Source organism: Pogona vitticeps, chromosome 5 (assembly GCF_051106095.1).
Source record: "Pogona vitticeps strain Pit_001003342236 chromosome 5, PviZW2.1, whole genome shotgun sequence".
NCBI classification, from domain to species: domain Eukaryota; kingdom Metazoa; phylum Chordata; class Lepidosauria; order Squamata; family Agamidae; genus Pogona; species Pogona vitticeps.
Genome location: NC_135787.1, coordinates 161,875,989 through 161,989,376, shown reverse-complemented (window position 1 = coordinate 161,989,376; position 113,388 = coordinate 161,875,989). Strand labels below are relative to the sequence as shown.

Genomic DNA, 113,388 nt, shown 5'->3' with positions numbered 1-113,388 from the left:
AAAGGGAAATTGAGATTTTGTATAACCACGCAGAGAAAACTTTGGCTCTCCCCATGATATTAGACCTCAACTCCCATCATTCTGGACTATTTGCTGTGTTATCGGGGCTGATGCAACATCTGGAGGACCACAGGTTCCTCACTCCTGGACTAAAACAACTCATGGCCTGTCTGCAGTCTGTCTTGAGGCCCTGGCCACTTTTCCTGTTTTGTGTTAATTTTTGTGTGTGTGCCAACTCTTAAATGTTCTTATCTATCTACAGTAGTTGCATATCCTAGTATTCACTAGGCCTAACTACCTGCACTTGAATAAAAAAAAGTTTTTGTGAGTGATGGTTGTTATGTTCATAATAGGGTTTTGGTCGTTTTTAGAATTTGCTGTTAATGTTGCCATGTTTGTTTGTCTTTCTGAAATACCAGCTTGCTTATGAAATCTTGAAGAATAGAATTGTCACAAAAATCTCATGTTTGAATGATATGCTTCACTGGCAACTTTTAGGCTATACTTGTAGCCCCTATGAAAAATGTTAGATCTTGTCTTGTGTAATGTACTTTACATCTTTTGATGAGGCTTCAGATCTGATTAATTCTGAAATAAATATCAATTATAAATGTTGTCAATATTTATACATTGTAAATGATAATATTCTTGACTCTAAACCTGCACTCCTAAAAGCACTTACTAGCATGCACTTCCAATTGAAAACAGTTGAAATCATTTCTAAGCAAACATGGATAAGATTTCATTGACCTTTGATATACATTCAGATTGTTTTTATGAATCAAGCAAACTGAATTGGATGTTTATTCATTTCTACATTAGTTGTAGCACTTATTGTATTATTAGCATAGGTAAAAAAGTGGGGGTAGTGTTCTTAAAGACACAGAAACTAAAAGAAACACACTCAGATTTAGAAAAAAAATGAAGTTTGGAAACTTCATGAATGGTAATGTTTTGGATTATAAGGGCTGGCTGAATGGCTTAGTGAATTAGTTATTTGGTTCAATTCTCCACTGTGCCTTGTAGCAGAAAATCCAGCCTGTGTAGCCTTGGGCAAGCTGCATAGCCCCAGGGCATCCCCAGAAGAAGGGTGTGGCACACTGCTTCAGAGTACTCTGTACCTAGAAAACCCTGGAAAGGGTCTCCATAACTCAGGACTATCTTGACAGCACACAATTATTATTATAGGGATTACGTATTCATTTTTTGTTTGATTATCTGTTTATTTACTGTTCATCTAGTGGCATGCCACTTCTTTGGGAGGTTTACACAAATGAAAACATATAATAACGCCAACCTGCCACCCCCCAAACATATGATCAAAACATGATTATTTCGGGCATCTTGCCCTAATCAATGTAAACACACACTCACTGTGACTTGATACTGCAATCTAAAAAGTTTTGGATAATCTCAATATTTGTGCTCCCAAAGGAGATAATTGCTTTGAGATACCTCCTAAGAACTCAACGTTCATGTGTGTTGGGCCAGAATACAAGTTTACTCCTGCCATACAGTCACTCTGAGAACCAACTGGAGGAGTGAAAGACAATTTCCTCTCCAGACGTCTTTGCTTTGAGGGGAATCTGTGAGCAGCACAGCCAGATTCATGCCTTCCGCAGTGCTTACAGTTCACATCATCACCATTCTGTTTTATCTCCTTCGTATATTGGCACATGTTGATAAATTTAGTAGTGATTCTGGAGTATATAAGGCTGTTAATAAGATTTTTAAAAAATGGCCCTAATCCAGAATACTGCAATAACAACAACAAACTGGAACTTCTGCCTAGGCCAAAATTTTCACAATTCTGTTGCTCCTCCATAAGAATGTGGGAATAGGGAATGTTCCATGTTTCCTGTAGGAAAAATAACTTCAGATGGACCCTCTGCCTTTAACAAGCCTACCTCTTCTGTATCATTGTCACTCACTGCCTCTACACTTGCCTGCTGCTTTGAGATTCAGTTTACACAATGGCCTGGAGGGAGATATTAGAGGATAAGTGGAATATGCTGCATTATCTGATCACCACCTGTGTGCTTGTGGAGGAACACAGAGACAGTGATGGAAAGAAGAATGGAAGGGCTAGGAAGTTCTACCAGTTAACAATGGGTGCCATCCCTACAGTGTGGGCTTGAACAACTGCCCTGTGATGCCAGTTCCTGATGCAGATCTTTGGAAAGTAAGACTGTTGTATCTTACTAGGAATGGGGCAAGCACAGAAACATATTTCTACGTAGATTGCTGGCTTGGTGTAAATGCCCACATAAAAACACCCCAAGTTAATATGGTAGGTATGCATTTGAATTTCATTTCTTTCCCTTCCCTCTTCACCATCATAGCAGATACAGTCTGTCAAGTCTATTTAGAGTGCGAAAATTAACAGTTCAGAAGCAGACTAGATGAAATATTTAGGAATATGCAATAGGGGATGCATTTACTGAGTCAGGTGTGAATAAACAGTGATCTTAGTTTCTCTTTCCCCCACATTTCCCTTAAATGGGCAATGATCCTGTACTGTGGTTTTAATTTATTCATTTCAGAAACAGAGGAAAAAATAAAGCTGCCTCATCCCTGATGAAGTTTTGCAAAGTATCATCTCACCTTGAGTTTTGTATTGTACAGTTGTGGATGCTCCTGCGTGTAGTTTGTGTTAATAATTTAGTGCTTTATAATGCACCAGATTTAGAAATGTAATAATTTATCTAGAGGTCAATCAAGTTTCCTGTTATTTTGTTATCTTTGATTTTTAAGTCAGTTTTTTTTAAAGTCAGTTTACATGGTTACAATGTGGCACAGGGTTTAACCTTAAGTATATGAATCTTTGTGTGCATGTGTACATGTTGACATATTTGTGTATGCTGTTCTTCAGGCACAGGGCTAGTTACAAAAATTGATCCTGTATCAGAAAGCACAATTGCAGCATCAGGTCTTTACTGGAGACAGCCAGAACAGTCAGAAGGGGGCGATAACCATCAGGAAACTGGTACATCCCTTGCTCCTGGTCAGGATCACACTTCAGATCAGCTCCTTCAGCTGCAGCTTCAAAATAAAAGCAAGCTAATTATTTGACCTTGCATAGGCTTTTCTTCCACAACTGGCCTATTACACTACACATAAGTGCACAACCACCAGGAAGTGGGATTTCCCAAAATACTTTTTCACCAAGATAAAGTATTTATATGTTTTATAATCTATCATATTCCAAACCCCATAAAAGAAATAAGGCATGGTTATGCTGGGTGCTGCTGACATAGAGAGTTACTGTGAATTGTCAAGAGGCTATAAATTCTCATCTTCCGAATTGCACAGAGCCATTTGTCTTATGGGGAAGGGGGGAAGGAAATGGAAAGGAAGGCAGAACCTCTACATCTTCTGCTGTGTGTCAGTATCTTTACATTGTGGTAGTGCTGCAACTTATTACATGTCCTTTCCACATTAAGTATACCCTACCCCAGTGATGGTGAACCTTTTTGAGCCCAAGTACCCAAACTGGGAAAAAAAAAACCACACACAACCCAACGGGTGGAAACGGAAGTGGCAGAAGAAGGGGGAATCCTGGGCACCGACGTGCCTCCAGACCCCACTCCGGATCTGCCTCCAGTTGTGCCCAACCCTGCCACTGCCTATAGCTTGGCCGGTCAGCCAGCACAAGTACCAGTTGCTCCAGATCCTGGCCCACTGCCTGTCGGGGCACTAGCATCATGGCTGCAGCCACCTCCTCAGATTTGGCTGCTGGGAGTAGCGATCCAGTGACTTATGGATTGCGTGACCACAAAGAGGGCTCTGCGTGCCAGCTGTGGCACTTGTGCCATAGGTTTGCCATTGCTGCCCTACCCCCTTTCCCTTGACCTTGTTGTACATTGTTGCAATGTCAACCATCACTAGGCATACTTGTGGTTGGGTGTGGAGTTTCACACAACACTCTCATGTAAGTAAAGGGAGCATCAGCAGAGGGAGCTATGCTCATGGCTGCCAGAGCTTCCTCAGCCCTTGAGCATGTCATGTGCCATGTGACATAGTGACTTTTTAATGCGAATGTTGATGTGGGGTGGATGGGTGAGAGGGGGTTGTGATCATTCATGTTAGTACCACACTCAGTTTCCACCATGACATCATGTCATCGTAGCATCAGGAAACACGCACAGAGAATCAAACATATCATGAAGCACTGGGGTCTTCACTTGCACATCATTTTACTAAAGTGTTGTTGTGGCAGCACAAAATAATCAACGCTAAGAAGAGAGAATATGAGTGCAGTACAAGGGACATACTCAGAACAGGCATGAAATTGCATGAGTTAGCTAAAGCCCAATGAAGGCAACACTTTGGTAGTGGAGTGGGGAGGGGGAACACCTGGCTAGACCAGAAGTACGAATGAGCATATGGTGAGGAAGAAGAAATACTCTTACACAAATGGCAGCATCCACTGGGGATGCACATGAAACACATCACCACAGACCAGACCAGAATGCACACAGAAGAATCCTGAGACAGATCATAATAGGAATCAAAGTGGCAAAAACCAGAAGCAGCACACACCAAGTAGTTCATCATGCTGCTTGTTAGTTTAAAAGCAGCAAGAAAAAAAACTGTAGTTCACAGGGTTTCACTGAGAAAGATAAGCATATGTTGTATGCTCGCCAAAAATGCAAATGAAATACTTCTAAAAGCCAGACAGTAAGAGTAGCAGTAACACTCGACAAAGCCTCTATATTCCAGGATTTCCCCACTGAAACTACTATTAAATGTCTTGTTCCAAGTTCCAACAAGTGAGTGTCAGCAGTCTGTGTTGTTCTGCTACTTCTTACTTACAATGAAGAACAGTCTCAGCGCAATTCAGCTTTACTATTAGTTTTTGAGAAATTGGATTGCAGGTGTTTTATGTAGGATAACTTTCCAGTAATATTTCTATGTGCATAACCAAGTGCTTCTATGCCTGCATCTCCTTCTCACAGATTTCTTCAGTTCTGGTTGGAGGATCTTCCATGGGACCCTATGGCCTTCTAGAGTGGCTTGAAGCCCTGACATGTTCGAGTGAGAAAAGGACTCCAAGTTAGAATGTATGATGATTGTTGTAGGTTTTTCGGGCTGTCTGGCAATCTCCTGAAAAGGACAAAAAGCTGATCCCACAGCTATAAATACTCAAGCATCCCACAAACTGCACCAGAGCATAGACAGAGTTCTGACTCCTTTCCTCTGAAGATGCCGGCCACAGAGACTGGTGAAACGTTAGGAAGAAAAACCTCAAGAACACGGCCAGACATCCCAAAAAACCTACAACAACCATTGGATCCCAGCTTTTAAAACCTTTGAGAATATATTTTGAATGTATGCCTCAAAGTCAGAGCAGAAGCTCTTGGGATCCTTTTTGTAAAGAGTACTAAAAATCAAGGCGAGAGAAATAATATTATGGAAGTGTTGTGTGACTGTATGCATGTGCACAGTTATGACAATGGAATCTGCATATGTGTCTTTTCTGTTGTATAACAAAAAATTAAAAAGTGTTTGTCACTAGAGAAGTGACTTGCTGATAACCTATCAGCCTATCTCCGTCCTCCTTTAATATAAATCAAGTGTGGCAACATTCCTTTGTCATTCAGCCTTCATACAGCGTTGTTGAAAATGCTTTAGGGTTGGTGTCAGCTTAGTGGGTTAGAGTGCCTGACTACAGAACCAGAGGTTAGGGATCCAAGTCCCTCCAGTAAGAAGCCAGTCAAACTTGCCTTGCACATATGTGACTGATGGTGTTATGTGCACTGCCATCTGTGTAGCCTTTGGCAAGGTCCCAGATCACCACCAGAAGGTAGGACTAGTAAACCACTTTGAAAGATGTTATACCTATAAAATTCTTGGAGGTCACCATAAGTTGGAATCCACTTGGTAGCACATAATCATTATAATTATACACCACTGATTTACACCAGAAAAGGTGAATTTGTGGGCCTCCGGTGTGGTTGAACCTCCAGTATTCTGGGTAGGCTAACAGGAACCTACACCATGACAACTGGAGGGTCTCATTCTCTCCGTCTCTGATTTATAACTCTTATATAGACCAGTCCAGTGATGAGAGGGTTAGTGTGGCAAAGAATGTGGTATGGTCAAAGGCCTGGAATGGAAGCAATGTTAGGATTCTAGGCTGCTTCAGCCTTCCACAGAGGGTGCATTGTTCCACCCCCTCCTGCTTTTGTGCCTTGTAAACAAACACTGAATGGAAATGGAAGTGGGCATGATGGTTGTGTAGATACGTTCTTTCCACCTATGGTTTTCAGCAGGTCAGAGGCTCTAGATGATTCAAGACACTTACATTATGTCACAGGAACACCGCTTGGAAATGTCACTTTTTGAAGACTATAATTCCTACAATCCTCAGCCCGCAGCTGACTGGACATTTTGGACTAGTCCAAAAGAAGTAACATTTCTAAGCTCTGGCAAGATATAGTCAGAAATCCTCTAAGACAGACACTTCAGAAGACACCACGTTAAAACAATGCACAAAGATGATATCAAGAGTTCAATTTCAAAAGGCTAGATACAACTCAGAGCTTGAAAAATCATTTCCAAAAAATAATGGCTAGAAACCTGTTGGTTATTTATTTCAGAATAAGTCCAATAGTATTAGTGTAGCAGCAAGCTGTCACTAATTAATGAGTTGCCACTTGTTTTCCCCTGTTGCACACCAAATCATGTGATTGGTGCATGATAAGGAATACAGATAGTGGTTTGTTAATAAGTGACTATTTGCTACTGGGATTTCACACTATTGCACGTATACCACCACAAATCACCAATGAAATTATGTCCAATATGTTACAGTTATAATTCTAAGACCTCAAAGTAGTTATTGTTGTCATTATAGTGCTTTAAAAACAACTTTATTTGCCTGTTCCTTGACAGAAACTAACTCCATTACATATGAATTGCTTTTTGAAAAATCCTTGAGTGGTACAAGCTGCTAGCCTTCAATACAAAGCACACACCCCTCTCAGCTACAAAGATCAGCAGCAGTCATACCTGCTGCACGGATAGAGCAGCTCAGCATGATACTGGCTAATGTTAGAGGGGTAATACAACTATGCACACATTTTCCTTAGATGAGATTTGACTATGAGTGAAAACCCTACTAAGGAGTAGCCTCTCCACGACAATCTCATCAGCAGATCACCGTTCGCCTGCACAGCTATAAAAATCAAACTCAACCTATTCTGCTGTATGGTGGCAAATATCAGTTGAGAAATGCCTATGGCTACCATGAAATACAGTACTGAGCTACACCTATCCCAGCTGACTTTTTAAAACATTAACATCTGCAAGTACCAATAACATGAATACCAATATCAGCCAGAAATCACTTCAGCAAACTCAAGTAAGAGGTCTTCTCTAGGCAACAGAGTGAGCAGTACAAAGACAGACTCCCCATCTTATCTCACATTCTCAACTTCAAGAACAGACACTCAAAATGTGGAAGTGGCACACTGGCTGTACAGACTAGTTGATTCTGGGAGCTATCATTTAAAAAAAGCACTTTTCTCACTTTTTGCCTGGAAGTAAGTGAACAAGGAGATCTGGATATCAGCATGATTCTGCCTTTCTGCTCCTTAAGTCTTTATTGCTGACCTTTGAAATCTGAAAGACACAGGCATAAGATATTAATTAACTCTTTCATCCAACCAACCAGGTTTCTCTAAAGCTGTAATTGCTTGTCTTCTGCACAATGTTTTGGAATAAAAATGTACAGTACTATGTTTATACCTTTTGATAATGTCATGTGCACTGAGACCTTTAGAAACCACTCATTCCTGTTTTGAATTTCCTAGTTGGGGCTCTTTATGAGTGCTTTCATTCAGTGCCTCTGCCCACTCCTTCTTCCCTCTGCATCCAGCTGTGTTCAGCTCCAAGTTCTCCCAGACTCTTTCTCTCTCACCCACAACATCTCTTTACAACAATGGGAAAATATCCCACAGTTATAGAGAATGGATAGAAAAAGAGAAGGGCAAACCATATGAAGATGGGGATTGACATCCTGGGGATCTGGAGATTGTAGGATTGTGGTGCTTCTTGTAAGTGTCATTGTACTGCAATATATCTATTTTTTGTTGGACTCACTGTGGTCTATGAGAGACTGGGCAGGGGCCAGCTGCCCTTTCAAGGAGCAAGGACATCAAATGCTTGTACATGGTGAATATTCAGCTTCTGCACATCTACATTCTTCCAGGTAAGGCCTCATTGTTCTCTTTTAGCATAAGAATCCCTGATGGGGTGGTAGCAGGGGAAAGGGAAGAAAAACATGGAAAATCAGAATACCCCTTGATTAACTGATTGTTTTTTGGCATTTTTTTGTTGGATATAGGCAATAGAGCCAAAGAGAATAACATATTCTGTTTTACATAAATACTTATCCAGTCTCTTTTCTAACTTTCCAAATTCTGGACAAATTCCAAAGTCTGTAGGGACACATTTTCCTTTGCTTCCTCCTAGATACTACATTAAACTACTAGCAGATCATTTCACTTGATCGAAATTGCATGCAAAGTCTTCTAATTTAGACAGATTATAATTTGGGAAGTTAAAGGTGGTTTTGTAAGAGGGAATATTATGCAGCCACCCAACTGCTCCTCTAGCAAATATGTTATTGGAAAGTCTGAAATGCCCATCAAGACTATTTGACTATTCAAGAGGATATAGCTTTTCTCTTTACTCAATGGGACAGTCGTGGCCATGGTGACTGTACAACCAAAATTCACAAGGGGACTCTATGTTTGGTACATTCAATGTACCTTATTTTCTATTAAAAAAATTAATAACTTCAGGGTCCTCCAGTGTGCACTGGGGCCATGGTGTGCATCCCTGTAAATTTGAGTGCAGACATTTCCTCCTCGCTGGCTAATTGCAACTTTGTCTGAGAGTGTGTCTCACTATGTTGACCCTTCTCAGGGCTGCAGTACAGGAGAAAGTATTAGAACTTGGTTCCAGTTCCCACCCAGGTCTCCACAACTGATTTAATAAAATATTAATTCCAGAAGATGGAGTTCAAAGTTAAGATGTAGTTTGGCTCCTATGGAATAACTAGTTGAGCACAGGCTTGAACACTGGGATGAAAACAGAATAAAGTTCAACAAGGATAAGTGCAAATTACTGTACTGCACGGGGTGGGGTGGGGAGATGCAGTTACAAGATGGGGGCTATTTGGCTTGATAATACTGTACCACCAAGGAGAAGAAAATTGGTGAATATGAGTCAACAGTGCAATATGACTACAAAAAAAAAAGGTCAATGCTTTTTTAGGTCACATACTGTAACAGAAGTACAGTATCCAAATCCCCCTCTATTCGGAACTGATTAGGCCTCATATTGAGTAAGTACTGTGTCCAGTTCTGGGCAACACAAGAAGGATGCCAACAAACTGGAACAAGTTTAAAGAAGGGCATCAAGGATGATCAAGTGAATGGAAACCAAACCTTACAAGGAAAGACTGAACAAAAATGAGCATGTTTAGCCTTGAGAAAAGAAAACTGAGAGGCGGGGAGATATGATAATTTTTTAAAAGTAAATATTAAATCTATGGGGAAAGGTTTGACCCAGAGCAAACCTTTCATGTGGAGAATAGGGACTCTTTAATTCCAGATGGGGCCTCTAAGGATTTTGGATTCCAGCTCCCATAATCCCTGACATTTGACCATGCTGGCTGTAATAATAGGAGTTGGATACTGAAACTGGCCTGAGGGCATCAGGTTGTCTAGCCCCTTGTGTACTCCTTCGCTCCCCCCTGTCTGCCTCTGCTCCTGATTCATCAACTCTGCTTCATAGAAAATTGGAAGCTGTTATTCTGAAGTAAATAGCAGGTTTGTATGGGAGGCGGGGGGAAGCTGATCCAGATCAGGATTCTAGTGAGGCACGGCAAAGGTTTAAAAACCCCTACCACCTCTATCATGGTGATCTTATACTTTTCTGCAAGTTTTTTAAAAGGGCAAATGCCCAAATACACACACACCCCATTCAGAAACAGGTGACCCTAAAAATCCCCAGATTTAAAATAGCATATATAAATTGAAAAGATCTGTTTTGTTTATCTTGAAAGATAATGGTTTTTTTTTTTGTTAATTTGGAAAAAAATCCAGACAAATGCAGGGGAGGGCGGGTGGAAGGAAAGCCAGTAGGGCCAGTTGGTGTTGCCATTTATTTTCCTAACATTAACCAGTAGATTCCCCTTTACATTTGGTACCCTTAGCCAAAGCACCAGTTGCTGCACCCTAATTATAGCTCTGCTTATGGGCCAAACTAGACAAGCTGCCATTCATGCAATTACAAATTGAATGAATGGCTTTTAGAAAGCAAAGAACAGGCACTGGGAAATAAGGTGGTGTCCTCTGCATATCTTAAATTATTGATGTTTCTTGCACCAATTTTCACTCCTCCTTCAACTGAATCTAGTCTGGCAATTTATTTAATGCTAATTGTGCTGCAGTTCCTAACTGGGAGGGAATTCTCATCAATATTGTCTAGTTGTGCCTTTGGTTCTTCGTTGCCCATTCAAGAGGAACTCCACTTTGCATTATGTTTGGTTGAAATAGGGATGCCTGAGGGAAATATGCCAGATGCTAGCTGGAGATGCTTAGAGCCTGTGTCCAACACACGTGGAAGGTGATCTTGAAGGTTGTACCAGCAGGTCACAGGGACATTTGTAATACATTGGCAATGATCTTACATTTACAATTCTTTAACAATAGCAGAAAGAAATGGTTTTCTATCCATAAATTAAATTGTCCATGTCCGTAAACTGTACTAAATCTAATAGTGGTTTGTACTTGTAAGCGTGAATCAATGGGAAAGGTTGGAAAAAATCCCCTTTGGGACTACATTTCCCAGAATCCTGTAGTTAGCAATGCTAACTGGGGGGAATCTAGAGACTGCAGTTAAAGGGAAGGGAAGGGGAAGGGAAGCAAGGCAAAGCAAAACGAAGCAAACGGCAAGTTCTGTGTTATTACCAGGACAACGTATCTGGGTTAAGAGTTTTGTTTGTATTATTCATCTACACTAACCTTTTGTTTGCTTCTGTTACTTCAGCAAAAAGATACCTGGCAAGTATTTAAGATGGAAAAGGAGCTTGTTCCTTCCCCAAACAGGACCTACAGATATAATCCAACTTTAGGAGCCTCCTCCCATTCCAGCCGCATTCCAGGCCTCTCTACATGCTCCCCTGCAGCTGGAAGACTGCAGGCACTCAGCCCGATCCTGAAAAAGGAAACCTGCCTCAGTTCTTTTATACAGGACTCCCCAAAACAGGCTCCTTTGGCAAAAGGCAGAGGAATTCCCAGACCAAATTTCAGGCTTGGGCCCCCCAAACCTCCACGTAGCCATGAGATGCTCACATCCTGCCATCTTCCCACAACATCCCAGCCTCTTCACAGCACAGCAGCCAATGGTCTGGAAGCACGAAAACTAAGCTCTCTATCATTTACCCTGCACCAGAGCAGCAGCCCGCCTCCACCTGGCCGGCAGCTCCTTTTGCACTCAATGACCAGGAAGGAATTCCAGAAGATTCCTCTGAGAAAGGATGCTCTGGGGAAAAGAGCAGGGCTGCCTTTACCAAGCCCTCTGTCACCTTCTGGATTACAAACCATGCAGCAAAGCATACTGGAGACCTCTGCTCATGCAGATGCCGCAGACCCCTGCTGCAGAGATGAAAATCATGTCGGAAGCACAGAAATACCAAGTTCCCAGAAAAATGCAGTCCCTCCTAGCTCATCATCCTCACCTTCTGAACCACAACCAGAAACCATACCAAAATCCGCTATGGATGATGCTCTGAAGGAAACTGTTCAGGGGGACCTTTTCCCTAATGACAGATTTGGTGCTCCAAAAGACATGGATACACCACAAGGCTTGGCTGGATCACAAAAGATGGTACTTTGCTGTCCTCAGGAGGTTCTGGAGGACCAAGGAAGGGTGGACAATCTTCTTCAGGCAGATTCCATCATGTCTCCTCCTGAGACAAATACCACCAACTTTGAATGTAAGTCCAAAAAGTGATCAGTAGCTACATGTTGGATGTGTGGAGGTTGGGTGGGTGGAAATTTTTTACTTCAGTAACGTGAAGCAATGCTTAGGGATTTGACCCAGCATTTCCTGTTCAAAATACAGCATTCAGATGTAATGTCACATCATTAGTGCAAGATACTGGCTGTCCTGAACCATAAACTCAGGGAGAAGTGGTTGATACATGTGAGCCACTCATGTCATCATTCACTCCCTCCCCTGCAAGCAAGATGAACATTAAAAAAACCCCAATGGACATATGAATACAGTATGCAAAACTGCTTTATCAGTCAGATAATGGTCCACCTGTTGGTCCAGTACAGTATAATCAAATGACAGTCACTCCCCAGAGACTAGTAATCTGGGAAGAAGCTGTCAGTCTAACAGGGACAGATAGTTAACAAGCATCCCAGTCCGTACCTAGATGAAAGAGCCAGTCAGAGTCAGCAGGTTTATGACACCAGGAGCGACTTTCCCCATTTGCTTGTCTGTTTTAAAATATTTGTATCTACCTGCCTTCTAAATGGCACTCAAAATGGCTAACAAAGTTATATACGAAAACCAACAGCCCAAACAATTATCAGCATTGCATATAAATTATAATAATATAATAATAATCATGTGCTCTACTCACAGGTGACACAGTGGGGAACCAAACTCCCAATCTCTGGCTCCACAGCCAGATATCTAAACCACTGAGTAATCCAGCCAGCTCACATATAAAAATCAGGAGATAAAAATTGCTATGAACAGGTGGTGCAGTTAACTCACGGATATACTGGCTAGAGGGGATGAAGGTTAGATAGAATCATTTCTGGCTATCAGAAATGCCTTTCCAGTATGTCTTGACTAATCTCAGATATATGTTGATAGAATGGTCTCATGGTGGAACTGCTTCATGGGCGAAGACTGCTGGCAAAAGAGCTGCAAAAGAGTAGCTACTACTGTAGGTTAATACTATCTACACCGGTTGGTAGCAGTTCTCCAAGATCTCAAGAAAACTTACTTTCTCACTCTGAATTGGAAATATTGAGGAATGAATGGGAGCGTCTGCACGTAAAGAGTGTATCTTTCCATGAGCGATACAGTCTTTACCTCTAAAGCCAATGTGATTCCTAATATGTCGGTCATATGAGTTCATCTAGTACCCACAATACAGTATTAAGGTAGACTGTAGCAACCCACAAACTGATTCCCCATCTGTGCACATGTTAAATCAGGAAAAAAAGTGGAACCAGGCCAAGTGGTATATTCTAAACATTGTACAGACCTTGTACACCGTTCATTACATTACTGCTTCCTGGACTCTTACTTCAGCTTTCCTTCAAATTGTGCCCCCTTTTGTGGTGTAAATATTGTATCCACACATCATCACTCACCAATACATTTTCCTGCCTTTAATTTTCTAGTCAGTGGACCAGGGCTTCCTGGTCTGATTAAATAATGACAGTTACTTGCTGTCACACTGATTCCAATTTATGCCAGCCCTTTCCAGGGTTTTCAAAATATAGAGTACTCAGAAGTATATTCTCGAAGGCTTTCACAGCCAGTAGTTGTTGTAGGTTTTTCAGGCTGTTTGGCTGTGTTCTAGAAGTTTTTCTTCCTAATGTTTTGCCAGTCTCTGTGGCCGGCATCTTCAGAGGACAGGAGTTAGAACTCTGTCTCTGTTCTGGTGTAGTGTGTGGGATAGTTGAAGTGTTTTACCGTTCCCTTCTTCTGAGATGCTCTGAGACTGTGCAGTTTGCCCAAGACCACACAGGCTGGCTTTTCTCCTAAAGGGCACAGTGGGGAACTAAACCTCTGACCCTGGATCCATACTCTGTATCACTGAGCTATCCAGCCACTTCCCAACCCTGTTACATGTGGAGAAATAAGCCTTTATATGACTGTCATGGTAGCAACCAAGGAAGAATATAAACAAGTAGCCAATATTTGTAGGGATAAGATCAGGCAGGCAAAAGCTCATAATGGTCTCATACTAGAAAGTGTTTTTTTTCGAGCTATAGTTGGAGTATGAGAAAGAAGAAGGAACTGGTAGGTATGCTGCACAGGTATTAATGGCTGACACAGAGAAGCCATGACTGCAGAATATCTGTTTTGTTTCTGTCTCCTGGTAAGAAAAAAATCTCAGACTGGTGCAAATAGACTAAAAGAGGCACTGAAGGAGCTGCTATCCATGATAAATTTAAATGCTGTAAGCCGCCCAGAGACCTTCGGGTAGTGTGGGTGGCATATAAGTTAAATAAATAAATAAATAAATAAATAAATAAATAAATAAATAAACAAACAAACAAACAAACAAACAAACAAACAAACAAACAAATAAATAAATAAATAAATAAATAAATAAATAAATAAATAAATAAATAAATAAATAAATAAAGTGGTAGTACAGGAACACCTAGCTACTTTAAATGAATTCAAGTTTTTGGGGCCATGTGAGCACCATCCAAGGGTACTAAAGGAACTTGCAGATTTGATCTCAAAGACTCTATCTATAATCTTCGAGAATTCTTGCAAAACAAGTGATGTTCCTAGTGGCTAGAGAAAGGAGGGGAAAGTGGATCCAGGAAACATCTGACTAGTCAGCTTGGCCCTGATACCAAGAAAGGTTCTTAAATAGACAATTAAATAGGCTGGGAGCATGCAGAAAAGAATATTGTGATTGCCAAGATTCCGTACGGTTTTCTCAAAAACAAGATATGCAAAACTAATCTTCTCTTTTTCTGACACAGTCATGAGCTTGGGGAATGTAGGGAATATTGTGGATGTTGTATATCTTGATTTCATCCATGCTTTTGACAAGAGCTGTTAAGATATTCTTGTGGCCAAACAAATAAAATGGGAGATAGCTGATGCTACTTTAAGTCGACTGTAGCTAGTTGATCGGCCATTCCCCCCCCAAAAAAGAGTACTCACCAAGAGTCCCTTGTCATCATAGAAAAAAGTAACAAGTGGGTTGCTACGGGGTTCTATAGTGTATCTGGTGCTGTTCAACATAATTTTTTAAATAATCCCATCCCATGGAAAGTGGAGGAAATTCCACACACACCCCCACAGCTCCAGAGGGTAGGATCTGAAGCAATGGTTTCAATTTACAAGAAATTGCATTTTAACAAACTATTAGTAAGAACGTCCTGACAATAAGAGCTAGATGACAATGGATTACCTCTGGAGGTGATGGACTTCTCTTCACTGGAGATTTTTAAGCAGAGTTTGGATGATCGCTTGTCAGGGATGCTTTAGCTGTGGATTTCTTGCTTTTTAAGGAATAGAGCTTAAAAAAGCCTTGAGGTTCCTTGCAGCTCTAGAATTCTATCTTCCTATGATCTCTGTGTTGGACATTTAATTTTATGTGGAAGCATTTCCCATTGCACAATATATTTTTTGCTATAATTAAACCAAGCACAAAAGAAGCAGAGCATTGGAGATGTCTCCTAGACCCACCTTCCAGCTTGCCACTTCTCCAAGGCATTTCTGCTTACTCTGATAAATGCACAGAGACACGCACAGATGCACATGCCTACAGGCACAGAAAGACCTCCTAAGTGCACTATGCTCACTGACAGGAAGGGAGACTTTTTCCTTGCCTGGCTTGACATGCCAGCCATCATTGGCAGACACTCCATGTCTCTCATGCAGGAAAATACCATTACTTGTTCCTTCAAAATACTCATGCTGAAGAAAGGTGTATTTAAGGGAGGTAAATTGCTATCCAAATAATGGGCATATTTTGGAGGCACCTTGATTAAGACTGCAAGGAGTTCACAAGGAGATTGCAGGCAGCCATGAAGACTAACATTTTAGGATCGGTGGAGGAGCAGACCTTCTTTTATGAATGAAGGTTGCTGTCAGAGAAAGGGGGGTTAACAGTCCTTTTGCATTAGATGTGGCTGCCTCTAGAGATGCTAGGCAGACAGTACCGTATGAAAGCTGCCTGGAAAGGAGGAGGGCGACCAGAAAGGAGGGCGGAGAGGCAAGGAAGGGAGAGAGAGGATATCTGTGGGTGATGGAGTGAGGAGGGGCTGCAACTAACCCACTTCTGGCTCCAGCTAACCCACTTAGCACAGCGCCCCCTCCTTTAGAAAACCAGCACATCATTTCGTGTCCACCAATCCTATGAAGCTCTTCCAGAATATACAGGCATCCTGACTCCTCGAGAAGGGGAGGGAAGGGAGGCAGAACATTGTGTGTGTGTGAGAGAGAGTGTGTGTGTATGTTTTTTTTGGGGGGGGGATTTTGCAGGGATATGTTAATATTCAGGTCACGTGACCATGGCGGCGGCGGCAGCATCTCTCGTTATCTGAAATAACCACTGGAGAAAGAGGAGAAAGAGGGTGAAAGAGAAAGAAAGACGGAGCCACCCTTCGAATCACCTCAGGGGCCTTGTGGGGGGGAGGGGCGGGGGCAGAGGAAAGGAAGGAGCAGCTCCGGGGGATCCCAAGCCGGAGACAAAGCAAGATTCATGTTCAAAGGTAGGTGGTCCACGCGGAGGCGTTCGCACATCCGCTCTCCCGGGTTGGGCTGAAGGATGCCGAGCCGGGGTGGGTGCGCTCTCGCGCCGCCCGGGCTCCACGACGCGCCCGCTCCGTTCCGCCGAGGCTGGCAGGGAACAGAGCCGAGGCAGTCGCGGACGGAAGCCGGGCAAGGGGACGGGGAGGCAGCGTTTCCTCCCGGTCTTTTCCTCGGGTGCCGACGAAGAAGCCTTGTGGCCGCGCCAAGGGGCGGCGGCGGCGGCGTCTCCTCGCCGGTTGAGGGGCGTGAAGGGGGCCCGTCGGGGTCGTCGGGGGCGACAGGAGCCGGGTGGGCGGCGGCGAGCACAGGGCCGCAGGGCTCGGAAGATGCCTCAGCCTGCGGGCCTCCGGAGCGGGGGGGGGGCGGGGGTCTTCCTGGGGATGGACGGGCAAAGCGGGGCGTCGGGAGGACGGCGCTTGGAACCGGCAAGGGAGAGCAAAGCCCGAACCTTGGGAAAAGGAGGCAGGAGGGAAGTGCAGGTGCGGTGCGTGCGGAGGGGGGACGACGACGACGACGACGCCTGGGTAGCAGGCAGGGAAGGGCTAGAGCTTTACTGGGGGGGGGGGCAGGCAGGGAGAGAGAGAGGTGAGGGCGGGAGGCACCGTGTGTGTGTGTGTGTGTGTGTGTGTGTGTGTGTGTGTGTACGTACGTACGTACGTACGTACGGACTGATGCAGTGCAAAGACACTGGGGTCGGGGTGGGGAGCTGTCGAACTAGAGAATATGCCCTGGAAGAACCGGTGGGTTAAGGAAAGTGGGGTGCTGCCCCCCCACTCTTTGACTGAGAGAGAAGGACTGCCTCCGTGTCATTGCTTCCCTACCTGCCCATGTGTATTTTTATCCTGTGTGTGTGTGTGTGTGAGTGTGTGTGTGTGTGTGTGTGTGTGTGTGTGTGTGTGTGTGAGAGAGAGAGAGAGAGAGAGAGAGAGAGAGAGAGAGAAGGGGGGAGGTCTCTGTCTGTGTCTCTGTCTCTCCCTCTCTCTGTGTGTCAGAGAGAGAGAGAAAGAGAAGGGATGAGCGCCTGTGTATGCGCAGGCGCATGTGCGTGCCCACTCTTGCCCCTGGCCTTGGCCACCACTGTGCCTTCCTCCCTATCCCACAACTGTCACCCCTGGAATATGTGGGGTATCAAACAGCAGAGGGGCTTTTATTCCTTTATTTAAACAACCACAGCTACCTAGTTGAAAAAGAAGGTGAGGTAGCTTTTGAACTGCACATTCCTAGGTGTTCAGAGCAAGTGCACCCTGCAGCGAAGGTTTCGGGAAGAAACACAGCAAGCTGGCTCCTGCAAGCAAATAGGCCCTTCAGCTACATTGTCTTCTGCACTGACAGGGATATAATGGTTCTCTTAGGACGTTCTGCATGCAAAGCATAGGCCTTACGCACTGACTTAGCAGTCTTTCCCCTGTATTTCAGTATAGCTCTGAGTGCAAAATGTGACATGAAGGAAGAAATGTCTAAAAAGTTTTCTGTCTGCATTTTGCACCCCACATGCTTCTGATCCAAAGAGATGGCTGCAGCATCTCTTTGAGTTTGAGAAAGTCAGGGCAGGATAAGGTGAAGGTTGCAATTCTGTTAAGTAGTAACCCACAAAAGTCAATGGGAAATTTTAGAGAAGGTATGTATAGATTACATTGTAATTTGTTTGAATTCTTTTTAAAAAGTGTTTGGGTTCAAGTTATAATGGATTAGCATTGTCCAGGAATTTTCACTGCAGAAATCCGCACTCAGTGTCTTCAGAGGAGCTCCTTTTAAGTTTTTACATGTTGTAAACTTGAGGCTTGATGAGTTTGGACTTAATCTTTATCCTTGTCTGTTTCCCCTATATTTCAATGATGAGCAAAAGCAAGGAAACAGACTCGAGACCAGTTGCCTATAAAGCAATGGTGGGTGATGACTTCAGTTTCAAAGATGATGTGAAGCTATTTTGGAGATGGGATTCATAACCTTGGACAGCTCCCACAAAGCACCAGCTAAAGGCCTGGAGTGAATGAATTTACAGCACTTGTAAAACTGGAGACAGCAGCTGCCCCTGCCATGAGGCTGTGGGACCTTTTTTTCTGAGGGGCTTGTCTTAAAGCCTACGTGTTTTTTGGCATTATATGGAAATGAAAAACCCTCTTTCTGCAGTTAGGGGTGTTTCCATATAAAACTTTTATTGTAGAACTTAGGGCAAAAACAAAATAAAAATAAAATATAAAGAAGACAAAAACATTATGGCTCCTTAAAGGCTAACTGCTATATTTTAATGGGATTTTTCATGGAAAAGTCAATTTCCTCAGACATAAGAGTGGGACTGCATGACAAATATTCATACATTTATACTGACAGGTACAAAAGAGATAGTGAGCCATGTATTGTACAAACAGGTGTCTCTACGACATTGGGGAAGTGCAGTGAAATAGGGATCAAATGTGGGCCCATTTTCATAAAACCACATTGTCTGGTAAGAGTCGTTTGGTATGTAGGGACACATTCCTATGGTGTATTGATCACAATGAATCTTCCACTACTAAAGAAACATAATAGACTGACTGACAATGGGTTTGCCAAGCCATTACACACTTTACTTTTTTGCGGGTTGACAGCCATAATCTAATTGATAGTAAATGCCTCAGTTTGCCAAATTCCCCTGAAGATAGCCTAAATGCTTCAGCAACCTCTGTGTCCACATGAAATGATGTTACACCAATCCAGAAGGAGCTACTGTGCCTGCCAGTATTGGTACTTACCTGTGAAGTCCCAAATAGTTTGCACCCACATACCTTTTCCCGTATTATCCTGTCCATAGCATAAAATAACAAAATAATCCAAAGATTCCCAGGTACATTAGAGACACCATATGCCCATAAGGGAGACCCTTCAGTTGTGGCACCCCATATTGGCTCATGTGGAATGCTGTTCCCATATAGGTCTGACTGGCACTAATACCGCAATTCATTTGGTGCCAATTCAAACTTGTTTTGTTTGCCAAAGCATTTTAAATGGCTGATTATTGTCTGTTTTATTGCATCTGCTGCTTTCCTTTGTTCTGATGATATCTTTGGGAGTTAGTGTTTTTTTTAAATTATATTTTACTTTTAAAAAGCCCCACAACTATATTTGTACACTGCCACCCTGGAATTTTTAAGGATGAAGGACATTTTTAAAATGTTATACATGCATGCATGCATGCATGCATAAATAGCAAAACAAAGCAAAACATTTTTTAGACAGTAGCAAAATGCCTTATTATAAACACCAAATCGGTTGTTGGAATTGCATCACACTTGGCAACTGAGGGACTGGTAAGCATATATCATGGAGTCAGATCTGGCCAAGGAACACCAGTTGTTGGCCCCTGCCAAATATACTCTCAACAGAAAACAGGGCAATAGAATTTGGGGGAATAAAAAGGAAATTTAAATAAGAAGAATAGAAATTCATGGCAAGAGGAGATCCTTATCCAGGCATTTCCTTGAAACAAAAGAAAAAAAGCCTAGCAAAAATAGAACAGGCTGGGATTCTAGCTGGTTGTTCAGAATAAAGGCAATTCCAGTCTAAAGGGTGGACTGCTTACCCCTGGCACAGCAGAGCTGGAGAAGGATTAGGTGCATTTCTGTGAGGCAATGGTAAAGCAAGGAGAAAGAGAATGGGCCAAAGAATGGAAAATAGGCCACTTTAAAACCGTTTTGATCTGGATGGTTTGGGGGAGAATCTAATTGCTTATGGTTTCTGTAATCCTTCAATACTAAGTAAAAGGTGATTTGCAATTACCGGTAACTGGAAATGAGAACATTCTTTTTTGTGTGATGACAGTCCACAGAATAACCCAGCCGGCATAGCTACAGGCCATGCTGACTGGGGGATTTAGTGAGTTTTAGTCTGAAAGCAAAACCTTTCTTATCTCCACAATTAATGTATATTTATATTTACTGGTGGTTTCTCCCATATAACAAACACATGAGATGAGAGTTTGCTTAGGTACAACCCTGTGGATTATGAGATTGGGCTGTGCTGCATGTGTTATCAAATAAAGGTTAAAAAAAGAAAACAAAGAGAAAGTAGGAAGAAGGCTGCAGGGTTGGATTCCCCCCCCCTTTTTCTACTTTTTCTGGCCAGCAACAGCTTCAGAAAGGCTGAAAACAACAACTGAAGCCTCAGGGGATAGATGTCTTGTGTCAGCACCAAATCACAAACAGGTCATGAAATGCTAAAGGCTAGCTTCCAAATGAGAAGAGCTTGCTTTGGTTCTCCCATCCTTTATTTCAGAGACCACTGAGTCCTCTAGGTAGCAGAAATAAAGCTGGGTTACTGCACTGAAGTTAAGTTGCAACAAGGATGGGGCAACTGGGGTTTTGAAGCAGGTTGCCGAATTTTACAGGACAGAAAAAATTCTGCTGGAAAAGTATGAACCTACCTGCCCCAAGAGTGTGTACTGGTTACCATTGCTCCTCCCTGGGTGAAAAGTAACACCATCACACACTCAGACCGGGTGCTCCTCCCTGTCCATCCAATCTCATGTGACCCAAGCGTACCCAGAGGGCAGCAAAGGGCAGCGTAGGAGCATGACTAGTGACAGGTTTCCCAAACAGCGCATGTCCATTGAAACACAGCTGTGTTATGTTCAGTAGAAATGGCCTTTGAGATTGGTGAATGTTGAGTAGTTGGAGGGGGGGAGAGGTCCTTAGGGTGCCTCTTTCTGCTACTATCAAAGATAAATTAAGCTCAAATCATGCTTTTGATCTAACAAAACAGCTGAATTGCTGCCCCCATTGTAATATCCATGATGAAGTAGAGCTGAATCCTGTTTCTGCCAAGCCTCCTCTGCTTTTCGTGCAACGATGCTATGGGGAGTGTGAGAAGGTTTGGGGCCACCCATGAGCTTCTTCATAGTTCTTCAAGAGTTATACTGCTGCAGGAGCATTGTGGGAAAGCTCAGCTAGCCAGCAAAAAGAGGGCAGAGGAGCCAGGCTTACCTATCACAACACAGAGCAACTCAACTGCACTGGGCAGCAGATGCCAAGGGGCAGCCACTGGGAAAGGCTTCTTTCAAGCCACCCGGCTATTCACATTTGTTAGATTAGTGCTTCATATCCAACATGACCCATCTGTGTCTCCTGCTTCAGGTGCAGAGGGCAATACAGTCTTGTTAACTGCCAGTCTGGCTGCCTTCTGTATGAGGAATGGGGAGAGATGCCATGCAGTTCTTTGCTTTAGACGGGAAATTGCTTTGAAATGGGCCCTAGGAAGTAGGGGGTACTTTCAGTGAAGTGGTAGATCCTGTTGAGATGCTGTCAGCCCATCCAACAATGCAACATCCTGGCCTGGTAACTAAGCCTTTGAGGGAGAACTAAGATGAAAAGAGAGTGATTTGCCTAAGACTACCAAGCTAGTTCATGACACAGATGAAATTGTTACCTGAGACCTGGCATTTGGTCTCTTAGGTCCGATATTGGACTGGGGTCTTTTAAATAAAGTTTCAGAAACATAATCCTTTAGACCAGTGGTTCTTAATGTGGGCAATAATGCCCCCCAGGGGGCGATTTCATTTTCCAGGGGGGCGGTAGAACGAAAAGGGGCGGTGTGGGGGTGAAAGAACAGAAAGGGGGCAGTAGGGGGGCGCTGAAGGGTCACAGCTGAGACACCAGACTCAGATGCATCCACCCTCTTCAAGGCACCCACTGGGCAGCAGTGGTAGCTGAAAATGACACTTAGTAGAGGAGGCAACAGAACTGACACTCAAGTTAACTTTTGTTGGTACTGTGCAAAGGTGGCAATGGTAAACCCCTGCTGAACTTTCCTTAACATGAAAACCTTATAATGAGACCATCCAAAAGGAAACATGAGATAGTGCTGGAAGATGAGACTCCCAGGTCAGAAAGCGCTCAATCAGCTACTGGGGAAGAGCAAAGCACAGATACAAATAGCTTTATCACTAATGATACAGCTAGATTAAAACTGCACAGAATAAAAGACGTACTTTTAAGAATGATGTAGCAGAGCATTTAAAAAGGAATTTCTAAATGATATATAATTGTAACCTGTATGCGAAGTGTGCGCTGCTGCAACACAGCTGTACATTTCCCTTGTCAATATTTAGCTGACCACATTAAAATTATAACGCTAAATTGAAAGACTCCTCTCTTTCCAAAGGTCAGAAACTTTGCCCTTGAGCATTGTCTGTATGTCATTTAAAGACATCAAAAGAAGTCATGGAGGGAAAGCCCTAAGGGAACAATAGAAGAAACTGGGTATTTTAGCCTGGAGAAAAGAAATGCCAGTAAAGGCATGGTACCTGAAGGACTGTCAGCTTGTTCCTGTTCACCTCCTAAGAACATGTATAGGCAAAATGGGCTGAAGTTGCAGAAAGAAACATTTCAAATGAAACATCAACTTTACAGTATGAGTAAGTGGGGAACAGTTACCTGCTTGGGTTGATGGTGATCAGAGAAAAGCTGAGGCTGTCTTTTGAGGATGCTTCAGTTCTGGATTTTCTGCATCAAGGAGGTCTTGAGCTTGATCTCCAAAAAGCCTTATTCCAGCGTTTCCGTCACATTTCTGTTACTATAGTGACTTGGAAGAGCTATTTGTGGGTCGCTTAAGTCCAATAATTTTAAAAAATAGACCTTGTGGGGGTATGTTCAGCTGGTTTCTGAGTTACAGAAAAACCTTAATTTCTGATGCTTTGCAACATTATCATTGTAAAGCCTTATCCATTCTGGATCCACCCTACCATGAAGGAATAAGGAGCCATTTTTCAGTTCAGATTAAAAAGGAAGCATCCTCTTTCTGCCTTCAACTTTTATCTCTGTATTGTTATTATCTTTTTTTTAAAAGAAGCCCAGCTGAAAATTAAGAGTGGAAGTGTCAGATGTGAAGACATCTAAGTGTGGCATTTTGTCCCTTCCATGAGGTTTACCATAGGTTGGTATTATGACAACATGCCAGAAATTGATTCATTTGCTGCTGATTACTGCCTAATTTATACAGTTGTTTCTTCAGTAATACACCAGCCTGAGGCATATTATTTCCCAAAGCAGAGCTAGGGAAATACACTACCAAAAAGGAGGACACCAGTTTGCACACACTTGTGTATTCTAGCTGTAGAAGACATAGCCATGTACAAGCATTATGGGTAAAAACAAAATAGAAATAAAAAGTAAAAAAGACAAAAATGTGTTTGCACCTTAAAGACTAACTTTTAATTTTTTTTAATGTGAGCTTTTGTGGACAAGTCCACTTCATCAGACATAAGAGAAAGAAATGTAACATGGCAAATATGTATGCATGGCATCAAAATATAGATACCAAAACACAGAGTTTGTGGTTGGTTGGTTGGTGAGAAAGTCAGTGGGTATAATGTTGTGATATTAGTGTCTTTGATATGCAGGTCTAGGATGTGAGAACCTTTGTCATAAAATAACAATGGTAGAGCAACATGAATGATAATTAGATTGGCTATTTACAGTCCTTGATTAACTTTTCCCTCTTACAAGTTTTCCTTTGTAATCAGTTGCAATAGTGTATTAATTACTCCAGGCAATTGATGACCACGACAGCAAAGTAAAGAATCTGTTTAACCTTATAAGTTTCTCAGCTGGATCTGTTAAGAGGGGAGAGCAGATTATTTGGGAGATGCAGTATAATGTTTGTACAGTACAATATTTGTAGTGTTTATTTCTGGTGGTGTCCTAAAAAGCCTTGGCTGATATTAAATCCATTGATGTGTGTGTCTAGCATGTGTATATATTTTATCTCAGCTGTTTTTCTCTTGATTCTTATCCTGCAGTTTCTTTTTTCTAGGATGACCACTTTCAAATTGTCTGTGGAATGTCCTGCTAAATTAAAATGATGTGAAATGGAGTTCTGTGTGTTGCCATCCCTGATGTCTGATTTATGCCTGTTAATTCATTTGCTTAGAGATAGTCTCATTTTTCCTATATTGATTGCAAATGGGCATTGTTGGCAAAAAAATGACATAAATAACACTTGTGGAAGAACAGGTAAAAGTACCTTTGATACAATTGCGTGTGACACCGTTATGTCCAGTAACTGTTGCCTGAATAAATGTGGGAGCAGATCTGGCATCTGGGTTTGTTGCAGAGTTTTGTTCCCATACCTCTGTTAGTGTTGCGTAGTCCATTGTGTGTCAGTAATCATTTGAGGTTGGAGGGTTGTCTGGGCTTTGGAAAGTGAAGTGCTCTTGTCGAGGATGGGTTGGAGATCACTTATGATTCACGTGAGTAGTCTCAGTTATGGACTGAAGGTGACAACTAGTGGTGTTCTATTATTTCCCCTTCTGGGTCTATCCTGTAGTAGGTTGCCTCTGGATATCTGTCTTTATTAATTTGTTCCTTAATCATATAGAGAGAATATTGTAGTCTGAGGAATGCACTTTGTAAATCCTTGAGTTTGGAGTCTCTATCTTGTGGGTCTGCAATCTTGTGTAAGTAGTGGATTTTATTGTATGTTTGGGATGATAGCTGAAGACATGCAAGTGGGTGTATAGATTTGTGGGTTTTTGGTACAGCATAGTGATGAGTTGTCCATGTTGTCATTTTACCATGGTATCTAGAAAAGACACTTGTTGTATGGATGGTTGCAGGTTGAGGTTGATATTCAGTTGAAAGTTATTGAAATCTTGGTGTGTATTTTCTAGGGTTTCCCTAGAAAAATTATGCATTCTACTTTTTGTGTAAGACACAAAATAAGAAATAGTTTTCTGTAATTTAAGCAGAATTACAGTTCATCTGATATGAGGAAGACTCATTCTTACCAGGGGATCTGTATCCCTGTTCAGTCTGCTGAACTTCAGGATGCTTGATCTTCCATCTTATGGTTCTTTTTTGAAAAAATCAGAATTGAATTGACAGTCCTTCCAATGGCAAACCCATTCAAGAAGAGAATTCCCTCTGTAATTAAAAAAAACATAGTGGTCACTATCCTTAGCAGATAGTGGTTTGGGCTTACTACACAATTTGCACAGAAATCTTTGCTTTGATCTCTCTCCCCATCGTGGTGGTACTTGAAGCAGGTCGGGTCATGGCTGAACTTACAACTGAGCCACCTACTGTCCATAAACACAACGACATGACAAAAATGGCTACATATGTGAAACTGGCCCTTTTCCTCTTTTACCATTCATGCTGGCAAGAGAAGCAATTGATAAAAATGAGAAAGAGGAGGAGGGGACTTACTCTCTTTAATGCAAACAGAAGTAGAATTTGGGATTTCAATTTGTAGATCAATGGCACAGCACTTTGGATAAACTTACCTATTTCTCCACTTGCAGGCCCTGCAGACACCAACCCAGAAGCAGCCATGTCTGAGCTGGTGCCAGAACCCCGGCAAAAACCAGCAGTGCCAATGAAGCCTGTTGGTATTAATTCAAACCTTCTGGGATACATCGGGATTGACACCATCATAGAACAAATGCGCAAGAAGACCATGAAAACTGGATTTGACTTCAACATCATGGTTGTAGGTAGGAAGGCTTGGGCCTAAAGGGCTTGGGGTGGTCTGTGTATAGGCAGCATGGCTATCTGGACAGCCTCACTATGAGCATATCTGTGGGACACTGTTTGCACCCCTGGTTGTGCATTGGATCATGAGAATGGAGGACTCAGGAAATTAGCAGCCTGATCGATCAGACATCTTCTGCCTGCCTTCCAGCAGCAAGGTTCTACTGGCTGACATGAAAGAGTTGTGACCAATTCTGTACTTTCTTTTTCCTAGGCCAAAGTGGATTAGGCAAGTCGACACTTGTAAATACCTTATTCAAATCCCAAGTGAGTCGCAAATCTTCAGGTTGGAACCGTGAGGAAAAGATCCCTAAGACAGTTGAAATCAAAGCAATTGGACACGGTAAGGGCCAGGGTGGCGATTTCTGGCAATTCATCGTTTTCATGTCCTCTCTGACTTTCAAACAGTATCAAGACAACCCGCGGTGCATTATGCCAGATTCAAACAAAGAAACAAACAAACCAGCTATCCCCAGTGCCCAGGAATGGTACTGGTGAGCACGGTTTCACAGCAAGAAGACAAGACTCAGGAAATGGTTGAAAGGATACTGCATATATCATCTTCCTCCACCACCGCTGTGGGTTCCTTGCCCTGAGTGCCACTAAAAGCATTTGCTATGCTTTCCTTCATTTCCAGTGTCACACTGGAAATGCAGGAAAGCATAGCTTTCTGGAATCAAACTTCCAACCTCTGGCTCCACAGCCAGATACCTAAACCACTCATTTACTTGTGGGAAAGCAGTGTGGTGGTAAATTTCAAAGTTGAGGTGCTCATCATGATAGTCAAGCAACAAGCAAAGTTTTTTTTTTAAAAAGGTAGTTGAATCAGTCAATATTAACAGATGAGCAGACATTTTCTACAACTAATGCCTCTTAATTGTCATTCAGAACCAAGCCACCCAGATACTTTGCATTGCCACAGAGGCAGCCTGCAATAAATAACGCTGTTCCTGGAAAAATCAGTTTCTCTCCCACTTACTGTAACAACTGCCAATAATTCAGAGGGGATAGGGAAGCATAAGGGGGCAGTTAGCAGATTATGTCCTCATCCCTGCTACTCAAAAATCTTGGCATTTTGACCCAGCTTATATTTTACAGAAGCAGGAAGATGCGGGGTGGGGGGGATGGTAACACTTGTGGACATAGACTGGACAGTTTTTGACAGTGGAAATATTTACAAAAGTGATAAAATACAGCTTTGGGGGTGCTGTGGGGGGTGCTTTAGAAGGGACGTAGCAGCTGGAGGATAAAATATGAGAGACATTTAAATGTACCATTTTGGAGAGGTACTGGGCGAGCAGATTAACCAGTCCAGAAGGAAAGAGATATCATCTAAAATGCTAGAAAGTAATTGCTATATTTATATTAATGAGGGACAACATATGACCCTCCAACGTATACCCTTTGTTCCTCAGTCACCCAGAGCCCATGCTCCACCCTGCCTCTCTCATATTCATTGTTCTAGGGAATAGTAGTTCTTTCTCAGGGCGACACCGATCACTTTGCTTCACTTCTCGGTTTTCTTTAAGGGATGTCATGCCATTATTACTTCAAAAGAGTTTAGTACAGAGGAGAGTAACAGCAACATCTTTTCTAACAGTTATTGAAGAAGGTGGTGTGAAAATGAAGCTGACAGTGATTGACACCCCTGGATTTGGTGACCAGATTAACAATGAAAACTGGTGAGTGCTTTGTTCTGTCACAGATTCTCAGTTCAAACTGCGCTCTCTCTTCTTCTCTTGGGTGATTAATAAGTAGTGGAAAGGAGCAGGGCATGAAGAACAATAGAATTTCCATGTTCTGAGACAGGTTTCACTTGGAAGGGTAAAACAATCCAAAACAGTGAAGAGGACTATTGTGGCCTCCAATCCCATCTGCTCAACACTGGAGCAGTCATGTTATTGAGTTATTTACAAATCAAGGGTCAGCTAAGAATGTCAGTGTTCCACATGCAAAGGATAAATATATACAGGGACCCATTTATATACTAGGGGATCACCTCAAAAATGTGGTGGGAGGTCCCCTTGCCTATTCATGAACTTTAAATAATGATACAAATGCAGGAGCAGGTGATGCCTTTCTTAGACCACTAAAACAAATCAAGCAAACAACAGGCAGACAGCTTTTGATAATAATTCATTTTCTTCAGGCTGTGCACCAAGTTCTTGTGGGTACTTAAGAGAAATACAGACTTTTATTAAACTCCCAAAGTCTCATGGTTGTTCTTGGAGCCAGGTTAACTTCTTTAGATGGGCACAGATATAATCTGAAAAAGGCTTCTGTGGGGAAGGTACAGTTTCAAACCCCTCCTCAGCCAGCAGTTTGGAATTTATCACCCAGCTCTTTAAACAAAAGGCCACCAAGCACTCTGCATCCTCCTCGTCTCCCTCTTCATCTTCTTTTTGAAACTCAAAGAAATAAATAATGAGCAGTCTGTAAAACAGACTTTGAGAAATCATATATACATGTTAGGAGTTATGTTGTGCAACAATTCCCCTTGAAGAACATCAAGATCCGTTAGTGAAGTCACAGGAATCTTTCATATGCAGCCAGAATGAGAAGGGACAGAATCTCCTTAAGAGACACCTACAGTGAATCAACCTGAGATTGAGGCAATTGGAACTGCCATCTTGAGTGGAGGAGGGCCACCAGTGTAATATCCTAGCAGATTTTAACATAGTTCTCTGTGTCCAGATTTTGCAATACTCTTACTAAATGAATACAGTCGGACAGATACCCTGCATCAAATTCTGTGCTCACTGTTGTCAATACATTTGGGAAGTCTCAGGAACGTTATCTTAGGGAACGTTATGCTTCCATGGGTCTTCTGATGTGGACAGAAACCTCAGGGTGAATGGCAATGCAAGAAGAGAAGATTTTATTTGTGTGCATGAGTGTCTTTAAAGCAGTGGTTCCCAACCTTGGGTCCCCAGATGTTCTTGGACTATAGCTCCCAGAAATTGGGGCCAGCACAGCTAGTGGTTATGCTTCTGTGAGTTTCAGTCCAAGAATATCTGGGGAACCAAGGCTGGAAACTGTTACAGAGTTTTGAATGTTGATTAAATTCTTCTAGCTGTACTGGATAAGTGCAGGGATCCACAGAGCAGAATAGCTTCAAGTTCCCCAGATTAGTGCACCTTTTTTTCTCATTAACTGATAGATTGACTCACTCTGAGACATTAACAGTAGAAAGAATTAAAAGTTTCATTACTTACAATTGAACAGATCAAACAGCGAACTGACAAACATGACTACTTTCAACAACAGACTTCAACAGACTGCTTTCAACAGATTAACTCAGTGCCAGCAGAGAGGCAGGGCTCTCTTTGAATTCAGAGGCAGGGAAGGAACAATTGGTTACTGCCGCATAAATTGACAATCACCCCAGTCCATCCCAGCCACACCTTCTCCAGTCATCATGTAAGACTACAAAAACTCCAACAGAAATCAATGCTTTAAAATCTAGACATCCATCTCTACCCATCCCCTGTTGTCACCGGGGTTACAGTAATTGCCTATGTATGAAGATGTACATGTTGGTGTCTCAAAAAACAAACAAAACCCAAAATAAGGGGAGGGGACTTAGGAGAAAACATGTAACTGGACCCAATTTGCTATGTGCAGTAAGGCATGAGAAGAGCCCTAGTGTTTTGACTTGTGAGTAGACTTGCTGCACAAATCCTGACAGCAGTAATGCAAGGTCTAAGTGGGGGGGAAACTGTCTGTGGCTGGCAGTGAGCCTCCCATGACCACGTAATTCCTGAAGAAATGCCCCATGTATCATGTATGCCATAGGTAAGGCCTTTGGGGATGCAATCGCTAGCAGGAATTCAGCAGCCACTGAAGCTGGTGGGTGCATTTTTCTCCCTGCCTAGCCATCAAAAATGACTCTGCCCTGACTCTGAGGTGTCATATTACTTGGCTAGCTTAGTTTTATCTGACTTCTAAGCCCAATGACCCAGATCCTCCTTGTGCCCGTTTCCACAATAAGGAGAACCAGAAGTATTTTCACCCTCTCCCAACCCTCTGTGACATCAGTTTTTGGATACACCTATTTGTGTAACATTCTAATGTCATAGTCTAACCCAGCAGTTCCCAGCCTTGGGTAACCCAGGAGTTCTTGGACTGCAATTCTCAGAAATCCCAGCCAGCACAGCTGGTGGTGAGGGCTTCTGGGAACTGCAGTCCAAGAATACCTGGGTTGCCCAAGGTTGGGAAACATCAGTTTAAACAGTAAGACTCTCTTCTAAGAAAATGCATTAGTCCTCTATTTTTCTGCATTTTACCTTTCTCATCTCAGAGTTTGTTTGGCTTAGGTAATCATCTAGGTTACCACAGGAAACAAATCTGAACATATTTTTGTCTTGTTCAAATTCCCATTCCTGTTTTCTTATTACTGGTGCCAAACTGGTGTCTTTTTATATATGAAATTAAGCAGTACACTGGCTGAATGTGAGGAAAAATTACATATCTCTGCCTATTTTTAAATTCATTTTCTTCCTGATCTTCTTAGCTGGGAGCCAATTGAGAAATACATCAACGAACAGTATGAAAAATTCCTGAAGGAGGAGGTGAATATTGCAAGAAAGAAACGAATCCCAGACACCAGAGTCCATTGTTGCCTCTACTTTATCTCTCCAACAGGTCACTCGTACGTATCTTTTAGCAGTTCTAGAGCATGTACAAAAGGGGTGGGATGGGAAGCTGCCTCTGGTGTGATGCTTGAACAAAATATGACTTCCAGAATCCAATTGGCACCTATATATATAGAGTGTGCACATCTATCCCAATATGCTGCACAGTAGACCAGGATAATCATAATATATACACACAAGATGGCACCGTTGACATACTAGCCGTAGTATCTCTTCCACTTTTCCGCCCATGTGATCGCTGTGATGAAAAAAATTTACATGCCTTGTCATGCAAATTGCATGCCCTGCCAGAAATCCAACAATGTACAAATGAAGACCAGTGAAGGATATGGTGTTCCATTTCTATTCTTGTCTATCTCTTCCTGCCCCTTTTCATAATTAGCAGAAACCTTCAATGGACAATCCAAGCATGCTGGAAATAGAAGTACTGTGCTGCTGAGGGAAGAAAAAAAATCTTTATATGTTTGTGTATGTTGTTGTATACTAAGATCACACACATGTATTTTCCCACTGGGAATCTGCTATCCGTTGTGGTTTTCTACCAAGCATGTTTATTTGGCAAAATACTCTTGTTAAATCTTTGCACATGATAGTATACATTAAGGTGTTTGTTTCTGTGGGTTTTGTTCTAACTTCTGGTTTTGCAATCTCCTTCGTTTTTTCTTCATTTCTCTCCCTATCATTCTGTGTATGTCTAACGGCTGCTGAATACCACCACCACCACCAAAGAAGAAACAAGGAGAGATCCAGAGTTTTGTTTGTCCGCCCCTTCATAACTTAGGAACTAAGAAAATGCAAAATCTGCAGTGGTTAGGAAGAACAGGGCCGTGGTGGTTTCCTAACAGGGTTCTTCTTGGTTTGTAGCTTGCGACCTTTGGATATGGAATTCATGAAACACTTGAGCAAAGTCGTGAACATAATTCCAGTTATTGCCAAGGCAGACACAATGACTCTAGAGGAGAAAACAGAGTTCAAACAGAGGGTAAATATCTTCTTACTTGACAATCAACCAGTAAAACACATAAATGCACAACTTTTCTATCTTATGCCAAGGATACTCTGCTTACATAGCTTTTCATTTGGAATGTTTCTCTGCTCAGGTCCGCAAAGAACTAGAAGTAAATGGAATTGAGTTTTATCCCCAGAAGGAATTTGATGAGGACCTTGAAGATAAGACAGAGAATGACAAAATCAGGGTAAGATGCTGATGACTTTGACTGACTGTTGGGTCCTCCCTATAGTCTTTCAGAAGATTACTAAAGGCAGTATAATTTAGAGAAGCCTATGGCAACACTCCATGCTAATCTTTTGTAATGCATATGTACGGTTTGGATTTGATGGCATTTTATCATTTTTCATTTATTATTTGGTGCATGTTGTATATTTTGTTTATTATGGCTTTGTATGGTTCAGCTTATTAATGTCAGGGGTCAGCTGTGAGTCACCTTTTTTTATTAATATTGATTTCAATGGCCTTTGCCACTGTGGTCTGCCTTAAGGGAATCCAGGTTGCCCTTTGCAAAGATGGTGGCTGCAGCTTCCCTGCCCTAAAAGAAGCTGCAGCTACCATCTTTGCAAAGGGCAGCCAATGTCCATTCTGGCAGGCCATAGCTGTGGAGGCCATTTCAGTGGGCGGCAATGGATGGTGGCAGCAGTGGGCAGCGATGGATGGTGACAGCACTGGGCAGTGGCAGATGGTGGGCAGCAGCTAAGGTAGGGAGGGGAAGGGACAGAGGACAGGCTGTGGAGGTGGCTAGCTGTGGGGCTGGCTGGCTGCCTATGGACCTGCTGATCAGCTGATTGGCAGGCCCATAGCCAGAATGGGAAAGTCATAGGCATAGCCTTCCCTCTCTTCCTATGGGGGATGAATAAAAATGGGGCAATATTCATCCCTTTGTATTTGTCAGGGTCTCTGGAACCCATGAATACAAAGGGACAAATATTTAACAAATCAGCAATTTTTAAAGAATATTGCAATTCATTTTTTTATTCATCCCCATGTCTAACTAGCCTAAAGACTATTTTGACCAGCAGTAGCCCGGTTTTATAAACAAATATGTACTAGGGTGAGCAAAAACTGTATGGAGCAAGATGGCAAAGAAATACAACTGTTGATCTTATCTGTTGTACAGAGAAATATATACATTTCATTCTATATTCTCAGCAGGAAAGTATGCCATTTGCAGTTGTGGGCAGTGACAAAGAATACCAGGTGAATGGAAAAAGGGTCCTGGGAAGGAAAACACCCTGGGGAGTCATTGAAGGTAAACAGATGATCATCCTGCCATTTGGAACAGACATACTTTTAGACACTAATAGGCTGCACAAGGTAAAATAGCAAAATCAACGGCAAGTTTAAAATTGGTACCACTGCTATTATGTCTTACTCTTTTGCCATTCCCTTCCTGAATTTCTTCTCTCTCCGGTGGAGGCCATTAGGTATAATTTATTTGACTGAAACTAGAATTAACTGTGGATACTTTCAACACTGAAAATTTCAGTGAGCAACTAGACAGTGATGGAGAGAGCAGAAGAATAAAAATCTATATGGACAATCATAACATGTTAGACGTGAAAACTGCATCTGTATAAGACATATACTAACTGGCAAATTGGTACGTGATCTGGGTACCAAATTGTAGGAGGAAAAGAAACCCCGGTATTTGTGCTTTATTGACAGAAGTATTAGTTTGCATTTTGGATACATTAACTTGAGAAAGTTAAGAGAAAGGAAATGTTTCCACCCCCATCTCTCCCTGCAAATGCAACCCACCAACAAGATGACCTACTATGTATACCGAAAAGAAAATTAATGAACTATGTGTTGATAGTTTTTAAATGTTTTGAAGAATATCAAAGGGGGTAATTTATGCTAGAACTGACAATAAGGAAAGATGAAATAGTTTTAAGTACAGGGGGTCTACATTTTAAACAGGTAATATCTGAATAGAAGACCTATCTGGTAGTTTATTAAGGTGCTTTGGCAGATTCCAGTTCTCCCAAAAAAACCCCACTAAACTTTAGATTGTTATTTCAGACAAGATGGGAAATCTAGAAGATGCAAGCAATCAACTTTACGTAGTCTTGCTGCTCAAGGGAAGAGTTGACTTTCATGATTTTCTCCCAGTTGTAATTCTGTTGTTGGAGCTCTTATGTAAGGCATGAGTAATGTATTTTTCTTTATTTATAGTGGAAAATCTCAACCATTGTGAATTTGCTCTACTGCGGGATTTTGTCATTAGGTGAGTCCATTGACTGTTATAGGGCCCTGCCTACTGAAGTGAAAATAACTGTCTGGTCAGAGAAGAACTGTAAAAACAAGTAAAGTGTGTTTATATGAGAACAACTGTAGCATTTGAAATTGCTTATTAACGTACAGTACTATGAATACTAGAAACACTGGATTTTTCCAAGACTTTAAAGTCATTTAACGTAAATTCTGAGGGGGAAAATGTTAGATGAAGTGAAATGTTAAATGTAATTTGCGGTGGGGGGGCTGGACAAACAGAGTGCTGCTCTCAAGAGTTTGTTGGAGTGTAGCTATAATCTTCCCTAGCTGACAAAGCTAATGCTGAAGGAAGATGAGAATTCCACTCCAATAACATGCAGAGGGCCACATTCATGGAATCACAGAATCATAGAAAAGTTGGAAGGGGCCTACAAGGCCATCAAGTCCAACCCCCTTCTCAGTGCAGGAATACAATCAAAGCATATCTGCCAGATGATTATCTAAGTTTTTCTTGAATGCCTCCAGTGTTGGAGCACTCACCAACGCCCGAAGTAACTGATTCCACTGTCGTACTGCTCTAACAGTTAGGAGGTTTTTCCTGATATTCAACCAAAATCTGGCTTCCTTTAACTTGAGCCCATTGTTTGTGTCCTGCACTCTGGGATGATCGAGAACAGATCTTGTCCCTCCTCTGTATGATAGCCTTTGAAATATTTGAAAGGTGTTATATATCACCCCTCAGTCTTCTGTTCTAAGGCTAAACATGCCCAATTCTTTTAGCCTTTCCTCATAAGGCTTGGTTTCCAGCCCCCTGATCATCCTTGTCACCCTCCATTGAACCCAACCCTGATGGAAGGCAATCCATTCCAGGTCAGAACATATTCCATAGTCTAATGGCTCTGGAATGGTGGTGACCAACTAGTAAAGCAGGGGTGGGCAACATGCAGTCTGTGGGTTAAATGTACCCCTTAGGGCTCCTATGTACCCCATAGCACCTCTGTCCCCAATCCCTTAACATTTTTTTTTTACTTTTGGGGGGACGGATGGTCAGAAAGTCTCTTTATGCCTTCTATGGTGGTTAAGAATAATTAATTTTTAAAAATGTATTACATAAATTTACAAAATGCAAATACAAGTAATAATAATAATTGTGTGTGTGAGAGAGAAACACAATAAAAACACAAGTAGTCTCTTGTCTTTCAACCTAATGAGCTGGAAATTTTGCAATCTCTTGAGGCCCCTCCTGTGTTCTCACATCCTCATCTCTTTTTAATGTTTGAGCTAGAAAAGAACAACCAACATTGTCAAGAGATTAGAAGGGAAGGTACATGTTTGTAGAGTTTTAGTTTTTTAAAAAAAGTTGGTCAAGGAGAGACATGACAGAAAACGATGCGTGGCCTGATGTTCTCCATTTTCCATGATGCTAAAAATTCAATTCAAGACAGACAAAAGAAAGTAGTTCCTCATACAAAACAAAACTGATTTGATGGAAGATGGGAAGATTCCCTCTCCCCAGTTTGGCATAGTTCTAAAATTCTTTAATAAATTTAAAAAGTCAAGTGTATTGAAAATAAATGCTAATCTTGATGTGATGAAGGAGAAAATAATCTTGTGCAGGGCATATCAAAAGGAGGGAAGAAGCAATGCTGCATCACTGAAAGAAGTATGCAGTCTTTAAATAGATAAATGTAAGCAAAAGAAAGGTATGATCTGATGAGCTAATGCTTGTGGTACCTCTTTGCTACCTCTTTAACTAATAAAGTTACATTGGTACATTGTTATTTGCATGATAGGGTAGCTCCGTCTCTCTGTTCTCTTCCTTGCATTATATTCTTTTTTTAAAACTTTTTTTCTCCCCTGTTCTTCAGGACCCACCTTCAAGACTTAAAAGAAGTAACTCACAACATCCACTATGAAACGTACAGGGCCAAACGACTCAATGACAATGGGGGACTTCCACCAGTGACCGTAGAGACAGAAGAAAATCATGAAAGTAACCTGTAAATGAACTGTCTTGTTAGCCACTGTCTCAGAATTATGTCCACTACCCCCATCTCTTGATTTGAATTCAGGCCTCTTGTTGAAGCATGTGGGATACCTTTTATGTGTACAGAATGGGGAAGAACCAGAGATATGGACCCCATTTCCCCCCAAACCCCATCTTATTCTATTATTATTATTGTTATTATAATTATTATTTGATTTTTCTATTTTGCACAGCAGACTCTGGTCTTCCACTGTATTCCAGTATTCAGTTGTGCATCCTAGTTATTTGAAATGTAGAGGAAATTCTGGAAGTGGTACAGTCTTTGGGGGCCTGTGAAGCATCCCCAAGAAATATTAAAATGGGATTAGTGTACGGCTGTTGTAAGCACTATGGAGGAAACAGAGAGCCATACCTTGGATGCAAGTTTCAGTGGTCTGGAAGAGCTTGGGTTGCTTTGCACTGTGATAGGTGGTTTGTGTGTAATAGGTTTACTTCTCCATGTAGAAGCAGGGAAAATAGACTTAGACTGGGATACTGAGCACAGCTATGTGGTAGTAAGTGCCAGTGAGATCAATGGGAAGGATTTGTTGCCAAATAAATGTGTTTATTTAGAATTGGTGTGCCAGTGTGCAAAGCAGGACTGTGGTCATTTTGTTTCTCACAGTAAGACTAATTAGAGGCAAATTTGTAGAGAGTTAAATAATCTGCAAGTAATCATTTTCTTGGTGTCGATAAAAAAGAAGAGCATTTTACAGAGGAATGCATTTCAAATTGTGGCATAAATAATTCTAGTTTGATACAAATGCCACCCCTAAGTTGTCATTATGCGTGTTACACCTCATGGTCCTGCTCTGACACTTCGCGTTGTTAGAGCTACCTTAAGGTTGTTTAATACAGAGACATTCCTGTAACAATTACCTTTGGATTGCTGCTGCTGCAAGAATCATAAAAAGTGTTGAAATGTTCCAATTGTGCCTTTCCTCCCTCTGACCCACAGCATACAAGAGGAGAGCTTTCTGCTTAAATAGGGAACACCTTAGGCTGGGACTATGCCCCAGAAAATGTCCCCAAGTATTACACAGGGAAAGGTCAAACAGCATGAATGGGGGGGCTCCTTAGGGGACCTTATAATGCAGAAAGCTGAAATGGTGTTCTAATGATTAAAGGGACTTCACTGCTTTGTTTAGTTCCTGAACTGTCTCTGTTTCACCTTATCTTTGTTACTCCACATACCTTTCAAAGTGTCATAACTACAGATCAGTATTGACCTGTGTTTTAGAGAAAAAGTAACCTATATTCATTTTCAGACATTTATATTCTTGTATCCCAATTTAAATCTAATTAACTCTCCCCAATGTAATTTATTAGCTTAACACTGCACTCTACCTTTCTTTGAAGAGGATCTAAAGGGGCTAACAAAGGAAAATGTAAATTGAGAAATTGCATTATACCAGAACTTGGAAATGTTACTTTTTTGGATTATAACTCCTAGAATTCCATAACCAGCATAGATACTGGCTAATGTCTTCATCATAACATCATAGAAAGGTATGAACAGAATAAAATCTGTTACACGTATTACACAATGGTAACAGGTCACTGCAGATGAACCTTAAAAAAATCATAATATTGGCATTCACAATGGTAGTAAGTCACTGAAGATCAATCTAAAGAATCAATATTCTGTGGGATTTCCTAAAGGCTGGAAATTTAAAGACAGGAAGACGTTTTTTAGGGAAGGATTTCCATACAAACAGAGCCATATTTCATCAGAGCCTCTATTTCTCTCTCTCTTAAAATTGTCACCATTTTTGGCAGTGTCCAATCTTTAAAAGAACCAAGACAGGAGAGCTTCCAAACATTTTTCCATGAAAAAGACCCACATTTTTGTTGATACAACTAGAGGTCCACACATGAAATGCACACACTTTTGCAGCCTCACAGCATCCATACTAGGCACACACAATAATATTTAGAAGAAAATAGGAAAAGCCATGCTACATCAGATCAAACATCTATTAGTCCAGGATTCTGTTGCAGTCCCAACCAATTGCCAATATGATGCCTGCAAACAAGACATGAATGCAACAGCAACTTCTTACTGTGGTCCCAGCAAATGGCTTTCATACTCTGAATAAGAATATATAGTCACCAAGACTAGTAGCCATTGATAGCCTTAAAAGCCATGAATTTGTCTAATCCCCCTTCAACGTCATATAGGTTCATGGCCATCACTGCAAAATCCATAGTTGATTTGCTTGTCTGGATTCTCTTACTATTCCTTTTCACTGGAGGAACCTAGCTTATGTGCCGTAAGACAAGGAGAAAGGTATCTTCCTCTCCATTTTTCCCCACAACATGCATAGGAATTCATATAAAAGCAATGTGATATTGGCTATTTTAAACACTTCTTTTTAAATTACACCCAACATCCTTGAGGACCCCACTGTTTACACCATCCCTGTAAACAGTCACAAATGTCATTGTGAGAACCAGCAGGTCATTCTCTGTCCTTTTTTTTTTTTGTCCTTTAAACAGATATGAATAAATGAGGCATTGTTTTCTTTTCCCTTGACTCCTGAGGCTGCTCAGAAGTCTTTGGTAAAGGACTTTGTTAAAAGCTTTAGGAAGTTCAATTAAACTGTGTCTACCAGATCATTCCTGTCCACAGGCTTATTGACATTCTCAAAAGTTTCCTCTAAAAGGTTAATATGAAGCAGAAGCCACATTACCAATGGTGCGGGTAGAATTACTTCACCAGTGTGAGCTGCCATTCATCAGAGCATGCAAAACTCAAATGTTCCCCATCTAAGATATATGTACGTTACTTCCAAGCATTACTAGTCAGATTTATGCAGCTAGTCTGTCTTTTCCTCCTTTATAGACATTTTGGGGGGGAGGGGAGGAGAAGAGGGTAAAAAGAATGAGGGAAAGGTTACAGGTAGAAGAAAATAATATCCATTTCTTCTGCAAAACTCTTATCAGTTAGGTGAGGGGAGTTGCATAATAAAAGTTTCATCTGGAAGTATAGACAGTACAGTACTGTGCCACATCCTTGTTTATTTCCATAGACACAGCTGCTTCAAAGCAGCCAATATTTGACCAAGAGAATGAGACCTACTCCAAAATAAGAATAAGGGTGATGACTGCTATCCCATGCTCTGGGGACACAGGATAGTGATATAGTATTACTAGATGAAGCAAAAGACCCAGATCTTTATAGCTCAGGCAAATATAGTACAGTATTTCATAACATTGTATCAGGACTGGAATCCTGTGACTTTCGACAAATGATCTTATTCTTCAATGTAATATGTCTTCAGTTCAGGCCTAGTCAATGAAATGCAAGTTCTCCTGACACTGAGACAGGTCTGTAACTTATTTCTGTCCAAAGTACTTTAAGTTTTAAAATATCATATACCTATTGGGCAGGTTGTAAACATACTTAATCTAAAATAATTTAATGTCATAAATGAAATGAGCTTGTGGATCTTAGCCTGTCCTATGAGGATTTTTATGAATTTTGTATGATTTTTAACCTTCTATAGCATTGCAACAGTGAGACATAAAAACTACAGGACTTTTCTAAAGATGATGGATAAAGCCATAAGCACCATCTATGACAGGGAAGGCAGATGAACATCTCAGCGGAGGAAGTGCATGTTTGCACTGCTTTATGAAAAGTGTTGCCACAGAATTAAGAAGCCTTGTACAATTTTTTAAAGCGTAACAAAACACTTCTTGTCTACTCAGAAGTGAACCTCACTGTGTTCAGTGACACTCTCAAATAAATATGTTTGAAGCTAAGACAACCCACTATGATAGCAAAAATGTACAAAGTTAGGTTAGATACTGAATTGATATCTAGAGACTAAGGAGAATTTATATGCATCAGAAGAAGTAAGCAGTTTCCCATGTCCAGCATGTCTGTGTAGAAACCTATTCTGTATCCTGCTGGTCTTCTTAGATACCCCAGCATCATCAGACACAAGCAGCATGGCTTCTACATCTGCTCTTTTAACATTTTTCTAGATTCTGGGCAGAAGAAACCAAAGTTCTGCTGCCCCTTAACATTATTTTGCTTAACACACAAGGAAAGCTTCAGCAATGATTCTTGAAATGATACACATCTGCTTTTCTCATGCAAACAGAGATGACCACATCAAAATCCCAATTGCATCCTCCTGTCGTGTTTCTAATCATATCAATGTGTTGCTTGTGTTAATTTTATCCTCTATCATACAGTGTACTTTTTATTCAAAACACTGTTAAAAAGTAGATTTGGTGGTAAATTTGTCTAGGCCAGTTATGGCAAACCTTTTTGATCCCGAATGCCCAAACTGAAAAAAAGAAAACAACCCAGTGGGCAGCAGGCTGTGGGGGTGGCAGATGTGGTCGTGGAAGGGGGAATCCTGGGCATGGAGGTGCCTCCAGACCCCACTTCAGATCCACCTCCAGTTGTGCCCAACCCAACCCCTGCCTATAGCTTGGCCAGCCCGCCACCACCAGTGCCAGCTGCTCCAAATCCTGGCCCACTGTCAGTCGGGGCACGAGCACTACGGCTGCAGCCGCCTCCTCAGGTTTGGCTGCCAGTGGTAGCGATCCAGTGACTTATGGCTCGCGTGTCCACAGAGAGGGCTCTGAATGCCAGCTGTGGCAAGTGTGCCATAGGTTCACCATTGCTGGTCTAGGCAAATGTATCAGGCTCTTCTATGAGTTTCAGTGTTGGGATATGCCTGTAATTTCCCTATCTATGCTCCACAGGCAATCAATAATAGCAAGATAATTTCCCTACCAATAATTTCTTATCAGCCTTCTCAATTGTCAGCAGCTGGACTGGTGCACAGCTGCCATCTGGAGAGCACCAAATTGTATGTAAAATGAATGGGAGCAGGGAACCTTGACTGTTCGTTCCTTCACAAGCAAAATAACTGGAGAATCTAAGCGAGGTCAAAACATCATAGTAAATTGTTATTTATAAAAGTGTCTAAAATACATTCTTCACTGCAAAGAAATAAAATACACAGTTCCACATTGGTAGAAATAAAAAGAGCCAGTCCATGTCTGCAGTCTAAGAAACGAGAGACCAATGGACATGGTGCCTGGAAGGGAAAATAGTTACTCACATAAAAACCAAAACCAAAGAACAAAGTAATACTATCTAATAACTAACCTAAAAGACCAGGAAAAAGCATCAAAGCATCAAATTAGAACACCGAGAAGAAAATGAGACACAACAGAATTTTTAAAAAAGATCTTAAAGCAAGCCAGGGAAGGCAGATGAATATCCCAGAGGACGAGAATTTCATGCATACATTGTGACACCTACTGTACAATTTTAAGTGGGTGTCAAATTATTTTAATTTGATGATTTCACTTACTTACATTATATGTTTTTATGGAGTTTTGAACAGGGTGTCAGAAGGATAATTGTATCCTGAGAGACAGTAAATAAGTAAGCACCCTGAGAGAAAAAGACAAAAAGATGATAAACAATATGAATGGAACTTCAGTAAGAAAGTTTAACATTTGATGAAAGGAGGATTTCTAAATAACTGGTGAAATTTCTCGAAAAGGTTCCTCATATTTCTAGGCTGTTATCAATGTATCCTAAAGAAGGCTTTAAAAGAAATTACAGATGAATGAAATGAAAGATCTGTCTATCAAAGGAATTGAAAAAGATATTCCAGTAAAATAAGCAAAATAGCTCACTGGGACAGTCACACTGGGTATCACTGGGTATCTCCACATGGTGACCCCTTTTGACTTGCCTGTGGACATGAGAGGATAACCACGAGATGACAGTCAACTTTGGATATGTGACCACCCCGTAAGATATTTTGTTCTGACTGAGAGTTTTAGCCAATTCATTCCAGACTGTTTGGGGAGCAATTTGTGGTTTAGAAAAAATTGCCATGTACTGAAAACCATCACACAAAGTAAGATAAACTAGATTGGACTTCACTTGGTAGTTGCAACTTGTGCATTTCTTATGGCTATGCTATAAGAAATTGGATGTATTCACAGTTGCAGAAGTTATTAATGCTCAGCAACTTCAGGCTTTTTCACTTCATTGTAATCAGGTGATGCCTAAACTTCACAAACCCAGTTTATTAGGCAGCATCATTCAATAGAGCAAAATAAAAGGTGAAAGATTTACACTCTGGTTTCTCTTCAGATCGTATAAATCAATAGAGCAAAATATACAAGGCACACATGGTGTTTCTCAGAACCTAGAATGCTACATTTTAAAAGGAACCCATTGCATTACTTGTTACATCTAAGCAGCAAGATTGCTGTTATTGTTATAAATGTTCCAACTGCACAAGTAATTCTAATATTAATTGTTAATAACAGCTCACATAGACCTTAGCAGCAGGTCTTAAAAATACAAAGGAGTAATTTCTTATTCTCTCTGGTGGCCAATCCTGATATTGCACTTTGGCACTATTTGTCAAAAAGAAAACCAAATAATACACTTCCCTTGTTACTTAGGATTAACAAGACATTGATGTAAAACAAAACAAAATAAAAAATCCTGTCAAAATGCTTCTAAAATGCCCTTTAAAAGTCCACCAAAGTAACTAATTACACAAGTAATTTAGCTGTTACTCCTTAGACCTAAATAATCACAATGGTTGATACCTAAAATTAATTTGTGATGTGTAATTATATTATTCATAACTGCTTCCAAGCTCTGATATTATGAGACCTATTCCAGATCAGACATGGAACAAGAAAACTATTCCAACTCAAACTATTGCAACTATATGTTGATATTTTTCTCTGGCTCGAAGGAGTTTTGACAGGTTCCATGTATGGAGAGCAATTTCTCCCCGTTTCATTCTAAATATTAACATATTCTTGCTTTTCACTTTACTTCTAGTAAGTTTAGATTTTAAATCTCATCCTCATGCTGAAGTGAGCAAATCCATTTACTCCAGGGATGGGCAACCAGAAGCCCTCCAGATGCTGTTGAGCTGCAAATCCAAACCAGCCCTCATCAGCATAGCCAATGGTGAGGGAGGCTGAGAACCACAGTCTAATATCTGGAGAATGGTGCTTTGCCAACCCAGATTTACTTCAAGAATCTTTCTCAATCTAAGCTTGCACAATCCAATACTGTAAATGCTGGCCACTGTAGGGAAAAGCAAGTTATTTACATATAGTCTTTGTAGAACAGGAGGAGCATCAGGTGCTCATATTCTTCTGCAGCATTCAGGAGCCAGTGATATAAACTGTTAAGAAACTGCCTTTCCCCCTCACTCTGAACTCCTCAGCTGAAATGCCATGTAACATGTAAACAACCTACATAACAGTCTGCTCACCACTAGTACTACCATTATAATAATTGTGTGAAGAAAGAAAATGTCCCATAGCAATATAGTATATTGGTTTCCTTCTTTTATGTTTTATTTTTTGTTATTTGATCTGTATGTGAAACGTGTTTCTGTATCATAACATCCGGCCATAAAAAAGATACAGGCACAAAAAGATAAAATGGAATCCTACTGTGGTCAGTGCAAACCCCGCTTTGTCTTTGTGGATACTGATATGTTCTGACACTGTTTTGGAAACCTAGACTTTCTTGGAAGTAAGTTCACAGACAACTGGTAGATTACATTAAGTTGCTCTTTTCTGCCAGAGAAACAGTAGAAGCATGAAGAAAGCCTAGATCCTCTTGGTACCTGTAGCCCATGAAAATATTACAAAGTCTTCTTGTTATCTGTGCAGCCCTGACTGAAAAAAAAATCAGAAAAAAACAAACATAACAGTGATGTAAATGTTGCTAGGCATAACTTTCTGTATTCTGTTGTCCAATTAAAGAAAACATTATTTGAATCTTTATTTGCAAACTTGTACAGTACATATATTCCTCATTTGGATCAAAATTGGTACACACCACATGTACTTTTAGCACAACCTTGGAACTTAATACTGCAACCTAGGCTAGATTATTGTTTTACAGAGTATTAATCTGAAAAACAACTTTTTAAAAAGAAGACTTGTTTTTGTTCAGATACTTACTACTTTTCCAGTAAAGAAACACTTAGGATTTCATGGTAAATATACTACTGAGAGCGAAACATCACAAACCAGATCGAAAGACAAAGTTGTTCTAGAGTTACAGGAGAATATGCTAGAGAAAGAATCTTTATTTAGGAATCTTACATATATTGACTAAGATTTTCAAGCCAAATCAGGTCTAAAAACTACTCTCGCTAAATTCTCATCAGTATCATCCAATCTGGCTAAAATGAATCCATGAAGAATGTTCTGTAATTTCCACTTAAAATGGACATATTGACTAACATTCTTCACATACTGACAAGATTATGAACTTTATTTTATTAAAGAACCCTAGTTCTTTGAGGATACCACAATTCCCACAGTGATCTGGTTGAAAGAGATTTAGAATAAAATCCCTCTAGATTGATGTAGGTTTTTTTGAGCTGGACACGGCCAAACAGCCCGAAAAACCTACAACAGCCATCAGATCCTGGCCATGAAAGCCTTCAAGAATACACCACTCTAGATTGTTTGTTGATGCCCAGATAATATTACTGAGATATTTGTGTTTATCTGAAAATATTCATATTTTCAGGCTCAACACCAACGTCTGGTTCAAACATTTACTTTGGGACCTGCTTAATTTTACTTTGTCATTTGTGCAGTAGTGCTGCTCTGTGATATATTGGATTAAGTGCTGAATGAGGACTCAGGAGACCTGCATTCAAATCCCTACTTCGCTATGGAAAACTCATGGGGGACAGTGGCAATGGTAAATCAATTTGTTTAATGAACATCTCACATACTTTGAAAATCCTATTGCAATCATGGTAACTTGGAAGTGACTGGAAAGCACATAAAAAATAACAAGCACTGCCATACAACCTACTTTAGGTCAGGCTGTGATCCCATGGTATGCCCTGACTCAAAAGCGGAAGATCAGGGATCTAGTAAGTTGATTCTAATAATACGAGCAAGAAGTCTGCCATTTAAGCAAATCAGGACAGATTCAGTTCATATTAACTAATTTAAATTGGTTTCATGTGTGTGTAACAGGCTCTGTTGTCCCCTCGTGCAGCCATTCCCAATGGGAGTGATATGCCCCCCTGGGAGCCCCTGACACATTTGAAGGGAGCCAGAATGGAAACAATTCTTCACACATCACCTTATAAGGTTCACTGGGCAACTTATACAATGCTGACTTGGCCTATATTTCTTTCATATTGTGTTTATGGCCAGAGGTAAAAAAAGGTTGAGAAAGGTTACCCTAGTCAGTGAATCATCTGCCATGTCTACAGGCCCTCTGGTGGACATCCAAGTCCCCAGTTCCAGGGCTGCCTGAAGATGAAGACGTTAAATATTTGCATTGGGAAAAGCAGGAGGAAATCAAGGAACAGAAGACTGGGGGAGGAGGAGGATGCATGAACGGGCAGTAGGAAAAAAAATGCAACCAGTTGGGAGATGGTGGGGGGAATAAAAGGGGAGGAAGAGGAGAAAAGAGGCCCTGGAAAATGAGTGTCTTTGTGTCCTGGGGGAGAAGAAAAAACTGGAGCCCTGTGTCCTCTGGGACTTCTGGACTCCAGCATACACAACTTGCACAAGGTGCGGAGAGTTGGTGAGCCAAGTGTCACATCCCACTGCTCCGAGACTGGTGGGCAGGCAGTGCAAACATCCTCTACACCACAGCCAGAGAGTCCCACCCCAACACAGAAGCAATGCAGGGGTTGGTGCAGCTGGCTCAAGAGCAGGAGGAACAACTGCAGCAAGAGGACTGGTTTCCATCTGGAGATATCAGCCATCACTAAGGAAAGCCCAGCCACTGGTGCTAATGACTTCAACTCAGCCCCAACTCTGGACTACTAAGGATCTCGGGCTGGTAATTGCAACCAGAACCCAAGATGAATGGCGAATGGGAGCCAGGCATAGGACAGGGACAGGGGAATTCTGTAACTTGTTTATCACTTCAATAAAATGTGTTGCACCTGTTAACCAGCCTGCTGAGTCAATGGAGCTCATGATGCAGGACTTAACCAAATACCTTAAAATCCTAGTTGTCCACCTGTATTGTTTTCCAGCATGTTTCCATTATTTAATATCAGACTCATTTTTATTGGGGAAAATACGCAAACTTACAGTTAACAGCTCGTAGGATTGATTAAAAAGCCCAAATATTTATATCGGAAAAGTTATGTTGGATCAGATGAAACATCCATCAGTTCCAGCATCCTGCTTCCACAAAGGTTAAATACATGCCATCAGGAAATCTACAAACCATTCAGCCTCAAGATGCTCAAAAGGGCTCCCAAGAGGCAAAGGGGTTAGAACTTCCCTGTGAGGGATGGTAAAGTTGTGACCTTTCAAGTTCAGCAAAAAGACAAATATGAGGGGATGTGAAAAAAGGTGTATGAATTATATGTTGTAACATTCACTACATATGTCATATGTCAGTGAAGACTAATGGTGGCAGATTCAGGACAAATAAAAGGAAATACTCTTTTACACAGTGGAATTTCTTACTACAGGCTGTACAATTAACACCAATTTGGAGAATTCTAAAAAAGGTATTAAGCCAAATATGTGGAGGATGGGGCTATCACTAATTAAATCACTAATCATGACTATGGTCTTGTCCACATGTAGCATTTGCTCTTGCCACTCTAGATGACACCGCAATGTGTTCTTGGTAAGGTTTTTCATTTGCTGTCTAGATAACGTAAGATTACTTCTGGGATGATGAGTGCCTTTCCATGTGCCTTCCCTTGTTTTTTTGTATTTGCTTAGGCACAGCTTATCTTGTTCTGTTCCAGGCTTTTTACCAAGGATAGGATTTATCACGATAGGACTTTTCTATGACGTTCACTTCAATGGGAAGCCCTTAATATTTTAATAAAAATATTCTGTAAGAGAGGCTTCACAAAATAACTGGATTGCTAATATCTTTCTTCAAGGCTCTTAAAGATTTCATGCACAGGATTATGCTTTTAAAATGCCTTTTAAAAATGCTGCTTTGGCCACAAATTACAGTAAGTATCACTGTCTTTCCTGACCAATTGTGACTAAAGTGGGGTCAAACTTTTGTCCCACATGGAAAAGCCCTATAGGCTATTTCCAGTATCAGTGGCAGTATGTCTCTGAATATCATTTGCTGAGGACCAGAAGCAGAAGGATGCTAGTGTGGTCTTGTCCTGCTCATAGTCTTCCACGTGACGGAGTAAGCTCCCCTCGTTTGTCCCAGCTCCTGCCAACCTAGCAGTTTGAAAGCACGTAAATGTGAGCAGATAAATAGGTACCACCTTGGTTGGAAGCTAACGGCGTTCTGTGTCTACTCGCACTGGCCATGTGACCATGGAAACGGTCTTCAGACAAAACGCTGGCTCTACGGCTTGGAAACGGGGATGAGCACTGCGCCCTAGAGTCGGACACAACTGGACTAAATGTCAAGGGGAACCTTTACTTTTACCTTTCTCTGACAAGGATCCAGCCTGACCATTTATTACTTCTTCCTAACCAGAGGTGAAGAATACAGTCTGTGAAAAAACAGGTGGGGAAAAAGAAAATGAAGAAATGAACGTTGGTACAGAAGAAACCATGGTTAGGAAAATGTCAGATATGAAGGCAAATTCTCCTCAGCTGAGTTGTAATATCAATAAATGGGAAGGCATAAGTGAGGTAGTGACTGACTGAGTATCTGCCTACTTGTGCCTGTGCGCCTGTGATTGTTTCTTGCTTGCCTTTGTGATTATTTGTTTGCTTAATTCAATTACTTAATTCAATAAATTAATTAATTCTAGTTTCCAGTCCACTACTACTGTACTCTGAGTGGCTTACAAGAAGAGCAGCAACAACATAAATTAAAATTCAATAACAAACAACAATCAAGACATCAAACAAAAGATAATTAATGCTATAATTGCATACACGATGGCGACAGAACCAAACAATCAACCATAAAAACGCGGGTCATGAAAAATCGGAGACTAAACAAAAAATGAATTGAACAAGTGCAGGCGTATGAAAACACTTTTGTCTCAAAGTCCGGTCTGGCGACCCTTCTTCTGCCCATCACTGCTGCGGTGCCGCCTTCTGCCTCACCAACCCCAACGGGCACCAGCTACGGAGACCTCCGGAGCAGCCGGTTCTCGGTCGATCCAGCAGCCTCTTCCGATACTCTGAAGCACTGCCGACGAGAGAGAGAAAAAAGATGCTTTGTGATTGGAAAGAAGCATTTGCTCCGATCGCTTTTTTTCAGACGACAGGAAACTAATTGCCATCTTTAAAAGTAACCCGTACACAGTACAGTATTGACATACGGTCTGAAAAGTTTCACACAAAAGCTGCCGAAGCCTGACAGACAAGACAGACGGACGAACGGACGCCCTCCCTCCATCTGCGGCCCTCCGCCCGGCCGCCCGCCCACGCACAGCTTCCCGCTCCGGGCCCTGCGGAGGGGCGGCCCGTACGCTCTGAGGTCACGACGGCGCCGTATTAGGCGGAGGACGGAAAAGGAGGGCCGGCCCGGTGGGTGCCATTGGCCGGGAACATGGCGGTGAACAGGAACCACTCGCAGGGTGGAGGGGTTATCCCGCCCAACGGGGAAAGGTAACCGGAGCGAGGCTGGGCTGGGCTTGGAAGTGGGGGCCGGCGGGTGGGCGGCGGTTCTTCCGCCTCGTTTGTCCTCCTCCTCTCCGTCGTCGCGGGGGCTGTTCTGCTTCTCCCGTGCGCCAGAGAGCGGGCACGTTCGCCACCTGGGAGCTGCCTTCCCCACAAAGTCCCCCCCCCCCTGGACACGGCGCCCACTTCGTCCCTAGGAGACCTGCCCTTCCCCCCCCCCTCAGGCTTGGCGGAGTGATTGTGAGGCCAAGCCCGCCTGCAATGCTCCGTGTCACGCAGAGCCCCCCCCCCGTCGCCGCCACGCCTGCGGTGCCGTTTCTCCGGGGTTTTACTGACTGCTGCTTAATATCCGGGGGGGTGGTGGATGGGGGAGTGTATGTTTGTTGGGATGTTGTCGCGACGGGCTCCGTCTTCTCAGCAGTGCTGCTAAAATGGGCCCAAGCTTAAACTCATGGAGGGCCCTCAGATTCTCGTCTGTTTCCTCATAAACAAAAGAAATATGAAATTGCTGCCTTCCCGGAATGCAGGCTACATTTATTTATGCGTTTTCTTCGTCAGGCCTCGTGACCCTAATCCGTGTTCTCTTTCTATCATGTGTTGCCCACAACGAGACGTGGATACTGAGATTAAGGCCCGGATAAATTACTTTGTTTCTTAATACCCTTTTAGCAGGGTAGTCACTTTACTAGAGACATGGCTGTGGTGACACGTATCCCAAAGGAACATTGGGAGTAGACTTTTCCTGGAGGATTGGTTTGTTAAACGCCTACTCCCACCAAGATCTACCCGTGTCACTCGTGCGAGCCAGGAGGTGAGGCTGAGGAGCCTAACAGGGAGGGAGGGCGGGAAGGAAAAGACAAGAAATCGGGCCTTCTCGGCGGTGGCTCCTCGCCTCTGGAGCAACCTACCTCCTGAGATTCGCAGGTCTCCCTCGCTGGGTATCTTTAAGAAGCAATTAAAGACATGGATGTTTCAGCAGGCCTTTCCATCACATAACTCCTGACCCTCTTCTTTCTTCCCTTTCTGTTTTTGCTTTGTGTATCGTGTAACGTCATGTAGTGCTTTTATCACTTAGAACTGCCTATTTTCATTTTTATTGTATCATTTTATGATTGTTAGCCGCCTAGAGTGGTCCTCACCCGACCAGATAGGCGGGATATTAAATAAATAAATAAATAAATAAATAAATAAATAAATAAATAAATAAATAAATAAATAAATAAATAAATAAATAAATAAATAAATAAATGTGTTGCAAGGAAAGACAATGTTCTCTAGAGACACTTTCAAAGACTAGCAAGTTCCGCGTTAGTTTTTGTGGCGGTCAGCCCACATTAATCAGTTGCAACTGATTAAGGAGGTACTGTAGTCTTCCTATTAATAACTGGTCAGAATCGTATTGTTGTGTGGATAAGGTCTGTGCAAATTGCTGTGGCTTGTTGATAAGGTGCCTGGGCACATATTGGTTACCGAGTCTGGCCCATGTCTAGGCACGTGACTGAGGCACATCCTGGGATTTTGTCAATTAGCCACAGTTAGACATAAGGTAGCTAATTACAGAAACTATGTGAACACTACTAGACTTCTAGCTGTTATTTATTTTCTTTTACCTTTATGGCCTGTCTTCTTTCCAGTGCCCTCAAGGGGGTACATATGGCACTCTTCTTCCCCACTGCATTCTCACAACAATTCTTTGAGAGTGACTGGTCCAAGGTCAGCTAGTAAATCTTCACAGTTAGTAGACATCCAAAGTTGGAAAAAAAGTTCAGCATCCAGCTCAATATTTATGCACATGGAGCTCCAGTTGTGGAATCTGTCATGGTGACATGGACTGGGCCATACAAATCAGTCACACAACCACACACAGCCCACACCTTGTCAGATTACCATGGCAACTTTTACTGTTGGACAGGATACCAACCAAAGAGTTTGTCATTTTGTTAACTCTTTTTTTTTTAATTTTTTTTTTATTAACTATAACAAAAAAAAATCATATACATAAAACATATACGCTTACAACACAATAACAGTGTTCCCCACCACCATATACGGGACCTCTTGCCATATTCTTCTTTTTTTTCTTCTTCTTCTTCTTCTTCTTCTCATTCTTCTTCTTCTATTGTCCTCCTCTCCAGAACTGCATAGATTCTTGATTTGGAGCTCTCCCTTTTCCCCTTATTAACACATATTCCAAAAATTTACCCCATATTACATAAAAATTATTCTTTTTCAACTCTCCTTTCTTCATCTTTAAATTACAAGTTAATTTATCATTTAATGCTATATTCCATATTTCTTTATACCATTCTTCAATTTGTAATTCAGTCTTTAATTTCCACTGTCTAGCAATAATCAATCTAGCTGCTGTTATTAGACTAGTTATCAATTCTTTAATCATTTTGTCATATTCCACATTCTCATATATTGATAACAAAGCAATCTCAGCCTTACATTCTATATCTTTTCCACAGATACAACTTAATTCTTTAAAAATTTGTCTCCAAAAACTTTGTACCTTTTCACATTCCCACCACATATGAAAGTATGTACCAACTTCTTTCTCACATTTCCAACAGACATTCGGATGACTGGTGTTGATTTTGTTTAATTTTACCGGTGTTAAATACCATCTTAAACTAAGTTTAAAAAAATTTTCCTTTATTCTTACTGACATCAGTCTTAAAATCCTCATTTTCCATTTTGTTAACTCTTTTAAAGGGTTGAATGGTACGTGTCATTCTTTGCAGTCTTTCTGAGTCATAGACCTGCAGGATTCTGCCAGTGGAGGAAAATTAGATTATTTTGAAGTGAGCAAAGCTCTTGTAAACTAGAACAGTTCTGTCATTTCAACTTAATGTTTAATATTTCCATTCTATTGGGGACTATTTTACTGTTGCTAGTAGTTCTTTTAGTGTTCTGCCTTTATTACTGTTGTTATGTACCATCAAGTTGGAACCTATTTCTATGGCCCTAATAGGGCTTTCAAGGTAGCTGATGTATTTAAGGGGTGGTTTTACCAGTTCCACACCTCCAGTGAGCTTCCATGGCTGAGCAGGGATTCAAACCCAGGCTTCCAGAGTCCTATTCTGTCACTCTGTCCACTACACTGCACTGGGTATCTTCTACCTTTGTTACATTAGTACTCTCAAGTCAACGGTAACACCAGACAATAATAGGACAGAATGTAATGTCTTGTTGACAGAATGGAATCTTCTTGGTTTAGGAAACACACACATTTATTCGTCTTCATGGGAAGAAAGCCAAAAGAGTTAGTCACATGATTTCTAGTTGATCAGTGGAATGGCTAAATTAACAGGCATTGGACTGTTCTTTCATAACATGTTCATGAACAATAATATTAAAAGCTTTCATCAGTAAAAGTTTATGAGCAAGAAGTAATTTAAGTGTATTCTAATGAGAACGGTAAGAATTTCCTACAAGAAGAATCAATTAAATAACTGATCATAAACTACTCTGGCCATAAGAAGATAGTGGCATATTTTTGTAAGGTTAAAAAAGGCATATTCTGCTAACACTACTCAAATACAGTGGTGCCCCGCATAGCGACGATAATCTGTTCTGGAAAAAGTAGACATGGTCTAGAGGGGCGGGGTAAAAATCAAATAAATAAATAAATTAAAATATCCGGATTCGTCGCTATGCGAAAAGAAAAAGCCCATAGGAATGCATTAAACCCTGTTTAATGCATTTCTCCTGGAAGGACAGATGCTGAAGCTGAGGCTCCAGTACTTTGGCCATCTCATGAGAAGAGAGGACTCCCTGGAAAAGACCTTGATGTTGGGAAAGTGTGAAGGCAAGAGGAGAAGGGGACAACCGAGGATGAGATGGCTGGACAGTGTCACTGAAGCAACCAAAATGAATCTGACCCAACTCCGGGAGGCAGTGGAAGACAGGAGGGCCTGGCGTGCTCTAGTCCATGGGTCACGAAGAGTCGGACACGACTAAACGAAATGAAACGAATGGGCTTAAAACTCACCGTTCTGCGAAAATCCTCCATACAGCCGCCATTTTCGCTGCCCGGTATGCGAGGAAACGGCGCAAAAACACTGCGGGCGGCCATTTTTTCTGGTAGCCATTTTAGAACCACCGATCAGCTGTCTTTAAAACATCGCTGTGTGGAAATCGGTAAGCGAAACAGCTTACCGATCATCGCATAGCGATATTTTACCATTAAAGACATCGTTATGCGATCGCAAAAACGATCACAAAAAATCTGTCACTATGCAGATTCGTCATTAAACGAGGCGCTTGTTAAGCGAGGCACCACTGTAACAGTGTGTGCATCCTCCTTATTCCTTGATATACCTGTTATCTAATAGGATGCAAAATGAGAGACAGGTATGAGCAGTTTTGCCTGCAGATCAGCCTTATTAGCTTGTAGATTAACTATGCTCTTTTTTTTTAGCTGAACGGGCTAGATAGTTGATATTGTGCTCATTTATTACCTGATCTTATGCATGGTTACTCAGAAGTGCATTTGCTGTGTTCTAAAAACCTGACTCTCAAAGAATATACCAGTAGGATTGGTGGAGGGTCAGAAATGGTTTCAGTTTTCTGCACATAGTGATGGAGAATTCCCACTAAGTAAAATTTATAACAACATTTGGCACACATATGTTCCTTTGTATGCTCTTGATGCATATATATTCCTTTATGTGTGGAGTGCCTGGATGATTTTTTTTCCCCAGTAAGAACTACAGCCAAAATTTATACTAATGATTAAAAACTGTTTTGTAAACACAGGTATTCAGTGATTTGAGATGCTTTCGTTCATACTTTCCTGTTGGAAAGAAAGTGAAATACTTCCGGAATATGTTAGCCATGGAGCCATTATCCAGGGGCTCTAGCTTAATGTCCAAAAATTAATGTGTCAGCTAAATTGTGCTTTCTTTTCTGAACTATCTATAGAACTGAAGCTGGGAAAATTATGTTTTAAACCACAACTCCTGGAATATCACATTGCTGGTGTTGTCTGAGAGTTACAGAAGATAACTCTTTTCATAGCTCTGAGAATGTACCATGAAGTTAGCTAAACACGCTAACATATCGTTTTTCTCCTTCTTTGAAGTATTCTCAAGCATTGTAAAGATGTGGAGTTGACCTTCTCTGATGTGACTGGTAAGCCAGAGATCTTCAAAGGCACCAAGAAAGGAATGGTATTCCTCACTCCTTACAGGGTAAGTCTTGGGTAAAGGGCTATTTGCATGAACAGTGACATTCCAGATGCCTTTGCAAAAATTGTATTTGCTTAATTAAGAACACGAGTCAGTTACAGTCTCTCTTTCTCTGTCTCTCTTGCTCATACATATACATACACTAAATAAGGCCATCTTTTATAATCTTTTTTGTAGCTACAGCTAATTTGAAATCCTTCAGCATTTTTCCCCTTCTGGTAATATAGATGAAATCATGATATAAGGAGGATGTTCTTTGTTCTCTTTTCTTAATATTCAGAATCGCTGCCACTAGTTCCTTGAGGCCTTCTAGGCTAATCACCACTTGTTTTTGGTGATGGCTTATGATATGGGAAAGTGTTTCATGTGGTAGAAAATAGAAACTGGTTCTGTTGGTTGTTTTCCATTGCTGATTTCCTTTGCAAGATGGTACTTTTGTATTTGTATTTGAAGGCGTTGCTTACTAGATGCCCTTGGAATTTTCCTGATGGTCCTTGCTACTTGATAAATACCAAAGAATGGGATGTTTTAAATGTTTGAGAACTGCTCTGTAGGATTCCATGTTTTCTCTGCAGGTTAGAGCACACAGTGGTCCTGTTGTTTAGCATAAATGAAATTGTAACTTTTGGTGTCTGGTAAACAAAGCTTCTTCACTGTATGTACATGCATGCATCCCTGACAGTGGTGGCAACAACAGTTTTTTTTGCCTAGGAGGAGCAGACCAAAAGTTACTACAGTGGTGTCTTGACCTACGAAATTAATCCATTCCGAAAGATGGTCGTAACTTGAAATGGTCGTAAGTCGAAGCACATTTTCCATAGGAATGCATTGAAATGCAATTAATCCATTCCGGCCGAAGGAAAAAATCACCAAAAAAACCCTGCAATACCTATCAAAAACGCGATTAATCCATTCCGGCTGAAGGGAAAAGAAAAAAGAAAAGCAAGCAAACTGTGCAAGACCCATCAGATATGCAAAAAAGGAAACCAGAAAGTAAGCAAATCATGCAAGACTCATCGGAAATGCAAAAAAAGCAAAGCAGAAAGCAAGCAAACCGTGCAAGACCCATTGGAAATAGGGAAAAGAAAACCCGAAAAGCAAATAACCCCCCCAAGACCCATCGGAAATGGGGGGACCCAAAAAGCAAACAACCCCCCGAGACCCATTGGAAATGGGGAAAAAACACCAAAAAACAAACCCCCAAGACTCATCACAGCATAGAAACATAATCCCACCACCCAATCCAAAACCACCCACCCAGAACAGTTTTTAAAAAACCAAAACCAGCACCTTAACTTACCAGGCAGTCCGAAGCCTCCTCCGATCGCACTCATTCTAACCGTTGGGGCGAAAGAGCTACAAAGAAGCAGCCTCTTCGCCTACCAACGGTTAGCAATTTGAATTTCCCACCTTTTCCCCCTGCCTTTTTTTGGTTGCAACTTGGAGCTCCCGCCGCAAGTCGAAGCAAAATTTTGCAGCCGGAGCTGGTCGTAACTGGAAATGGTCGTATGTTAGGACGTTCATAAGTCAAGGCACTAATGTGTGCACAAGTCTGTATGGGAGGAGACACCTTTTTTGAGCTACTTGGGGAAGGTTTTTGCCCTGAAGGGTAACATATAGAGACCTTACATTTGTACCTGATCACCTTTTCTGTACCATTATTGACCACAAGTTTAACCACTGCCACTGGGTCATCCAGTTCAGGCTGCCCTCTGACCTGTCAGGTGAAAATTGAGGAACCATTTTCATATATTCTCTGCAGGATTGTCTTTCCAAAATGCTTTGAAACTGCAGCTGGAACAAATTGCAACAGCCTGCTTCTTAATTGGTATAGTGTAAGAAAAGAATGTGGCAGATATTTCTTACCTGTGAAAGTTCTTGCATGAACCCCTCTCCTTCACCATCTTGCTCCTGTTCACTTGTAAGCTTTGTGTATGAGCAAGAACCCAGATTTTCCAGGTTACACACAAGCAGGGTCTTCTCTTCTTCAGACTCATTGTTACTTGTATGAGCAAAGAGACAAATGAGGGAGCCACGCTAGGTGTTCCTATCTAAGCATGTTCACTAACCCAGAGACTATAGTCCATTTGATAGGGCTATAGTTACTAAGCAATTATAACTCATAGAGCTAGTGACTATAAAGCACTGTAAGTGCTGGATGTGGCATATCTTTTTCATTTCATTAGTCCTACTCTGTCATTGAGACTGTCAGGTACAGACCAAGAAACAGAAGCTGTGAGTATCGGGAGTATACCAAAGAGAAAACTTGGTAGGATGCTTCTAAGCTCTGTGTTACAGACAGATAGAGGAATTATGGAAATATTTGATCACAGTATGAATGTTATGATTCTTGATTGTTTAATACTGAGAATTGGCTTTTTTGACCTTTAAGTATAATTAACTTGTACTAAATTATTTAATTTCTAATTTTATATTTTAAGTGTTGTCATTGATTTACTCCCTATGTTAGCTGATGTGGAGTGTACATAGAAGAGAGAAAGTGTGTCTATAAGTCTGATAACTCAGTATCTTCCAGGTCATATTTGTGTCAAAGGGCAATGACCCAATGATGTCCTTCATGATGCCATTCCATCTGATGAAAGGATGCTCCATTGAACAGCCAGTATTTTCTGCCAATTATATCAAGGGAGTGATAGAAGCAGAACCAGGAGGTATGCATTTCCATTTGTAAATCTAATTAAATTTGTTAGGTTGCTGAAATTAAAAATCATGTGTAATATCTGTTTGAAGTGTTCTGTTTTGCATTTCCATTTCTCTAATCAGTATATATCCACAGGACATCTGTGGTAGTGTTGTGACATAATTCTGGTGTAAGTATCATGTGCCAGTTATGCATACTATCCTTCACCCTGCAAGAATTACCTTTTAACAACTTATGAAAGTGTGTTAGTCTTCAGAATGCTTTTCTTTGAGTTTACTTTAGAGTAAACAAAGAGGATTTCACCCTGGTTGTCATTATTCTTGTCCCTCTCTTTGGGAAGAGAAAAACCAGGATTTCAGAGTTTTCCAGGAAACACTTACTTTAGCTTGGAATTATTATTTGCAAAGCCATATTAGCTTCCGGTTGGCTGTAAGAAAGTTAAGTTCTTAATTTATATTCTGGTTACATTCTAGGCACTGAGTAAGTGTGTGATCATACAGGCATTTAGCCTACTGTTTGATCTGTTGTGGGTTGGTTCACACCTTTTTTGTGATGACCACACAACATAATTACTGGAATGAACCAGCCCATCCCCAGAGCATTCTTACCCATACTTTTCTGGGCCCCAGATTATTTTTGGGCTCTATTAGGACAGCATAGAATTTTTTTAAAAGAACAAAAGAAACCTCCTCCCAGAAGTGGGAGGAAACGGGGGAGTGAGGTGTTAGGTCAAAAAGTCTGACATCTGAGCAACTTCCTCAGAGCCCTGCAGAGCTTTATAGACCTCTAGAAAAAACCAGAACCCTGTGTTTACACAGCTGACATCCCTGAAAAAGGGTTAACTCCAGTGTGAACTTAGATAACCATTTCCAATTATATCAGTGTTCAAGGTAAATGTATTTTCATTGTTGTCTCTTTTTCTTTTTCTTTGCTATTCCATCTTGGTAATCCTCTCTTTAAATTAATTGTTTTAAATTGAAACTGTAGTTGTAATTTTTATGATTTTATATATTTTTATACTGTTTTGTTTTATTTTGTAAGCCGCCCCGAGTAGACATGGTCTAGAGGGGCGGGGTAAAAATCAAATAAATAAATAAATAAATAAATAAATAAATAAATAGATAGATAGATAGATAGATAGATAGATAGATAGATAGATAGATAGATAGATAGATAGATAGATAGATAGATAGATAGATAGATAGATAGATAGATAGATAGAATGATGCCAGGCAACATCAGCTGTCTATTTCTACGAGCTTTTTTGATCTATATTGATGCTGTGTTCCATAAGCATAATGTGAAATCCAAAATATTGAAAACATAACTTTTTGAGAAGTTATATGTATGCACATTTCAGTTACACAGACATCAACCTTACAGCTGTGAAAAATTGTAGACATAAATGCTTAAAAATATATGAAAACTAATCTTAAATTAGAGGAAAATATTTAAGTCAGATTTCAATCCAAACTAAAGGGGCTTAAATAGCACAATAAAAGCAGAGAATACTGTACATCATTAAAAAATAAAAAGCATTATAGCTTTGAGCAGTCTTTAGCCTCTGAATGTTTCTTTAAACTCTGTTAGGGCAGCCCAGGCTGCATCAAATGGCATATTGGATCTTGACCCAACGTCTAGCAACCCTGTTTAGCTTGATCCACCCCACTCCAATTGGCACATTCCTAAATCAATGAAAACAGTTTGTTGGGCTACTCATCTCATTTTATCACATGAAACTTTTCACTTCTTGATTTCTTTACGTACTACTTAAAATAAGAAGAAATTGCTTCGTGACTGTGAAAAAAATCCAGATTATATAAAAGTCACTTTGGTTTGTGGAAGAATATATGTAATGGACTAGAGAGATTATATTTCAATCTTCTGGTAGTTTACTGAAATTGTTCTACATCTTACTTTCTTAAGTATGTATTGACATATCAAAATACAAAGATTTTCATTTGCCAAAAATGTGTGGGTTTTAATTAATTCTAATAATTTTGCCTTGACAGTCTTTTGGGAAACCCCCATCATTAAAATTTGAACATGTTTGCTTTTCCTTAGGTGGCTGGGAAGGGCAGGCTTCATTTAAGATGAGCTTCTTCAGTGGAGGTGCCATAGAATTTGGGCAAATGATGTTCAAACTTGCTAGTAATGGTAAGAATCCCCCCTCGCTTACCCTAGACTCCATACTAAGTATTCTATGCCTGCTTCCTCGTTTAGATACTGTAATTGACAGCTATATTGTCAGCTGGCCCTTCAGTTGTGCTTTAACCCTAGTATGCAATTATGAATGCTGCCTTCATCCACCCCAATGTGCTCCTGCCTCTGCCTAAACACCAGTAACATGTCAGGGATAGAGTCAGTTTTGCTTACGTTTGGTTTACTTTTAATTAAGTAGTAATTTGTTGTTTAGGACTTCATGTGCAGAGTGTTGCTTACTACATACATTTTGTTTAGCTTCCAGGGGAATACCTGCTCAGAGCTTTGGTTATGGATATACACCTGTTCCTGGTGGTTATGCCCCTCAACCTTTTCCTGGAGGATATGCACCTGCACCAGGGGGCTATGCTCCACCACCATATGCTGGACCATATGCCTATGTGCCTGTACAGATGAACGGATATGGACCTGCTCCACAACCTATGGGATATCCATATATGCCTCCACAAGGTAAAATATCTTGACAGTCTTAATCAAATAGTGTTGTTCAAGATGATACTATAGTGGTGCCTCGCTTAACGGGCGCCCCGTTTAACGACGAATCCGCATAGCGATGAAGATTTTGCGATCACAAAAGCAATCGCATTGCGATGGTTTAGATAGGAAAAAATCGCTTTGCGATGATCGGTAACCTGCTTCGCTTACCGATTATCGCATAGCGATGATTTTCCAACAGCTGATCGGCGGTTCCAAAATGGCCGCCGGGTAAAAAAAAAACCTTGGTGAACTGTTCCATGCCTTCTAGGCTGTGTGCTTGGATCCATAATGAGATCACTCTTGATACTGTAGGCATGTACCCTCCACATCCAGGAATGTACCCACCACCTCCTCCATATCCTGGCCCTCCTACTGCTGCAGGACCATCAGCTCCAGCTGAGGCAGGACCTTCTACTCCTAGAACCTGGACAGAGCCAGGTGTGCCAGGTAAGATTTCAAGATGATTTTTATCTAAAAATAAGAACAATTGCATCAGGTTCTTAAGAAATCAATTTCTAGGTTTTAAGTTCTCTGAGGAAACATGGAGTTCTGAGCTTTTGTGATGCAGAGTAACTGTCTTCTGATGTAGAAGATATCCTACTGTTTGGACCATGCTGTCTTAAAATTCATTCATTCATTCTTTTTTTTTTTTTTGCCTTACCTTTCCCCCAATAAAGGGACATAAGGCATCTTGGGAATGTGATCCTTAGATGTTTTCTAGCAATCTTAATAAAAAGTTGAAAATAATTTATAAAAGCAGAATAATATATTACATCTTCTAGAACTACTCTGAAGTGATTGTCCAAATGTAGTCAGATGATTTCTTTAGATATTTTTTCATAAAGGAGAATGATCCTGTTCTAATATCTAGCTATTATGAAACTGTGTGGAATTTCTGAGGGATGTGAAATGACATCTGTGAAAGTTAGTCCAAAGTTTCAAAAGCTTTAGATCCCAAATAAAGCCTAGGTAGCTACCTAAGCCCAAAGAAAGTGTTTTGACTACAAACTATATACTGTATGTAGTTCCCCTCTTTTTCTCGGCCTCAGTCATATGACAGGAATCTCTTTTCTCTTTCCTTGCTTCTCGCCAAATCAGCTATACTTAAAAATCAACCTGTTACTAAGTACATAGTCACATCCTACTTTCTAGTTGAGAATACAGACTCTGCATTTTTAATCCAGTGAATGATGTCAAATAAGTATTTGCAGATATAAAGGTGTATGTTCTGTTTTTGTATGTATTATAAAAAGAAAAAGTATTGACTGATTTTTCTCCTGTGCTGATTTTATTCTTGTGCAACAAAGCAGCAGAGGCAACTTCCAGTGCATATTATAACCCAGCCAATCCTCATAATGTCTACATGCCTATGGTAAGGAATTTGTATAGAACTGATTGATGGTGGGGTGGGTGGGGACAGCACAAAGGAAGGGGGTTCAGAAGTAGAATTAGCATTCAGATGAACGTAAGTTGTACGCATTTGTTAAATTACAACATGCAGTTTGTTACAGGACAGCAAGTGCACCTGGTATCTTTGTAACTATAGAAAGCAATAGTTATGCTAAAAGTGAGTTGGAATGTATTGAATTATAGAAGGAAATGGGCTGCACTGAAAACCATTGCCCCTCTTAAGACTTAAATGTTCCCTACCTGGCAGTCTGAATGTATTTGGCCCCTCATTTGCTTTTGTTATTAGAATGGGGCAGTTGAAGATCCCTTCCACTGCAGCAGTGTACAGTTGAGTGCTTGGTCTTACAGTATATTTCTGTTGTGAGCAGTATTGGAATTGTGTGAAGGATACTTTGTGGTTTGATGAACCTCATTTATACTGTATGTCTAATCTTGGAACATGATGGATCACAAATGATGTTGGGTTAGCATGTCTTTAATGCAATTTTCAGTTTTGTTAGCTTATATCTTAATAGTGAGTGGTTGTGATGAAAATAAGGAAAGCTTAGCCATAGTATGTAAAAAGGGGAGATTTCATGTAAAAATGAATGTGCCAATTTAAACTATCTCCTTTTATTTTAGAATCGTCCATCTCCTTCTGCACCACTTGAGGAGAAGAAGAACAACTAACAGGATCGCATTAGCTACCTTCCCATGTTTCTTATCCTTGAAAACTTTGTCATTGCCATCACCTCTGGGTTCTCAGTTTCTAGGTCATCCCATGTGAATAATATTGGGTGACATCTAACACCTGCTGTTCTTACAGTTCTAGTATGGCAATACAAGAGCAGTGACAGCAATGCTTTCCTGACTGCTTGCTTTCTCTCCTGAGAACTGCCATGATTGTTTTAGCCAGAGTTTGAAAGGAGTTGTGAATTCACATATGTAGGAGTGAAATAATGAAGCTTTTTATATGAAACAAAATACTCTCATAAAATAAGACAGACACTATCTACTGGGAGTATTTAGCTTTCATGCATCTCCGCATGCCTGTGGGTATCGTGTTACAATTTTCACTCTATGCAGTTTAATGCATGAGAGGGAATTCTATTAATATGCAGGGTTTGTGCCTCTTTCCTAAGTTTCAGGGAGAACTCTCTAATGATGACTTGAAAAGGATGTCCCGGGGGTTTAAGAGTGGGGTGGGTAGAAAGAACTAGAAGATTAAAGAGTTGCTTTATTTTGAAATAATTGTCACCATATCTCCACCTTCTACGGTATAAAAACCACATATGGCTCTATGGCAAAGATTTTCTTGTAACTTATTTAACTTCTTGCAAAAAGGATACAAAGTGGAAATACAGAGGGATATGTGCAAGTGTGAAATTGTATGTTACACATTTTCTGCTTCATTGGGTTTTTTGTTTTCTTAGATCAGTATTTGTAAGATACGGGGCATATAATAATGGGTGTTGAATTATTTCTCCATTCTGTTCATGATGCAAATGAGAAATCTTGGAAGGATCGATTATTTTGAACTGGGACCAAAGAAAGTGATTAATGAAACTAACAGCCTGCAAAAACAAGGAGCAAAATAAAATGTAGCTAAGCAAATACTGTAATGTAGAAAATGCAGAAATAAGAGCAAGCAATAGGCTTCAACTGTTCAGGGAAAAAGATCAAAGCAGAATGTATTGATCTCCTGGAAATCAGCCCCATCTGCGCCGAACATTCCTTAGTACCTAGTAGCAGCCAGTATAGTAGAAAAATTTGATAGCAGAGTATGTTTTCTATTATAGCAAATGGAAATGATTTTAACAGTTAACTTGGCAAAGTCCTCAGATGGCTAGGATGTAGCTCCATCTGCAGAGGCCTAATGCAGTTAGAAAGGGCTAGCTACATCTGAGGGATGGATGTGATTGGGAGATTTGCTGGTGTACAAAAAGTTGTGATGTGGTAGAATTTTTGCAGCTGAACAGTATGGGAGGAGACTGATTACATTTGAACAAGAAAGGTCAAAAGGATATTTTACCAGTCAGAAACCTAGAGGCAATTAGCATTTGAATATTGTTTTCTTTCTTAACCAGTTCCTCATTCAGCAGTGACTTCTCACATGCTTTTTTTCCTTATATTTTTTCTACAATGGACTTTTACTCCACTCATGTAAATTAACAATAGTTTACCTAAGTCCTAGTCTTTTGGGGATTCCACACCCCTGCCCTCCTGGATGCTTTGATTGTATTAAACAAGAAAAAAACACAAGACATATAGTGATATGTCTTGGTAGATCCTTTTCTATTTTCCCTCAAAGAACTGAGCATATTACTCAGTATAGCAAAAGCTTTTCTAATAAATCCTTATAAATTGAATCCAAGAGGCTTAACAACTTTCTGTACCTTGATTTTAGCTGTTTGTGATATTTTTGTAAAGCACTTTAATACAGAAATATTGAAATATTTTGTGTTTGTAGTGGTGTATTAATAACTTGGTGACTTTGGGGAGATATGGAAAAAATACACAAAATAGCCTAAAATTTGTTTGGTAACTTCATGCCAGAACTAATATGCAAAACATGCAATTCCTTGCACAGGACAGAAATATCTTAGGGGGACAAATTCAAGAAGTACCTTTAACAGAATTATGAGGGGATACATATTCATTTTTATCTTTTTTTTTTTTTTAAAAAAGTTCTGTCCTGAAGTACAACTAAGTCTTATGGAGAAAATAAACAGCCTTGATACTTCTCTCAATTTCTGTGACTTATGAATTGCTAGGTTGCTTATTTAACTAAATTGTCTCAACATGGAAAATGTGTGTTGTTTGCTCCAAAATTGGCAGAGATGCATTCAAAGTAGTTTTTCAATGATCATATGACATAAAGGTTATGCAAAACAGCCTATCCTTTTTTCCCTTCCATTCCAGACTTTTCTCCCCTGTTGCTGGGGGCTGCTACTTTTTTCTAACTGCAACAATTTAAATGGTGTTTCACCTAAGTGATAATTTGTTTTGTTCTATAAAAGGATTGGGATGTGTTTGGCTTTGGGTGGTTTTCTGGTGACATAGTAAGTTACTCAAGATGTTTTGGGACAGTGGGAACACCCCCATTCCTGGTAATCTTTTTCCCCAGTCACCCCAAAGTATTATTTTTAAAAAACAAACTATGAAGTCTAGCGCTAGATCACCTTATCACTGCATTGCTACATTATTTTAGTACTAGATTACCTTTAGATGGGAGAAGGAGTAAAAACTGATAAAATCAAAAGAACTGACAATCTCCTGGAGACTATGGTGGTTCCATAGTACAGGTGTATGTGTCTATGTGTATGGGAAAACTGTTCCTTTTTCCCTACTGCTGTGCAACCCTTTAAACAGTACCAGCAGTGTGATATACTGCTAGAGATGGGCACAAACCTTGGTTCGGAGGTTCATGCTGATTTAAATGCATGGCATCACAGGTGGTGCATGTTCTATAGCTCTGTCTCTCTAGCTAGATCCCCCATTCAGCAACTGGTGCACATCCTTCTCCTCCTCTTCAATTGTTTGACCAGTCTCCAGCGGGAGCACGCACTTCCCTGCCCTACCTCCTTGGCTCATTGTCCACTCAGATAAGGAGCAGGACAGGCAAACCTGTACTCCTGCCAGGAACTGGTCAAACAGCTGGAGAGGAGGAGGGAGTAGCGCACTCTGACCTGTGACTGGATCATTGGTTGGGGAGGTGGGGGAAGTGAACATGCAACACCTGTGGTGCCATGCATATGCACTGGTATGATCTGAGTTTTGTGCCCCTTTCTACGTAGTACCCTGGAAGTCAGCATGGAAATTTCAGCAGGTCCAAAATGTGACTGCCACATTTTGTGGCAGGTACCAGCAGACATGAATGCATATCCCCCAATCTTGGCGCACCTTCACTGACCCTATATTAGCTTATGTACCCCCCAATGGAAGGTGCTGGTCATAACCTATAAATCCATTAACAATTCGGGACAAGTAAAACTACTTGTCAGGTTGTTTCTCCCACAAAACAGCTATCTATTCCATCCATGATGTTAACAATTTTGACACCCAAAGAGACCAAAAGAGCTAACACCAGGATCCAAGCTTTCTGGGTTACAGCCCCTTCCCTCTGGACCAAGCTTCCAACAGAAGTTTGCCAGAAACCATCCTTCTCTTAGAAAATCAGTAAAAACATAATTATTTAAAGCTGCCTTTTATTATTGCTTTTAACCACTGACCTGAGATGTCCAATTTGGTTTTACATCTGTTTAAATGCCATTTTTAAGCTAGTGACAGTTTTATTTATTGTATGGTATTCATTGAATATTGCATTTCATAGTATTGATTTTAATGTGATTTGACATGTTGTGACCCAACCAGAGAGTGGTCACACTAATAAGTTTGTTTAGTTTTATTAATTAATAAGTAAGTAAACAAAAGGTGATCTGGAAACTGGCAGTGGATGCAGACTGAACTGCATCAGATTGAGATGCCAATGTAGACACTACCACTAAAAACAATCCAGGGTCTTCCTGGGGACAACTAAACCAAATGCAGTAACAAAAGAGATTGTGACTCAACCCAATGCAAAATTTTGCCAATATAATTTATTCCTCAGTTTTTGAGAAAATGTCCTTTATTGAGAATCTAATTAAACAAATTAAAAATTTGAAAATATTTTTTGAAACCCAAGGTACTGGAAAAATTGGATATTCAAGTGGCTTGCAGCACTCTGTGGCTTAACACAGAAAAAGGAATTACAGTGGTATTAAACCAACTAACATTTTTCAGTACTCGCATGAGTGTATCAGCCTGGTCACTGTAGAAAGAAATCACATCCCTTGGATTACAAGGAAAAAAGGGGGTGTATAACCTTTGTATGAAGAAAGCAAAATAACAGTTCTAGAAGGAGATTGTCTCATAGCCTTTAACAACAGCTGCAGCTACTGCAGTGACAGATGAAAACTGAAGCAGGGTGATTTGATGCAAAATTTTCTTCTTTCTGACTACAACTCCTAGAATACCCAACCACCATAGCCATTTGCCATACTATTTAAAAGTGCTCTGAACACACATTTCTTTTTCACCTTATCTTGTTTGTTTGTTTTATAGGTTGCCTTTCTCCCAATAAAGGGGCTCGCAAGGTGGCTTAATATGTTAAAGTGATTCCATACAAGCACCATTACAGCTACAATTCTATATAAATGTACCATGTAATCTTGTCCATGTCTACTCAGAAGTAATACCTATTAGCCAAAATCATGTCAGCATAATGTTATGCTGGCAGAACCTGATGATATCAGATGGCACTGGTAAAATTTAATTCAATTTGACTAAAAGCTCTCTTGCTCTGGGGAAACCTTTGGGAACCTTGTGATGGGGATAAACTTTTAATCACGAAAAACCACCAGCAGCAGTCCCGATCCTGGCAGCATCAATTTTGCTCCAATTTTTGGTGATTAAATGATTCCTCCCCCCCCCCCCATGGAGCCTCTCAAAGGCTTATCTGGGGCAAAAAGGAGCCTTGGAACCTAGTGGGGGGTGGGGAAGGAATATTTTAATTAATCTAAATTAAATTTTACCATCACCAGCTCATGTCACCAACTTCTGCTTGTATATATTTCTACAACAGGATTTTGTCATTTGAGCCCAGAGGGACTCTCAAGTAAGTCCAGAATTTCAATTTTTGCCCATCTGAATTTGTGGGAGTCAGCTACAGAACTAGGTTTCAATCTAGCCCTGTAAGGTAGATGTAGTACCCTGTTTCCCTGAAAAACTTTGGAGAGAGGCTCATAACATTGTACAGGAGGCAGCAACAAAAGCCATCCCAAAGAAAAAGAAAGGCAAGAAAGCAAAGTGGCTGTCCAGTGAGGCCTTAGAAATAGCAGAGAAGAGAAGGGAAACAAAATGCAAGGGAGATAGGGAAAGTTACAGAAAATTGAATGCTGACTTCCAAAGAACAGCAAGGAGAGACAAGAGGTCCTTCTTAAATGAACAATGCAAAGAAATAGAGGAAAATAATAGAAAAGGGAAAACCAGAGATCTGTTCAGGAAAATTGGAAATATTAAAGGAACATTTTGTGCATGGAGAAAGCCAGAGAGTTCCAAAAAAAAACATCTACTTCTGCTTCACTGACGACGCAAAAGCCTTTGACTGTGTGAACCACAGCAAACTATGGCAAGTCCTTCAAGAAATGGGAGTGCCTGACCACCTTATCTATCTCCTGAGAAACCTATATATGGGACAGGAAGCAGCAATTAGAACTGGATATTCAACTGATTGGTTCAAAATTGGGCAAGGAGTACAACAAGGCTGTATATTGCCCCTGCTTATTTAACTTATATGCAGAATACATCATGCGAAAGGCCGGAAGAAATATCAACAACTTCTGATATGCAGATGATACCACTCTGATGGCAGAAAGTGAGGAGGAATTAAAGAACCTCTTAATGAGGGTGAAAGAAGAGAGTGCAAAAACCGGTCTGAAGCTCAACATCAAAAAAAACTAAGATCATGGCCACTGGTCCCATCACTTCCTGGCAAATAGAAGGGGAAGATTATGGAGGCAGTGACAGATTTTACTTTCTTGGGCTCCATGATCACTGCTGATAGTGACAGCAGCCATGGAATTAAAAGACGACTGCTTCTTGGGAGGAAAGCGATGACAAACCTTGACAGCATCTTAAAAAGCAGAGACATCACCTTGCCGACAAAGGTCCGCATAGTCAAAGCTATGGTTTTTTTTCCTGTAGTGATGTACAAAAGTGAGAGCTGGACCATAAAGAAAGCTGACCGCCAAAGAATTGATGCTTTTGAATTGTGGTGCTGGAGGAAGCTCTTGAGAGTCCCCTGGACTGCAAGGAGAACCTATCCATTCTGAAGGAAATCAAACCTGAGTGCTCACTGGAAGGACAGATCCTGAAGCTGAGGCTCCAATACCCTGGCTATCTGATGAGAAGAGAAGACTCCCTGGAAAAGACCCTGATGTTGGGAAAGTGCGAAGGCAAGAGGAGAAGGGGACGACCGAGGATGAGATGGCTGAACAGTGTCATCAAAGCAACCAACATGAATTTGACCCAACTTCAGGAGGCAGTGAAAGACAGGAGGGCCTGGCGTGCTCTGGTCCATGGGGTCACAAAGAGTTGGACACAACTAAATGACTAAACAACAACAACAATTTTTCAGGATGCTTGCAATATAAGCCCTGCCCCCAAAGTAAGCCCCAGTTAAGTGAAACCCCGCTCCCCACCATTGTGCAGCAACCAGAAGATGACATGACTGTATTTGAATAAATGTAGAGTGTTGTACATGAAAAAAATAAAATATCCCCTGAAAATAAGCCCTAATGCATTTTTGGAGCAAAAAGTAATATAAGACCCTGTCTTATTTTCGGGGAAACATGGCACATTATCTTGGTATTCACATTTAGCTATGTAAAAGTCATCACCATTTGCAGTCTTTTTTTCCCCTTCAAGTCTGAGGCACTGATAGCTATATCAGGAGGGAGCACTGCCCCCATGGCTTGCGGAATGATCATACCAGATTCTGACCTATTTGGCCTTTGGATATCACAGGGAGAAGGGATGAAACTTCTTGGCTTCTGGCTGTTGTTTTAAGAAGCTGGAAGGCTGGTCCAGGTACACAATAGGGTAGAGATACCACATGACTACTCCAGAGGGATTAATGACAACAGTGAAATTGTCAGCAACTTTCAGGCCACTGATGATCTGTTCAGTATACACATCTTGTGCCTGGTAAAATCAAAAGAAGGTGTTGTGACAGGAAATAGTTACTATTCATACATAAATTACCACAGGTAAATCAATTTTTGGTATCTATCCCCTCATTCCCTTCAACCAAAATGGAGCGGGAATGAGGGAATCATTTCTAACTTATGCTCCAGATTACTGTGTGATATTGTGGTATTATTTCAAACACAGCATGATGGTGAAGAAGAAATGGAGAGACAGTGGCCGCTTTAAATGTACAACTATATTCAAGTAGCAGACACATCAAGGATAAATAAAAACTGTATAGAATTGAAGGGTTTTTAAAATCATTGTCACTGCCCGTCCCACATGTTTGCAGCAATAGAGATGAAAAGCATCAATGTACATTGCACACAACAGTATGCAGTCGAACCTGTTGTATAGATCATCCTATATATGGCTGCATGCTGATCACTTGCATCAATCATGCCTAGAGCTTGTAAATTTTTTTGGACTACTGTCTACAACTCCCAGAATCCCCCACTCAAGCATGGCCATTCCATGTAATCCAAAAGAATTTCACTAAGTTCCAGTTACACCTAAGCTAAGGTAATCAAGACAGAAATTAATGTTGGGTCCAGTGAGTGGAAGGAAGAGAGCAAAATTCCCCAACAGTCATGCTATGACTGCAGAATATGCCACCCTGCGCAAGGACAGCTTTCTGGAAGATATACCTGATATACAGTTAATGCTCTAAACAGCCTTGAGCCTCACTTTACAGAAGGCTGCTACTTGTTCAAGGATGGGAACTACTATGAGATGCCATTTTCTATGTTCTTGCTTACCTCATATACAACATTCTGTGTAAAATTGAGTTGGGCTAGGGAACTGGTGTAGCGGTAAGGCATGTCTGTCCTCCGGCTGAAGAAAACCAGAGCATTGGCTGAGTGGGAAAGTGGTCGCAAAAATACATCTATGTGAGATTTTTCCTGTAAAAGAAAATTAAAAGGTATGTGGCACTAATAAAAATCCTCACCTGGACATGTGCAGTATAGGTGATGAGTAGTATTTAGACTAGGATGTTAAATTATGGCTAGAGACCAAGGTTCAAATCCTCATGTAGCCTTAAAATTCACTCTCAGCCCACATTAACAGGCTGGGGAGAACAAGCATGTAGACTTCCCTGAGCTTCTTGGAGAAAATGCAAGATACAGATTTAATTAAAAACATACATATTAAATTATTGGTCCTTCCCAGATACGATCAGAAGTCAGAATTGTGCAACTCTTAAGGAGTTGTATGTCAAACTTACCTGGTCACAAGACTGAATTCTTGTTTTTTTTTACCTGAAGGATTCTGCGACCTTGGATTCCCAGGGGATCTTGGTTAATTTTGATCATTAGCTTGTTTTGCAGAATCTTTTGGGCTCTCTCAGAAATAACACGAAGGTCAGTGGACATGAAAAGGGGAGCAGCCATTATGGTCCATAAGGCCATCTGTGACTGAGCCTGTTCATCGCTGAGACCAAAGTTTCCAATAATGAGCTGCAGGACGAAGAAATGGTTAAGACAAAGGCTGGAAAAGAGGAAAGTAAAAAGCACATGCAAGTTAGAGGTGGCTCACATCAGCTAAGAACCCTTTTTCACTCAATAGAAACCTGACAAGTTAGTTTACTTCCCTGTGAATATGTCTACCTGGATAAACAAGTTTCTAAAGAGATTTCAGGACAGGCAAGGAAATAGTCAAGACATCCTGGCAGATCTCCAACTGATTGACAGTAGACTGGCAAGTATTTCTGAATTCTAGACATTTAGTCATAGTAACAACAAAATGGCATCTCTGCCTTCAGACAGACAGCTCAGATGAAGGAAATCTGGATTAACTGGGAATGGATCTTGTGCAGAAGGACCAGAATTTAGGAAAGTCCCTCTTTTTGGCTATAGCTTGTAGAAACCACCAGCAAGCACAGCTACCGCTGGGAAGGACTTAGAGCTCCACTCATTTCTGATACAGAAAATAAATTCTTAAACCCTGAATTTACTCAGAGTCAACCCTGTTCTTGTCGTTATTATTGTTGCTGTTATCATCATCATCATTATCCACAAATGCCAGGCACAGTCAAAATTATAAAAAATACTGACTGGTATTATATAACATATACAAGTTTTAACCAAAAACCAAAGAACCTGTTATGTATCAACCCAGTATATATGCTGTTCCTGATATTGACACTTTTTGTAGCTCTGATGGTATGATTTCTGAGATCTGAAACTGCTTATAGTACAGTGTGAAATGTCTTGATATTGTCCCCAAAGCCTCAATGACTACAGGGACCACTGAAGTGTGCTTCTTCCAGCGGCAAGATATTTCAATTGCCAGGTCTCTGTACTTCGTTAGTTCTTCCAATTCTTTATTTTCAACTCTGGCATCCCATGGAATTGCAATGTTGATGATCCAGACATTTCTTTGTTCTATTACTACTGTGTTTGGTGTGTTATGTTCAAGATGTCTGTCCGTTTGGATCCGTAAATCCCACAACATCTTGACATCCTCATTTTCTGACACCTTCTCTACCTGATGTTCCCGTGGGTTTTTGGAGGCTGACAAATTATATTATTGTTGTTGTTGTCTTTTGGTCCAGCTATGTGGAAATGAACCCCAAGCTCTACCAAATGGCTCCAGCTGATGGATCTTGGGGTTCTAGTAAGATAGAATGCTGATCCTGCAAGTCTGGATTTTGTACTCACTGTTTGTAGGCATTATTATCAGGGATCAAATGCAGTACAAAACAAGACTGTGCAAATACAGAAATGGCACTTGCCATTTCAAGTAAAAAAACTAGCATCTTGTCAATTAGAGTAGAAAATACAGACATGAAAGTATATGGATTGGAGCAGCTGGTGAAATTTTAGAAGACCCAAATCTGCATGCTTGTATGAGTAATCTGACCAAGGCTTTCTGGAGGTTCTTTCATAATGCCAGGTACAGAGCATGGATGCATTACTCTTTTGGACAACCTTTAGCACCTCCCATCCAAAAGAAGACTGAGAATTCTGGAAAAAATAACCTTCTGAAGCTCCGGTGAGCATAGCTCCTTGTTCTGTTATGTAGGATACATTATGCAGTGCACAGCAGTATGTACTTGAATAATTTATAGAGGTTCCAAGTCAGATTCTTGATGTGGTTGGGTCCACTCTGTCTAGGGGAGAAGGATGAGCTATTACAATAGATTAAAGAACTCCCCAAAATAAAACACAAAAGCTTGGGCAGATCAGTTGACTTACAAACAAGGGATAAAGTATATAAAATGCTAACAGATTAATTTCTACCAATGATCATCTCCATTCCTTCTTTGTAGTCACAGGCTTGCAGAAGGTCTCTCCCTCTCTCTTGCTCCTAGCTTTCACGTCCTCCTCCTCCTCCTCCTCCTCCTCTCTCCAACATTACCATGTCTGGGTCATTCCATTGGCCTGGGCCAGCCACTGGCTGAAGAACATCCTGATTGGCTGAGAACCAATCCACAATGGAAAGGACACTGTCCCAAGAATCTTGTATGTCACCATAATTTCGCCAGAGATTACATATGTTTGCTAGGAGAGTATAGTTCACCTGAAAAAGACATAAAATACAATAATTACAGACTTGGATGATTTAGTTTTTGAAGATATAGGGAGGAAGATGCAGTTAATGGTGTTAGGAAAGGAATGAAAAACACTTCTTATCATTGCTGGACATATCCTAGACATTCCGAATGTATTTCACCAGCATTTGGAAATACAAGTGTGTATGTGATGGGACGGGAACAAAAATGTGGAAAAAATATCAGCAACTTTATTTAATTTTATTTATTTATTAGATTTATATACCACCCATCTAGAATGGGTCTACTCTGGGCAGTTTGTAGCTTGTTACTGAAGAGTAACAAGCTACAACCTGTTTGACCATTGAGTTCCAAAACTGAAAGAAAAATCCAAGTGTATTAACATGTCAAAAAGGGAAGTGAAAACTTGATAAGAGAGCTCAAAAACTACTTTAGATAACCAAGTAAAAGAAGGATTGTATAAGGTATAAGTATTGCACTAGGTTATCACTTCAGATAATATTGTACTCTAAAGTGATTCAGAAAATAAAGGCTGAAAACTAGGATTACTAAACAAAACAACAACAATCAGATCAAAAGTAGAGAATCTATTTATTTATTTTATTTATTTGTTCAATTTATATCCCGCCCATCTGGTATATTCTACCACTCTGGGCGGCTAGAATCTAGTCTGTGGAACCCTGCAGCCCTGAGTCTAATATCACGTGACTCTGCCTATTCTTAAAATTTCTCTTCAGGAGATCAGTTCAAATTAGACATGGGAGCTTTGTATTCCTATCCCAAGGGATACGAGCCATGGCAGTCTATTTCCACCCCCCAGAGCCAGTCCGGCCCACTCACCAGGCTCCTTGCAGTGCACACATCCAACAACAGCGACATCATGCCAATTGCAGACTTAGTCCCACCAGCACTGCTCCACCTCTTCCCACAACTGACCAGAAGGAGGGCAAGAAGGCAGGAAGAGGAGTCTCCCTGCTCAGCATCTGAGTGGTCAGCTGACGGGAGAGGCGGGGCAGGGCTGGCGGGACAACGTCCGTGATTGGCGCAGTGTCACCACAGTTGGACATAAGGGCTGCAAGGAGGCCAGTAAGTGGACCAAGCTGGTTCTAGAGGGCGGGAGTGGACCACCGTGCATTCATATCCCCCAGGATATGAACATGAAGCTCCCATATCTAGTTCAAATGGGTCTAACAGTAAGAGCAATGTGTCCATCTCCTGACAGCAAGGACCAAACAGAAAGAGAAAGTGAAAAAAGGCGGTGGCAAACTGTGAAGGGAGAAAAGGTGCCTCTCAACAAGAATGAGAAAACAGTGGCCCAGAGAGAAGGGAAGGACGAAAAGAAACAAGAAGAGGCAACCGTTTGCATTTTGTTTTGCTTCCATGCCACCTACCAGTGGATTCACCCTTGCTGACAGCCAGCATCTGATCCACAAATGGCTGAATTCAAAATTCCAAAGATACAATGGGCTTGCTTCATGGACAGGAAAAACTAACACCCAACCCCAAAATCATCTCAGAACATGTCACCTTTGGTGGAAGTCCTCCTCGGTAGGCTGGCCAGCTACAGGAATAGGCAATAGGATGGCCTGTTGCATTCAGAGCCCTAGACATTCGAGGATAACCTTTGAAAATAAAATAAATTGTCAAGGTAAGTTGTCCAAAAATTCCCTGGGGAAAAATCTGGGAGTTGCAGCCCACAAACACAAAAATTCCATTCCACTCACTTAGAAAAAGGCTGAGGCAGCAGAGAAGGCCGTCTCCCTATACCCACCAAATGCATCTGTGAAGGTGGCAGGACTGTGAGAAAGGCCTCTCCTGATGACCTTGACTGCCTCAAACAGGCTCATGAAAAGAAATGAGGTCTTTCAGATAGCATAGGCCCATGCCATTTAGGGCTTTATAAATTAGAATCAACACCTTCAATTCAGCTTGGAAACGGATTAGCAGCCAGTAGAGCTGCTGTAACCGGGGGCAGGGGGGGGTATGTGATCCCTGTAACCAACCCAGTCAGCAATCTGGCTGCTGCATCTGGATCCACTGAAGTCTCCAGACACTTTCCAGAGGCACCCCCACATACAGGGCATCACAGTGATCCATCTGGGATGACACTAAGCCATGTCTCATCATGGCCAGATCAGACCTCTCGAGGAATGGCCACAGCTGGTGCACTAGTCTTAGCTGTGCAAAGGCACTCCTGATCACCACTGAAACCTGGCATCCAAACTCAGAGACAAACCCAGGAGCGCCCTCGAGCTGCACACCTGTGTTTCCAGAGGGAATGCAACCCCATTCAGCACAGGATGCACCCCTGATTTGCTTTTTGACTGACCAGGAGCACCTCTGTCTTGTCTGGGTTAAGTTACAGTTTTCCCCCCTCATCCAGTTCATTACTGACACCAGACACTGATTTAGAGTTGAAACAGCCTTCTTGGATTTATTTGGCAAGGATCTATTTAGCATTGGGTATCTATCATCCACATACTGGTGTCATCAAACCCCCAAACTCTGGACAACCTCTCTCAGTGGTTCCATGTAGATGCTAAATAACATAGGAGACAAAACATAACCCTGAGGGACTCCACAGGCCAGCAGCCAGGTTGTTGAACAGGATTCTCCCAGCATAATCTTCTGATTTCTCTCCTCCAGAAAGGATCATAGCCACCATAGGACAGTGCTTCCAAGTCCCATCCCAGAAAGACAAGCCAGAATGATACTATGGTCAATGGTCCTGAAAGTCACTGGGAGGTCCAGCAGTGAGGAAGCACTCATAGGCTGAGAATGTTAGTCACCAGAACTTTCAAGGGAGATTGAAAGTGTCTGTACTGTCATAAATATAATTTGGAAACTGAGCATATTGCAGAGATCAGGTAATAAAATAGTGTGAAGTAGAAATACTAAGCCATTTGTACATGTTCCAAAGATTATGCTGCCGAGATAAAAACTGTATCGTCTGGATTTTAGTGTTTGTGATAACCTTCTCGTCCTTAGATCTAGTAGAAAGTCCAAAATAACAAATATAGCATGTGGCATATTGTGCCATGATTATGGTTCAATTAAAAAATCAATTATGCGACGGTATCTGATCTTATGTGCATCCTGCCCCATTCCGCTTCTTTTTAGCACTAGTAAATATTTATTTTACCTTTAACACTAACAGGTTTTCAAATAATGCAGATATAATTTTGATATAGCTTTTAACATATTTTATTTTCAAGCAGCTTTTTTAGCATTTGAAAACATAATTTTGAAAAACAATATAAGGCTGAAATCGTGTTTGTGACATATCAGCCTTACTCTGCGAAACTTACATGAACAGGGTTGCAGCCTATAACCGATTAAAAGATTTTTAATCATCCATTTTAATTACCCAATTTATGATCTGAAAGCAAGAGTCAGTCCAAGCCCATACAGAACCTGGAGCTTGACACACAAGTTTAATAGGCAAAAAAAAACCTTACCTAGGGCCTGTTCCACTGCTATTGAGTAGCAGCCATCTAGCTTCAGCATGTCCACTCCCCACTGTGCAAATGTTAATGCATCTTGTTCAATGTGGTCTAATGTGGTGCCCGGGTACCCTGCACAAGTGTGGCTACCTATGTCAGCATAAATGCCAAGTTTCAGACCCCGTGCATGGACCTGCCAAGAGAAATGATAGTTTGTGAGACTGAGGGAAAACTTCCGTGGACAATCTCTAAAGGCAGACAATGTGCCCAAGCTCAATCTGTTGGCACAGTGCTATTCTTGACATTACAGAATATCTTTATCTGTCTCTGACCAAAAACTCATCCCCTTCCTCTTACCCACAGTACATGTTCAGAGTTTATTGAACTCGAATGTTTCACCAATTCCAGTTGCAATTGGCATTGGTTACTATATGTCACCCTGTGATTACAGATGCTCTAAGGCAGGAGATGGAAATGCAGTACTAAAAAGCAACAACTTCCAGAATCCCCTAGCCAACATGCTCACTGGTCATTAGGAATGTGCCATCTGCATTTTTTGGATTTCCACTCCCAGAATTCTCCATTCTGGGAGCTCCCCTTGACAGACCCACAACTACAGATGTAGCTCATCTGGAGAACGTCTTTCTGCAAGACTTCATGGCCAATCTTCCTGTTCAAAAGAGGAAGCTGCCCAGTGCCTGTTGGAAGATGTTCACACAGAACTAGTATTGATATGTATTTCTACAACTTGAAGAAATGCAAGTGTGACCCAGAAAAAATTGTACCAACCATATACTGTACCAAACTTTCCTTTTAATAAGCCAGCTCAGGAGGTAGAAGGTTAGAAAAATCACTCGAACCGCACCTCATCAACCCACCCTATTGTTTCCTTTCTGCTGCAAGATCACAATTAGTAGGGCTTGGCTTATAACAGGCTTCCCTTCCTTCTATGCTTTCAGTTTGGCTACAACTTCCTTTAACTCTCTGCATGATAAATAAAGTAGGATTTTTTTTTCCAAAAATGTGGATGTGAAACCACCTTGATGATCTCACATTAGTGTTAGGAGCCTCCACTCACATAATCTGCCAGGGCTTTGATTCCTCTTGGGAACCTCTCAGGATCTGGAATCAGCTGTCCTGATGCATCTCTCTCCTTTGCCATCCAGCAGTCATCTATATTCACGTACACATAGCCCAACTCCCTCCAACCATTGGTTGCCAGACAGTCCGCCATGTCCATGAAGAGCTTCTCACTGTTTTCGGGGGGGGGGGGGAACAAGCAGTTTATAAATATCATTGGTTGAAAAAAAAATGCAACTGTACTATCTGCAGCTGTGGGGAAAATAGAGCACCAGCAATATGGCAGCATTGTACAGTATATACAGCACTAAAATGTTTTGTCATGTCCAGCATGCATTATCCTCCCTCCAGATTGATCTCTTCTCTAGTATCCCAGGTCATGTTTGAACTAGAGCCCGTCAATGGATGCATCACTTTTTCTTCAAGCAGCTATAGGCAGCATTAAAATGGAAATTCCCTATAGCATTTGTAGTATATGATTACTGGAAAAAATAAAACCAATTATCCTTCAAGATCTTTTCCAAGAAGACAGATCCCATCTTGGCTGAATAACCCACGGACCTGGCTCCAATCTCCCACTCTCTCTTTACAGTTCCACTTACCTGATGCAGTTGTGGGGATCTGACTTGCAATCCACATTACAACGAAATCGCTCCCATGCCAGCCATCCCATTGGGGGTGTTCTCAAGAGCCCATTATCCAGAGCCATGGACAAAGAGACAAAGGCCAGAAGAAAGGAGGAAGCAACAAGCCTCATGACTGGTGAATCAATACTGCAGAAAGGGAGGAAGAAATGCTACATTTCATCAGGACACAGATCAGCATTTAGCATCTTTTCTATATTTTACTGGCCATGATTATGTCTTGGCTTAAAAAGCAAAGATATGTGCAAGAGAGGTAGAAATCAGCTGCCTATGTATAAAGGCTTTTCTCACTTCCCTTTCCAGTAACTGAAACTGTAGGCTGAGTGAGCAAATTTCCTGTAAGGACTTATGCTGACACAATACAGAATTCTTATATATTATAGATACTGTAATTTGCAAGCCAGAATTCATATTTATGGACATGAAGGCTGAAATCCTGTTGTATATAGTAAATTTCATTAGAGTAGGCCCATTGAATCAATGGGGATTTAGTGAGTCAACTCCTCTGTAAGCTTTATTGATTCAAATGGACCTACTCTAACCATAACATCCTAAGCTAAAGTAAGTCAGACAGAGCAGGCCCCTTTGAATCAATTGAACCTATGAAGGAGATGATTCACATAATTCCTGTTGGTTTAATGAGCCTCCTTTGATACAATTTACTAGACTAAGCAACAGAATTTGGGCCACTATGACTCATACATGCTATAACATAAACTTGTTTCAGGGGTGGCTTGGTCCTGAAAGTGCAATCCAGATCCATTAGCTTTAAGGACTTCCTTCAGGCAGAGAAAAAAAACTTGAGGAGAGTTCCAGCACTTCTGGACTCTTCTTGTGCAAGTTATGTAGACTGTTATTATCAACACCTGCGTTTCAAAATTAATTGCTATGCTTCTGCTGTGAATGATAGATTTCCAAGATTTACTGAGGATATGCTCAAGACACCACCTTTCTTTTTCATTTTTTTTTCACTGCAAGATCCCATACTACACAGGCAAGGCAAATTTATGGATCTTTTCTACTGAATTCCTGCTATCCTTCCAAGTCCCAGATTGTCTTTATGGAACAAATCATAGTCCTCACTGTACTTCATAGGTTTTTGTAAGATTGCATTTGATGTGAAAATAAAAGAGTATCTGCTAAGTTCTGGGCTATAGCAAGAACACGAAGCAATTTATAACATTTTCCATTTCCCCAAGTGGTTTCTAATACGGTACACTGCAGAAATAGCTTTATAAAATTGGTCAAAATCTTGTTGCTTAACAGCCTACTGAATTGCACTAGAGTGGGCCCACTAAATCAATGGGAATCTGGTGAGCCAATTCTGTTGTAAGTTCCATTGATTTAAATAGGCCTAGTCTGGTAGTTATTTACTACAGAAGTTAACTTACTAGATCTTCATTGATTGAACAGGCCTACTCCAGCAAGATTTACTACACTAAATAACAGGATTTTGGTCATTACATATTTTTTTCTTTTTAGTTCAGAATTTTGTCCAGTTTACCTTGAAAGCTCAGGATGTGGTGGCTCTTTCTCTTACTAGTATTTTTTTTTTTTTTTTTTTTTTTTTGCTTCAAGAGACTGCATGGTGCAATCAGAGAGGTACAGTCCAGAATTTTATGCAGTTTTGCAAAGGATCTTGGGATGAACCTCTCTGATGGCAAAACACTTATTGGTATTACCATTCAAATGACTGCAAAAAAAGTAATCAGGCAATTATGCTGGAAAGACAATTGACTGGCCAATCCTACCACACGCAAAGCAGATAACTCCTGTATAATCATGTGACTATGCTCCAATTTGGAGTGGAAGAGTAGCCATTGCCTTTTCCTAGTCACTGAGCAATCACTACACCTTACAGAGATACATTTTAAAACAAAGCAATGCTCGGTTCTTATGTAGATTGTACATTAGCCCTCAGAAGCTACAAAACAGCTGTTGCACATACAGTGGGGTCTCTACTTAAGAATTTAATCCGTATTGGAAGGTGGTTCTCAAGTTGAAAAGTTCTTATGTTGAATCTGCATTTCCCATAGGAATGCATTGAAAACCATTTAATCCGTATCTGCTCTTTTCCGTCCATAGAAACTACAGTACAACTGGGATGGGTCACTTTTGGCTTTCCAGATGTTGCACTGCACCTCCCATGATTACTCTCCTTTGGCTATGCTGGTGAGGGCAACATCTGTAAGGTCTCAGTTTGCACACCCTGACTTGTAAAGCAGCAATGCACACGCAGCTCTGCCTGTTAACCTCCAAGCACTATTACTACGACAGGACCAAGAGCGTGAAGAAAAAATTGGGCATATCGGATATCGCTACAATTTTATCCAATCCTACACGAGCTGATCAATACCCAAACTGAAGTGCAGAATTCTGTAAAAAATTAACACGTAACAGTGTCTCTGTGTGTGAATTTCATGTCGTTTCCCACTAACAGTTATCACGATACAGATTGTTCATACTTCTGTTCCTTTAAAATCTCTGAGAGCTCTGCTCACTCGAGAGTCAAATTACAAAAGCCACCCCTACCGCAGCTTCGCCTGACAATGATCACCCACAAAAGGACCAGCAAACCAGACCCCAGGAAGATCCTTTTTACCTTCTCAGGTGAAAAAATCAAGCCGCCCGCTTAATGACGACCACACAATCCTCACTTGCGGGACCGCTCGCGTCGATTCCAGCGGTAAAATAAAAAACACCCGCGCTCCTCGCCGTCTCCTGATCACCTGACCGGCCGTCCGCCTGCTTTTGATCGGCAGCTGAGGTCGGCGCGCGCACTCGGGAGCCCCGGCGCCTGTTCCGAGGCAGCCAAAGCGGAAGCAGCCGCTCCCGCTGATTAGAGACGTTCCGCAAAAACTAGGGAGCCTTGTGGCGTTTTATTTTCCATATGCTTTCGTCGGCCATTGCCCACTTCTTTAGAGCCTTCTGTAGCCGTCTCCTGAAAATCCCGATTGGTCTGATTGCTCATTCAACGTTCTTCTCGTTTCTAAATGTTGTGGTGATTCCTAAACAGGAAGAACTGAATGCCTTATTCAGCATCGGATCACAACAGACGCTTGAATAAGGAAGTGAAGGTCGTGCTCAGAATATTCCTCAAAATAGGTTTGGGCCCGAGTTTGGAAAGCGTTTTGGATTACAACTCATAGAATCCCCTGGAAGGTGTCAGGGGAGATACTGGGTATTGTAGTCCAAAGAATATTGTTTTTGAGCTCCACTGTGGATTGGCCACTCCAGACCATCCATCTTCACACGACCAGGGGACTGTTGCCTTCCAGATGCCTTAACAAGGGCTCATGCCAACCCTCAGTACCTAGTGCAAGGCATATGACCAGTGAAGGGGCAGCATGAGAGTGAGTGTGCTGGCTTTAGTGGGGGAGGGGATGCTTTGGGTAGAACAAGGACATCTTGGCAGGTTAGAGGACTTTCTTCAGGCCAGATGAAAACAAAATATGCAGTTGGGGGCAGTGGTTTGCAGTTAGAAAAATTAGCCACATGTTCTTCATTGAACACTAGCTGCAAATCTGTGAGAACACACACATTAAAAAAAAAAACTTCACAGAACTTTAGAAAAACCTTTTAGGATTATTGTGGTTGTCAAAACAATGTAAAGCTGTGAGAAATACCAGATAGGAAGATTAACTTTGATTAAAGCAGCAGGAATAGATACAGAATTTAGTTACTGAACTAAAGCAGATTAACAAATGATTTGTCACTAGTGAGTAGGTAACAACCACTGCCTTTTATGGAGAAGCTGCCACTAGGAGAAAACAGACACTGATTGCTCTTTCATTGCTTCCTGACTAGTACTAATTTCTTTTCCTAATGAATGTATCACACAGGCTCCTTCCACATTTCTTCTTATGCATATGAGGCATGGCTCCCTTTTCATCATGGTGTCAGAGAAGGCATACAGTGAATCAAACACAGAGTCTAGAAACTGGCATTGGCATATACTCGGAATCAGTCACAAGTTTTGTGGTATTTTACCAACACATCATCATAACAGCACATGCAGTCAGTACCAAGGAGGGAAAATACAAATAAACTTGTACTGGAGATGTACAAGTGTACTCAGAGTAAGCACAAAATAGCAGGATTTCCAGTAATGAAGTGTGAGGAATATCTGGGCAAACTAGAAATTTTAGTGAAATAAGTCAGGAAATAAATGTACCCTAACTCAGATGGTGGCACAAATTAGGGACATTCGAAGTAAGTCATAACAACCCAAAGTGGAATACCCTCACAAAATACTAACAGAGAGTGCAGCAGGAAACCAAACACCCTGAAATATACTGAAGTAGTTCATCATGTACTTTTGTTGCATAAAAACCAGCATGAATAAAATTACTATTTGCAGCACTTCATTAGAAAACGTGTCATGTATTTTGTTTTCCAAAAACTTCCCCAAACACTTCACAGTAACAATAATATAATAAACTATCATCTGTTCTCTGATACAGCTTATGAGCAAGAAGCAAAGTACACTAGCTGATGGATATGTTGTTGTTTTAAAGGATGGAGTGTCTATGATAGGTTGGTTTATTTATTTTTGGTTGGTTTATTTATTTTATATCCTGCCCATCTGGTCAATCAACCACTCTGGGTGGCTAACAACAGACAAATATAAAACAATTAAAAATATAACAATACAGCATTGGTAATCAATTGCTCAAGATGGAAAAGAAAAAAAAAGATAAATAGTGGCTGGAGGGAAGGCCTGCTTAAACAGCCAGGTTTTCAATTGGCTTTTGAAAAAAAAGCCAATTGGTTTGTTTTTAATCCTGCACAGAATGATAAATGGATGAGTAGAGCTGACTCCAAATTTAGCATGGATGCATAGTAGTAGTATACTGTATTAATGTTGTTCTATATATGTTGAATAAAGAATGGGGAATCTCAAACCAATTCAGTCTTGTGGGATATTGTGGCTATCTCACAAAATGCTAGCTACAAGAGGCCTCTGCTCTTTAAAGCCCCTTTAAAGATGCACTAGACAACTTCTTGGAATGCCTGCTCTTTTATTAATTGTAGGAAAAAATGAATATTTTTCTTGTATGGAAATATGAGGGGAAATGTACAATTCCTGCTTTATCCAATTGCCATTCCAGGCATGCAAGATGGAACAGCTATATCTGTGCTGAACCAACTGCATCTTAGTACATTAATGATTGACTTCATTCTTATATGCCCTATCCCAGAGCCTGGGAAAGTAATTTTCCAACCTCTACCATGTTCCTTACAATTCTCTCTCATATTTTTTCCTCTTGTTTGTTTCATCTCTCCCTTAATAATAGCAGCAGTAACATGTGAGAACACACAACAGAATATTTAAATTAATTTAAATTACCCTCAGGGCCAGCCCATTCATTAGGCAGAGTGAGACATCTGGCATAGATGGAATGTTTTAGGGGTTCGGAGTGAGGCAAGCAGCTCCCACAATCACCAGTCATTCACTCAGTAATGCTGGCTGTTCCTTTCTTCTCAGAAGCTAGTGCCAAACAGTGATGATTGGTGCTTGTTGCTGGCCAGGCTTCTCTCTTGCATCTAGCCTTTTTGTCCCATGTGTCTCTCACACACAACCATGCTGGGGAAATGGCTTGGCTGAGCCAACAGACAGAGAGGTTCCAGAACATGCACTCTAGCAGGTTTGGGATGAGCTTGACGTAGGTGGCATGCTGGAAATCCTGAACTGCAGCCTTTGTTTGAGTGGGCAGAAAAACGGGTGGAAGGCGGACTGGCAAATTATCAGCAGCCAGGTGTTGGGAAGAGAGAACAGTCTGTGCTTCAGGGCCACCCTGATGTACCAGTGACTTAGCTTGCGGGTCCCAGGTGTAGTGCAGGAAATCGTCCTCTTACCAGGTTGAAAATCAAATGCAACTGAAAATTGATTGAAAATCCAAATGCAGTTGAAAATCCAACACACTTTTGAATGTAGGGCTAGTCTTGTCCATTTGTCTCAGATGGTAGTATTTCTTGGGTTAGCCATGCAGCCAGAGGAACTGGCTGCAGCCATGGGGCCTGGGGGTCCAAACAAGACAAAACAGATAGGTGCCCTATCTCAGCCTTGTTTTTAATCTGTCCTTATAGTTCACTTTTATGCAACATACCTATGTGAAGTAATATGTGCTTTTGAGCATGTGCATAATTGCTTTCACCCACCAATAGATAGTCATTGTGAAGCCCTATGGAAGATGATGAATTTGTTTATACATTTCTGCAGTTAATCAGAGGCCTTTTTTATGATCCATCACCCAAGTATTTTTGTTATACAAAGGCCCACTATGGGATCTTGCTTAAGATGGCATGGCAGTTTATGCCAGGCAATTTTTCTTAAGGTGGGTTGTAGCATGCAAACAACTTGTGGGTGGAAGCTCCTCCCCAAGCAGCATCTTGAAATTTATTTCCCATCTCTATAAACAAAGAACCCGCATGAAATCTGCATCGTTTCGTTTAGTCGCTTAGTCATGTCCGACTCTTTGTGACCCCATGGACCAGAGCACGCCAGGCCCTCCTATCTTCTACTGCCTCCCAGAGTTGTGTCTTATTCATATTGGTTGCTTCGCAGACACTGTCCAGCCATCTCATCCTCGGTCGTCCCCTTCTTCTCTTGCCGTCGCACTTTCCTAATATCAAGGTTTTTCCCAAGGAGTCTTCTCTTCTCATGAGATGGCCAAAGTATTGGAGTCTCAGCTTCAGGATCTGTCCTTCCAGTGAGCACTCAGGGTTGATTTCCTTTAGAATGGATGGGTTTGTTCTCTTTGCAGTCCAGGGGATTCTCAAGAGCCTCCTCCAGCACCACAATTCAAAGGCATCAAATCTTCAGCGGTCAGCTTTCTTTATGGTCCAGCTCTCACTTCCATACATCACAACAGGAAATTCCATAGCTTTGACTATTCGGACTTTTGTTGGCAAGGTGATGTCTCTGCTTTTTAAGATACTGTCAAGATTTGTCATCTGCATAACTCCCCTCAATTGCCTTCTTTTGATTTATATCAATGATTTATATTTGGCTGGGGAAAATAAGTACAAATAAAACGGGAACGTGTGTTTACATGTGCTTGTTTTTTTTTTTTTTTTATAAACAGTCTCAGGATCTTCTTCGTTTTGTGTTATCGCACAACGGAAGATTCGCGCGGCTACTTTTGCAGTCGCTCATCACATAGTTTCCGCTGATCCAGCGTTACTGCTGGTAACTACTGTCGAGGGAGACCCTAGAATACCACTCGAAATTGCTATAGTGTGCAAATTGTGGCCGGACATTGACTCGTCGTTTTAAAATACTGTAGCATGACTTTTGTTCTTCTCTGGCGCCTGTGTTCAGCCTGATCAATTTTGCAACCAGTCAAAACTCAGAGAGCCCCGATTTGGCTTTGATAGAATGCTTAAAAGGTGAAAAAAAATCGGTTAAAAACAAAGAAAACGCCCGCCTCCCAAAATAAAAATACGGGCTTTGGAGACAGTAATTATTTGAATGTTACGTTTCGGTACAGATAGTTAAATGAAAGGCTATAGTACTGGGATGGGAAGGGAAACTGCCAGGAAAAAAAAACATGGAATACCCCAGTGGGGAAAACATGATTTTCCGGCCCTTTTTTTCTATACGTGGCTTCGGGACCTCGACAGAAAAGGAGGGAACCCGTGAGGAAAGAAGAGTGAAAAACCTCCGCTCCGTGATGTAAGGTTGCTGTAAAACCTGGATATTGAAGATCTACGCCTGGCGTGTCCTAATACTTGCGATTCCAGTAAGGATCCTGTGTTCCGGGTTTTGCAGTATTTAAAATCCACACCAATAATAGGCAGAATATAGCAAAGAAACAAGGGAGGACGAGACAAACTACTTCGGGAAACAATAGAAGAACGCAGCGGAAACTGAACCAAGATGTAACGAAGTTCCAAGAAGTTACTTTGGATTTCAACAAGGTAATAAACTTCACTATCGTTTTCTTCCTTGTCTTTTCAGAAGGGGCCTGTCCCTAAATTCCTGACCCTTTCAAAAAAAAATCCGTTAACGTGGAGAACCACCCTGACACCCCCACACCAGGGCTTTAAAAGGATTTTCTTCCAGAGCGGGTTCGGCTCCGGGATCCAATTTGACAAAAACCCGTCTGCTTTAGAAGAGAGAAAGGGAGGGAGTGTGAGCATAACTTGGTAAGCGTTGCTGCATAAAGAAGTGGTGCTGTCCCGCTGCCCTTGAGTTGTGTGCTTGAGATTGTGAAAAGAACACTCAACAGTCCAAGTACAGGTAGCTTACAGTCTAGGACAGCTACACCAAAGAAGAAGGGGAAAGATGGCTTTGCCCACTGGAGATGAAACATGGGGTTAGCTGCGGGGTGACAGAGAGCAAGATCAGATTGACCTGCTTCCACCTAGAGCAATATATTTTAAGTAGTCTTTGTTTTATATATTTACTGTATTTCTGCCCGCCCCCCATTTTTCTCAAAGAGTGAGCTAAGGCAGCTTGCAAATGCAAATGCAAAAAAACACAAAAACCTCAAACAACTAAAATCACAATAAAAATTAGAGAATTAAAATAGTTAAACATGCCTATATTAAAAGCTGCTCATTTAGTTTGAAAGATAACAAACACAGAAAAGTATGCTGCATCTGCAGAACATAATGTTTCCTTCTGGATGAGACTGGATTGGCTCTCACTCAGTCTTTCTTATGCTAGGGTCCTCATGACGTGTTAGAATACGTAATCCCCAGTGAGCTTGACCATTCTGGCTAGGAATGATGTACAGTGTAGTCTAAAGATATCTGCACAGTACTGGTTGGGGAAAGGCTGGGCTTCTCCACTCCTGCTTTATGGGATTAACAGACACATCCAGTAGCTCAAGACAACAGTCAACCTATTCGCGAATGCTTTCATGGCCGGGATCTAATGGTTGTTCTGGGTTTTTCGGGCTCTTTGGCCGTGGTCTGAAGGTTGTTCTTCCTAACCTTTTGCCAGTCTCTGTGGCCGGCATCTTCATAGGACAGGAGTCAGAACTCCTGTGCTCTAGTCTGACCCCTGTCCTCTGGAGATGCCGACCACAGAGACTGGCGAAACATCAGGAAGAACAACCTTCAGAACACGGCCAAAGAGCCCGAAAAACCCACAACAACCAACAGTCAACCGTTTGCAAAGTGTATTCAGAGTTACACATCCTCTGAACATGAAGGTTCTGCCATGTTTTTGTACCTTTAGCAGCAGCCTGGCATGTGGAAATCCCATCATCTCTACTTTTTCCTTTGGTTGTGTGAGTAAGAACCTGTTTTGGGGTCTTAACTTGATGTTTGCAGACTTTGTCAATCTGTGATTAACAAGAGTTTAATGGAGCCATTTCTAAACCATTCCACATTAATTGCATCCTTTGGACATCTGAGTTACTTCCTCAAGTCTGTATTTGTTTTATGACACTGGGCCAGTCCTGGAGATGTGGATGGACACAGAAGACACAACACAATCCAGATGAGAAATTCCCTAAATATTGCACCCCGAATGAGAGTGTATATGGAGAATGGGGGTATTGTCCTTTGCTACCATCTTGTGGGACATGGGTGAAAGACACACAGTTAGCCAGATGTTGTTGGACTGCAACTCACATCAGCCCTAACCAGCATAACTAAAGCGGAATAACAGGAATTGCAGTCCAACAACAACTGATGGGCTACAAGTTGCCTACCCTCATTGATCAAGAACTGTAAAGATTATAATGGACTTGAATATATGGGATTTATCTTGCTTTCTCTTTGCTCTTTGTGTATACATGTACATACACCCTAAATGTCAATTATCTTATAACTGGAACCTGTAGCTTTCTTTCACTGATTAACATGAAAAATGAAGCTGTGTAAACTCTTCACACTAGGAAATGGCCAGAGTGCTAAGCCTAATTGACATTGCTAAAATAATGTATTTTCTAACTCCACCATCAGTAACTGTAAACAAGTTTCTACAGACTAGGCTGAGTTGGACATTTGATTTCTCAATTAGGTGCTGGTGATAATTATATGATAATTGAACTGTAGAGCTGGAGAGGATCCCAGTGGTCATGGAGTCCAACCCTCTATCAACGCCTTCCAGACTTTATTTAAAAGCTTGGAAGTCCCTCACCTCCCAACAATTTTAGTACATAAATTTAGATATGTATTATCATCAGATGCATCTTAAGTATGACAGTTTTCTCTCATATACACCAATTCTCCTTAACACCAGAATGAGGAAACATCAAAATGCATGTGGTTGTTCCCCTGAAAATATACATCTGTTGGCATATGGTAAGACTACAATGCTTAAAGAGGCTAATAAATAGGTTAAAGAAAGAATCCCATTACAAATTGCCATATGAAAGTAAATCTAGCCCCCTGATAGCAGTCCACTTGTAGGAGGGGTGATTGGGTCAGGGTGCACAGGCCTATCGCCTCAGACCACTTCTACCCCCTCTCCCAGCCTTCTGGAGAAAACCCACAGCTTCAGTGCTAGCTAGTTTTGCAGTCTGTTCCATGCAGCAATTCCTTATACTTCCTCTCTATATGTTCTCCAGGACTGGATTGCTACCATGAAGCTGAATGAGCGTAGTGTCGCACATTATGCCACGTGTGACTCTCCAGCGGACCACACTGGTTTTCTGTGCAAGCGTGTGGAACGCTACCACCACCACCACCACACCTCTTCCTACCACCGTCGCTGGTTCATCCTCAAGGGCAACTTGCTCTTTTATTTTGAAGACCGAGAGAGCCGTGACCCGCTAGGCCTCATAGTGCTGGAGGGCTGCACTGTGGAGCTGTGCGAGGCTGCGGAAGAGTTTGCTTTTGCCATTCGCTTTGATGGCTCTGGTGGTAAGGCCTACGTGTTGGTTGCTGACTGCCAAGCTGTGATGGAGGCTTGGGTGAAAGCCCTTTCACGGGCCAGCTTTGATTATATGAGGCTTGTTGTGAAGGAACTAGAGAAACAACTAGAGGAGGCCCGGAAGAGTTTGGCAGCCTGTCGTAAATTGCCAAAAAAGTCATCGGCTGTCCGTAAAAGACACCTCTCTAATCCTGTCATGGTACCTGTCCAGGAGCATCCTGCTGCCTTGGAGAATGGTTGCTCCATATGGGACAGTGGCTGTACTTTGGTAGGAGTCGCTTCTTTGGACCATGATGGGGGATATTTGAAACCCCCACCCTTACCTCCTCGTCGAAGATTAGCAGGCAACAACATGGGTGGATCATTTACACCCAGCCTTGCGTCTGCTGTACAGGAAAGTCCTGTGTCACCAGAGACAGTCTGTTTCTCAAAGTTACATGACTGGTACGGCCAGGAGATTGCAGAGGTGAGGATGGAATGGCTGGAGAGTCAGAAGAAGGGAGTAGTGTAAATGTGGCAAGGACAGAATGACCTCAACCCAGTTACTGGTCTAAACTAGGGCGGACCCATGAAAACAATTGCTGAAAGGTGGGATCAATACTTATGTGAATAACATTAATTCAATGGTTCTACTCCAGTAACTATTTTGACAAGGCAGAGTTTGGAAAATGGATACTGTAAGCTAGTTTTCCCAAAGTATTTGTTGTTCTTTGTGGATTGTTCTCCCAGTCAACAAAACTGCCAAAATAACTCCTATGGGTTTCTTAAATAATACATTGCAGATTGTATGTTCTAGAGAGAGCTTGAAAATGCAACTTTTTGGACCACAACTCCCAGAATTCCTTGGGCAGCATGGCTGTAGTCTCTGGTGTCCAAGCTGTGGCTCTGCATTATTCAGTACTCCAACTTCTTAGTCATAAAGGCTACAGAAATGACCACAATATTCTTAAAGCCTAATTATGCACCATCTGAAACTGAGGCAGAAGGTATGTTTCCAAACAGTTATGAAGTACACAGAACCATTAATATGAGGCCCAAATAATGCCCAGTTTCAAAATACAGTAGTAGTTTCTTGACACATGGAGAAATCCATATATAACTGTCCTTTGTCTTGTACCCTACATTATTATTAATGACATTTGACTTATTATAGCAATTATAGCTTCTTCTGGAGGAGAGAATGTCAATTTCACAGGATGGTAGTTAGATACCTTTCTGTGCACACTAGAATACTGTAATAGTTTCTGTAACAATTTGCAAATATTCAGAAACATTCATAGACAATATAGATCACTGACAACAGCCTAGTAAAGTAGGCTAGCTTTATTATCTCCTTAGTGCAGAAAGAGAAAAAGCTGAGAAAATGTAGCTTGCCTGGGTCTACCTGGTGAATTCACAGCCAAATTTAAATTTGATCTAGGAATTTCTCTGCTATACTCCTAGCTATACCATTAGCCTCCAAAAAATGAGAAGTCACCTGATCCCCAAAAAATGAGAAGTTATCTGATCCACTGACTTGTTTGCCATGTTATCTCACTCTTATGTCTGAAGGAAGTGGATTTTATCTATGAAAGCTCACATTCACATGCTCACACATTAGTCTTTAAGATGCCACAACATTTTTGTCTCTTTTATTTATTGTCTTATCTTTTATTCTTATTTTGTTTTTGTCTGATATGGTTGACTTTAGTTCCTACGCTGTTTTTTTAGTCAATATTTGAAAATTAAGCTCCAGGACAGGCAACACAACCTATTAATAACAGAACAAAAAATTAAATGTGGTTCCCTGCAGTGTTGCAAAAAAATGTGATCATTTATTCATTCAGATCCTCAGACTCACCATCTGCGCAAGTTTCCTAAAGATTGTCCAAAGTTGTTCTTGCAAGCACACTTTTCTCTAAGTTTTGTGCCTGTTGTTGTTTAGTCGTTAAGTCATGTCTGACTCTTCGTGACCCCATGGACCAGAGAACGCCAGGCCCTCCTGTCTTCCACTGTCTCCTGGAGTTTCTTCAGCCATCTTGTCCTCTGTCGTCCGCTTCTCCTCTTGTCTTCACTCCTTCCCAACATCAGGGTCTTTTTCAGGGAGTCTTCTCTTCTCATGAGACAACCAAAGTATTGAAGCCTCAGCTTCAGGATCTGTCCTTCCAGTGAGCACTCAGGGTTGATTCCTGTCAGAATGGATAGGTTTGTTCTCCATGCAGTCCAGGGGACTCTCAAGAGGTTCGTCCAGCACCACAATTCAAGAGCATCAATTCTTCGGCAGGTTGCCTACTGACCACAAAACAAACTGTTTTTCATTCATTCTAAGTTTCTTGCCTAGTTTTTTTCCTTTCAGACATTTGCAGTTCCGAGGATGCATGTTTTTCTACTTCTTGCTCCTCTCCTACCCATATGCTCTTATTATGTGATTCAAATATTGCTTCCTACATTTTATGTGTTTTATAGTTTCTTGGTCTTCATTTATTTGTTTTACCTTCTTGATCAAACAAATGTTTGGTGTTCTGTAATAAATGCACATATTTATGACATACAAATTGGCATGGTATACATTTTCATATGAATTGTCAAAACAAAAATACAGTACAACCTTTCATGGCCATAAGGGTAAATAAATCCCCCCAAGTTTTAACATTCTTTCCCCACAAAACTGCCTCACTTATCCTGCAGTTTTCTTCATTGGGGCTATCCTTTCGATGTAGCTAATTTTCATAACAATGAGTCATAGAAAATGTAATCACATTCTCTTTTTTTGAAACCTGTAGATCATAAAGGCTGCTTTTGTGTAAACCTTTTGCACCTATTCTTTTGAAACACATTAGACATGATCTCTTTAGAAGGGGCAAATCGCCTGCCAGTGCCATTTATGTCAGTAAATTGAAAAGGTTTTAGCATTTCCTTTTTACAGTCACAGTGGTACTTCTGCTGCACGTTAGTACAGTTATTTATTATAAATTAATTAGCTGGCTAGTCCAGCAGGAGAAAGGCATCACTATAGAGTTTTCACTAAATCAGGTTGCCATGAGAAATAAGGGAGCATTTTCAGCATTTGTAAGAGTGGCTGGTGATGTGAATGGTATTACAGTATAATAGAAATATATCTGTCTCCAAAGGCAAACTTTCCTCCAGAAATGATGATCTGGAAATAAGTTATCAATACATATTGGCTTAAGTTATATAAACCAATCAACCTAGTAACCTTGGGCTATGCACTGCAGTAATTTAATATTATACACATATTACATGCATTGTTTTTAAATGTTTGCATTAGTTGCATTTTGCACCTACAACATGAACGTACAATACAGTGGTGCCTCGCTAGACAGCTACCCCCGCATGACAGTTTTTTCGCTAGACATTGATTTTTTGCGATCGCTATAGCGATTCGCAAAACAGTGATTCCTATGGGGGAATTTCACTGGACAGTGTTTTGTCCCTGCTTCAAAAACCAATTTTTGCTAGACAACGATTTTGACAGCTCCCTCTGTGCTCACAAAATGGGTGTTTTGGGACCTAAGCTTTGCAAGACAGCTATTTAAACAGCTGATCGGCGGTTCACAAAGCGGCTTTCCTATGGCCGATCTTCGCTAGACAACGACGATTCCTCCCCATTGGAACACATTAAACAGGTTTCAGTGCATTCCAATGGGGAAATGCTTTTCACTAGACAATGATTTCGCTAAACAGCAATTTCAGTGGAACCGATTATCATCATCTAGTGAGGCAGCACTGTATTGGTTTATAGTTAGTAGGTCAAGATTAGTACAGTATTGAAGAATAAATTGAGTCGTAATTTAATGGAATTGCTAAGATTTACATTTAACATATGAAGAGCCCTGCTGAATCAGACCAAAGGCTTATCAAGTCCCGCATCCTGCTTCCTCCATTTGTCAGCCAGATGCCCTTATGAGCGCCACAAGCAGAACATAAAGGATAATAAACCTCTCCCGTTGTTTTCCCAAAGCAGTTGATATTAGAGACATGCTACATCCAGTGGTGCCATGGAACTAGAATTCACACAATTCCCTCCAACTCTCTATTCTTTATGAGCTTAGCAACTCACAGGAACTTAAAGGAAAAATTGTTTTTCATTGTAAAAATATATTGTTTGAACTCTCCTTGTTGTAATGTAAATTACTGGGGACAACATAGTATTTAATAGGCTATTAATACTCATTACTTCTACAAAAGACCTAGATAGGGACAAACGCAACTACCTTAATTTCTAAATTTTCCTTCCAGGGGTTGTGCTTATGGTGATTGCCTGCACTTCAGATGTTACCACTGTCCTACTGGGTGCCACATCCTGCATAGGAGGACTAATAGCCAATGATAGATCCATCCTAGTCTTATCCCCTGTAAGAGCCACCATTATGCAGACCATCTTGCCCAGTATTTAAACACTGTCTGGCCACGGCTCTCCAGACAAGATTCTTCCCACACCTAACTAGAGATGCTTGGGACCTTCTATATACAAACCATGTGCGCTCCTATTGTGAGCTTCCCAGTAGAAAATCAGTCGAATACATTTTGCTGCCTAAAGCCAAAGAGAAGATGTCCTCCTTTCATTCCATGTTCAAAAGGTGACTGAACTGATGGATTAGTGCTTGCCTGAGAATGGCAATCCTCAACCACGTTTGAAGCCAGCAAACTGACAGAGGGTGCACAGGGCATGCTGCATCATTCAGAGGTCTCTCCTCCAGCACTGTGGTGTTGCCTCCCATCATCTGCTGTGTGAAGGGACCACCTCATTCTGCCTATTAGTAGGGAGGGCCCTGCCTCATTTGATGCTTTGGAGTATTTGGAGGCAAAAGCCAAGTGCTTTGGTAGAACTAAATGTTAAACACCTGCAATCTGAAACTATGTAAACCCAAGCATGCAATATTCTGAATTGTTTTGTACCTAGGGAAAAAGAGACAGTTATAATCAACTTACATGTCATTTGCAGATGGTTGAAGGCTACTTCCTTCCATGAAAGCCAATGCCATGTAGTGGGTAGAGTGACAGACTACGAGTTACCACTCAAGATACCTAGTTCAAATTCATTGGGGGTGTGGCAGAGATAAAAACTTAAATATCTCACATATCCTGAAAACCTATTAGCATCACTGTAAGTCAAATGTGACTTGACAACACATAACGACTTCCTTCAATCTGGACCCGCCCCCAACTTGTAAAATTGAAAAGCAAAATTTAGAAAAGATATTATCTAAAATTCCCAGAATCTCTGCACAGCAAATTTTCTGGCCACACGAGTTCAGGGATTATTTGAGCTGTAGTCCAGAAAACAAACACTTCCAAGCTCTGTTCGGAACAAACTACATTGTAGGACTAACATAAGCACTTAACTGCAGATAAAGAAACTACTGTATATCTGCCGCTGGAGGCTGATCCATGAGGAAAAATGGGCGTGGAATAAAGGGACGTGATAGAGATGATGAAGGCGCATCCTGCTTCGCCTGTCTCTCATAGCTCCGCCCACTGTTGGCTGCAATGCCTTCACTCCCATCAACTACAACGCTCCCCACTCTCCACCCATTTGGAATGGAATTTTTAAGTGATAAGGTGGATGTATTATAGAATGCTGGAATGTGAGTTTTTCAAATCACACAAAACAAAACTGGAACTGGAAAAAGAAAAACTGCTTCTCCGGGGGACGGACACACCGGCGTCTAAGGCACAGCTGTGGCTAGGAATCCCCCTTGGATTTCTCTCCTGTTGTTCTGTGAGAAGTTCCTACGCTGCAAAATGCAAGTTCGCGTCTCAGTGCCAACCAGGAAATAGCGATTCGAATCCAGACGTTTAGCTCACCCACTATTACTTCTTTTCTCTATAATGTCACCTCCGCCCTCCCCCTGCGTCCCGCAGACACCCTGCTTCAGGGAAGCATCGCGAGATGTAAGAAAGCACCGCCCAGTCCTCTGACGGCCCGAGCGCGTCGCCATAGTACCGGCGACGAGAGGAGGACCACGGTGGAGAAAATGGCTGGGCGCCTGTGGGGGACGGTGGAGACTTGGGCGAGGACAGGGATGGTCGGAAACCCCAGGGGGCCGCCAGCAACCACCGCCGTGCCCTCGCGCCGTGTAACCGTATCTCGGACTGGCACCATTTTGCCTAAGCCTGTCAAAGTGAGTGTATGAAGGGAAGCCTTAGAGGCGCCGTAAGGGAGAAACCGGCTGGCAGTCAGTCAGGCGACCAACCAATCGATCAGTAGCACGAGCTGCAAAGCTGGGTGTTGATTGGCGGGTTGCACCAGCCGCAGACTTGCAAGGTTATCCTCACTCTTCCCGCATCTGTTGAAGGAGGCTAATAAGGTGCTTATAGTAGCGTTGGTAACGTTGCCGGTGCAGCAGGACGTATGGTTGTTTCTGCTGCAAAAAAGATACAGCGACACTTCTTGAAATGATTTATTACGATTGTTTTTACAGCGCAGCCGTCTTTTGGCTGACGGCGTTAAAGGGCGGGCCTAATCGGGCGGAAGCGCAGGTAGAAAAATTAGTGAATCGATAGAATTGCCCTTCGTGTCGGGTTAATTTGGGACGAACATTTTAGTGGCCTTTGAATCCCGATGTTCTAATCCAACCAATAGAATCCCTACATCAGAGTAGTCGTATAGACCAGATGGACGGGATATAAATCAAATCAAATAAATAAAATAAATAAAAACATTGCACATGTGCTCTTAGATACCTCGATTTTGTATTTAAACCATTCCCCAACCCCCGAATCCAGCAGGGCAGTACATTCTTTACCATCCCCGCCGCCGCAGATGCTACGATAGAATATCTGATTATAGCCACATTTGGTTTCTTGTGTTTAGGATCATGCTAAAGGGCGATGTATTGCTAATACTCAAGACTTTTTCGTCATTTGTTTTTTTCTGACTTTAAAACAGTTGTATTTATTTTCATTTGTATTTTGTACATTTGTGCTGTTGATTATAAAAACATATTTCTTTAAGCTGATAGTAGGTATTTCTTTAAATCTAGTCTTTGAACCTAGTCTTAGATATTAGTTTAAGGTATCAGTTAACTTTAGGGGGCAAGGCAATCGAATTGAGATTTGCTTTTTCTGGAGAATCTGCATTCTGAGAAATGTTAATTACTGTAGTTCTAAATCTTTGCAGATGCCCTTTGGTCTTCTCCGTGTGTTTGCTGTTGTAATTCCCTTCCTCTATGTTGGGACCCAGATCAGCAAGAGTTTTGCAGCCTTGCTTGAGGAACATGATATCTTTGTACCAGAGGATGATGATGATGATGATTAATAGGTATGGCTATAAATAAAAGTTCAAGTTCAACCACAGTGTTTTCCTTTTTGACATAGGATGGTGGTTGGACATGATTTCCAGAAGCATAGCAAACTGTAGCATAGCACTTTAAAACTCCATAAGTATCCATGCAGACTTCATCAAAACCCTTGATCTTTCAGATTCTTCTTAAATGTTGAACATGCTAAATCTGGATTATGAGTGCTGCCTTTCTCTCCCCCCCCCCTTAAAAAAAAAACTAGAATTAGGATTTTCAGAAATGAGAGCCAGGTACAAAGTTATACCTAAGCTTGTAAATCTTCCACCCAAAAATGCATTTCTGTATTTCTTCCAGTTTGTTTTCCTCACAATCTAATGGCAAGTGTAGGCACTTTTTAGTTGCTGCTATTAGTTGAAAATTGCAGTCAGAATGTCTTGTCAGTCTGTTCAAAATTACTCAGATGTGACAGTAAAAATTTGATTTACCAATCTTTGTTTTAAAGGATGTCTAAATGCTACAGTTTCCAGTTAAGAAATCTCTTCCTTTTTCTATCTTTCATATCTCCTCCAACTACTTCCACTGTCATAGCATGCAAACCTTTGCAGTTCTTGCCCTGGTGCTTTCCTATTTCTTCTCTCCCTGCTTTCTTTTATATCTAAATCTGCAGGAAGAATAAATTACATATATGCAAAAATTATGTTTAACTTAGTAGGTTATACAGCTTTATAGTTTTACTTCTAAATATAACTCCATAAGATAATATTTGCATGAAGAGAAGGTACATTATGGCATGCCCAAGACTGCTAAAATAACTTGACAATTGGTGTGTGGTAGTGATAGAAGTGTGCTGTATGTACCACAGTCATGATTAATCTGTTTTTTTAACAATTTTTTTGTGATAGAAACTATGTTTATGATGTGCATGTTATCATGGAATTCTGTCCATTTGAGTCTACTTCTGGTGTGATTATTCTTGCTCTAGAGCAGGGGTCTCCAAACTTTTCACTATGAGGGTCACATCATATATTTTACACATTTTTGAGGGCCAAAGGAGGGAAGGGGAGCCCAAGCAATCCCCCACTCCCGCTGTCTTTGCAAACACAGTGGGGCTGGGGGATTGCTTAGATCAGGCTTACCTCCTCTTCCTATCCCTGCTTGGGCATAGGAAGAGGAGGGAAGGAAGATCCAAGCAATCCCCCATCCCTGCTATCTTTGCAAAGAAGGCAAAGGTGGGGGGTTGCTTGGGTCCCCCTTCCCTCCTCTTCCTATGCGTGGGCCGGATAAAAAACCAAGATTGGCTGGATGTGGCCCATGGGCCATAGTTTGAAGACCCCTGCAGAATTGGCATCCTTTAATTGAATACTAAAATAGTTACATGGTGTGGAATAAAGATTTTCTTGTTTCTTTACAGGGTTACAGTGTGGGAATATGGTGGAGAAACGAACAATGTATGCTGACAAATCCAGTGCATAATCATGGCAATCTCTTTAGTTTATAAAGAATATATTTTGGGGCAGGTGGATTTTCATCATACTAAAGAATTCTGTGTGTATATCTAAAAGGGAATGACTATACCCATGGACATGCATATGTATTTGTTAGGTAAACAATCATTGTATGCTGCATATTACTTTTTCTGCAGAAGTCCTAGGGAATTAATGAGTATCATCAAATGGTTCAGATTACAATTAAAGAGTGACAGAGCTAGAATCATATGTCTCCTTCAGTTGTCTTTAGATTGCAGTCTGCCCTCACTTGCCTCAAAGCAAATCCTATTAAATCTCAATGGAACTTACATCTGACTGGGCATGTACAGGATTGTGCTGTGACACTGCAAGTATAGTTACTAGAGTATGTGCCCCACTGAATTCTGAGATTTATTTCTGAGTAAATATGCTATTCATCTTGACATTTCAAAACTTCTGGTCTTTCCTCCTCCCCCTGGGGAGAAGGAACAAGACTATTCAAGCTCTCTGGAGTCCAGGTTCAAGGGAACATTACTACTATTTCATATTTTACATAGCAAAAATCATAGGTGTTAAATGAGTGAAATTATGCTACACCCTTTAAAAAACTGCAATTTTTCTTAAGGAGAATTCAGAAAATTAGCTTAACAAGGTAAACAATTTAAAGAAGGCTTGCAAAAAGAAATAAAACCTGCACAGCTCGATGAAGGTGTCAACCCAGTGTGCGGCGGCAGTGAAGAAGGCCAATTCCATACTAGGTATCATTAAAAAGGGGAGTGAAAATAAAACAGCCAACATTAGAATGCCATTGTACAAAATCCTGGTAAGGCTGAACCTGGTGTATTGCGTACAGTTCTGGTTGCCGCACTTCAAAAAAGACATAGTGGTACTTGAAAAGGTGCAGAAGAGAGCGACTAAAATGATGACTGGGCTGGGTCACGTTCCTTATGAGGAAAGGTTACAGCATTTGGGGCTCTTTAATCTAGAGAAAAGGCACCTGAGGGGTGACATGATTGAGATGTATAACATTATGCAGGGGATGGATGAAGTGGATAGAGGGAGCTTTTTCCCTCTCATGCAACGAGAAGACATCCACTCCAATTGAGAGCAGGTAGAGTGAGAACAGACAAAAGTAAATATTTCTTCACCCAGCATGTTTTGGTCTGTGGAACTCTATGCCACAGGATGTGGTTACGGCATCTGGCCTACATGCCTTTAAAAGGGGATTAAACAGATTCCTGGAGGAAAAGTCCATCACAGATTACAAGCCATGATGGGGATGTACAATCTCCAGGCTTAAAAGGAAGATGCCGCCAAATGTCAGATGCAGGGGAGGCGTATCAGGAGACCAGTATCTAGTTGTCTCATGTGCTCCCAGAGGGAGCAGTAATCAAATCAATTAAATAAATAAATACTCAAAATTCATAGATTTGCAATGGAGATCTCTTAAACCACAGTACCCACTCAATGAGGTGAATAGCCAAATTGACAGGGCAAGATGGATATTTATCTAGAAATAAACAATAAGACAGATCCTAAAGATAAAACACTACTGTTAGTCTCTTATAGCTCCCAAAGGAGGCCACTCAAATACACCATCATTGATCAGCAGCCTATGCTGGACGATGTAACCTCCCTTTCCCTTGCACTATGGCACTAGCCTGCACTCAAAGGCAGGCTTCATCCTAATCTGAAACAAATATTGACAAATAACAGGCAATGGGACACAGATAGGGAGACAAGAACAGAGGCTTCTACCAACACAGATGCCAACTATGTCCCCATATCTGTTCTGATAGCACCATTACTGGCCCCCACAATGTCACCCACCAGAAAAGGAGCCCATTTACTTCTTCATCTCCTAATCTTTACCAGTAGTGGCCATCTGCATTCTATAGAGAGCAAACAAAACAGCATCTGTGCAACAGAGTAAATGGACACAAATACAACACCAGCAAAAACTTAAAAATATTTACTCTGAGAAAAGTTCATCTTTATTCATAGACGACTAATTTCCAAGTGAATGTATGGACTTTTATATGCTATATAATTTGTAAAAAAAAATTCATGCCAGTTCATTCTTTGGACAAACAGGTGTTCAGTGGTTCCTAGTCCCACTTTCTCCAGTGGCCACCCTCAAAGGCAGCACCCTGGCTTCCCTGCCCTGCTTCCTCTGGACACTTCCTCTGATTGGGCATCCACTGGAGGAGGCGGTGCTCGGAAGTACTGAACACCTATTTGTCCAACTAGCTTGAACCACTAGTTTCGTGGTTTGTCCCCATCTCTAATTGTCAAGGTTATGTATATAAAGTAACGTGGAATGTCTGCTGGAGAGTGGATGTGAATGGCCAAGAGGGGCATGTGCTGTTGAAATGAGATGGTTTTAATAGGACTGAGACAATTAGACTAGTTTTGGGGTTTTGAAGGAAGAGCCCTATTCAGTTGTTATCTACCTGGTTGTTATCAAAATAGAGGAGCTGCTTTCTTTGTGTGATATGCAGTATGCCTGAAGAGAAAAAAACTCTTGCGTATATATATGTAGGCTCTACGTGCAAACAGACATATCTTCAGTCATGTTGCTCTCTATGTGGAGAAAGTTAGAAGTGAGTACACTAAACAAAAGAAACTGAGTGTAAGTGAAGGACCAGTACAAAGAATTCACAACTGGCTGGAGAGCTCCTTAAGTTGAGTACCTGGCTGCAAAGCCGGAAATCAGTACTTTGTTCTCTACTGTTGTCTCTTGGAAGATGAGCCAGCCTGTACAGCACAGTCCCAAAGTTCCTTCAAAAGAAGGGACCAGAAAAGCATTTCTGAGTACTGTATGTAGAAAACCTTGAAAAGGACCTCCATAAGTTGGAATTGACTTGATGGCACATAATAATTATTACAGAACAACAATTGCCAGTATGGATAACTTCTGTTGAAGAGCTCTTCAATATACAGGGCTTTATTGAGAAGAGAAAACATAGAATTACAGCTACTCAAAAACTGTTTGGCTCAAGGGTCATGGCCCGCATAGAATTTGGACAAGAAGTCCTTCGGTTGAGGTATTTCTGTCTCATGAAAATATCTCATTACATGCGTTAGTTGCTTCCACATGTAAATAGTCTCCTGCAGTTCCATTTTCCCCTACACAAGCAGAAAGAGAGAGAAAATGGTATTTAGCATATTGTAAATACTGTCTAATCCATTACTACAGAGTAGGAAACTGACCATGGCAGTACACTGATTGTGGAATTCCATCTAGAGAGATGACAGCCCACCCCCATAGTTACAGAACTTCCAGCAGGCAGTCAAAAACTGTATTTTGTCAGGCTTATGGTTTTGAGTAGATATGGGGGTATTTGTATACGAATATGAATGCCCCTGCACAGGTGGAGTTAATGAGGGTCCAGCTCCTGGGGCTGGGCCATCCACTCACACATCCATCGTCAGCCCCAACCCCGCTCTTCCTTCAAATCACTTGGCTAGCCACTTGTCAGCCTTGCAGGGAGACTCATCTTCCCTTCTTCTGCCAGGAGTAGCTAGCCAACCAGGCATTCCAGAGCAACTAGAAAGAAGAGCAGGGCTGGCAGCGGCAGTGGCCCCCTTGAGTGGATGATCTGGCACCAGGGGCTGGACCCTCGTGAAGTCCAGCTGTGCTGGGTTATTCGTATACAAATACCCCTATCTCTAGTTTTGAGAAAAACTTTTAAATTTGCTTTAAAACTGTGTTACTGTTCTGTTTTTAGTACTATGATTTTATTGTACATCACTTTAGGAAGACTAGTAGTCAGAAGTAAAATGCTCCATGCTATCTTACAAAGGAATTCTCTTATCTTTCAAGTACAGTATAATCCTTTTCTTGCATAGTGGACCACCTGCAATGTTCATCCTCACCTATCCATGCATTTCTCTAATAGTTACTACTGCACAATCCAGACTTAAGAGACATAAGTTAACCAGAATTATCTCATAAATATTTATATTTATTCTTCCTCTCAACAGCTGAAAATTTCTTGCTCTACACCCGCTGTATAATTTAAAACGATTAATACTTTTGGTTCTGAAATATCCTTCCAACATGAAGTAGATTTGTAACTTAAAAGTATTTATATATATAAAATGTGTGTGTGGATATATGTGCGTGTACACAGAGACAGAGATCAGCCACTGACAAGTGAACAGCACTGATTGTAGTGTTACAATGGGTACCTGTCAAGGTATGAAATATATGCAGCAAGTGAACAGTCAGCTCTTGAATTTCATGTGTTTGATATGAATTTCCAATCCATGGAGGCCCCACCTTACAACTTGTAGGACTTAAAGGATCTCCTGGTAATATCTTGGTGCCAGATACCACAGTTCAGAGGTCTTGTGGCGTCCATGCCTCAACACATCACACTTGTTTTGGCAGCATGAGGGAGACCTACATGATATTGGGCTTTTAGGTTATAATGTTGTGGCTGATCAATCTCTCTGTTCACAATCAGTACATAAAACACAAAAGGCACCATAAATACATAAATACAAATAATGTATCGGAAAAAATCAGCACAAGATTACTGTTAATTAACCTTAACTTAAGCTTATGATATTTCATTATTGTAGTCATTGCTTAAACTTTGGTTAGTATGCCTATCATATTGAATAGGCTATGGATTGCTCCTGTTTAAACAATGTACAGGGATGTACCTGAACTGCAAGATATGCTTCAGCATTTAAGAAAGGAAAATCAACCATTATGAGTATTTTATGGCTGAGAAAGAAATTCTCTGGAATGTACAGTGGTGCCTTGCATAACGATTTTAATTGGTTTAAAAAAAAACGTTATGTGAAACATCGTTATGCGAAACACCATTTTCCATAGGAATGCATTGGAAACCGGTTAATCCGTTCCAATAGGCACGGATTGCCATCCTTAAGCGAAAAAACCCATAGGAAACATCGTTAAACGATACAATGTTTCCTCCATTGGAATGTATTGAAGCTGACTCAATACATTTCAATGGCTTTGCGAAGTCAATTTTTGCAAATTTAAGTGTGTCATAAAAGGGTCAAAAATGGTTTTAAATGCTTGGATTAGCTTCTGCACCCTGTAAAACGGATGCAAAAGTTAATTTGGCTTTGATCTGACTTTTTGTTAATTAATGGTGAATTTTTTCCTCCCAACTTTTGACAGCTGTCAAAATCTGACAGCTCCATTATTTCCTATGGGGGAAGAAAAAATTCACAACAAATTAATGAAGACTCAGCAACTGTTCTAAATGCTTGGATTCGTTAGAGGACCCCCTAAGTCGTGTGCAAACCTGATTTGGCTTTGATCTGAACTTTCGTTAGTTTATGGCGAATTGTTTTCTCCCCCATAGGAAAGCATGGAGCTGTCAGATTTTGACAGGTCCATTGGTTCCTATGGGCCGAAAAAAAAAATTAACCATAAATTAACGAAAAGTCAGATCAAAGCCAAATCAGGTTTGCACATGACTTAGGGGGTCCTCTAACGAATCCAAGCATTTACAACCATTTTTGATCCTTCTAAGACACTTTTTTAATTGAAAAAAGAAACATTGTTAAGTGAAGCAGGGGACCTAAAATCGCATTCGTTATGCGAAGCATGGTCCCAAACTTCGCTAAGCGAAAATCGCCCATAGGATACATCGTTATATGGTGCATATTATTTTATAAAAAAACACATCGTTATGCGAATTCATCGCTAAACGAGGCAATCGTTAAGCGAGGCACCACTGTACTATGAACTCTCCCTCCTTCCCATTGCTATAAAGATTGAGCAAAAGAAGGGAAAGTAGTTGTCTACATATAGCAATCACCATTTATCAAGTATGGATTTAAGACAGTGGCTCTGGCCCTTCCTGGAGGACAGAACTCAACAAGCGATGCTGAGTCAGTTGCACAGTTAAAACTAGTGTGCCAGCTGTATCCATTCCTAGAGATGTCTGATCGGGCCACAGTGACACATGCCTTAGTAACATCTCATTTGGACTGATAATGCTTGATGTGGGGATGCCTTTGAAAGTATACAGCAACTGTAACAGGTCCAAAATGCTTCACCCTCATAGATACATTTATTGAGGATATGGGACAGGGCCTTCTTTGCCACTGCTCCCAAGCTGTGGAACACCCTCCCACAGAAGACCATGCTCTCACCCTCTTTGCTGTCCTGCAAGCAGGCAAAAACCTTTCTCTCCACAAAGGCTTTTTCTAAGTAACTGGCTGTCTAAGAAGGGTTCTTAAGATTTTGTTTTTTAAATACACCTTTAGAATTATTTTAAATTGTTTTTATCCACTAGTTTTTCATATCTGTTTAATTCTTGTTTCAATATTGTAATTTTTAAAGGTTTTCAAGTTGTTTGTTCTGATAATGAAAGCCGCCTAAATAGAAATAAGACAAGTGTTGCTTGGTTTACCTTTATAACAAGTATATCAATAATTCTGGGGTCTGTGACATGGGCATTCTTCATAAACAGCTCCCGCATCTTGTCACGCCCCTGTTTCACTGTGATATCCAGCTGATACAAGTGCACTAGATGAAAAGCAAAAATTAGTTTTGTGTGAGAAAATGAGTAATAAGTCTTCTTCTCACAGTCACTCCTTACAAAGCACCCCATCGTTGCACTCCCTTACTTTTCTGTTCAAAAGCAAAGAAGATATGCCTGGTGGCAACAGCCACTTGGGTTTCAAGAAAAACAAGTGCTATACTTCTTTTATCTATATATAACAATGGCATTCATTCAATCCAAGCAGAAAGTAGTAATTATAGACCCTTAAAGTATTTCTTTCCAGGACTAAGAACATGCTTAAATCTTGACAACTCCACTCCTGTTAAAATAAGATTATTTTATGGTTGCAGAAATAGTTTAGGTTTTGCTGTGTTTCAAGACCCTCATTAATACCTTTAAATGCTCAGTTTCCTTATCCATCTATATTTAACAAGAACCATCTATGAAGAAACTTATAAGGACACCAAACTATTAGCTGGTTTTCATCTGTCAACCACAGCTAGCATGCAACTAGTACAAACAAATTCACTATTGACTTGACAGAATTTCAGTTTGTTCTTCAGTACTTAACAGCAGAAATCTAGCAGCTGAACATATCCCATGTAAGGTTGATTACATCATCAACTGGGGTGGTTTTTCATAAATTAAAAAATTCTGATCCCTCCCAAAGGTCTTGACATTCTCATGGGCTCCCTTTCATCCTGGGGAAACTGTTGTGGGCCACAGGATGAGGGGAAATATTTACTATCCAAAAATCACAACTGCCAATATGATTTTAGTGGCAGAGGTGAGGGGCAGATATTCAAGATTTCTCCCTCCCCATCCCATAGTCCCCAATCACTTTGTCAAACTGGAATGAGTCCAGGATCTTTGGAGGGAAGCAGATTTAAAAAATTAATTTATGAAAAATTGCTGTGACATCTTACATGGTGCAAATTGTAATAGTAGATGAAAATCCTTTGCCTTCCTCTCAGAACTGGCACTGAATCACAGATTGTGGATGGGATGTATGTAAACAACAAAGAAAAGCCACTCCTAATCACACCATCCTTGAGTCTTCCTTACTGTAAATGCATACAAGCACACTGTTATATACAGTAAAAAAATCCTCAATCTCTACCAATCTTGTTATTAGGCACTCACAATCACTAGTGCATAGCATAACATTCAAAACATTCATGACATGTCCCTCCATAACTTTCAGGGACAGAGAAGAATTGAGTGGAAGAGTCAAGGAACATGGTAATCTTGAGATGCTATTAAATGGCAAGAAATAATTAGCGATTTAACTTTTTTATTATTGTTGTTGAGTTTTAACTCATAGGAACGAGAAAGATGATTTTGTTTCCTAGGCTAAAATCATTCGTCTGGGCTTTGAGCACTGTACGTCTTGGCTAGATAGGCAGGGTATAAATACAATCAATCAATCAATGAAGATAGGGAGTCCATTTGTTGTTCTGCTTGAGGCGGCAGGCCGCCTCCCGCAGTATTACTACTGGGCGGAAAAAAACAGTCGAACCGGAGCAGAACGCTTTTTAGCCAGAAATGGATAATCCCCCGTTAACAGCAATCGCGGCGGCAAAGGGCACCAGGACGAAGGGCAAACAGAGCCTGCGATGCTCGCTCCCAAGCCAGCAAAGGCAAATGCCGCCGCCGCCGCCTGCCCCCCCAATAGCCCGGTAACCCTGCGCTTCCCCTCCGAGCGACCTTCAAAAGCACGTCGCGCCGCCTAATGACGTTGCCTCACCAGTGTTGGGGATCTCCCGGTACCAGGCCCTATACAGTTCTCGCACCCGCCGTTTTGCCTCGTTCAGGTCCCGACTAAAGATTGGCTTGACCACGGCGGCAGTGCCTCCAGCCGCCACTCTCCCACCCACGGCCGCCGCCATGTTGCCGATCCTTTCGCACACCGACCCGGTTGCTTTCGGTAGGGAGTAGGCGGGTTCTTCTTATACTGGCTTAATCCCATTGGTCCAAAATATGCCACTCTACTAAATCTTGTTTGTGATTAGGTATTGCCTGACGTTTAATAATACTGTAGTCTTTTAGTTGTCTCTGGTGCCGGCAAGGGAAACGACGTACGCTAAGATGGGAAATATATTTGTGGGGTTAATTAGCCACCAAGCTAATTAACAGACACCACTAACGTCTGCGCGAGATTTGCTGCTTATAGTTTTTTGCCCATTGACAACGCCCGCCACTTTTGTTTTTTTCACGCACGCTTGTTTAAAGTAATGCTGGATTAGCCTAACAGAGATATTACACTATGGATTTTAAAATTGAGGATGATAAGTAGGTTTCGGCAAAGTTGCTCAGGAAAGTTCTTCGGCAAGCCTCGTAGTTCTGGCATGAGTGACCTAAGTAAGATACTGTACGTTGCTGCCTGAGGTAAAGAATGTGTCGCCCCTCCGCCACCCATTTCACATACTGTATACAGTACTATAGAAGTTGACCGTACTGATAGTTGAATCTCACTTCTTGTAGGAAAGAGCTTCGCAGGAGTGCTTAAAAAAAGACCGTGAAGCACATACAGCTGCTATGGAGGAAAGATATATAAAGGATCAGTTAGGAAGTATTTCATGCCTTGTTAGATTCTCGGCTGCTGCTTTTGCTGTTCATGAAGATCATGAATAACTTCTCAATAACCGCAATCTTCTACTATATCGTATGCTCGATTGTCACAAGAAACTCTGTACAATACTACTATTACCAGTGAGGCACAGCTGAGGTTTCATGGCTGAATTTTGTAAGTGCCACACTCTTTCCAGGAAGATTTTGACGCATAACTGCAGGACTGGATGACTCCATGAGATGGTAGAGACCAAATACCTCCCCACCAGCAGAGAACCAGATGTCAAAACACCCAACCCTTCTAAATGAAGTCAAGACATTATTTTTCAGTCAACAGTAGATAGTGTCAGCAGGTTTAGGGTATTGTCCCCCTCCTCCTCCGTTGCAATGACACAGTACAGTTCCTTATTCCCTGTAACCAACTACTTACTATATATATCCTATAACCATCATAAACCTCTTCCAAATGCAGCATCTCTTCTGCCTGAATTGCTAGGCTGTATAATAATCTTACCAGAATTTATCCCAGTGTCTGAATTGTGTTCCTCTTATTGCACTTTGCATTGATGTGTTTTCTGAATTCCAGCAACTTTCTCTGTCTCCCAAAATCTTGATTAATTTTTTGTGACACTTTGTCCCCAGGGCAGACCTGGGCCAAGTGTGGTCTGAGGGCCACACACGGCCCACGAGCCGCTCCTGTCTGGCCCACCGGACATCAAAACCATTTATAGCTTTTTGTCTAAAGTTGATCAGTTGCTTATCTTTAACATACTGCAAAAAACCTCTTTAATATTTGTGAAGATTAACAAGTTTAAAATAGAAACAATCATAACATCACTGTTTCATTTTATTTTTAAGTAAAGTTGGTTCAGCCCCCAAACACAGTTCAGATTTTTCATGTGGCTCTCTATAAAAATTAATCGCCCACCCCTGCCCCAGGGATTTAGAATTTGAAGCTGATTCATTTCCCACTGGCATCTAAAAGTAAGGGAGAATAACGTCTGAGTAAACATACTCAGGATTCCACCATATATTTTCCTGTTCCACTCAAGTAACTTTTCTGGAAAGCTGTTTTACAACTATTGATACTCAGCAACATTGCATTTGTGAATATGCATGTCTTTTGAGCCTCAATAGTGTGAGGGTCTGTCTGGATTGGTTGTTTTGAATGTGTGGTTGATCGGACTACAGAGGGGAGAGGTTGGGGAGAGGAGCAATGTGCCATTTGGCATGCTTCTCCCATTCCAACAGCAAATGATTCCTTGTAGCCCAATCAGGTGTCAATTAAGCATGACTTCTGATTTTCTGTGGGGGGTCAGAGGAAGTGAAATTATTACATCACTCCTCTCAGCCTCTGTTGATGCAGTTCCATTTTCTCCATTCCCTCCTCCTTGTTTCCCTTCCCTCATTCTCCTGCCCTCTTTCTCTCACACATTCTCTCAGAATCTGCAGCGATGATAGCGGTTGGAAGCTGAGACTGCTGCAGGCTGCTATCTCCTGGCTAAACAGGCTAAACAATGAGCATGCCAGAAAGAATGCATGCCCTACCACTGGTCCAGAAAAGTGAGCAACAGCTCCTAAAAGGGAAGGATGGCTCGATCTAAGTAGAAACACATGCAGATGTTATCTTTTTTTCAATCGAAACCATACCATTGGTAATCCATATAACATCTGTATGCCAGTGAGGATGCCCTCTGAGGCTTGCTGCTGCAATAGTGGCTGTAGGAAGATGGAATGGCAGGCAAGTTAAAGGATTTATGAGGGAAGAAAGGAACATATAATTTCTGTACTATATGAACTCATGTTCTTATTACTCAGAAGTGAGCCTTCCCTGTATTTACCAGCATTTACTGAAATGTACATAGGATTGTAACTCAGGTTTTTAAAAAATATTGGGGTGGGGGAGTCTTGATTATCATATAGGTAAAGGTTCCCCTTGACATTTAGTCCAGTCGTGTCCGACTCTAGGGCGCGGTGCTCATCCCCATCTCTAAGCCGTAGAGCCAGCGTTTGTCTCTAGACATTTTCCTTGGTCACATGGCCAGCATGACTAGACACAGAATGCCGTTACCTTCCCACTGAGGTGGTACCTATTTATCTACTCACATTTTTACATGCTTTCGAACTGCTAGGTTCGCAGGATGAATATTATACACCTTCTGTTAATTTCACTTCTTTTTTGGGGGGGTGCTGGGGGCTATCAGGGAGGAAAGCATGTGAGTCCTGATAAATTCTATGATTATCTGTGATCTTGCATCACCAAGTAATGAAAGAAAGGAGGCGAACAAAGCATGGTATGAAAGACTTCAGAGTTGGAGTGCAGTAACAGAGACTTTCATCTTTGGAATAGATGAAAGAAGTAAGGCTTTTAACACTTCTTTGTATTTCAATATTTTTGATGTATGAAAAGCAGCATGCCTTGCATAACCCAGTGTTGTAACCATGATGAATGCTGTCATCAGTAGGTTATGCCACAGACCCCTGAAAGAATTATATTCACCCCCATAATGTGGGGAAAAAATGGAAAAAAAGAAAGATGTGGAAATTCTCTTAGACTTCACATTCTTAGTTGTAGAAGAATGAATTAAACTCCTTTGATGTGACAATCAAGTTTATTTTATTCAAGGAAGAGATTATTACCGCTGCTAGTTTTTTGTCCTGTCCACATTGGAAAGCATTTTATAAACATGTGTGAGTTTGGCAATCCCTTTAATTTAGAATAATCCAGAGAATGGACAAATTTGAGTTCACCCAGTTAATCAACAATGCCTTTCCTCCAAGGTATATATTTAAATAAAACCTTTCCCCATCTGGTATAGTGGGGTCTAATTAAAAATTATGTTTTCATTAATATGTTAAGTCTTTAAATTGACATGTGGCTCTTTGCTGGGATTGAGGTGCAGAAATTGTACAAACAACTGCATTATTAACACTAATAAGGAACTTTTGGAGTGTTGATTACATATACATTTTGAGAGCAGGTAGTATAACTAGGTAATGCAGAACAGTTTATCCAAAGTGGTTACACTTAGTCTTCAAAGCAGAAAAATAATGAGTGCTGATCTAGGAACAAGCGGGTTGTGGTGAAATCAGAAGTCATTGGTTCAGCACTTCAAACCATGGTGGATTAGCCAAATGATGTTTCATATTAGTTATCTACCGTACTCTTCCTGCTGCCCCAATCTTTGTAGCTGGAACTACATGCTTGCTTCAAATGGGTTTCAGTGTGAAACAAGTTTTGTCTCTTCATATGACATATATATGGCAGTATGCATTGGGCACAGTTTTAAAGTGCAGTAGAGTTTCACTCAGATGGGAGAGCTTTTCCTGTTCCCTAGGGCTTGCTTATCCTAAGGGCAGTTAGACGTCAGTATCTAGGAAATGGTAGGCACCAAAAATCAAGTAAAGAAAAACTATTGTTCAAATTTCCCATTTCTTAGGCTTCTGAATGGGGTGCATTAGCAGCTGTGCATAATACCACTGCCGAAGGAAAGGTATTGTGAAGTATGGGACATTGCATTAAATGATAAATTGACTATGGAACTTAAAATAAAAAGAGGGGAAATAAGTTGTAACAATTTCTATGATATTTGGGCTAAATTTGTGGAATTTGTGTTAGTGAAAGGAAGGGGGAAAGCCTCTAAAGAATACTCAATACAATTTTGGAGAGGTAATCTGTAAGAAAAAAAAATTATTATAGTAAATAGAGTCCCGTGGGTATGGGGTGCACATTAGAATTTAGTTTATAATAAGCACTATTACTTGTAATTTTTTTTGTATTTTTGTTGTTATGTATGAGTTCTTTTGTGTATTTTTTTTGTATAAAATAAAAAAAATTATTTAAAAAAAAGGAAAGGTAGTTTGTGCCAGATTTTAAGTTTTTCATCTATAAATCCCCAAACAACGTGACAGCTGGTTACCTGAAAGTTGAACTAGATAGAAGCAGTGCTCCCCCAGGTGGAGAAAGAGATCTTGAAAGTTTAATAAAGCATCTCATCTATGTATCTTGAATTCAACATGCCTTGTTTTATGGTAGTTCAAAAAATAGGGAGGGAGGGAGAGAGCAAGCAAGCATGGAAGGACTAACTGTTAAGAAACAGGAAAACAACTCACCTCTGACATAAATTCTTAAATGTCTATGAATCCTTTCTTTCTCCTCCATTTCAACCTTCCTTCCATGGGAACATGTTTGTACCTGGAAGCCCTTTCCCACCTCAGTTTGAATACACTTGAGAGGAAGATTTTTTTGCTGCTGACGCCGCCACCAATACCCAGCTCCAACTTCATCTCACAGTCACCTGGGCAATGGATTATCCTGGCTTCACAAGCCAAGTGCCAACTCTGGCAGTACCTTGGAGATTTTTTTGTTTTCCATAGTGCAGGTTCCAGAGTAAGGAGGAAGACTGGCAGCTGCTTCTCTCAGCCAGAGTTCTGTCTGTCTCTCTCCTGCATGTTCAGATGTCCAGTTTGATACTTAGCTGGGTTTAGGGCATCCCTCTATAGCCATTCAGCAACACTAACCTGCTTTCCCCACGGCTGGGTGAACCCAGGAGAGTCAGCTGTGGTTAGGACTGTAGAACCAGCCTTTCATCCATGCCACCCAACACCCCAATCTTCCCAGAATTGGCAGTGCTTCCAGGGAGATTAAATATCCACATGGCTAGACATTTAAGACTATATATCCAACTTGCAAGGTAGACCTGTCACTACACCCACAACGTACCAAAACTCCCAGTAGCTGGTGAAGGCAAAACCTGGAATTAGTATCAACAACCCTTTGAGCTGAAAACCCAGATAGTTGGTTGCAAATACTTTTTTATGTTTTATTAAAGAGAAGGAAAAAGGCTTCGAAAAGCATTTGGAGCAAAAATAACTTTGAGACAAAGCCATATAACTCAAGAGAACACATAATAAAATAATAAAAGTATTGTCCCCTTCTCCTTCTGCCTTCACACTTTCCCAACATCAGCGTCTTTTCCAGGGAGTCTCCTCATGAGATGGCCAAAGTATTAGAGCCTCAGCTTCAGGATCTGTACTTCCAGTAAGCACTCAGGCTTGATTTCCTTTAGAATGGATAGGTTTGTTCTCCTTGCAGTCCAGGGGACTCTCAAGATCCTCCTCCAACACCACAATTCAAAAGCATCGATTCTTCGGCTTTCAGCTTTATGGTCCAGCTCTCACTTCCGTATATCACTACAGGGAAAACCATAGCTTTGACTATTTGGACTTTTGTTGGCAAGGTGATGTCTCTGCTTTTTAAGATGCTGTCGAGGTTTGTCATTGCTTTCCTCCCAAGAAGCAGGCGTCTTTTAATTTCGTGGCTGCTGTCTCCGTCTGAAGTGATCATGGAGCCCAAGAAAGTACAGTGGACCCCCTACTTAAGGAATTAATCCGTATTGGAATGGTGGCTGCAAGTCGAAAAGTCTGTAAATCGAATCTCCATTGACCTACAATGCACTGAAAACCAATTAATCCCATAACCAGTGGTTTTTATTCTATTTTTATTCCATTTTTTTTTCTGGTCGAATCTAAATTTTGCAGCCAGAGAAGTCTGTAACTCAAAAAGTCTGTAAGTCGAGCCGTCTGTAGGTCGAGGGTCCACTGTAAAATCTGTCACTGCCTCCATATCTTCCCCTTCTATTTCCCAGGAGGTGATGGGACCAGTGGCCATGATCTTAGTTTTTTTGACAATTTCGGACCGTTTTTTGCACTCTCCTCTTTCAGCCTCATTACAAGGTTCTTTAATTCCTCCTCACTTTCTGCCATCAGAGTAGTATCATCTGCATATCGGAGACTGTTGATATTTCTTCCGGCAATCTTAATTCTGGTTTGGGATTCCTCCAGTCCGGCCTTTCACTTGATGTATTCTGCATATAAGTTAAATAAGCAGGGGGACAATATACAGCCTTGTCGTACTCCTTTCCCAATTTTGAACCAATCAGTGTTTCATTATCCAGTTCTAACTGTTGCTTCCTTTCCCACGTGTAGGTTTCTCAGGAGGTAGATAAGGTGATCAGGCACTCCCATTTCTTTAAGGACTTGCCAGAGTTTCCTGTGGTCCACACAGTCAAAGGTTTTTGCATAGTCAATGAAGCAGATGTTTTTCTGGAACTCTCTGACTTTCTCCATAATCCAGCACATATTAGCAATTTGGTCTCGAGTTCCTCTGCCCCTTTGAAATCCAGCTTGTACTTCTGGGAGTTCTCGGTCCACCTACTGCTGAATCCTACCTTGGAGGATTTTGAGCATAACCTTGCTAGCATGTGAAATGACTGCAATTGTACGGTAGTTGGAGCATTCTTTGGCACTGCCTTTCTTTGGGATTGGGATGTAGACTGATCTTTTCCAGTCCTCTGGCCACTGTTGAGTTTTCCAAACTTGCTGGCATATTGAATGTAGCACTTTAACATCATCATCTTTTAAGATTTTAAATACAGGTAGTTCCACTGGGATGCCATCACCTCCACTGGCCTTGTTGTTAGACAAGCTTTCTAAGGCCCACTTGACTTCACTCTCCAGGCTCTAGGTCAGCAACCACACTATCTGGGTTGTCCGGGATATCCAAATCTTTCTGGTATAGTTCCTCTGTGTATTCTTGCCACCTCTTCTTGATGTCTTCTGCTTCTGTGAGGTCCCTACCATTTTTGTCCTTTATCATGTTCATCTTTGCACAAAATGTTCCTTTAATATCTCCGATTTTCCTGACCCGATCTCTGATTTTTCCTTTTCTATTATTTTCCTCTATTTCTTTGCATTGTTCATTTAAGAAGGCCCTCTTGTCTCTCCTTGCTATTCTTTGGAAGTCTGCATTCAATTTTCTGTAACTTTCCTTATCTCCCTTGCATTTTGCTTCCCTTCTCTTCTCTGCTATTTGTAAGGCCTCGTTGGACAGCCACTTTGCTTTCTTGCATTTCCTTTTCTTTGGGATGGTTTTTGTTGCTGCCTCCTGTACCATGTTATGAGCCTCTGTCCAAAGTTCTTCAGGCACTCCATCCACCAAATTGAGTTCCTTAAATCTGTTCTTCACTTCCACTGTGTAATCATAAGGGATTTGGTTTAGATTATATCTGACTAGCCCAGTGGTTTTTCCTACTCTCTTCAGTTTAAGCTTGAATTTTGCTATGAGAAGCTGATGACCAGAGCAACAATCAGCTCCAGGTCTTGTTTTTGCTGACTGTATAGAGCTTCTCCATCTTTGGCTGCAGAGAATATAGTCAATCTGATTACGGTATTGCCCATCTGGTGATTTCCATGTGTAGAGTCGCCTCTTGTGTTGTTGGAAAAGAGTGTTTGTGATGACCAGCTTGTTCTCTTGACAAAACTCTTTGTCCTTTGCCCAGCTTCGTTCTGAACTCCAAGGCCAAACTTTCCTGTTGTTCCTTTTATCTCTTGACTCCCTACTTTAGCATTCCAATCCCCTAGAATGAGAAGAACATCTTTCTTTGGTGTCAGTTTTAGAGTTGTTGTAAGTCAATTTCAGTCTCCTCAGCACTGGTGGTTGCTGCATAAACTTGGATTATTGTGATGTTGAAAGGTCTGCCTTGAATTTGTATTGACTTCATTGTATCATTTTTGAGATTATATCCCATTATAGCTTTTCCCACTCTTTTGCTGACTATGAGGGCTACTCTGTTCTTTCTACAGGATCCTTACCCACAATAGTAGATATGGTAATTGTCTGAATTGAATTCGCCCATTCCCGTCCATTTTTGTTCACTGACGCCCAGGATGTCCATGTTTATTCTTACCATCTCCTGTTTGGCCACATCCAGCTTACCAAGGTTCATAGATCTTACATTCCAGGTTCCTATG

General features: G+C 41.1%; 6 protein-coding genes across 14 annotated transcripts; 4 read left to right on the top strand and 2 right to left on the bottom strand.

Moving 5' to 3' along the window:
- The first annotated feature begins 7,183 nt into the window (after positions 1-7,183).
- SEPTIN3 (septin 3) lies at positions 7,184-36,890 on the top strand. 6 transcript variants are annotated; one of them, XM_073000172.2, is made up of 11 exons: positions 7,184-8,215; positions 11,065-12,013; positions 25,826-26,017; positions 26,269-26,397; positions 27,655-27,736; positions 30,568-30,705; positions 31,574-31,691; positions 31,810-31,905; positions 32,877-32,973; positions 33,900-33,951; positions 35,807-36,890. In XM_073000172.2, exons 2-11 carry the CDS (start codon positions 11,092-11,094, stop codon positions 35,940-35,942), a joined length of 1,962 nt encoding a protein of 653 aa, XP_072856273.2. In that variant the 5' UTR covers positions 7,184-8,215; positions 11,065-11,091; the 3' UTR covers positions 35,943-36,890. The 6 variants fall into 6 exon arrangements, with proteins under 6 accessions (XP_072856273.2, XP_072856272.2, XP_078232237.1 ...); XM_073000171.2 differs by having other exon boundaries at positions 7,234-8,215; positions 32,874-32,973; XM_078376111.1 differs by lacking the exons at positions 7,184-8,215; positions 11,065-12,013 and adding an exon at positions 16,053-16,511.
- An 11,467-nt stretch (positions 36,891-48,357) lies between these two features.
- WBP2NL (WBP2 N-terminal like) lies at positions 48,358-63,242 on the top strand. 4 transcript variants are annotated; one of them, XM_020787853.3, is made up of 8 exons: positions 48,358-48,534; positions 53,636-53,744; positions 56,278-56,413; positions 58,468-58,560; positions 58,864-59,076; positions 59,437-59,550; positions 60,411-60,475; positions 61,135-63,242. In XM_020787853.3, exons 1-8 carry the CDS (start codon positions 48,476-48,478, stop codon positions 61,180-61,182), a joined length of 837 nt encoding a protein of 278 aa, XP_020643512.3. In that variant the 5' UTR covers positions 48,358-48,475; the 3' UTR covers positions 61,183-63,242. The 4 variants fall into 4 exon arrangements, with proteins under 4 accessions (XP_020643512.3, XP_072856275.2, XP_020643510.3 ...); XM_073000174.2 differs by having other exon boundaries at positions 48,363-48,534; positions 60,414-60,475; positions 61,135-63,167; XM_020787851.3 differs by having other exon boundaries at positions 48,365-48,534; positions 59,416-59,550; positions 61,135-63,167.
- A 1,829-nt stretch (positions 63,243-65,071) lies between these two features.
- On the bottom strand, positions 65,072-79,728 carry NAGA (alpha-N-acetylgalactosaminidase). The gene is made up of 9 exons (XM_020787966.3): positions 79,567-79,728; positions 76,923-77,093; positions 76,319-76,493; positions 75,256-75,433; positions 73,325-73,419; positions 71,644-71,805; positions 69,543-69,740; positions 69,042-69,185; positions 65,072-68,238 (listed from the first exon to the last, which is right to left on the bottom strand). The coding sequence occupies exons 2-9, from the start codon at positions 77,075-77,077 to the stop codon at positions 68,056-68,058; spliced, it is 1,290 nt and encodes a 429-aa protein (XP_020643625.3). The 5' UTR covers positions 77,078-77,093; positions 79,567-79,728; the 3' UTR covers positions 65,072-68,055.
- A 5,031-nt stretch (positions 79,729-84,759) lies between these two features.
- On the top strand, positions 84,760-90,585 carry PHETA2 (PH domain containing endocytic trafficking adaptor 2). The gene is made up of 2 exons (XM_020787917.3): positions 84,760-84,887; positions 87,494-90,585. Exon 2 carries the CDS (start codon positions 87,509-87,511, stop codon positions 88,307-88,309), a length of 801 nt encoding a protein of 266 aa, XP_020643576.3. The 5' UTR covers positions 84,760-84,887; positions 87,494-87,508; the 3' UTR covers positions 88,310-90,585.
- Positions 90,586-93,712: 3,127 nt separating this feature from the next.
- Positions 93,713-96,752, top strand: SMDT1 (single-pass membrane protein with aspartate rich tail 1). The gene is made up of 3 exons (XM_020787818.3): positions 93,713-93,923; positions 94,922-95,062; positions 96,454-96,752. Exons 1-2 carry the CDS (start codon positions 93,777-93,779, stop codon positions 95,057-95,059), a joined length of 285 nt encoding a protein of 94 aa, XP_020643477.2. The 5' UTR covers positions 93,713-93,776; the 3' UTR covers positions 95,060-95,062; positions 96,454-96,752.
- A 2,687-nt stretch (positions 96,753-99,439) lies between these two features.
- On the bottom strand, positions 99,440-104,936 carry NDUFA6 (NADH:ubiquinone oxidoreductase subunit A6). The gene is made up of 3 exons (XM_020787944.3): positions 104,753-104,936; positions 102,913-103,028; positions 99,440-99,637 (listed from the first exon to the last, which is right to left on the bottom strand). The coding sequence occupies exons 1-3, from the start codon at positions 104,892-104,894 to the stop codon at positions 99,506-99,508; spliced, it is 390 nt and encodes a 129-aa protein (XP_020643603.1). The 5' UTR covers positions 104,895-104,936; the 3' UTR covers positions 99,440-99,505.
- Between the last annotated feature and the right edge of the window lie 8,452 nt (positions 104,937-113,388).

What these genes read in the sequence shown, in the direction of transcription:
- SEPTIN3 (XM_073000171.2), top strand. Translation starts at nt 11,092, where the DNA reads ATGGAAAAGGAGCTTGTTCCTTCCCCAAACAGGACCTACAGATATAAT. An exon ending in AATCAAAGCAATTGGACACG is followed by an intron (nt 26,398 to 27,654) that starts GTAAGGGCCAGG and finishes CTTTTCTAACAG; the next exon opens with TTATTGAAGAAGGTGGTGTG. An exon ending in CAGAGAATGACAAAATCAGG is followed by an intron (nt 31,906 to 32,873) that starts GTAAGATGCTGA and finishes CTATATTCTCAG; the next exon opens with CAGGAAAGTATGCCATTTGC.
- WBP2NL (XM_020787851.3), top strand. Translation starts at nt 48,476, where the DNA reads ATGGCGGTGAACAGGAACCACTCGCAGGGTGGAGGGGTTATCCCGCCC. An exon ending in ATCCCGCCCAACGGGGAAAG is followed by an intron (nt 48,535 to 53,635) that starts GTAACCGGAGCG and finishes CCTTCTTTGAAG; the next exon opens with TATTCTCAAGCATTGTAAAG. An exon ending in TCCATATATGCCTCCACAAG is followed by an intron (nt 59,077 to 59,415) that starts GTAAAATATCTT and finishes TTGATACTGTAG; the next exon opens with GCATGTACCCTCCACATCCA.
- NAGA (XM_020787966.3), bottom strand. Translation starts at nt 77,077, where the DNA reads ATGAGGCTTGTTGCTTCCTCCTTTCTTCTGGCCTTTGTCTCTTTGTCC. An exon ending in TCAAAGCCCTGGCAGATTAT is followed by an intron (nt 75,434 to 76,318) that starts GTGAGTGGAGGC and finishes TTCTCTTGGCAG; the next exon opens with GTCCATGCACGGGGTCTGAA. An exon ending in AGCAGTGGAACAGGCCCTAG is followed by an intron (nt 73,420 to 75,255) that starts GTAAGGTTTTTT and finishes TTATTTTCAAAG; the next exon opens with GTTATCCTCGAATGTCTAGG.
- PHETA2 (XM_020787917.3), top strand. Translation starts at nt 87,509, where the DNA reads ATGAAGCTGAATGAGCGTAGTGTCGCACATTATGCCACGTGTGACTCT.
- SMDT1 (XM_020787818.3), top strand. Translation starts at nt 93,777, where the DNA reads ATGGCTGGGCGCCTGTGGGGGACGGTGGAGACTTGGGCGAGGACAGGG. An exon ending in TTTTGCCTAAGCCTGTCAAA is followed by an intron (nt 93,924 to 94,921) that starts GTGAGTGTATGA and finishes AAATCTTTGCAG; the next exon opens with ATGCCCTTTGGTCTTCTCCG.
- NDUFA6 (XM_020787944.3), bottom strand. Translation starts at nt 104,894, where the DNA reads ATGGCGGCGGCCGTGGGTGGGAGAGTGGCGGCTGGAGGCACTGCCGCC. An exon ending in CCGGGAGATCCCCAACACTG is followed by an intron (nt 103,029 to 104,752) that starts GTGAGGCAACGT and finishes CTTTTCATCTAG; the next exon opens with TGCACTTGTATCAGCTGGAT. An exon ending in TTGATATACTTGTTATAAAG is followed by an intron (nt 99,638 to 102,912) that starts GTAAACCAAGCA and finishes CTGCTTGTGTAG; the next exon opens with GGGAAAATGGAACTGCAGGA.